This window comes from Phoenix dactylifera, chromosome 3, assembly GCF_009389715.1.
Source record: "Phoenix dactylifera cultivar Barhee BC4 chromosome 3, palm_55x_up_171113_PBpolish2nd_filt_p, whole genome shotgun sequence".
Taxonomy (NCBI): domain Eukaryota; kingdom Viridiplantae; phylum Streptophyta; class Magnoliopsida; order Arecales; family Arecaceae; genus Phoenix; species Phoenix dactylifera.
The window spans coordinates 12,974,934-13,105,506 of record NC_052394.1 but is presented as its reverse complement, the minus strand read 5'-3'; the positions used below and the strand labels follow the sequence as shown (position 1 = coordinate 13,105,506).

The window sequence follows — 130,573 nt, the reverse complement described above, 5'->3', positions numbered from 1 at the left end:
GTTTATTTTGCTCCCGTCTCTTTCTTGGATTTTTATCTTTGGAACCAAGAGGTCTACCACGCTTCTGGCATGCAAGAGACTCATTTGCTAATGTGTTAGTAGTTTGTTCCTTTGGAACTTCAATTCGAGCAGGAGCATTTACAGCTGGTATATGTGACTTGGTCACTTTCTTAGCATCAGTGAATGCATCTGGTAATTGATTTGCAACCTTTTGCAAATGAATAATTTTCTGAACTTCCAGTTCAGACTGATTTGTACGAGGATCAAAATGAGATATTGATGATGCATTCCATGAGAGTTCCCGTTTTTCCAGCTTTTGTTTTTTTCCCCCTAATCCGGGAAATATTGTTTCATCAAATTGACAATCAGCAAAACATGCTGTAAAAATATCTCAAGTCAATGGTTCAAGATATTTAATAATTGACGGAGATTCAAATCCAATATAAATTCCCAGTCTCCTTTGTGGACCCATCTTTGTGCGATGTGGTGGGGCAATTGGAACGTATACTGCACAACCAAAAATTCTTAGATGGGATATATCTGGTTCTTTGCCAGAAACAAGCTGTAATGGGGAGTATTTATGATGAGCAGTTGGTCTAGTTCGAATTAGTGCTGCAGCATGTAATATAGCATGTCCCCAAACAGAACTTGGCAACTTTGTTCGCATAAGTAATGGTCTAGCAATTAGCTGCAGGCGTTTAATCAGAGATTCTGCTAGACCATTTTGTGTATGCGTGTGGGCCACAGGATGCTCAACAGTAATCTCAATTGACATGCAATAATCATTAAAAGCTTGGGATGTAAATTCTCCTGCATTATCAAGACGAATTTTCTTGATTGTATAATCCGGAAATTGAGCTCTTAACCGGATTATTTGTGCTAGGAGTCTCGCAAATGCCACGTTACGGGTGGATAATAGACTAACGTGTGACCAACGTGTTGAGGCATCTATCAATACCATAAAATATCGAAATGGTCCACATGATGGAATAATAGGCCCACATATATCCCCTTGAATCCGTTCTAAAAACGTAGGAGATTCAATCTCAATTTTAGTTGGGGATGGCCTAGCAATCAATTTTCCTTGAGCACAAGCAGCACATGATAATTCATTTGATAAAAGAATCTTCTGGTTCTTTAATGGGTGTCCATATGAATTTTCAATAATTCTTCTCATCATTATTGCACCTGGATGACCTAAGCGGTCATGCCAAAGAACAAAAGTCTTTGGATTGCTTAACTTCTGATTAATCACAACATTGGATTCTATTGGATTGATATAAGTATAATATAATCCAGAGGAGAATGATGTCAATTTTTCCGCCATATGTTTCTTTCCAGAAATAAGCGATGTAATATAGAGATATTCTTTATCATTCTCATTTATGGTCTCAATATGATAACCATTTCGACGTATATCTCTAAAACTTAGTAGGTTCCTTTGGGATCTACTACAAAACAAGGCATCGCTTATTGATAATACTGTTGCTCCAGGCAACACCATACAGGCTCTTCCGGAGCCTTCAATTAGATTTGAAATACCATATATTGTGTTAATATTTGCTTCAGCTAGTTTTAGCTGGGAAAAATATGCTTTACTTTTGAGAATGGTGTGTGTTGTTGCACTGTCTGCCAGACACAAATCTCCATCATTGATTCCAAATGAATCCATATTCTTCAAAAAAATAAAAATAAAGTATGTATAAGCATTAAAGATGCATAAAACATAGAAGTTAGCAATTAAGAAAATGGAGCACCATATATATTTTATTACAAAAGAGATAACATGCTTCAAAGTAAAGTAGATTTCTAAAAGGAAAAACAAGATTTAATCATATAGAACATTTCCATCACCACTTAGATGTTCAAACTTTCCATCATCATTCTCAAAAAAATCGGAGACATCTAAATTGGTGATGTTCAGTGGATCTTGATCTTCAACAAAATTTGTTTCTACATCATTCCCTTTTCCTTTCAGTGAAGCTTGGTAAAGGTCAACAAGGTGTTTGGCCGTACGGCAGGTACGTGACCAATGTCCTTTCATGCCACATCGATAGCAATCACTTTCTTTATTTTTAGAGGAGTTCTGTGGTTTCTCCTCCTTGTTTGCTGATTTCTTAAAGTTTATGCCATGGTAGCCTCCATGATACCAATGCTTATTACGACCACGGCCACGACTACGTCCACGGCCACGTCCATGACTATGACCACGGTCATGTCTATGATGAACAGATGATGCAGCATTCACTTCAGGGAATGGATCTGAACCAGTTGGTCGTGATTGATGATTTTTCATCAAAAGTTCATTATTTTGCTCAGCAACAAGTAGGCATGATATCAGCTCAGAATATCTTTTAAAACCCCGCTCTCGATACTGCTGCTGCAGGAGCACATTCGAGGCATGAAAAGTAGAATATGTTTTTTCTAACATATCCTGTTCAGTAATTTTTTCTCCGCATAATTTTAACTGAGAGGTAATTCTGAATACTGCGGAATTATACTCGCTTACAGTTTTAAAATCCTGCAGCCGTATGTGAATCCATTCGTAGTGGGTTTTTGGAAGGATCGTATATTTCTGATGATCATATCTTTCTTTCAAATTTGTCCAAAGGACATATGGATCTTTTACTGTAAGATATTCGGCTTTCAAGCTTTCATGGAGATGGTGGCGAAGGAAGATCATTGTTTTGGCGCGATCCTGCAGGGATGCGTCATTTCCTTCTTTTATAGTTTCTCCAAGATTCATTGCATCCAAATGGATCTCGGCATCAAGAGTCCATGACAAATAAGCTTGGTGAGATTTGACATTATGAAATAAAAGGAAAGAAAAATATATTACCACAAATAAGTGAAGACCTTAGTTGGTTAGAGTCTCGTGCTGATAACGTGATATGAAACTAAAAGTAAAAGTAATAAAGCAATAGAAAATAAAGAGAAAGAAAACACAAGAGAGCATGAGATATAAATGGCTCTTTTATTCTTTCTTACTTTTCACATACCGATACAAGATTACATATCATCTATTTATAGGCCAAAGGAGAAAGATCAAAGGCCATAAGATTAAAGGCCATAAATACATTAATTCATCATTAATGAAGAAATTGGATGGTTACGAGAAGTTGAATAGTCATGGATGAATTCAGATGAATATCCATCTAGAGATGAAGATGAAGAGTCAAGATTTTATAACAGGATTTTTATTTTTCCGTACGTTGTGCTACTTTCTGATGGGACCCACTTTAGGTGATAGAGAAACTTACGGACAGCATGAATTTGGTGACAAGCACCATATTTACAAGAAACAGGGGCAGGAGGTTACTGTGGGAAACGGATGGTGTGGATGGCTTTGGACGGACCTCTTTGATTTTTTTTTTTTTGTTGACAACTCATATCGATTTAATATAAATATATCTAAAAATAAAATATAATAAATTATGAAGCGTCTGAGATAGCTTCTTCTCATTAGTCTAAAAAAACTTCTACAGTCATTCGCCATAAAAGATGTCGTCCAGTTCACGACTCCATCAGCTTCTCTATAGACAAAAGCCAGACATTAGTCCTATAAAAAAAATATTTGGACGAGAAAAAATTCTTTCTATCAATCAAATTAGATCATAATTCTAAATAGATCTAACCTCGCCGCTATTTTTTTAAATTATTATTGATTGAAGGATTCATGATAATCCATCGGATAATACCCCTCTCAGATTAATTAGGAGCAACAACCTCCTTTTGTAAATCCCTACGAGTCTTGCAGGTCCGCAGATGAGAAGAGGGCACGACTTCTTCTCACTTTTTTAATGATTAAACTACTTAAAGTCTCTTTTCATTGGTTCATTAAAGATTGCCACGGATCGCCACCCGAGCGTCGTCAGCCGTCAGATGAAACAAATGATCCAACGGACAATACAACACGCTCCAATGGTGAGGAGCTTTCACTCCACCGCTATAAATCGTAGCCCTCTCCATTTAAGTCCCGCGAGCTGATTAGTTTGGAGTTTCCAAACACCACCGACTAAAGTTAGGAAAAGATCGGAGAATACGCAATGGAGACCGAAGGAGCCAAGATTAAGAAGGGATTTGGCGGTCGGAAGGGCAGCGGCCTAAAGAAGAAGACCCTCTCCCAATCCGTCAAAAGCCAACCTAAACTGCCCTCAGCTCCACCCCAAGGACCGAGATATTGAAGATCAAGCTTCCTACAGCTGTCGCCAATCTAGAATTCAACTCTTTGATCATGAAACCCACACTACCCCTCCTACCACCATCAAAAACAAATCCATCAAAATTTATCTTGAGAAAGTTCAGGGATGAGGGCTCCCAAGTAATGTACACCGTCAGAGATGTTACATGAGCAGAGATAGAGTCCCAAGTGCCCCGAGCTATCAATAGCTCGCCTGATGAACCAACATAGGTGATCTCTGCAGCCTGCACTCAGGCCCTCTCCATGACGAGCCTTAGTGTGGAATTGCTCTCTCTGAATATCCAAGCATTTCTAGCTAGCCAAATGTGATAAGCTTCATAAGTCGCCCTGATGGCCACATACCGGGTATGAGGTGTACCGGACCACCTCCCGAGCGCCTGGGTAAAGAAGCTAAACTAGCGTAAAGCCTCTAGCAGTTTACAGACAACCTCCACATCTACACAGCCCAATCACACTGGAATAACACGTGATCCACAGACTTCTCCACCTCACACCTAGGATCGATCGGTGGATGCTAAATCCGCACCTGCTCAAGACGGTCCTAGTCGATAGACATCCCTAAGTCACCTTCCATAGGACTAAAGCAACCCTCGGGTGAAGACCAAACCTCCAAAGCCAGGCACAATCCAGCCTCTGAGTCTACTCACTCTGGAATAGGTCGTAGATGTCCCTCCACAGACTCTTGGACCGTAAAAAGTACTCTAGACCCTCACATCTAAAATATCGCACCATGGAACTGCCAATGAATGCACTCTCTCTGCAAAGTGATCTCCAAATAGATGACCAATCCGGATAGAGTCCCACCTTGTCCCATCAAGACGGAGGAGATCACAAACTCGAAAACCACCCACGACCTCAATAAAGAGTGTCCACCTAAGGGTCCTCCACCATATCCACTCTGTACCCATCTCCAATCAGCCATCTAGTGTTGGCCAAAATAGTAGAAACATGCATGTAGATCTCCCTCCAAATGAAGGAGCACCTCCATCCACTATAGAATGCCCCATCAGCTATCGTAGGAATCATACTAGGCTATCATTGTTGTGGGAATAAAGGGGCCTGGACTTAGTCCCACATCGACTAACTAGCGGAGAGATCTGCTCCTTAAATGGGGGGCTATCCCTTGCTCTTCAAAGGCGCCTTTTGCAGGGCAAAATTGTGTGTTGGAAAGAGACTATGTAACCTCCTTCAAAGCAGACAATACCTCTGAGGAGAAATAGTCGCTTCCGCTGTTTAGACCGGTGGGGGCGAGGTCGGAGGGCGACAGATCTCCCTATAGCACTGGACGCACGGACCGGAGGCCGATCTCTCTTGACCTCATCACTGGTAGCCCATGCAGGTCCCCTTGACCTCGGCACAGACCTCCCTACTGGGGGGGCTATGTTGTGGGAATAAAGGGACCTGGATTTAGTTCCACATCGACTAAATAGCGGAGATGTATGTTCCTTAAATAGAGGGGGGCTACCTTCAGAGGCACCTTTTGCGGGGCAAAATCGTACGTTAGAAAGAGACTATGAAAACCCCCTTTAAAGTGGATAATACCTCTAAAAAAAAACAGTCGCTTCCTCTATTTAGACCGGTGGGGGCAAGGTCGAAGGACGGCAGATCCTCCCGTAGCGCTAGACGTGCGGGTTGAAGGCTGATCTTCCTTGACCTCATCAATCATCACCTAACTCCATAGTCACTGTGGTTCAAGAAACAACCCCGTGGCACGTCTGGCGACCAAAGCCTCTCTCCTCTGAGTAGAAACTAGACACCCATCCCCCTCCTGAGTCACTGGCAAATGACACCCCAGGCAAGAAAGTGTACCCCGTGTCCGTCACCATACGAGCCTCACAAGAAGCTCCAGAGCGTTTGTTCAATCCTCTGCAGCATCGACTTTGGGACAACCGTATTGGACATGAGGTAGATTAATATGGAGCTGAGGATCGATCTCACAAGGGTCGGCCTGCCCATTATGGATAACGAATCAGCTCTCTAACCCTCCAACCGCTCTAAGATGCCCTGCACCACACTAAGGCACTCCATCGTTCGTAGTCTCCTTCTAATGATGGGTATGCTCAGGTAACTCCGCAGTCACTGGTGCTCCCTCATACCAAGGAGCTCTCTAATGGTCTGCTTCACCCTCAGCTTGGTCTTTAGACTGAAGCAAATGGTTGACTTGGGCAAGTTCACCTTCTGATCTGAGGTCATGTAATAGTCCTCCAAAATGCATCTAAGAGCCATCACGTCCCTCATCCTCGCCTTGGCCAAAAGGAGACATTCGTCTGCAAAGAAAAGGTGGAATATCAGTTGAGCCCCCAAGGCTGCCACATAGGCATCTATCGCTCATTCCCGACATGCTACCCATAAGGCTCAGGATAACACGTTAGCACAAATAATGAACAAGTAAGGGGACAGGGGACAACCTTGACGCAGCTTAATAGTGGAGTGGAAGAAAGATGCTGGTGTGCCATTGATAAGGATGGAGAAGGACGACACCCATACATAGCCTAGAATCCAGCTGATCCAAGCCTTGTGGAACCTGAAGCTCTCTAGGGCATACCAGAGAAAATCCCAACAGATTCTGCCATAGGCTCTCTTTATATTGAGCTTCACTACCATGAAGATTCGCTGACATGGGGTGCGCTGCAGATCCCACGTCATCTTTTGGGCAATCAGGACATTTTCCATGATATTCCAGCACCCCACAAAAACACCCTTCTCTGAGCTGATAAGTCTAAGTAGCAATAGCTTCATCCTGCTCACCATGATCTTTGCCACCATCTTATACAGGATAGAGCAAAAACTGATCGGTCTGAAGTGGCTGGGCTCCATTAAATCCTAGCTCTTTGGGATAAGGGTGATGTAGCTTCTCAAGCATCCAACATTGAGGCTATATTGAAAAATAGCTGGACTGTCTCCACTATCTCTCTTTGAATAATGCTCCAGTATCTCCTAAAGAAGAATAGGAAAAGCCATATGGCCTTGGGGCCTTATCCTCCACCAAGGTCCAAATCACCCCCTTCACCTCACTCTCTAAAACCTAACGTTTTTTATCGTCCCAACTCCAACGTCCGAGGTTGGAAAATTGTTGGCCATCTTCGGTCGCTGCCCTCAATCTACCTAGATCTGAATAAATAAAATAGCACCTGTCTTATCCTGCTCTCCTCCTCCACTCTTTGTCTAGTATCATCTTTCAAAGATCAGACCAGGTTCCTTTATCTCCTGACAATGGTAGACTAATGGAAGAATCAAATGTTCTTGTCCCCTTATTTGATCCATTGGACTCTAGACTTCTGCCGCCAAAATGCCTCTTGCTGCCGCAAAAGAGAATGATGCATAGCCAACTTTTGTCGAAGGTAAGCTAGCCCCTCCTCAAATAAGGCACCATTGCTATCCTCCTTTTCCTGAAGATCAGCAATGAATGCTTCAACCTCCTTTAGGCGTCTGAAGATACCACCCACCACTTCTCATTTCCATCTTCATAGTCTCCGCTTGGTGAGCTGTAGTTTTTAGGTGACCCTCCGCATAGCATCCCCTTGCATCAGAGCCCCTCACGGCCCCAAATGATGTCCCAAGATTGAGGATACGACAACCACTTCTTCTCAAACCGGAACATGTTGTGATAACAAGTGATGAAGATAGTGCTAATCAAGATAGGGCAATGATACAATGCGATCTGGAAAAAGTGACAAACTTGATAGGTGGAAAAGCACTGGATCCAACTAGCAGAAGTCGTGACCCTATCAATCCTCTCCCACACTTTGGCACGACCCAATCGGTTGTTGCACTAGGTGAACCTCGGTCCTGAGAATCCAAAATCCACCAACATATTCGCTATCATAAAGTCACGAAACTCTCTTCTTTCTACCTTATCCATGTAGGCCTTGCCTCCTCTCTTCTCCATGGCCCTCTAGATTTAATTGAAGTCACCAGCAACCAAGGTCGGAATACCCTCTACAACAAGGTTAGTCACCTCTCCCCAAAGAGCCCTCCTCACTCTGTAGTCAGTATTGGCATACTCACCCAACAAAATCCAAGGAAGTTCATTAGGTTTTAAAATTATCATTACAACCTGCTGGGGACAGTTATGGAAAACATCCATCATGGCTACACCCTACTTCTATAGAACAATTATTCCCCCAGACAAGCCCTATGATTTGATGGCATAAGAATCCCAGGTTACTGAAACCGATGCTATGTTCGAAGAAGGCTATCTCCAGAGAGTCATATCTTACACAAAAAATAGATGTCCAGGCCATGCACTTGAATCAGTCTCCTAAATGAGGTAGTGAAGTAGGGCTTGCAGGCCCCACTGTAATTCCACACAAGTATCTTCATTCTTCTACACGAGACAAAGAGGGACCCTGCTAACCGCTCAAAGTCTCCTTCCCAGACTTCTCATGTTGGACCAACCCACTACAAGAGGCCCCATCCTTCATCCCCAGTAGCAGAGCTAACTTTGCCCTCCTCACCACTATAGTGTGATCCCCCATAATAGTGGGAGAAGGTTGGTCCGGCTGCCCCCCAACCAGTCCACACCCACAAGTTACCTCCCTGTCGGCTTGCTCTATCGCCGCCGACCACCAATCTGGCTCCAACACCTCTTGGACCACTAGTTTGCCACCCACGGAAGGGGCCAACCCCAATGAGACCCCAGAAATCAGAGTAGAAGCCTCGAGCAATGCTAGAGGAGAGCCAAGGTTCACCGAAAACAAAGGCTCGGTTGCCAAAGTTGTCCTCGATGCCTCCACGAAGGATGAAGCCTTGCTCGGCTCCCACTCGCCACTAGGGCCCTGCCCGCGCTCCTTAACAAGCTCGACCACTCGGGGCACGCTAGACCCAGTAGTCGAAACAACCCGATTCGTGCCATAGGACCAACCCAAGCTCTCGCGCGCAGGCCCACGCCTGCCCCTTCGATCACTAGGCTTCTGGGCCTCTTGAGGTTTGCGTGGCCCAAGCCCACATCCACCATCACGACTTCTGGGCTAGCTTGCACGTTGCCTGGCCCAGCCTCGCCAGCCTCCTCAGCCGAGTCAGCCAAATCACTTAGTGGATCGAACCCTGACCCGGTTCGAAGCCCTGCCCGAGTCGCCTCAAGGCTCGGTCAACACCACTTCGCCCACCCAATCCATTGGGGGTGAATGCCGGCACACAACCTTCACCAGCTTCTGGCAACCATCTGAGTCCGGCGGCAAGCCAAGGGAGCTTGGACGGTTGGGAGGAGAGATCGGCCATGAAGATGATGAACCTGACCCTGATGATTCTGGGGTTGACTTGGTCATCTTCCTTGATTATGGCGGCCCCTTCATATCCCTTAGCGGTCGGATCTTTGTAGTCGCTAGCCAAAGGCCAAAAATTGGCCTCCAAGCAAGCTCATCAAAGCTGGAATTAGGTTTGTCGTGGACCCCCTGGTCTCCAGTCGCCTCCACCACCATGGGAGCCGGCGACCTCGACCGCTCCGGTGGATCCTTGACCTCCGGCACCAGAAACTTGCAATTATTGCCCGCAATGGTAGCAGAAATCTAAGACATTTTTGTAGACGAATGGATGCCACAAGACCCCACTTCTTCCCTTGATTTGGATACATGACGCCAACGACTCAGTGGCATCAATGGCCACCTTAACCCTTGCAAATCCCATCTTCCTGTACTGGTCGCTGATGCCATCAACGACCTATACTTGACCTACTATAGAAGCGATCTATAAGATCTCCTTCGCCTAGAATTCCACCGAGAGTTTCGGCATCTAAAGCTACACCAACATCGATTTGACGACGTTCCAACCCAGAATGTAGTCGGGAGCCTATGGCTCTATCGCTAGCAATTGCCCTGCAACCACCTAAGGGTTGCCAGAGAGGGCTTTGTCTCGGTTAGCCTCCGATTTGAATGTCACCGCTATATGGTCGTTAGCAAGAGGAAAAACCTCTACCTCGTACTAAAGCTTCCCGCGCGCCACCACCTCTCGAGCCACCCACTCCGCTGGAACATGACGGCCCAAGCTCTTGATGATAACTACCAAGTTTCTTCCAAACCTAAAAGATCTTATTGCAATAAAATCAAGCTTTATAATTGCAATTTAAGAGAGCACCATGTTGCCAGAATTTATAGCAATGTGGCAAGTTATGTAAAAGGCAACATCTAAAGCATCAACAACTAATTTGGTTATAACTAAGGTAGCGAAGAAAAACGAAGTAAATAGGGGATCTAGGGGTCCAGGAGTGCTGGTGGGGAGATGCGACTACCACATGACATTCGCCGCCTGTTAGGTGAATGCGCTTCCCACAAAGCTACTCATGTTTACAGAGAGGCCAACAGTGCAGCTGATTGGGTGGCCTCCTATGCGGCTTATCACTCAAGCGAGTTTGTTTGGGTGGACCAAGTTCTGTCTTCCTTGCAGTCTCTTTTACATTCTGAATCTTTGGGTGACACTCACACCCGTTGTATGTGAGTCGCCGATATACCAAAAAAAAATGAAGTAAATGAAAAAGCTTTAACAAAGTGGAGCAATATATATATAGAGAGAGATATGAAGATGGCATCATGGAATTAGGCATCTTGATGCTATACAACATGAGCTATTTTTGATGTGTTTGTTCCTCCATACCATGCATATTTATCCATGCTTGTGCCTCTCAAACTGGGCTCGGGTATGTCATTGGCCTGACCCGAGCCCTGCCCAAATCCGAGTTTGAATAAGATCCAAAATGGAGCCGGAATTTTGTCTCGAATCAATTTATTTTTGTATATTGTTATATAGAGAAGATAATAAGAAAGTAAATAATAAATTAAAATAAGTTTAGCTGAGAATAATATATTATGAGTCATTTACTTGTATTATTGATAAGTGCTTAATAATTTATAATTTAGTTACCTTTCCATAGCACTTATCAATATTTTTAAACTGATAAATACATATTTTACCATGAAATTGAACAAACATTGAAGTAAGTTTAAAATATGGTAATTATTCTCTTAAACTAGATTCTGAACTTGTCTCTCTCTTAATTGCAATCTTTCATGAAAACTATAGAAAAAAAAATATATAAGGAGATTGTGTTGACCCGGCTAAGGTTATAATTAAATGGGCTTTGGTCTTGATTAGATTAAAAGTTATAATTGTATAGAAAAATATTTGATTAACCCTCTTATTAAGTCACGGTCCTGCTTTTAGCCTTGTTGAGTCCAGTCTGAAGCAGTTTAGCAAAAATTAAATTTAAACGACATTGGGCTCAAGAGTAAGTTCAAACAAATCAACGATCATGACCTACCTCAAACCCAAAGTCAATTCCCAACCAATTCATTACCTGCCTTCATATAAAATTGATAAATTTAAAACAAGAAAAAAAAAATAATGAGAAGAATCACTGAAAACATTGTTCATATGAACAGTATCCCGTGAAAACACTGTTCATATGAACAGTGTTACAAAAAAAATATATGATAACAAATGAGTTCACTGTTTATCTTCTTCCCCCCCTCCCCCGCAGTGCATCACGGCCGAGATTCCCGTCGATTCTCCCGTTCCAGCCACGAGATGGCGTCGCCTAAGAAATCCTCCATGCGGTGCGGCCAACCTCCCGTTCCTCCGCCTGCGCCTCCGCCTCCGCCTCCGCACAGCAGCCATTCGGAGCGATCAGCACCACCGCATCAGCCGCGTGCCCACCGTGCCCGTGCGGTCGACTCTTCCCAGCAGCGGAGATCCAGCCCCTTCGCCATCACAGCCCGCGTCTTCTCCTCCGAGATCAACGATCCACTCCTAGCAGTCAAAATCCCAGCATCTCCGCCTCTTCCTCCGCCGGTGACGCAGCCCGCAGCCGAGATCTAGCTCCGCCATCAACCGCGTGCGTTCCGAGCCGCATCAAGAGCCCAGCCTTCTTTCCGTGATCCCAGCTTCCACCACGGCCGAGATCGGCTCCTTCCATGGATCACTCTTCAATGACCTCCTCCCGCACCAACCGAGCCGTGCGTTGGATCAACAATCAGACCGTGAATCCCCAGCTCCTCTCCGTGATCCCAGCCTCCTCCGCGTCCGGGCATCCCGTGATCTCACATCCGCATCTCCAGCGCGCTCTCAGTGGATCCATCAAGGGGGAGAATGGGTATAAAGAGGGTGGCCATCGGCTTGGAAAGGGGGGGAGCTCGGTTGAGGAAAAACAGGGGAGACCCTGTTTCGGTGAAGAGAAGAAGAGAGCCGAACCAGAGAAAAGAAATAAAAAAAAGGAGAGAGAAGGGGGGGAAAGAGAATATTTTGTGGCATTTTGGGAAGAATGAGAGGGGAAGACTTTCATTTGAAGATGGAAGGACATCCGGCCACCATGCTCGGCTAAACGTCTAGTCTAGGGCTGGATGAAGCACTAGCAATGTATCAGGGGCATTGTAGTTCTTATTTTTTTTTATTATTTTGGAGCTTGTTTAAATTCTTATTTTCAATGAAATATTTCTTTATGATATTTAAATTTCGAGCATGCTAGTTACTAATCATGTTTGCTAAAGTAGTCTAAGATGATCCATGCCTAGGAAGATGAAGTGTGCTGCATCCTAGATTAGCATACTTAGGTAGACACTTCATGCTACACCGAAGATGGATCTTCCTAACACTCTTTATGCTTTTATTTTAAAAGGCTTGTAGCCAAAATTGCATGCCTCTCCAAAAGACAAAAATTAAGAACACAATCCTTGATGCAATGCTATGTGGTAGATTCCAAACCCTAGATCTATTTACTCTGATAAATTCCAATCCGTACTTATAGTTTAATTTAGTTAAATCAAATTAACAAATCCTTCTTTTTGATTTATTTTTAAAAGAAAAATAACTTATTCTTCAATCCCTGTGGACCGACACCCGTATTCACTATCCTACAGGATACGTGCTATTGCGTGGTTTATTTTTGAAATTGAAATAACCGATCAATTTTTGGCGCCGTTGCCGGGGATTGCTAGCATAGTTATTTTTCTTACTAAAAAAAATTTTTTTTTTTAAAAAAAAATTAATTAAAAAATTTTTCTTAAAAAAAAAAATTTCTATTATTGTTACTTTTCTTATCTTCTTTTTCTCCCTTACTAATTTTTATTTTTTTATATATTATTTGATCAGGAATCGAGGAAAAAAATCTGGGATGATCAAAAGGAGAACTGTCGGAAAAGAAATGCTGTAGAGGTTTGCAAAAAAAAAAAAAAATTAAATTGCTGGGGAAATTCACTTTGGTAACCTCTAAACTTTTCTTATTTAAATTAATTATTGGCTTGAAATTTTGTGGTGATTGTTTGATTTTAATTATAGCAAAATTGTGAATGCATGCCTGATACACATACACAAATCAATCTGCACATAGTAAGGGCAATCACCCCAACAAGATAAGAGCCGGATTTCATCACCGGACTCTTGCCCAGCTTAGGTGAACTCAATCTCACATAGTGTCACTTTAATTAAAATCAATTAGACATTGGCTCCAAGGGACATTCGAGCTCAATAGGACGAAGATCACCGAAAGTTGCACCAATTTCGCTCTGTGGCTTAGTTGATGTCTAGGCAAGCTTTGTCCCTATAAGGGAGACAGTTCATCTGTTCGAGGCAAGTGGGTTTTAAGTGGGACCTTTGCGAACGCATCGTGACCCCTCCACTTACCTGGGAGCTTACCTGGTCAACTCGGTTCATTAGACCGGATTGGAGGCTTAGGTGCCCTCTTCAAACAAGTTAGGAGCTGTCTAGTGATTTTAGGTCAAAGACTAGGATTGATATGCTTTTCTCTTTTATTGCATGCTTGATTGATCGAGTACTAGTGTATGCACGGTAGTCGTTCTAGAGTACAAAACCTATTACCTTTCGACCCTGAAATAGAACGAACCCTTAGGAACATTCGAGCTAAGATCAAAACATTAGGATCATCCCCACCTCTTAAGATGGCTGAAGAACAACCCAAACTCCTGAGGGAATACTTTACTCCCACTATTTACACTTCCCCATCTTGCATTCGATTACCTGAGGTAGCAGCTGTACAATATGAAATAAAGTCTAGTATGATCCAAATGCTTCCATCTTTTTATGGGCTCATCAATGAAGATCCATATAAACACCTAGATGAATTCCTTGAGATTTGCACCACTGTCAAGATTCAAAACTTCACTGATGATGCTTTAAAACTTAGATTATTCCCCTTCTCCCTTAAAGATAGAGCTAAGCAATGGCTGAATTCTTTAGAGGCCAATTCGATTCATTCCTGGGGTCAAATGCAACAAGAATTTCTTAAAAAATACTTTCCCATAGGAAGAACGAACCAGTTTAGACGTGCCATTACAAGCTTCTCCCAAACCGAGGGAGAAGAATTTCATGAAACTTGGGAGAGATTTAGGGACCTAATCCGTAAATGCCCTCATCATCAAATACCTAAGTGGCAACTAGTGCAAAATTTTTATGACGGATTGACAGAACGAAACCGTCAGATGATCGATGCTGCATGCGGGGGGACTTTCATGCTTCGAAATGAGCATGAAGCATGGCAACTATTTGAAAATCTTAATGAAAACTCCCTCCACCATGCTTCATGTTCTCGTCAAGCATCCCCGAATTTTCAAAGAAAAGGAGCCATTTGTGAAATAAGTCATTCTATGGACCTGTCTAGCAAGGTAGATGCATTGTCCCATAAGATTGACCAACTGATGATAGGTGGGCATTACATGAACTCTTCCCAAGCACAAGTGTGTACTATTTATTCTAGCCCATCCCACCCTATTCATGAGTGCCCCTCAGCACCCCAATATCCCGAACTCGTGCAAGAACACATCAATGCTGCTCAAACACAGCCCAGACCGGGTAATGACCCATTTTCCAATACATATAACCCGGGATGGCGAAATCATCCAAACTTTTCTTGGAAGCAGCAAGCTTCGAACACAGCCCAACCCTATTCCCAAAATTTTCAAAATTCTCAGAATTTTCAAACCCAACAAAATATTCATCCCTACCGTCCCTCAACTCAATTTCAACACATTCTTCCTCCACCCCAAAGAAACACAGCCTTTGAGGAGAAAGTGTTGAACGCCCTTCAAGGTTTGGAAACCATTACACAATTAGTGCACTCTCATACGCAATCAATCGCCAAGCTAGAATCCCAAATGGGTCAACTAGCTAATGCACTAAACAAGCGAGAGGAAGGAAAGCTTCCAAGCCAACCACTAAGTAATCCTAGGGGACAATACATGGCTCAGGAAAATCAACTAAATGCAATTCATCATGAACAAGCCAATGTTTTGACTACCCTAAGGAGTGGACGTGTAGTAGACAATAAGATTGGGGAGGACAATAATAAGGAAGATGAAGAAGAGGATAGAAATGTGTCAAATGAAAAACCTTCTTCTTCTTCAGCTAATCCACCTTCTGCCAAAACTCACACCCCAAAGGCTCCATTTCCTGAAGCTCTTAATTCACCCTCTCCCTTTGGCAAAAAAGAAACTTCACTAGAGGAAATAATGGAGGTTTTCAAACAAGTGAAAATCAACCTTCCGCTTCTTGATGCTATTAGACAAGTTCCCTCCTATGCCAAATTTCTCAAAGACCTTTGTACACAAAAGCGAAAATCTAGGGCACATGTGCCTAAAAAGGTCTTCCTAACTGAGCAAGTGAGTTCTATTCTCCAACACAACACCCCTCCAAAATTCAAAGATCCTGGTGCTCCCACCATCTCCTGTGTCTTAGGAAATAATTTCATTGATCGAGCACTCTTAGATCTAGGGGCAAGTGTCAACCTTCTACCTTATTCAGTTTATGAGAAACTTGGTTTAGGTGAGTTAAAACCAACCTCGGTATCCCTTCAATTGGCTGATTGATCTGTAAAAACACCACGTGGGATAATTGAAGATGTTCTTGTCAAGGTAGACAAATTCTATTTTCCAGTAGATTTCATTGTCCTTGATATGGAACATGAGCCTAATCCTAAGAAACAAATCCCCGTGATCCTTGGGCGGCCCTTTTTAGCAACAGCCAATGCATGCATCAATTGTAGAACAGGGGTAATGAACATATCATTTGGGAATATGAAGGTAAAATTAAATGTGTTCAATGCGGCCGACCAACCCGCAAGAAAAATTGAGTGTTTTATGATAGACAAAATAGATGACCTCATAGAAGGAGATGCAAAAACTATCTCACTATGTCTGGCTGAAGACAATAAACTTAACGCTTGTTGGGAGGCAACCCAATTCTCTTAGATTATTTCTTAACATTAAGGATAATGTTAGGTTTAGGTTTGGGGGTATTCATCTTGATTTTCATTCCAAAAAAAAAAATAAAAATAAAAATAAAAATGAAAAAATAAAAAAAATAAAAAATAAAAAAATAATAATAAAAAAATCATTTTTTTAAAAAAAATAAAAAAAGTTGTTAAAAAAAAGTTTTTGTTAAAAAAAATCCTAATTTATATACATTTATGCGAGAATGATAAACACACAAGGTATATAAAATCTAAAAAGCCCAATGACTAGTGGGAAGTAATACAAATTTAAGTTCTTTTTATTAAGTCTCTCTTAGGGAGTTGTAAGCTAATTAATACTTTGGAATTTCACTACACACTGGCCGACTCTTCTAAGGTCTAGGCTCGACATTATGTTGAGAGTATAGTAGCAACCTTGGACCCTGATGAATCATACTTATCTAATTCAAAAAAAAAAAAAACATCAATAAAAATGGATTTAGTCAGGAACATCGAAAAGGGCTACCTATTGTCAAAGATCAAGTGGGCTTGTGATGAGGACTCCGAGCATAAGTCCGTAGGAGAGTCTTGATGCCTGACACCTTATGCCAACTGGTGTGAGAGTTGTCGACTGATTGCTCGTTACACGGAGAAATCACCACAAGAGTAAAAGTGCACAATTTATATATCTTTCTTTAAAAAAAAAAGAAAAAAAAATGTTGTATTGACCGAAAAGACAATAGTGTGAAAGCCGTCGTTGTAAAAATTCGAGTAAACTGGAATATTACAGATAAAGCCCGTGAGGTACTAAAGTAAACATCCACAACTCTCGAAATCCTGCAGATAAGATGATTTTGAATCAGTGAGTAGGTCTTTTCGACCAATCCTTGGAAACTACTAGTATTAACAATATTTTGGAGATCCGAACCCTTAGCTTGTGTACGGTCCAGATTTCACCGAGCACTCCAGTATAAATAAGTCTTACAACTCCCTAAACGGAAACTTAATGACTTTAACTTAGATTGCATACTACTCTAGAATTTGGGCTGACTTAGTAAATAAAACCGTGTGTGCTTTGAAATTCTTATCATTTATGTATCTTAAATTAGATTTTAATTAAAAAAAAGTTTTTTTTTCTAGCTAGTATGCACTTGGAATTTGAAGTTTCATCAATCAAATAAAAAAAAAAAAAAAAAACAACAACAACAACAAATTAATCATAACAATAAATGATATTGAAGTTTGTGGGTATCTTCACTGGAAACCCTCACGAGACTATAACTCGTCCACTAGGGTAACCTAGGGGTTTAAAGCCTTGTTGCATATGGTAAATGCAATCGCGATGCCTGCGAAAGTGAGTTAGAGCTTTTCTTTAATTTTATTTTGCTCGAGGACTAGCAAAACATAGGTTTGAGGGTGTGATAAGTGCTTAATAATTTATAATTTAGTTACCTTTCCATAGCACTTATCAATATTTTTAAACTGATAAATACATATTTTACCATGAAATTGAACAAACATTGAAGTAAGTTTAAAATATGGTAATTATTCTCTTAAACTAGATTCTGAACTTGTCTCTCTCTTAATTGCAATCTTTCATAAAAACTATAGAAAAAAAAACATATAAGGAGATTGTGTTGACCCGGCTAAGGTTATAATTAAATGGGCTTTGGTCTTGATTAGATTAAAAGTTATAATTGTATAGGAAAATATTTGATTAATCCTCTTATTAAGTCACGGTCCTGCTTTTAGCCTTGTTGAGTCCAGTCTGAAGCAGTTTAGCAAAAATTAAATTTAAACGACATTGGGCTCAAGAGTAAGTTCAAACAAATCAACGATCATGACCTACCTCAAACCCAAAGTCAATTCCCAACCAATTCATTACCTGCCTTCATATAAAATTGATAAATTTAAAACAAGAAAAAAAAAATAATGAGAAGAATCACTGAAAACACTGTTCATATGAACAGTATCCCGTGAAAACACTGTTCATATGAACAGTGTTACAAAAAAAATATATGATAACAAATGAGTTCACTGTTTATCTTCTTCCCCCCCTCCCCCGCAGTGCATCACGGCCGAGATTCCCGTCGATTCTCCCATTCCAGCCACGAGATGGCGTCGCCTAAGAAATCCTCCATGCGGTGCGGCCAACCTCCCGTTCCTCCGCCTGCGCCTCCGCCTCCGCCTCCGCACAGCAGCCATTTGGAGCGATCAGCACCACCGCAATCAGCCGCGTGCCCACCGTGCCCGTGCGATCGACTCTTCCCAGCAGCGGAGATCCAGCCCCTTCGCCATCACAGCCCGCGTCTTCTCCTCCGAGATCAACGATCCACTCCTAGCAGTCAAAATCCCAGCATCTCCGCCTCTTCCTCCGCTTGTGACGCAGCCCGCAGCCGAGATCTAGCTCCGCCATCAACCGCGTGCGTTCCGAGCCGCATCAAGAGCCCAGCCTTCTTTCTGTGATCCCAGCTTCCACCACGGCCGAGATCGGCTCCTTCCATGGATCACTCTTCAATGACCTCCTCCCGCACCAACCGAGCCGTGCGTTGGATCAACAATCAGACCGTGAATCCCCAGCTCCTCTCCGTGATCCCAGCCTCCTCCGCGTCCGGGCATCCCGTGATCTCACATCCGCATCTCCAGCGCGCTCTCAGTGGATCCATCAAGGGGGAGAATGGGTATAAAGAGGGTGGCCATCGGCTTGGAAAGGGGGGAGCTCGGTTGAGGAAAAACAGGGGAGACCCTGTTTCGGTGAAGAGAAGAAGAGAGCCGAACCAGAGAAAAGAAATAAAAAAAAGGAGAGAGAAGGGGGGGGAAAGAGAATATTTTGTGGCATTTTGGGAAGAATGAGAGGGGAAGACTTTCATTTGAAGATGGAAGGACATCCGGCCACCATGCTCGGCTAAACGTCTAGTCTAGGGCTGGATGAAGCCCTAGCAATGTATCAGGGGCATTGTAGTTCTTATTTTTTTTTATTATTTTGGAGCTTGTTTAAATTCTTATTTTCAATGAAATATTTCTTTATGATATTTAAATTTCGAGCATGCTAGTTACTAATCATGTTTGCTAAAGTAGTCTAAGATGATCCATGCCTAGAAAGATGAAGTGTGCTGCATCCTAGATTAACATACTTAGGTAGACACTTCATGCTACACCGAAGATGGATCTTCCTAATACTCTTTATGCTTTTATTTTAAAAGGCTTGTAGCCAAAATTGCATGCCTCTCCAAAAGACAAAAATTAAGAACACAATCCTTGATGCAATGCTATGTGGTGGATTCCAAACCCTAGATCTATTTACTCTGATAAATTCCAATCCGTACTTATAGTTTAATTTAGTTAAATCAAGTTAGCAAATCCTTCTTTTTGATTTATTTTTAAAAGAAAAATAACTTATTCTTCAATCCCTGTGGACCGACACCCGTATTCACTATCCTACAAGATACGTGCTATTGCGTGGTTTATTTTTGAAATTGAAATAACCGATCAATTATAGAAGAAAACCTAATTTTTAATTAGCTTATTTACTTGTAAAGCAATATTATGAAATATTAAACTTCAATCGGGTTTGAGTCGGGTTTGGGCCAGAATTATCCAAAAATTTTCAGGCCTAAGCGTGGCTCGAAGCCGGAAAAAAAATAGTTCGAATTTGGATAGGGCATGCTCCAGCCCGAATCACGTCTAGCCCTAAGCTGAATGCATGTAGAGCTTATAGGATTGAGTATTAAAAATATCAAATTTTAAATAATTTCCACCCGAAGTCCAACTTAAAAAAAAAGAGAGTTTAGATTCAAGGCCTCACCGTGATCAGCTCTAAATGCATAGAACATGAAGTGGTCCCTAACAGGGGCATTTGGAGAAAGAAAAATAGTTATAGTATAAAAGAACCAATAATACTCGAGATCGCAAAATTAACATATTGGCTCTTTAAAGCCGGTAATCATAAAATTTAGAAGACCATTTATGCATATTCTAAAAATAAAATCTGGAACCTTGTATAGCTAAATAGTTCCTTTCTATGGCATATCAATGAAAAACAATCTAACCATACAAGAAAAATATCCTAATACAAATATAAATTTATTGCGATACGCACAAGAAAATATATATTTTGGAAGTTTCTTTAATTTAGAAAAATTGAATATATATGTATATATATTATATAATTATTTGCTTTTTAAAATTTATAAATATTATATAAAATTAAATAGAGTTATAAATAAAATTATATTTTTAAATAAAAATTGGATGGTTGTTTATTTATATTTATATCCATTAAAATAGATATAGATATAAATATTAAAATGAATTGGAAACTCAAATTTTTATCCCCATCGTACCAGTCACGCGCTTTGCACGCGCGTACAAATACAATTACGACGCTATCACTATCAGCCCCGTGGGCTCCAAACAGACTCCGCAGCTTCGATCGCAGTAGGTTGCCTTCCCCCTTCCGCTCTTTCAAACCCTAACTCCCAAAATTTTGAAAGCAACCAGAGGTCACAAGGTTTTCGTCACCTTTTGTCCCGCAGGAGGCGAGATAAGGAAGGAGGAGGCGAGTTGAGGGGAGATGGGCGGCGGCGGTGTAGATCACCACCATGGTGGCGCGCATGGCGCGGAGGACTTCCGGACCAAGGTGTGGAGCATGACCGGCGGGCCCTACTGCCGCCCCAAACACTGGAAACGGAACACCGCCATCGCCATGTTCGGCATCTTCCTTGTTTGCATCCCCATCGCCATGAAGTCCGCCGAGCTCGAGGTTCTTCCCCCTTCTTCTTCTCCTACGTTTTTTTTTAATTTCTTGATCTAGGGCATCATCCGTGAATAAATCCGATTTACTGGCATTGTTCATGATCTTTCCCTCTCTAAGATGGGATTATTTGGGGCATTTCTTGTTAAAGTTTTTATCTTTTGATTGGACTATAGCCTGGGGGGTAGCAATCTGATAAAAAAAGACCCTTTTTTTCCATTCAAGGATATTTAATTGTCTAAAAACATTACCTGACTATGTTACTGGGTTGGACATTTCTGGTTCTATTCAAACTCGAATAACGTAATGAAGTTCTTCCAGCACCCCCACCACGCCACCAAAAGTTGGCATTTTAGTGTGTTGTCATGTTAAATCTCGGTTCTGATAAATGGAGAGGGTTCGTCTAGGGTACCCGTTGAAGCTTATAACTTGTGGCCGGTCAAGACACCGGCTCAAGTGTGGGGATATTGAAACACCTGACAAGACTAATCATGTATGATTCTTCAATATTCAAGAGCTGATTTTCCTGTTACATTTGACAGTAAACCTTATCTTATTGTTATTAGCCTTCTGTGCGATGAGTTTGGGTATGAGAAATAATCTAGACAACTTTCATGAACATGAGGGTAAAGAGTTATGATGCCAAAGATTGGGAAAATATCTTATTGAAAAAGAAAGAAAAAAGAATGGGACAATGAGTCCTACATAATGAATATAAATTAGACAGATAAATTTAAGATGTCAAGTTGGGAACTGGCATTCAGACTTTCTTGTATTCTGACAGATCATCCAATACAGAAGACAGGAATGCTTTGTTGGTGGAGATCTATATATCTAGTTTTTAAGAAATAGGAAATATTTTTTTTTTATAATTTGTACACTTAATTCTGCTTGTTTGGTTAGACAAACATGGAGTCATTGAAATATTATTAATTTTGCTTCAAACCCTGTTGACTTTATCGTAGGGAGGTTTTAGGGATGAATGGATTAGCAAACTTAAGGTGAAGTGTATACAAATTTAATAAAAAAATATTGTCTCGACTTTTAACTTTTTACCCTTTATCCTACCATATGTTAACAGGAAAAGAGAAACAAAAATGACAAAGCCAGTCCCAAACAAATGGTCTTATATGGAGAGGACCTCTAAGTCTAGAAGGTGTGATAAAATGGTTAGAAAGATCGCCTACAAATTATACTAACATTTCCGACTTATGCCGGCAATTAACTGGGGGCAGTCTGGGTATTTGAGAAAAAAATTATAAGAAACATTTTTTAATAATTTTTGGCAACTTGCAGAATATGTATCTAATTTCTAAGATATTCTGAACTTCTTATTTTTATTTTGCAGAATATATCTTATCCTTGAGATATTTCAAAATTACCTTTAAATTTTTGTTTGAATCATGACTTTGATTATGCTAGCAATATAAGCAAACATCGTTTGATGCAAGGTTCGCCGTACCGGTACCGATAGGCATACCGGTCGCCTACTAGACCGGTATGGTTCCGGTTCGTACCGGTTTAAATCGGTACCGAACCGAAACACTCTTCTCCACCGGAGCCGGGGAAGAAGAAGAGAACGAGAGAGCGAGCGGAGGAGGGAAGGAGGAGAGGAGAGGCCGCCCGCGGAGGGCCGCGGGGGGCCGGGAGGGCGGCGGAGCCCGTGGGGGGGCGGGGGGGCCTGCAGGGGCGCGGCGGAGGCCGTGGATGCGGCCACGGAAGAAAAATTAGAAATTTTTAAGTGAAGTCGGCAAATCGGTTGCCGACTTCACTTAAAAACCCCCAAATTAAAATTTTTTGTCTAAATAAGTTTCCTTCCTCATGGTTATATGCTAGATTAACATTCTTAATTGGCATTTCTTTTTCTAATGAGGTGTTTTGAAGCCTTCTTTGTATGCATCCCCATAGAGTTGTTAAGATTCTTTTCCTGAAGCATAGCCTAAAGAATCTTTCTTGTAGTGACCCCTCCTTTGTTAAACTCCATGGCACCCGCATCTCTGTCTTGATACCGATGTCCTTAGCGGCCCTCGATACCTGAGGTTCGGAAACTTGAGGCATATCAGCTGAGGGGATGGTTTTTCCTCCCCCGAAACCCCCCCCCCCCCAACCCTCCTTAGGTTATGGAACGTTACCCCCTTGCCCCCTGGGGGGGGGGGGGGGGGGGTGATGTTCGTGCAATCCGAAATCTGGGGACGCGGCCTCGGCCTCCGCCGGGCCCTCGCGGGCTCTTCCGCCCCCCTGCTGGCTCCGCTGCCCCCCCTCGGCCTCTGCTGGCCTCTCGCGGCCCTCCGCGGGCGGCGAAGGCCTCTCCTCCCCCCCTTTCTTTTCTGCTTTCTCTCTCTCCTCTTCGTCTTCTCCGGCTCTGACTGGGTTCGGCTCGTACCGATTTCCATGGCTCCGGCCTACCAGTTACACACCGGATTGTATTACAAATGCCTGTTCCACTGGTACCTTACTATTTTCAATATATCTCCACATTTTGTAAATTCTTTAGTGAACAAGCTAGCTAGCTTCATAATTAAATCTTTTCCCAATCTCTAACAACAACAAAAAAACCCATCTTTTAACATGCTGAAACTGGAGCATCACTTATTTGAAAGAGATTAGCAATGCAGGTAACTAGATGCCAATTAATCTTATTATTTATCCATATAGCTTTTTCAATTTGTATTTAGACTTGAAATTCGAAACTGTCAACCTATCTTTGTATGTGGGAAGGGCTTGAACTTTCTAAGGTGTCCTTACACTGGTTAACACCATCCTTCTCGAATAAGACCTTCACAAGTATAGTCAGTGATTTATGCAACTGTTTGAATGTTTAATATATAGGCGGACTAAGTAGAATTATCTTTCTAGACCATCTAATTATGTATATATGAGTTTAAGACATGCTTCAAGGTTTTAAGTTCTAGTGGGATGGGGTAAGTCCCAACCGTCCTATCTCGTTCTTGCAAGAAAACGAGATTGGGACAAGGTCGGAACTTCGAAACTCATGCACGTGGGGAGAGAAGAAGAAAGAGGAAAGAAAGTTAAAGAAAAGGAAAAAGTAAAAGGAAATAAGAAGAAGAAAAGGAAGGAAAGAAAGAAAGTGATGAGAAAAAGAAAGAAAGGAAGGGATGAGAAAAAGAAAGAAAGGAAAGAGAAAAAAGAAGAAAAAGGAAATAATAAATAAAGGAAGGGATAAAAAATTAAAAAAAATGAAAGGAATAAAAGGAAGGTAGAAGGAAAAGAAAGAAAGAAAGGAAGGTAGAAGGAGAAAAAAGAAAGGAAGAAAAAAAAGGAAGAAAAAGAATGAAAGAAAGAAAGGAACGAAGAAGGGGAGAGAGATGAAGGATATCCACCGGGATGCATGACTGGGACCGTTGTCGGGATGGTGCCGGATATTTTGTTCCATGGAGAAATAATGACACACCCATCCCACGGGATTTAAAATTTTGACATGCTTGATGTCTAATAGTCATCGATCCAAGTTAATTGACCTTCTCAGAAACCTTTCAGGTTAGTAAGAATATTAAAGTTCCGCAAGAAACCACCTGTCGTGCTGCCACCCCCAACTAAAAAAGAAAAAACTATAGTTTTGCTTATCTACCTTTATTTGGTGGCCATATTCGTTTTAATATTGGCGAACACCATTAAGCATCTAATATTTGTCTTGGGTTGTAAACATCTTAATATGTCATTAAAATTTTATCCATAATTTTTGGATAATTATATTTGATTGTCAACAACTAAATAACCAACTATTAGAACAAAGCAAAATAAATATTCTGGAAGGGTCTTGCACCTTAAGATATTTAGCCACTTTGTTCCAAACATTCATCTTTATCAATGGCTCTCTCATTGAAAGCTACTATATACAATGATTTAGTATATTTTCTTCTTAATGGTGTTAAGCCCCAGCTTACTTTATAATTTGTCCCATATCCCATTGCCCTTATGAATTGCTCAATTTCTTACTATCACTATTGTGTTTAGTCTTTGGCCTACAGATTTCCATAGTATAGTCGTGTATTTATTTTCTTTTTCTCACATAACTTAGAGGCCTCACCACATCCCTAATATGTGGCCCGATATCATGAAAGGCATTATTATTGTTTTATCATAATACAGTCCTTATGATATTGTCCAGCCATTTGCTAGTTCAGCGTGACATTAAGCAGGCTTTGCCCTAGCCATATGCGTAGAGTATTCTTGCACGAAAAACAACTGTTTTGGCACTTCCATCACCATTTTACCTCACGATGCACCCAAAAGCACAAGGAGTATCTCATTTGCTTTAGGGCCCATTCTTTGGTGGGTAAATATCATGGGAAAGTTGGTTAACTTTTCCATTAACCAACCCATGTTCTCATGCTTCTCTAGCTAAGTAGTTTTCCATGGGTAGCATTTATCCATAAAATGGGTGAAAGTTTTACCCACCTAGGAGGTGGGTAAGTCATTTTGCCATCAGTCATTTTTCTATAAAATGGATACATCTTAACAAGTTAGCCAGGAAAGTAGTAATGTGAAAGAACATGGGTAACAGATTCCGAGGCTATTTTTCAATGCATAAAAGAATATGGGTGAATTATTTTTTTGTCTAAAATATTTATCTAGGAAAATAGTCTCGGGTAAGTTTTTACCCTCCAAAGAACGGGCTCTTAAAGTGAAATGTATAGTCGCTGAGTGTACGGCCTATCATTAGCAATTGAATTTAAACATAAATAGATAGTCTATCTTATGACTTCAGTACGCGCACAAATCAGCATTCCCATCTCTTTTGCATCTTCTCTTGATCCATGATTGACCTGGTGGACCAACTTTGGTTGCTCTTGATCTCAATAAAACTGGTTCAATCATTGGATGTTGCAAGTAAAATGAGTTAGACATTGGCATTGTTGACTTAACTACTCTATAGATGCTTCATGGTTGACAAAATCCTAGATATGATCCTAAAGGTTCTTTATGAAATTGATGATTTTATGTGCATTATTGAACATCAATAGTCTCTAAGGAGCTTTTTGTTATTGCCCTATCAACTCATAACCATAGCCATTACCATCTAGCCTTATCCCAACTATTTGGGTTTAGCCTTAAGGATTCTGATTCATCAAAATTCCTATTTAGGGCCACCATTGATGTTATTTCAAGGTTGTCACAGGTGATCAGCAAGATTGTCTCGCCTAAGAGCTTGGGCAACCCTATCGCCTAAGTGCTAAGCATTTTCCAGGTACTAGGCATGAAAATTATGTAGACACCTAAGCTGGTGCCTAGATGGGTGCCTGGTCACCTATAGGCCCTTTTCCTATAGGATGAAAGTATATTCATGATATTATTGATCACTTTGTTTACTATGTAGCAAGGTGGAGCATATTTAATGAGCATTGGAGTGTATGTATCAAAATATGTATCAAAGTACTTTAAAGATTGTTTCATTTCTTGATTCTAGACATTTATACTTGGTGTTCCCTCATCCATCTAATGACAATCCCCCATCTATTTGTCCTCTCTTAGCTATTTTTGGTGTCAACATGTTCTTGAAGATTTTGGTTGATGTTAAATCACGTTATGAATAGCTTAAGTAGTTAACAAACAAGCTTTTACCAATATGACGTGTGCTTCCTATGAACTAAATATACGCATTTGTCATAACTTGAAAATTAATGAATTTTTGGGCATCTTTTTGTCTCCAGGCGCTTGCCTAGTGTATTGACAACCTTGATTTCAACCTTTTGGATATCTTTGCCCCCAACAACTTAACACTTGTGTTACCTCAAGTTTTGCATCCTTTTCTCATATCCTTCAATATGAATTGAAGTATCCCTTCTTATTGAGGCCCCCTCAAATCTTTGTTCTACATGCTCGTACCATTTCAACCGATCCTTTACTACTTTGTAATTTGTGTAATGCTTATAATTCCTGTATTCTCAATTCTCACTCTTTCCTTGCTGATTTTAGTACAAATCCATCTTGACATTTTCATTTTTGCAGCACTTGTTTTCTTGGCCCCTTTTTATTGCGAACATTTGAGCCATACAACATTGGGGCCTTATCATCATTTATTTTTTAACTAAATTGCAATTTCATGTACTTTATGTTTGTTTCTTGAGTTTTTAAGTCCTTATTATTTAAATGTTTCTTTCGTAAATCCAATTTATCATTTAACCTTGTTCTTTTCTCATCAATCAATATTATGCCATCTGCAAACAACATATATCATGATACAATTTCCTTAATATTATCTGTGTGGTCTTTTATAATTAGTGTAAAAGGATACAAATTAGTGCTCATTCTTGACGCAAGCATAATGTGACTGGAAATACGCTAGACGATCCTCAAACATACATGTCCTCAATGATTTTAATGTGTCTTGTATGTATATCCTTTTTAAAGACCATCAAGTAAACTTTCTTGGTACCATATCATAAGCTTTCTCCAAGTCAGTAAAGACCGCACATAAATATTTTTCTTTGCTACATATCTTTCTGTCAATTGCCTATTTATTGTTGACCTTGCTATTATAAATCCAAATGGTTTCTTTAAGATCATCATGATCTCTCTTAATCTTTGCTCAATTACCCTTTACAATAACTTTATAAGTTTGATTCTCTGACATTTAGAGCAATTCTGTGCATCAATGTTATTCTTATAGATTGATATTGCAGTACTTCTCCAATCATCGATTATCCTATTGGTTTCCAAAACCGCATTAGATGTTAGTAAGCTAACCTAATGTAGCACATGATTTTCCAAACTGCATTAGGCAAATCATCTAGATCTAATGCCTCACCCTTTTGCATTCTTTTCAAATCTATCTGCACTTCAACTTCATGAGTTGTACTAATAGAACCTAGATAACCCCCTAATTTTACCTTTTCAATACAAATTTTTTTAGTGGAATCCTAATTTAATAAATTTTAAAAATAAATATCCTGATTGTTCTTTAATTTCATCGTCTTTCACCAAATTTCTTTTATCCTCGCTCCTAATGCATTGATTAATATATTTAGATAATTCACTTATTTTAGTTATTTTATGAATTTCATTCTTATCTTCTCTTGAAGCCAATTTATGGTATAACTTATTATACCCTGCATATTTAGTCTTACTAACCATTTTTCTCTATCTACCCTCTTAATGCAATTGGCTACTGATCTTGCAATCTATGCAGTTCAGTGGATCAACCCATTTAGAATATGTCTCTTGTTGAGTCCAGGCTGAAACTGTCCCATCTGATGATTCATATACACTTAAGGGGCCTGGTTTCATCTGTGGGACATGCCATTCTTTTGCCATCTGATCTGTGTTAGCCTTTAGCTCCTTGGTCATGTTGGGATATCTTACCCACTCATGTTAGAAGCATCTTGTTAGCTTAAATAAGAAATTTATTTGTCCCAAAATAATTAAAATAAGTTGATAAAATAATGCCTCCATGCACATCATGCATCCCAAAGAACTAATTGGAATTACTATGCACTGCTATTAGTAGTGCATCAGGCTAGTAATTTGGAGTAAAGCATGCCAGTATTTTTACTGATGCACTTTCGGAGGACTGCCCAATGAGGATCGAGGAAAGCAAAATAGTGGCAACATCTATGTTCTTGCAACCTGAGAGATCATTTGGTTAGAGTGCTCAGCCAAGTTTAGACTCTATGTTTGGCTGTTCTGGAGGTTCCGTATAAATTCTTTCTCCCTTCTTTAAAATATTATTTTAAGACAAAAGGGGTGTGAACTTTGTTATGGAAGATTTCAATCTGTGCTTGTTGTTTCATCAAAATTCAGGGCTACCTGAACGCATTGTTGTATTTTTGGCACTTAAAGATTTGAGATGCGCATGCATAATACATTGTAAAGCAACTGTTTTGAGGATGTCTTAGGAGTGACATGCCAATGTCTGAGACGATTCAGGATTTGTTTCTACTTAGTTATCCTTAATTAAAAACTTATAAGGAAAACAAAATTTTGCTAACATTGGGGAAGCTACAGCAGCTGCAGCTAGCATGCATGAAAAGCTTTTAGCAATTAATAACTTAAGAAGAGATGACATAACACTGCTCTTTTTTAATGCGGAGATGTAATGCTTCTGTAGGTTTGCTCCTTTTTTTCGGTTCATATAAATATATAAGCTACCCTGTTGACATTGTTGATGTCAAAATGTCTGTCCAGTGGAAGCTACCCTTTTCTGTTTGGCGAGGGAGGTGTTGGGCGGGTGGCTGGATACAGTTGCTTTTGGATCAATCCCTTTTACTAAAAATAATAAACAAGGTACACAATAGTGGAAACTGCTAAAGAAATCCCACCAAAAAAGGGACCAGTATTACAAAAATTAAACAGGACCTGCAGGGGAAATATGCAAGACATCCTGGATAAATATTTGTCAAGATCTTCTGAATAGCAACTAGGCATGATTTAATTAATTTGTCTTCACATGCTTCCACCAATCTTCATGTGCATACAACCATACAACCTTGGCCCGCTCGTTATCATAAGTTTCACATGCATTCTGCTGTTTCCCATTCTGTCACCACAGTGTGAGGAATCTAAATTAATGAATTTAATCAAAATCCAAAGAAATCCTATGTGATGCTTGGGAGCGTGATAATGGGTTTCCTGACAACTACAGCTTTAGGTTTTGTTAGGCGCTATGGTATTTGACATATGTGGGAATATCTTGCTGCTGAAATTAGTTCTTTTGGTAGGAGACTTTTCTTTCCCTCCTTTCCCAAAAAGCCATCTTAAGGGTAAAATTTGTTTGTTTGCAGAGATGTTAAATGGATCCAAGATCGTGCTATTTCCTTTTGTGCAAAAAGTCTTTACATCTCACTTTATTTAAAACCTATGTTTCCATTCCACATCTTGTTAATATTCTTCAATCATTTGTTACTCTACTGGCTGTCAGTTCTAGAACTTTCAGTTTTTGTGATGTACTAAGCTCTCGGGTTTCCCTTTTACTTGCAGCAACGGCCTCACCATCCAGTTCGTCCCATACCTTCACAGCTTTGGTGCAAAAACTTTGGTAATAAAGAGTATTGATTTGTTAGTCTGGTGAAACTTCCATGGTTGGGATGCTATCCCTTTTTGTGTGATCGTTGTATTATGTGCAATTCGGCACCTAATGCTGGAATAAGGATGCAGCTAATACATAATGTGTTTATTTGTGCTTGTTTTGAACATTTGGTGCCGGTGGTAGTAGTTACAGAACGAATAAGAAAGTTGTGCTTCTTTTGCATGGCAATAAATTAAAGGGAGTTCATGCTTCATTTATTTGTGCTGAAAAATTGTTGCTGGAGTTGGTTCATTCATTGGAGATTGCAAATGTGCGAAAAGTCTCTACATCATGCATGTATTATGTGTTTAGAATATCTTTTTAAAGCTTCGTGTTTTCCTCTAGATTGCAACGTCTTCCATGATTTATTATAGTTCTTTCTGTGGCCAGTTTCAAGGGAGTAACATCCTGTAGTTAACAAAGTCTTTCATGATTTAGGATGGTTTTTGTGGCCAGTTTTCAGGGAGCTAAATCTAACAGAACTTGGATTGGTTCTTTTCACAATCATGTATAATGCAAGATTGCTGTTTTTGTTCTATTCTCTTAGAGCATCACATCTTTTAAGATTTAGAGTTAAATGAAAATTCAGTTACCTGCAATATTTGTAGATCAGCAGCGGTGAGCATGCGATTGGATCATGTCGTGCATAACATTGCCAAGAATAGACCACGTTGATTAGATCCAAAGGTCAAGCCTCCTTCTAACATGACCTAGAATTTTTATGCAAAAAACAGAAACGATGGTGCAAGTAATGATGCAACCACGAGCAGTTTTAGAATATTCATGATGAAGAGGATTGCTAACTACTCGATTTGAAAAGAGGTAAAAGGACCTCAGCTGGAAAGGTAGGAAATCCGAGATCTTTTGGATGTGCGAGAGGAGTTCTGTCAAGACAACGAAAACATCGGTTTAATTAAAGTACCAGAATCGAAAAAAATCCTTTTTTTCAGTTTATTTATACTGGTTTTAATCTGATTATAAGCAGATCAGATTCATTTAGCCTGACCTGCATTTAGGGAGGCTCTACCCCTTGCCTGCAATGAATGGGAGCTTCTATAAACTCTGAATGTATCACATTTTCGTATGATGTAATGTTGTGGGATACTCAACCACAGCATGGTTGCATCCAGTGCTGATCCTGTCCGCGTTGATAACAATACTTGCGGCATGGAAGAAATATTAAGGGAGAGTAGCCCCGACACCTTTTTACTCCAATTACGTGTGCCACCAGTACAAAAGTGATGATCGAATTCACACACGTCCACACGAACGAACTTCAACAAGGTGGGCATAGTCACAAACCAGTGCAAAAAAATATTTCGGCCACAAACATGAAGAAAATGGTATGGATTGTACAAAATAGAACCAGGAGTAGAAGCAAGAGATAATGGCAGCCAAAAAAGTTTATTGCGGCCAAAATTATGCACTATTGGATACCAGGGTTCTACAAGTGCCCCACAAGATCATTGAATGCATAACCTCGGGTAATGTTGCTGCATCTTAGCAATCAGGATTACTTCACTTGACACAGGCTAATTACGGGCAATGCTAGCAATTTCACAGCTGCAACCTTCCTACGGAAGTGATAATTTGATACTTTTTTCTTTACCTGTCCGATAATGTAGAAAGGACTCATAATAGCTGCCTGGGGAGTGTAAAATCTCTCATATGGCTACAAGCCCATTATGTAACAAAATATGCATTTGATTTTTTTTTTTTCTTAAGCTGGATAGTATATTATTGCTTTTCTATATTGAACCTCGGTTCTTTTTTTTCTTTTGCGATGTGCTTACAAATTTTACAAAATATTGATCAAAAACACAGAAAAGATATGCATTTTACACGAATAAATGATTATATGTCCCTTCTGCTTTTACTACATTGAGACTTCAAAAAATCAACTCCGTGTCATCTGGACAAAGTTGCCGCAGTAAATTCAAAATGTGATCAGTCATCAATCAAAAAGCAAAATGGTCTCTCTTTTTCCACGTCAATCATCAATGTCATGAACCCATGATAAATCTGCCACAAAAAATAGTTTTTTTTTTTAAAGAATGGATGATCAGAGCAATAGTTAAGATAATGAAATATCTGTTCACGTGAAGAACACGACCTTTTAAGATATCATGGCCTAAACAAAAACCAAGAACAACGAACAATTACTATCTTTAGGTCATCTCTTTAAAAAATTTCAATTGAACTCTTATCCATCTTCATGAATTTAAAGCATACAAGGACCATAAAGTAGCTGTTCTGTCATTAACATTTCCTATGACGCAAACGTAAAAATTTTCATTTCCAAAGGCATTTCTTCCCAAGTTTTAATTCTAAAACCTCACAAATAAAAATGAAACAATATGCATAATTCTAGCAAGATATACTACCACGCTGCACACGTCGAAAATTTAGATGTCTAAAGCAACCACTGTTATTGATGACAAAATTAAAACAAGAATTATATGAGTTTCTGTTATGCAAGAAAAGGCAACTATTTTTCTGTAAGTCTATATTTAGTCTTCTACATATGCATTAGTTTATTACACTCAAAAAATTTAACAAATTTCAATCAAGCATCATCAATAAATATTTTATATCTAAATGGATGGTTAATAAATAATTTGTATTTAAATAAAGAACAATCTATTTAAGTATTGAACTCATGTATATGTTGTTAAGACCCATTGTCTTGCTAAAGCCCATGAAAAATGACTATTTTTTGAACAAAAATCTTGACTAAATAAAGTTCATCTTATTATGTTATGATATTGTAAAGATTCAGCCTAATTTTGTGAAAATTTGTTCAAAATTACTATCCACTCGCTGCTAGTGGGTTTAGGATGAAATCAATGGAACAATCATAACTAAGACAAAACACCTCCAGATCAAATCACTTCCATTGTGGATAGGCTTGCGATGTTCAATGATGAGAGTGAAAGAATCTGAATGTGATGGAAACAAGTTAATTTTAACTTGGTCCACAGCTCAAACATTGACACAACCCATTCATGTGAATGAAACCATATACTCAGCTGAAACTACTAAAAAGATGAAGTTGGGGCTGAAACTCATTTAATACCTTCATGGTATTTTTATATACAACTTTTAATCATCAAATCAAAAATAATATGGTTTCACAGAAACAAAATACTCCAAAGAAAACTGGAAAGCATGCTATGATGATCAGTTGGGGGTCCTAGGTCTATAGATTAAAAAATTGATGGTACAGTATTTTTTTCTTATTATATGTATTATTGAGTAAAACATCCATGTTCTAGTTGACGAAAATAATGCTTGCAAATTTAAGATTTTAATACAGCTTAAACAAACCTTGCAGCACCGTTTCAACTGCTGCATTTGGAATAAGAAGCCCAACAATGCGCTGATTATCAGTAGTAGTCTCTAAACGGACAACACGTATCCGCTTATGGCTTTGGCGAGCCTGTTAAAATTGTCAAACAATCATTATACAAGGAAAAAGAAAAGAAGAAAAAAATATACACCAAAAATAATGCAAAGGTCCAATAAAGTGCTCCACCTGGAAACACCGACAGACAAATTGATTTAGAATTTTAATTCCCAAACAGATATCAAATGCATTAATGTATGTCACAATCTTGCCTTACACAAGATTATTTCTACGGTAGTATGTTTTTTAGTTATCTTAAAACAGGAGTAACATTTTTGAATTATGAAGATTCACAATAGTTGCAGGATCATATATACTGCATTACCGAGACATAGTATCAAGAAATGTATTAGGGCTGGTAAAGGAAATATTATAACATGGTGAAGATCTCAGTTACCTATTAGTGATAAGAATAACTTTCTAGTAACAAAAAGATTCTTACTGTTATGAAATATAGTTTCACTTTTCCTCTGAACTTTTATTTTAAATATGACAGGAAAGGATTAAACTTTGCAATCTAAACTCAGCAAAATGAACTTTCATTCTCCATCCTCTTTACTCGAGCTTTTATGTTAAAACTCACAACCTAACCTGAGGTTTTCCCACCAATCTAAGCTACTCTCACTCTTTTAAGTACTGGGGAGGGGGACATGTTCCCAAGACAGTTGATAGCAAACTATGCAGCAATCTGGTTAATAAGGTAAACAGTAACAGACATCAAATAATCAGTTCCATGTTTCCTATCACTTGCAGGAAATCAGGAGCTAACAAAATCTTTTACTAACAATCCATTTATACCATTGTTCTATCTTTCTTATACCTAGTGGGGCTTTCAAGGAAACTAAAGTTGGACTCAGGAATTTTGTTTGGGTAGTGAACCCCATATAGTTGGAAAAAGACTGGATAGTTATGGTATTTGTTTTTGGATAACAAGAAGAGGAAATAGGTGAGACTTATTCATTATCTTAGGCATTTTGGAATGATGATCCCTTACTTTGCTGTAATACCAACTTAGTCCTCTTCTCATAGAGAATATATTCGCCTCCAATAATTTTCTGTAGCAGATAGATAAGCCCCAACCTCCTTTTAAGTTATAACTCTATTAGCCTTAATGTACTAAATGCCAGTTATGCCCCCAAATGAGTTCTTAAAAATCTAATTTCCCTACTACAATTTTTTCCCTCCATTTTTCCTACTTTCTGAACAGTGCTGCACCATGAAAGGCTTCACCAGCTGGCCAGATCATAACAAAAAGGTTTTTTTTTTCTCTGCCTCTTGCCTCTTGTCCTTTTACCAAAGGGGTCCAACCAACATTCCTCCATGTTGCCACTGACCATGAGTGAAATAAAAAGTTTTGCTGGCTCACACCATCACAAGAACCGGTTCATCACTGTTTGTTTCCCTCTCCCTCTTTCAGTCTTTTTAATTTAATGCCGCCATAGTTGCCCATTTTTTACCATCTCCAAACCTAGTTGAATTTAAATCACAAGAACAAGAACCAATTGATCAGTCAAAAGGCACATGCCATGTGAATACTTAGTGCACACAGTGATCTTTCCCCTTGCAGAAGAAGATCTACTAAAAAATGAAGTAGCTAGATAGGAGGAAGAAACAACAAGAAATAACCTTCATTGAACAATGGAGAACAAGACTAGAAATTTTAATCAATTAAATATGCTCTTTTACCATGGCTAGGCACCCCTATGTATAGTTTTAGGTCCTCTTGAACCTTTCAACAAATATGGCCATATTCATTTCTTGCAAATAAGGAAAAAAAAACAAGAATATTCCCTATAATATGCCTCTTGATAAAATCTCTGACTCATCTTGACATTGGTTGAGATAAGATCTCTAATTCATCTGGACATCACTTGATTGGATATGATCTCTGGCTCATCTTCATATCTCTTGATTGGATAAGATCTCCAGGATTATTACCTAACATGTAGCAGCCTTCTAGAATTGGCTTAGGCTCGAACCTAATGTTGGACCCCCTTGTTCCTTTGGTCAATATCTGGCATATATTGGTTCAGGTACATGTCAGCCAAGTCCATGACATGCACAACAATACATTTATAGTTAACTTTCATCTCTGAGAAAAGTGAAATAAAAAAAAGATCTTAATTCATATTACCTAAAACTATAACATCTTGTTGAGAATTAACACCTAATAATGAAATCTCTCTCTTCAACCCTACTACACAAGCTCCATTCTCCCCTTCCCCATCCTCATAATTGTCACTTTTACCATGTTACCATTCTTTTGTCCTTGGAAGCCAGAAAAGAAAGGAAAGAGGCTTCCAGGTTTTGTTCTCTCTCATTTCTTTTTTGGGGATTGGAGGAACTGGATGACCGATGATGCCCCGATCTTAGGAGTGGTGCTAGGATCCTTTAGTTGTAGGGGCTGATCAAAGTACTACATATAGATCAGCAATTCTTATGTCTAATGAATGTGACAAGGTTCAAGGAAAAGGAGTGTATAATATTTTGGGGTATGCATGCTACCTGCTATCTCAATTTGATAGCAATTTTTTTAAATTTAGGCTACACGAACCTAAGCTCAATTTGAATAAATTTTTTAAAAAAGTGGTGATTAGTGCATATCCATGGACTATATATATATATATATATATATATATATAGCATCCCATGCTATACTAATTCAAATTAAAATTAATTTTCTACATATTTTTATAACTAAATATCCATTTATTATTTAAAAATTTAAATAAAATGTTTTAAAATAAAAAATCATTAAAAAATAGTATTATATGTAGATGAAGTAGAACTTATTCTGACGTTCTTTAATGATTTTTTTGTATTACAATGTGAATTCACTATGTTTTAATAATTAAGTAATTATAAATGTATATTAGAATACCTGACGTATTTATCAAACTTGCAGAAATAGATGCAGGAAAAGAGCCGAGTTTGACATAGGTTGGGACCATGGTGTGATGCTATCGAACTAGCATCACTAGAGGTGCAAGTGGTGCAATGTGAAGTTTAGGAAAGGGAGAACTAACCAAGTTAAAACAACATCAAACCAGTGCTTATACCCTGACGTGTCAGCTTGTAGAAAATGCCAGCAAGAGGTTTTGATGAAAAAACATTATGCTGATTTTAAGGCGAGCAAATGAACATCCAAAAAATAAAGATCAAACATCAGGCAATTGAGCCACCTTCATACCACTTAAGAATATGAAAGACCATAAGGCATTGGATCCAAACGATATGGAGGAATAAGTTCAGGCTACCATACAAGAGAGCTTGAATACCTAGTGATAGAGGGAGGAGATTGCCAGGCACAAGGCTTAGTTTGGACACTTACAATACGAGGCAGGCAGTGGTCTCGGGTCCAACAAGACAGATCTAGGCTACAAGAGAACATCCTCAGTAAGAAAGATTGTCGGTAAAGGCGGCAGCAAGAAAGGAAAAAAGCCGAACATATTAGCAAGAGCCACCATTCACGACATAGATCCACATGCCTTTCCCAATAGAGATTTGAAGCAACAAATGATGAATATCACCCTTGTCAAGAATTAAAAATGGGACATGAGGAGAGCTATTGTATTAGGGTTTTACTTTAGTCACATCCCTGGAGATGCGGCAAATAATACATACTATCATCAGCTCCATGTAGAAAGCCAGCCAGGGTGTAGATCGTCATGGGTCGAAGGACATATACAGTGAGCTAGTGGACAATAATAAGAAGCTCAAAATTTCATAGCCTCCTAGCATAGCAAGAGGGACAACTACGACTGATACTAATATGTGATGGTTAGACAGGTCCCAACAAGCAGAACATCATTAATTTCTTCATATATTGTGATAGGAAGACCTTTTACCCCAAGTCAGTTGATGCTTCAGATCAGATGCCCAATGTCAATTACATCCTTAATTTGATGAAGTTATTCATCAGATAAGGGAGAAACATGTCGTGTAGGTGGTCACAAATAATGGACCATAGTATAAGGCCGTCGCGAGACTCCGATTATCAGATTGAAATGTATTGAAGAGGAAATCAAATTAAAGTACGATGATCTACTTCACAATGATTTTGTATATGATGAGGAAGATGCGATGATCAATTGCTTGAGGACCGACAACAACAACTAGAAATTGATGAGCTAGGATCACCTTCTCGACCGGCCTATTTCATAACAATGAAGGTTGGAGTGGGTGCAAAACAATAGGCAGAACGACAGAAGCCACTTTCACATCCAGCCAAGCAACCAAAAAGTTGGGAGGTGGCCGGTCAACAACGTAGAAATTCATGTCCAAAATGTTCTCATATCGCTTTGATAGAGATACTAAGAAGAGGCCATCATGGTACTCGATCTAGTTAGGCAGGTTGGGCCACTCAAGGTGGTGGGCCAAGTCGAGCCACCTAGCAGAGCCAGGCAGGCGGGGCAACTAGGAAAAAAGCAGCTTCTCAGATCGGCAAGAAAGGAAAAGGAAAGGAAATTGCACTTCCATTGCAGATTGTAAATGAGGAATTTGCTCACTCTGATTCTGGGACCAATGAGCCGTTAGATAACCAATTGCCCAGATTATCTGACGATACCAACAATGATAAGTTTTGTCCGAGCAACGATGCATTTGGTGGGTAGGGAGGCGGTAGATTGGACATGACATGGTTGCATATGATTCAAAACTTTGATTCACCGGTGAACTACTCATGTCATACAAAATAGAGACCATAGTGCATGACTTAGTAGAGCATAAGAAGATACAACTGCATACAGAAGACGAACTTCGAGGCGATTTGAAACATGGCGCTGATCCTGCAAATAACCTTACACAGGAAATAGGGTCCCTAGACGTATCTAGATTCAAGTTGTATGCTAGAACCTATTTCACGCAGCCAGGCTATGACCCGCATTGATATCATTCAGTTAAAGTGTTGTATTCGAGTGGCTACTATATAGTTCACAACCTCAAGCAAATTACGGGTCGAATTTTGCAGCCTCGATCTTCGAATGGTCAGTCCAGCATTAGACAAGAGAAACATCATCAAGGTGGCTCTCTAGGTGGCAGAGCTTATGGACTATAAGATTGGATAGTAGATTATCTGGTAAGTTGGAGTAATATACCAGACCCAAACTATGACCGGGATCTCAACATCTACGAGGGATATAGGCACTCAACCAAATTTTAGATATCGGTACGTATTTTGTAATTGAAACCCATTTGATATATTGTATGTATTTTCAATTATATGTTAATCATACATTCAGTTATGTCATAATTGCATTAATTTATCGATTATAGCATGTTTGTTGAGAATCAAGACCTATCTGACATAAAGGATATCAAAACAACATTGAAATTCTAAATTAAACAACCACAAACATTAAAATAAACACTGAAAATATTTTAAAAAAATTGAAACAACGAAAAATTGGACTAAACCGGCTACATGTATCGAGTGTCGATACGGTACTAAACCGGGTACCATATCGAACCAGTCACCGATCGGTAAGATATCCAGTACTGGTTCAATGGACCTTGCCTGAGAGGATCACCAAGAAAAGCAGCTATTCATAGACCCATAGGAAAAATGACTAATTTAAAGTTTTACTAATGCCATTAGGTTGAATCTCCATTACATAAAAGGTCTACCAAAGGATACTGCACTTTCATTGCAGGAAATTTAGTGAAATGGAAGAGCAAGAAGCAAGGAATTATGCTTAGATCAAGTGTTGAAACCAAGTATAGAACAAAGAGATACACAACTTGTGAGCTTGTACGGCTAAAGACTCATGAAAGAGTTGGACTTTGCTGTCCATAATCTAATGAAAAACTATTGTGATAATCAAGCAGCAATTCATATTGCAAGCAATCCTATCTCCCATGAGCAAAAAAAGCACATTGAAGTGGACTGTCATTTTATTAGAGAAAAGGTGGAGGACAAACAGATATTTAAACCAATTGTTAAGACAAGGAATCAACTTGCTGATGTTTTCACAATTTCCCTGGGGCATTCTCAACATCACACTGTTTGTTCCAACCTGGGCATTAGAGATATATGCGCTCCAGCTTGAGGAGTACTAAAGTATCAGTATTTTATTATTATGGGTTTTGTTTCTTATGGGCCTTAGTTGTAAACATACAGAGCTGATTCTATTTGTCTATTTGGCCTGCCTGTTTGTATAGGGTCATTTTTGGAATGCTAAAACATGGATGCCCTAGTTAGATAAAAGAAAAAGAGGGTCACATGTAAGTGAATTTTTGTCTGCATCTTTTCCCTACACTTCGTTCTTTTGTCTCTTTCTTTCACCCGTTTCTCTCTTCCATCTTCTGAAGATTAAATCAGCAGCCTTTATAGATACCATTGGTGCCAAATAAATGACTTTTCAGTCCTTGCCATAACAAATGGAAGAAATAAATTGAAAAGATTGTCAGCAGCTTGGGACCGGTGGTGGCTAACAAAAGAAACATTTAAAACCAACAAAATAAGGTACCTTAAAGTATTAGTTCTAAAAAGGAAGACGAAAAATGTTATGGTTTTACTTCAATTTTACCTAAACAAAAAAATGAACAGGAAAATATAAACAATCAAATACAAGTTTTTAAATTCAGAATATACCATATTATATGGACCCCATAATCCATGCCAAGGTACGCCGTACCAGAACTGGTAGGCGTACCAGTCGCCTGCCGGACCGGTACGGTACCGGTTTGAACCGGTACCGAACCGGCGAACAGAGGGACGCTGCAGAAGGGGAAAAAAAGAGTCTGCGGGCGCATGCGCCCGCATTAAATGCCACAGAGTGGCTAAAATGCCACTTTGTGGCATTAAAGGCCCAGCGCCCCTGCGGACGTGCTGCCCCGATGCAAATCGGGCGAACCGGTTCGGTTCGCCCGGTACAGTAGATTTACCACTCAGTTCCGGCCCCTTCAGCCAAACCAGACCAGTTAGGGACCGGACCGGTCCGGTACGGGCTGAACCGGCCGGTTCAGCATACCATGATCCATGTAGAATCAACCCATATCAGCTATCATACAGTCAGATAAATTGTAAAACTGCGGTTATATTGCATCTTGCACCATATTGGTACATGATTGATATGGGGACAATGCAAGATTTCAAACCCTGACCAAATATACCGTGCCCTAGTTAAAAATAGAACCATAAGTTGAAGTCTGATCCGTTAACTGCAATCCATGATCAGATCTAATATGATTATCTAAAACATTGTCAAATATTAAACTTGAGTATAGCTTAGCAATAGATGGATGTCTGATGATTACCCCATTTGGTTTAGAAAAAGTTGAGGAGGTGTGATAATTAAGAGCATGATTAGGTGTTTAGTGTTTGCAAAAAAGAGGGCCAAGCACAGGGGTGGGGGCAGAGGGTTGATGGGTGGGGTTGGAGAAGAGTTTTGGAGGGGAGAAATGGTGACAACAGATGCTTTTGAGGGGAGCTGCAACTTTGGGTGCGTGTCAGGGAAGTGGAATTTGTGCAAGAATTGAGACAGGTGAAAAGGAGACTGAGGGAGAGTAAGAGGGTAAAAGAGGTAATTATAGATTTGGTGAACAGTTGCATAAATTGAGTTAGGATGTGATTAGATTTTTGGGTCAAAAAAGCATACTGGACCCAGCTTCTTCAGATTCGGTTTGAATTAGGATCCAATCATCGATAAGCCTAGCTAAAATGTGCACTTTGGCACAATAAGGCAGCTAGAACATATCAGAAGCCAAACTCAGTAAAGCCTTAGGTCTAAGTTCCGCCATGCTCTTTGTATGTGGTTGGGTTCATGAGCCGCATTATAGTCCTTCAAGTTTTCATAGCTAACCATGGCTAATTCTTAACCTCAAATCAATAATTTGTGAATTGCTATTACTGAATTGCTGGCTAATATAGCCATGGATTAATCCAAAATTTCTTCATTTGCCCAGGCTCATAACTTTATTTTCTCTCTAGAAAAGTACATTACAAATGCTCCATTTAAAATAGAATGCAAATGTTTTACTTAATTTAGGTTCAGATAAACGAGCATTTAGCTAAGCAGTTAGAGATTTCTTGATATCATATATGTGTAATAGTCATTAGGCAGCAATCTAATGTAAAGGGAATATAAGTGTACTCTGAATTTAATACAATATTCAGAACACTTAAAGGATAATTAAAAGTTCAAACTAAATATCTTGAATAAAAAGCAAAGTTTATTGGCATGGCATACAGATTTTAAAGTTTGGAGGGGAATAAAACCAGAAGAAAAGAAAGCAGATGAAGGTTTCGTACTTGCTTAGACAACGCCCTTTCTATAGTTCCCCAGACAGGAAATATTAGGCCACCCAAAACATTGACCTCTTGTAATCGTCTCCCAACTGTACAATAATTGCCAAATTTGCATTTCGGTCCATGCATGCACTGAAATATAGACAGTTAACATATAACAAAAAAAAGTAAGAATTACAACAATAAGAATGTTATGGACATATACATAAATTGGTTAGAAAATACTGCTAGATGAAAAAGAACAAATGCATGCAAGTAAGCAGCCACAGGTAGTCCAAACATTCATGCACAAACGGAAATTGAGATACTTTGCTATAAGTAGTTCTCTATAAATTAGGTGCAAGAAAAAAAGCAAATCTGTACTTCTAGAATACTAGTCTTCCACTAAGAAGGTTAATTGTTTAAAGTCCTACAACTTGCACTCTACCATTTATGATTCCTCCTCAACAACAGAACTAAGAAATTTGCGAATTTGGAGATTGTTGCTGCCTGTATTGCTATTTCGGTCCATGACAACTGTCAATCTATTTGACAATTTTCAACTGAAAAAGCATAGGCTGCTTCTTGTTGAAAAAGAGATATTTCAATTCTCCCTTGTTTCTGAGTTCTCTCTTAACCATTTTGATGACCCAGTTGCCCACACCCATTGTACCAGACTATATTACCCTTCATCATAGGTTTTGTTTTATTGAATGAAGTCAAGATTCAGTGGGCAGAATGGTTGGGTGTTATAAACTAACTTAGTAGGTTTGCTACAAACATTAATTATTACAAAAGAATGATTGGAGCAGAATCCTAGTTGAATGTCAGTTTATTTTCATCACAGATCTGACATAAAATTTGGAGATGAATTCTTTGCTAGATGGAAAAATGAACCAAACATCTAACATTTTATTTTCAAACTAGCCATTTACTTATGTTTATCCAATTTGACATGTAAATAAGCCATTTCCAGCCTATTGCCCACTATGTTCTCACTGGGTGTACGATCCTTCATTTGGTGAATAGTCCTAATAATTAGCAAATTATCTCTTTCATTGCAAATGTATAACTCTTGAGATTTGTTTGGTCACTTTCTTTCAAAAGCTTGCTTACTTTCCTTTCTATCAGCTGTTTAGCACTCAAAATGTGAAAATTTAATTAGAGGTTAATAATACTTGTAAAAGAGTAGGAACATTGATTTAGAAAGAAATGAAATATACTATATATGTAAACATTATATATAATAAATCTTATATTTGGTGTGGTGTTAATATGTTCTGCTTATGCACAAGCAAGATAGGATGACAAAATAAAAAAAAAGCAAAAGAATATTTACAGGTGGCTGCTTAAGTGGCCATATAGATAGTCAAGAGTAAAGAATGGCACATGGTGGACACAGATTTAGAGAATTGAAAGCAATCAGCAATTTAAAATTTGAAATCACAGATGTTTCTGATCTTATAATAGTGATTTTAAGAAGAAAAAGCACAGCTGTAAGTGGGTGAAACTTAATATTTGAAACAATTTGTGTGAGAGAGAGTGTGTGTGTAAATAACCATAACATCTAGTGATTATCTATGTTGTGATCACCACTACGCTAATCGTGCAAGCACAAACAATGCCTAATGTTAGAATAAACTCAAAAGACATGCAGATCATCTGATTCTTATGCTAAGTTTTACCATGCACCTTTCTGTAATAATAGAATATGTTAAACATGTATTGAGATCATAAGGTAGACAGATACAGTTAAGTACTTAGAAAAGATAGATGGAGGACAAAACTGTCAAAAAATCCACCAGAATTAAGACAGCACAGTTGTCATTCTCTCGTCCTATTTGCTCTAGATATAACGGGTCATTCGACATTACTAGATAAATTGTAACCATGAAAAGTAACTAATTCATACTGAGATCATTAAGAAACAATAATTTGTGTTTAAATTACACATTTTTAGATTTAACTGGCTACATATAATTTTCAGTTTTTAAAATCTGGACATTAGTGGAAATGATGAGTACAATTACCTGTTTAGAAGAGACATCATATTCATCTTGCCAACCTTTGCTGGCTTTTTCAATTGAAGACACCTTTTTGTATTTACTTTTGAGCTCGGGTAGAGACATTTCCCTGGAGAAAGGGCATAAGGTTTAAATTCCAAAAATAACCTCAACATGCAATAAAATAATTAATAATAATATGGGTATTCCATCATAAGTACCTTAGGGCTTCCCCAACAGCTGGGCGAAAAATTTTAAACATACCTGCAGCTGAACTGTTGCAACATATGGAGGAGAAGAAAAAAAAGGTCAAAAAATAGCATTTAAAACTTCAAAGAATCTCCTATAGAATTAAAGCTCTAAAGTCTAAATTAATAAAAAGCAAAATAATAAACTAGAGTGAAAAAATTAACATGTCTATATGGTACCACATTACAACTGAAAACAAACCAGCTATAACCGAGATAATAGTTGTATAATTGATGCTAGCAGTGAGCTTACCCATGACATCATTTTTTTTATATTCAATACTTTTTTTTATTCTCAATAAGTTGAAATAAGGAAGATATTGCAAAACTTTAAGGTTTACAAATCTTAAATAGCAAAGAGAATATAATTTTTAATTTGACCTGCATAGTACATACATACATACATTTATACATAACATACATACATAATATGCATACACACATAGTACTGCTTGTAGGTAACTGCAAATTGTTGCATTTGAGATGTAAGTCCATTTTAATTGTGTATGTAGGGATCCATGCCCTACCCCACCCCCCCCCAAAAAAAAAAAGAAACAGTGCAATGATTGGTCAATTGACTTTGCATATGCATCCCAAAATGCTATCACTTGCACTTTCTTAGCGAGGGGTCAAATATTTGTAGGTTTTTACACAATGGAGAGGATAGAGAAGACAACATGGCATTAACAGTCAAGGATTAGGTGTGGCAAAATTTTGTCCGACGGAACTAATCCAGTCTGACCCGAAAAAATTGGGTCCAGACTCCAGATAATGGTTCTCTTGTCCAAAATCCAAGCCCAGATTATCTGATTTAAAAACAAGGTCCAGCTCCGGGTCAGCATATCTGAACTGGGTCCAAATACCCCTACTTATGATTCTAATCTTATGTTTGTACTTAAAGCAAAAGCCTTAACTAAAGATTCAAAGTTTCCTATCCTATACAAAACCAAAGAAAAACTGAGATTTCCCCTTTCACTCTTGTGTGTCTCGATTCCCGACTCTTGTTTCTCACCTCTCCCTATTTCCTTCGCCCATGAAACCCTAGTCATAATTTCACCACCATTACTCCTACTATGAGGAATGACCTCAATTCTCCTTTTCTTGTGTCAGTGGTCCAACACCCCACTCGACCACAATCCTGATGACTGACCATGGCACAAATTCAATTCTTCATCTCTTCCTACCTCATCGCCCCACCTTCAGTGCTTCCCCGACCACAGCACTAGAGGTAGTTTGCAAGGTGCTCAGCTAGGGAGAAAATTCAGCAAAGGCCAACGAGATAGGAGGCATGATAAAACTAGAGTTTCTTCATTATTCGGAGGGAAAAAAGGATTCGCTTACAGTAATCAAACAGTGCATAGTATATATTTAGCGATTAAATGAGTATCCCACGGAGCTAGAATCTAGCGACAAATGAGTTTTTTGGTAGAAAGCAAAAAATTCCATTTCTCTTATAAATATACACCCCACGTGACATATTTAAGATCCTTAACACCAATGAGGACCAGAACCAAGAGTAATCTATATTATTAGCTAAATTGGAGAGGTCATCAAGAACTTGATTACCTAGTAACAAATGATTAGTGTACAAAAATGATAACTCAAGGATCCGAAAATACTAAAGACAACTGTAATCTATCAAATAAAGCTTCGACAAAACCGTCGATAGGTAAGATAAGGAAACCATTGTCACCAAGGTAACTTTGTCATCTATGAACATAACCTGACATCCACCAATGATACTTTTACAGCTAGTTTGGACATTGAAATTTTGAACCAAAACATTTTTTTGTGCAAATTCAAAGAGAATGTTTAGGTTTATAAGCATATATTGTGAAATAGGTTAGGGTTAGTGGTATATCTCAGTAGCAAATGCAATTGCTCTGCACTAATAATGACAAGAATAAATGTTAGAAATTTCCAAGAAACAACAACAAAAGGAAGCCAATAAGTGTATCTTCTGACATTCTTTACAAGAAATTTGTATGTTGAAAAAAAAAGAATATATAATGTGTCAAAACAAAGGTCTGCCGTGCCGGTACAGGAGCCCGTATTGGTCATCCAGTGGCATGGTTCGGTACGCCCCCATGTCGTTCTATGCAGGGCCCATACCAACACAAAAGAGAGAGCGAGGGACCAGGAGAGGGAGAATGGGAAAGGAGAAAAGAGAGAGGGAGGAGGGACGCCGCAGGCCTCCAGAGGGCCCAAATTTTCAGTGAAGGCGGCAAACCGCTTGCCGACTTCACTTAAAATTTTCAAAATAAAAAAAGGAGCCCGACGGATCCCTATTTCGAACGACACAAGGTCCAGAGGGTAGAGCCCCTACTCCGACCCTTCGGAGCCCCTCTGATGCCCTCCAGAGGCCTCCAGCGACCCTCCCTCCATCCCTCTAGCTCTTCCGTCCCCTCCCCCTCTATCTCTCTCTTTCCTTCTCCCTCTCCTCCCACCTGCCAGTTTACCATTTTGAATGATGAAATTGTCCTAATCCACTACCGTCATGGCTCCGTACGCCCCAAACCGGACGGTTCGATATGGTTCCGCATTCTTTGGTCAAAACTTTAAAGAACATGTTTCTTTTAGCCTTTAGGTAAATTTCAATAAATGTGCAGCGAACAAGTAAATAATCATGTGCAAAACACTAACTTCCCCTCTTTTAGTTTAAAGCAATTTGAACCAAAGAGGGGCATATGAACTTGAACCACCAGTTTGGGGCATACCAAACCAAACCAAACTGGTGGTGGTATCAGTTCGGTTCAGCTGTTCGGATTGCTAAAGGCCCCAAACCGGCCTGATCTGAGCGGAACCACCTGGTTCCGCTCGATTCAGAATAGTTCGGGGCGACTTGGGCCCCTTACCTCCTCAATCATAGAGAGAAGAGGGAGGCCATCCTATGGCCTCCTCCTCCCTTTTCTTCCTCAATAACAGTGATTTAGGGGGAAAAACTCAGGGAAAAGGGATTTTTTGCCAATTTTGAGCCCAAATATAAGCAAAACCAGGTATAATCCCCTCCCTTCTCCTCATTCCTCTCCTTTTTCTCATTTTGATGCCTAAACTAGGCCGAAAATTGGTAAATCAGGAAAAATCATACCAAAATTTTGTATTTTGGCATGATTTCATGATATGTCGTTGATCTATGGATAACCTACATATTGTATCAAAAGCCACCCTTCATATAACCTACTACAAGCATATATAGGACATGACCCCCTAATTCAGGTATTAAACCCGATACAAAATCACATTAGAAATATAATCCACTAATAAGGAAACATGCTAGAATTATCTGATTACAAATTAAAAAAAAAGATAAAATTTGACTTCTGTTCACTCATGCGCTCACTCATAGGTAGAAACAAAATCAAATATTTGCATGTCGAAGTCTTCGCCCATGAATCTACACTCTTGTGAGACTTGGCATGGTCCACCCGATCATAAAATTTTATAATTTATATGTATTTTCAAAGTCAAGAATCTGCATTGCTAATGTTAAATTATTACAATTGCATCCATTAAGCAATCATATGGCCTCTAGGAACAATATGACATAAAACAATATTAAAATACCCCTAAAATCATAATTTAGATATCCATAAACCTTAAAATAATCTTCAAAAATAAAAATATAAAAATAAAGAAAATGTTGTACTAATACCGAACCGATATGCATTTACGTATCGAGTGTCCATGTGGCACGGTATGGTACCATATTGTGCTAGTCCTATATCAGTGCATTGCCCAGAACCCAAACTACAGTCCTTGTCCTAAACTATAAGTGCATGTGCCAAAAGGAAACCAATAACGAAAATGAAGTAAACCTCCTGTTTAAGCTAAGATATAAAGGGAACTAATCTCCTCTAATTTCTACACAAAGAAGTTCAAGGAATAACAATATTCAATTAGGCCCAGTCAAACAACTGCTCAGGAAGCCCTTTTTTCCCTATGGTTGATGCTTACCCTTTTTGGAAGAGGGTCATCTTGGAGCCCCTTGCATTCGTTCAGCAATACACGAATGGAGTTGAGATCATTGCGAAGTTTATTGTATAGATCTAGGTTAAGCTCACATGAACACCCACATTAGGCTCATAGCTGCTGACAACTTCCCCTTCTATTCCTAGCTACATTGTTTCTATATGTTAAATGAGATGCTTCAGCTGGCACCTTGCGTACAGGTGGTGCTATTGTGGTTTCTCCACAAGAAACAGTGAGAGTTTCTGGTGTCAATCCTGGACCACAGCTCTCACTGAGGCGCTTGCTGACACTCCTCCACTCCAATTTGCTAGATACATGTATCCTCATGGGCATAATGTGCCTCAAATGAAAAGAGGAAACCACGCAACTAATGTATCATGCTTCATGCCTTAGTGGCTTTAGGCCCCCAAGCCCACCAGCAGCTTGGCCCATGAAGAGGACCATGGTTTTGAACTAATTGTGTGTGAAACTCCTTTAGCCCCAACTCGCCTCCCCCCATCCCACCCAAAAGAAAATCAACTCAATTTTTTTTTCCTAGCATAACTTTTACTGCCTACTTTTACTTTTATAAACAAAACTATGAAACTCGATAATGCATCTAATAGAGATTCTAGGTAAAATTTTTAGTAGAAGCAGAGTTTGCCGTATTGGTTGGTATCGGTGCATACCGACTACACCATACCAAACCATTGCACAGTACAGGAGGCGTACTGAGTGTGGATACATTAAACCAGCCCCCGTACCGACACAATAATAGAATAATATCAGTAAGGGATCCAGTACTGAGACGGCGAACCTTCAGCATAAGTTTAAACAAAATCATGATTATTAGCAGATGACGTACCCTTCAAATGCTAGCATAAAGTGCCGTTTCCCCATCCATTCTCTCCTAGACTCATAGAATCCATCACTGACACAACCACCTCCATCCTTTTCCCTCTCATCCAGTAGATTTTTTGCTGACTGCATAAAGACAATCAGATATATGAAGCATATAGCTACTATTGAAATATTGAGCAGATATAGACTGCTATATGATCATGTATTCAGTAAGGTCACGTATTTACCTCCCAAGTCATACCACGATCAACAATGAATGTAAATAATACAGTAGAAGCACCCGATAAATTATCAACAAAAACAGTCTGTAAAGAATATCATGAATATATGTGTGAGAACCAGAAATTACTGTTGTAATAGGTAATTTTGAAGGAAAAAAATTACCTTGGGTGATCCCTGCAATTCAATGATGTTACCTCTGATATCAACAATCCCCGAATCAAATTGCCCTTCACTTCGTGCATTGTGAACAAGAAGATCAAGAATGCTGATAAAAAGTTCAAAAAGCCTGGAAGAATAATTAATATGTTAATTGACTCAATGATAGTTTCTTGCACTGCAGCTAAAAGCATTTCTCAATTAATTACGGGCCTATTCTGGATTTCTGGAGGCAAGCCCAAAAGACGATTTAGAAAGCGTCCAACATCATGCATATCTGAATCTACTATGCGGCCAGTGACCTTTCCAGCATCCTTTCCATTGCCTGTATTAACCACCACAGAACTGACAGTTAAAAAAGAGAACGAGATGAAAAATTAATACAAGAATCTTGAAAATGGGAAAAAAGAAAACAAAAAAAGAAAAACTTGCATTTTAAATGAAAAACCCACTCAACAATGGACAGAACAAATACATGAAACAATATGGCTCTCAAGGATACAATGTGGACCTCTCCAAACATTTGGAGGAGATTTGGTAAGGTTATTTTATACAATATGGCTAGGCACTAATATACATGAACAAATTTGTGTGTGTGTGTGTGTCAAAATTCAATCACAGAAGTTCCCCACAAGGTCTGCGGAACCGTCCCGAACCGCCCGGTTCGGGGCGTCCCAGGCCGTACCACTAGTGAACCGGGACAGTTCCGCTATTGAAACCGAGACATCTCTGTCCGTCGCCAGAGGGGGAGAAGGAGAAGAAGAAAGAGGAAAAGATAGAGAAGGGGGAAGGGAGGGAGAGGGAGAAGAAGAAAGAGAGGCCAGCCGAGGCCAGCCGGCAAAGGCCAAGGAGCCTCCACACGAAGGAGGCGGAGGCCAAGGAGACGCGAACGCGGGGCTCCGCCTCCGGTTCCCTGTTTCGTTCGAAATAGAAGCCTAAAGGAGGCCCCTTTTATTTTTGTCTTTTTTAAGTTGAAGTCAGCAAGCCCCGCCTCTGCGTGTCCCCGGCCTTCGCCAGTCGGCTCCGACTGAGCTCTCTTTTCCTTCCTCTCTCCCTCCCTCCCCCACTCTCTCTTTTCCTCTCTCATTCTCCCTCTCCCCCGTCTCTTCTACTGTATCGGTACAGGCCCGGCACGGCACGGCACAGGCCCATACCGACTCGTCCTGCCAGACAACTGATACGGTGCCCGGTACCGGTTCCGCCAACATTAGTTCCCTATAACAAAATGGATAGACATCTTATACTGTCGAGAGGCGAGGGGTCAAAAGTCAGTGGCAAGACTACAGTAGATGTACGGGCGTGCCACCGGTATTGTGTTAGCTAGAAATAGGATGATCACAAGAAGATAATAATAGTGTGGGTCCAAATGCCTTAACCTTCAAGGACTTGTGGTAATGATTGAAGCAATCTACTGCTACTGCTACTCTTAAGGAAAAAGTCCTACCAGTAAACTACGAGTAAGATAAAGTAAAGATAAAGAAAAGATAATTAAAAAAGATAAATGGGATTCATGGATGTTTCGAAGGGTCTCCTTTTTTTAGCATTACAATATAATATTTATAAATGACCCTCTTTAACTATCTTGACACTTGTCCTTGCCATTGCATGCCACATGGGCCACTATTGCCAAGACTGGTAGGTAGTGCTACCGCTCTGCTCGCATCCTAGGTTGTGGTAAGATGGATGCCATTAATTAGTTTTGCCACTTGTCATCGCTAGTATTCCACATGGCCCACTATTCCATGTATGAGGATCAGCCCGACTAGACCGGCCTGGGCCTGGGCCTAGACCAACCTACTAGTGGGCCGATCTAGAGTGGAGTGCATGGCCCGAAGGCCTATTCCAATTAAAAAAATGGGGGCAAAAAACCATGTTTTAGTTGGAGACGAACTCCTGCCCGATCTCTGATGGGGGGCTAGGAATAACCTAGCCTCTGCTTCTATTTAAAGGCCCCCACCTCCTACTTACGAGCCACCATTGCCGATCACCGCTAGTATCGCTCTCTTCCTCTTCTTCTTTCGGAAGACCTTCCTTGGTACCCGCCGGAATCATGGAGCAAACCCTTGCCAGCAACAAGGTAATAAACCTTCTTCTCCTCACTCTTCATGTCCCTACGCTACCATCGCCGACCCAATTGAAGTCGGTCAGTCGCCGGATTCAGCCGCACACCCTCTCCCCTGTTTGGCGTGATCCTTTGTTTCTTCTTGTTCTTTCCACCATCGGCCAAAATCGGTAGTAAAGTTGCTCCAGTTCTTGTCGGAGTTCGGCTTTCTAGCCGGTGATATTGTCATCATCATTGATTTCTCCATGCTGAATTGTGCGGGGAGTTGTTGTTCCATGCTTTCTCTTCCCCTATTTCTCTTCTACCGGCCAACCACTGTCGCCACCATGGCCCACCACTCTGGTCACAATGACGGCTCAAGTAGCACCCCTCTTCCCTTCCTTTGTTTTGAGAAAAGAGAGGGATACCATATTCTCGTTTCCCCTCTTCCTTCTCTCTCTTTTTATCTCTGCTCTTTCTTTCTCTCTCTACCTGATTATGGGGATCTAGTGGAGGATCCCAAGTTTCAATCTATAGACCCTAGGTTAGCTCCAGTAGAGGGTTCTGGACTAGCCCATTTGTGACCTTTCTATATGTTGACCTCCACCTAGTCAGTGCCCGACATTCTTGAATCTCATCATTGATGACCCTGCCTTGCCCTCCTTGCTCTGATCTGACTTGTTTCATGATCCATTGGTTCCCCAGATCGAAACAGCTCATGTTATTGGGCATTGTTACCTGGTATATCGTGTCCTTTTTCTCTATTTCTTGATTCGCTCCACAATTAATTCTAATTATTATAAATTTTCTGGATATTGATTCGGTTCCATAGGCATGCAATCAATTGGACGAGAAGACGTTGAGCAAGGAGACTTCTGCTCTGATCCCTAAATCAAGGTAATCCCTAATATCTTTATTTAAATTAGTCACATGTTAGGTAGGATCGAGAAAATTAAGGATAAAAATAATTTGAATGCCAACATTCTGAATTAGGAACTTAGCAATGATTGGTTAATTATTATTGTTGATGATTGGTCAAGAACAAGTTGGTTTCATATTGATTTTTAAATTAGACATGTTAGGTGGGGACTGGTAGCATTGCAACTGAGTTGGTTGCAGCAATGGTAAGAATTCCTAGACACGATCACCTGTATTTACATATGCTTATTTGTACGTTGTGTGGTTTCGGTTTCATGGCTGATTGTTGTTGATATGTGATTGCTTGTACGATTATTTATGTTTTCTATATTATATGAATGTAGTAACTATTGATGGCTTTTCTAATGACTACATGAAAGTTTAAAAGGAATATAATATTATACTACATCACTTGGCATGAATAAAATTTAATAAACTGATAATTAAGAAAGAGGTGTTTAGACTAGCCGCATTAAACTATGGATAGCCTCATCACAGGTAGGAACATGGCAATATGGATAGCCTTGTCATGGGCAGGAACATGGCAATGTGAATAGCCTTGTCAGGAGCAAGAACGTGGCATTATGGATAGCCTGCCATAGGCAGAAATATGGCATTATGGATAGCCCTGCCATAGGCAGGAATGTGGTACTTGAGCTTGTTAGTCACAGGCTGGAGTGTGGCCATGGTTAGTCCAAAACCTAAAGATAATGTTGATTGATTCAGATCCAGTTATGAGAAATAGATGATAAGTTATATGAAACCACTGAGAGGATTTGTGATGATACACAATGTATGTTATATGCAAATATAACATTTTGAGTTATATACTGGATGCTTGATATGGTATTTCATGGTTTATATTTTCACTCTGATACTGTTTGTTTGGTATTCTCGAATTATACTATTATATTTGTGTGGATGTATGGGGGTTCTTACTAGACTATAATGTTCACAGCATCTCCTCTCTTTTTTCTTTCAAAGTTGCAGGATGCTTAGTACCTGGCTATGGTTGGGATCACAGGTGGAAGGATGAATAGGTAGAACATCATTGATATTGGTCGGATGGTTGAGTTTTGTATTTGTACAATTCTTGTTATTTGTTATAAATTGAGATCATTATTGTTCACTGATATTGAAGTTGCAACGAATTTACAAGCCTTACATATTCTCTAGGGCTTGCCCTAAGAAGTGTGCAGCCATGTCATGTGGCCAACCTGGGTGATGGGTTTGAGGCATGACAATGCGCATGGTAGGTAGTGCTACCACTCTTCTCAATTCTTGGATAGTTTAACTACTTCCACATCAAGGATATGATAACCATCATCCTTGAACTCTGCTCCACTAAAATCCTCATCCTAGGCTAATAGCTCTCATTCTCCTCGGTCTACACCATAATCAATTGACCTATACCCTTGATGTTTGGGCCTATATATTTGGCCTACACAGCCCACTTGAAGACCTGCTACTTGGTCTATTCTAGAGAACCTCCAGCACTTATTATTTGATTGGCCTTTGGAACACCATCGTCAATCTGGATGTGGTGTAAACACATATGAAGAGCATTTATAGATCACAATTGGTTGAGTACTTTAGTTGATTGCAATGGTGAATTCAAATCAGGAAATGTCACTTATATACCTCACTAGTATGTTTGGCCATCTGATTTTTCTACTATAGCAAATAGGCCTTGTAAAGCAGGATATGCTACGAAGTGTTCCATGCAGTATTGGTGAAGTTGCAAAACCATATTCAAGTGGCCATTGCATGGAGAGTTTAGGTAACATGAGTAAAGCAATAGTCACCTTACTATGACGAAGCACTTAAAGTACTACTAAGTGTATACTTACAGAGAACTGTATCCCTAACAATTCCAACTGATATTAGAGCAGCTTTAGCCTTGGTGATAAATTCCTGAACACTAGCTGGATTCTCAGATGAACATCCAGGAGGCACGACCGGCAAAGGATCCTGATAAGCTAAAGAAATGTGAATTTACATGGTATTCAGCTTTGAACCAAAAAAATAGCACAAAATAAGTTTGAACAGAAACAGCTATAAAAACCTGCTCCATTATTCCTCTATACATCATTGCAAGCGCCCTCTTTCCATAATTGCTATCATAATTAAAAGCACTTAATGATAGACCAGCCCTATAGAAACAATAAAAAAGAATATGGAATGAGAACAAACACATATTATTCTCTTGTATTTTAGTTCAAGTTTGAGCATATTGTGTTAGTTGAACACAAACAATCAATTATATCAGAATTAACCTGCGATCTCCTTGTGTTAGAGCTCCAAGAGACTCTAATCTCTTTGCTACAATTGATGCAAATCGCCGTTCACCACCAAGATTTGTAAAAAGAAGCCTAAAAGCATAAAATTAAAATTAAAGAGCAAGACAATTAAAATTGAAGCATATAAAATTATAAACTTCTTTAAGAAAAAAGGAAAAGAAAAAGATTGAGCACATATTATCTGGCCAGATTCTGGGAGACCACTGCAAATAAAATTGAAGAGCAAGACAAGGCAATGCACTTTCATAAAATGACTTCCTTCAGCCATATACTAGCTTAAAGAAAGAACAAAGAAGTAATGAATGAGATGATGCCAGAAAAATACGGAAGAACTCCTCTTTAGCGACTCAATCACTAGAAAGTGCACAAGTCATTAGGTTACATTTAGTAATAGAAATGCAATTTGCCCTTAGATGGGTAAATTTAGGTTCTTTTGACTATTTTAATACATTTTGAATATTTGTTAGGCTGAAATTTGGACGTTCTTAGACATTCTTCGCTTCCCAAGGATAAGTAGTTTAAATCTTAGTTGGGAAATGGTTTTGACAAGCAAAAGTAAGATTATTTTGAGGGTAAAATAGTTATTCCAACTGCCTTTGTTAATTTTACTTCATATATTTGGCTCTATATTTCTGACATGCAAAAAAATTGCCAATAAAAGCTAGTGAAGTCTTTAAAATTATGGTAAGCAGAGGGAGAAGTAACAGAACAAAATGTCAAAGAGTACACAGGAATAGTTGCATTCTAGAAAAAAATCATAAACATACAATAAACATATGTCAAATGGACTTTTAAGAAAACCTAAGAGACTCATCTAGTTACAGTTATAAGAAACGACCTATATTGAGGTGCAGAAGCTTGATTAGAGCGATGAGTTCTTCCAAACTGTTGAATGGCACGGTCAGCACTCCAAGGAAGCTCTAGAGTTATATGTACCCTTCTTTTCTGGCAACCATAATTCACATGATGCTCAATCGAAAGATACTTTCTGAGGTAGCAAATTCTTGAAGAATTCAAACATGAGGGAGAAGGCAAAGCTCAAGAAGAGATAAACCTGATTTACTGCCCTTCTATCAGCCTGTAGAGACACACCAGCTGAACCTGCTTCAGATATTATAGCAACCAACTTTTTGCCATCCATAAACAATTGTTTCTCATGCATATTAACCATTTCCATGGCAACTTCCTTTCTGCAGAGCAATAAAAAAAATCATTTCGATTTTAATATGATAAAAAAATTGAAAACTAAAGTTACACAAATCCATCCTCACGTGTTGCGCGCCTGATAAATAACACCTTTTCCAGTTGAAGCCCTTATTAGCATACCTCGCCTACCAGTCATTTCTGCAACATTTTCAGGGCCCCCTAACTGCAGATATACATGAACAGTTGAGTAGCTTACTGGTAAAGATACAAATCCACATTGAAAAAGTTAATGAGATAAAATGTGCTGATGATAACCATAATTTTCGATTGTCTACATTCAACAATCACTAGATTGATAGAATAGAACTTTCCAGTTGTCAGTGGCATAACTAGCAAAATGTAATTGTTTCTGGAAGTATTCGTTGTAAGTACATTATAGGCTCATTCTTATAATACAATACTTGAACAAAGTAAACCATCAGCATAGATACACCATAAGCACAGTGCAATAGAAGGAAGCATAGAGCATCATATCCACACTCTATAATAATGACCCATGACCTCACCAAAGAAGGCTTGTCGAAAGGTTATTATTTAGGGTCCTTACATTGCTTAAGTACCCAAGACCACCCCAAAGCACAACAGGTGTAGGACTATACCTACGTAGGACATTACACACTCCCCTCATTTAAGCCCTAGCATCCTCACCAACAGAAGAGTCCAATCATAAGCACCACAAGAGCTCAAGATCAGCCATCAAAGTGCCCATGCTGCAACATCCCCTGGTCACACATGGGTCGTGGGCTAGGCCAACTCTAATATCATTTGTAACTACCCAAGCCTCACCCAAAAGGACTAGCTAGATGGTTATCAAATGGGGTCCTTGGCCTTGCTAAGTACCCAAGACCTCCAATGCACAAGTCCTGTGGGACTAACTGCACGGTCATGCAGGTCCTAACACTATACAAAGATCAGTGCAGAAGAATGAAAAACATATGTAATTGTGATCAACTGATTAGATCATGGATAGATTAGCTCGGTATCAGTTGGTGAGCAAAAAGATCACAACAATTCAGCACCTCTATGACCTATTTTCCAGTGTCTGGACTATGGAACCCAAGGGAAATCTGATGACTTTTTGGCATTGGCTGAGCAGACCCCCTTCTCCACCAAGGAGAAAGTCTGGTTTCTACCATAGCAATGGACCAATTGTAGCATATTTGCAAATGAATATGGGGTTTTGAACTTGTGAAAACTAAAACTCAAAAGAGCAAGGACACCGATAATGTCTAGGGTATGTAATGCTTAGAAGTATAAATAAAACAAAGGAACTCAGTAAAACAAGTGCAACAGTTCTTCTAGAACACACACACCTAGGAATTCTAGTTGCACCGTATAGATAACAGCTACGGTTAAATATATAGCATCTGAAACTGAATTTGAGATGATCACCAGATATCGAACTTTTGTAAGAAAAAATCTATGTACAAATGACCAAATAATACAGAGTGTCATTGTTTTGATCATGCCACATTATGAAATATGCAACATGATATTGTTGCCCAAGATGGCTAAGTATAACATTTACTAGGGTAAATCTGTGTAAATATAAAAATAAAGTTTGGTAGACATAAAAGCATATCTTCAGCGCTTGAACAATCTCTATTTCAGTTCAATGACGATAAAGTTTTATTCATATAAAAATTAATCTTGAACGTTGATGACTAAATTTGAACATAATACTTGATTTTAAAACAAGAAAAAACTCTTTGCAAATTGGGTAACAATAATGATAATATAATAAAAGCAAATTAATTATATTTTCCTGCAATTCTAACAGATTTGATGATTCCAAGGAGTATTGAGGCCTGTTCATGATAAGGACACCTACCTGATCAATTAAATCATCCAAAGGATTGTTAGGCAGATCCAAAGACCGGATTATATCCAAAATTTTTGATTTTCGCTCCTGTGCAGCTTCATACCTGACGAATTATAGTATAAATGTCATTTGTCAATTATGTGATCACAGAGCAATTTATTGGTGTTCAAGTATATACCTCTTCAAGAGTTCAGCTACATAGGCATCCCTTGCCTTGAAATATTCATTAGTTTTCTCCCTGCATGAGTAGCATGACCAATCATCGGGAAGTATATCTGTCCAAGGAGGCACTAAACAAGCAGGGTGGACTAGTCGACCACAACAGGAACAGCGAAGCAACAATTTCTTCTCCTTACATGATAATAAATACATCAGCAACAGAGAAACGGAAATAGACAATACAAAAGATATTATAAGTAGAAAATAAAAGTCACCTCTTCACTGTTGCAAATTTCACATATTTGGAACTCTTCATCAGATTCTGTTGATTCATGATCGGACTCGGCTGCAACAATCATAAGAGTTCTATCAATAGGTAGACTAATGAACATTTAAGACTTCAGTGCACCTACCCAAAAATATATAAATTAGTTTAACCTATTAATTTACAACAACAAAAAAAGCAAATTGGGCACAAAAATTATGACAACAGAATGATGGCACCGTGCAGCATCAGTGTCTTTTGGATGCCTACCAAATACTGAACTTTTATAAATACTGCTACCATCTAACTTGGTTCCACACCACCTAGTTTCTTCATTAGTATAATGTCATTTTAGGTTTTTCAAGAACTTCTCTAGCAATCCCTTTAATGTGTTCTAGCAAATCATCTCACAACCTTTCTAGTTCAGTTCTGAAATTTTTGTTCCCTTTTTTAGTAACTTATCTCTAGAACTTTTTTTTATCTTACAAGTTTTTGTTGTTTTGCTTCTTTTCTTCTTGGTCCTTTGGTGTATAAGACTGTTATGAAGGGTCATCTTACAATCTTTTGCACATTGATCTCTCATTTCTCTGGAAAAAATTAACTCTTAGAAATTTGATCCAAACCTACAAGTAACCAAACCTTCATTTCTCTTCCAAAAACAAGTATACGAAATTGCTAGATGATAGACCACCACAAACTCCAGCAGTTAAAATCATATGCGCAAATGTAAGAAATTGTTTATGTAGGGGCTCGTTTGGTTGGAGGTAAGTAAAAACAGTTTAAAAGTGCAGTACAAAGAATTAATTTGCCAAAGTCATTTGCCAAGAAACTGTAGACCATTTCAAATGCTTGTTTGTATGGATAAAGTCTACTTCTTTAGACTTTCAATGTTTGTTTTGAAGTAAGTCACATTGTGTTGAATTATTAAAGAGGCACCAAATATTTGGAAGTGCCACTTCAGCACTAGTCGAGTGGTAGTCAAAAACTTAAACATTTATCGCGATTGTGAAAGTTATGTTTCTGGGTTCCTCAAACAAAAGTGCTAGAAGTGCCCAATTTCACTTAAACTCAATTTCTCCAATGCTCACTTACCAACAACCAGATGGACCCTAATTGAAAGCCAACTTATGATTAACTGGAAAGTGATCATACAACCAACAGAGCTAGCATGAAAATTTCAATCAAGGTTTAAAATTTTGGCAGAAATTGATCGATTTCGGCCATGACCAAACCAAAACTGACCCCCCCAGTTTCGGGTTTCGGTCAGTTTCAGCTGAAACTAGCTTGTTGCCGTCCTGTTTCGGTGGTTTTGGCTAGTTTCACCGAAACTGATCGAAATTAGTTTTAAATACTTATTCTGAATACTATTTTGATGTTTAAAATATATTGGGGACATTTCTTTATTTAATTAGTACATAGGCTATCGAATATTAATTTCAATTACTTTTCTTTCCTTTTAAGTATATAATGTTATAAATGAATATAAATAGTGAATATAAGTATATAATTATTAATGAGCTAAGGACTTCGAGGAGGCCCCTATTAAAGCGCATTATGATAACTAATGCAAACAAATAAACATAAGACACTTCAAAGAAATAATATCTTTTTGATACAAAATGAATAAAATATTATATAATTACATGCATCTATTAAATAGTCACTTATCCACAAAAATATGAGAATTCAATATATTTATCAATTCTACTAGAAAATGAAGAAGATTTGAATGCACTCAACCAAGAAATGCTGAACCGGTACCGGTAGGCATACCGGTCGCCTACCGGACCGATTCGAGACCGGTTCGTACCAGAACCGGTCTGGTCAGAACCGGTCATTTATTTATATTTTTTTTTTAAAGCTTCAAAGTTGCCAAATATAATGGATTTTAAAAACTGAAGTTTATTGACAAAATATACTTCTTCATAGAAAAAAAAATTAAAGTAATATTTTGCTTACATGCAATATTAATTTCAGTCTAAAATTGCTGAAACTATACAACGAAAGCAACCATAAAACGCAAAATGCTCTAAAATGCTAATTAATAACTTTTCTACACATTTTCTTTTCTCTCTTTTTCTATTCTTTTGAATTTTTCCTGATTTTTTTTGACTTATGACCGAAACTCCGAACTTGGAGCAAAATTTCTTAAACCGCTGAAACTGCCAAAACTGAAACTCCACAAACTTGATCTATACCAAAACTAAACCCAATGTCAAAGAATACAAATAAATAAAACCAAAGAGGCAATCATAGTTGCAATATAAAAAAAACAAAAAGAAATTCCAGATAAGATTCAAAGAATCATTGATGACCATCAGTTTCAACGTGCAAGAAGTTTATGTTACCCTTTTAAAGTGCCTAAGTTCAGAAACCATGCTTGTATAGTTTGTATAGTGTACCTAACAGAATTTAACTGTAAGTTTCTAAATACAGTAGTCCATAAGAAAATAACGGAGCATGTGATAGATGGGCAAGCATACAGGTTCAGGTTTTCAGTTTCCAATACTGAGTTCTCTCTTATGATAGATATGGTAGAATCAAGTGATAAACCAGTCCGCCAACAGGACACACACACATACATATCAAAATCTCATGAAGTACCCTAATTTTTGCTAGTCTAAAATGATTTATTACTAGATTAAAATTAACTAAAGTTCAACAGAGAATAGAAAGAGCAATATGATATTAAATTACAGGATAAGGCCAACATCAACATTAAACCATGTGGTTGTTTTTAGAGCAAAACAAGAAAACCAGTGTCATAGAATTATACACTCTTGTACTTCATTTTCCATTTAAAACGAAGTACCACAATCCATGACTACCATTAAAAATATCAGCATTGTAGAAACTCACTTTGAGAATCCTCATCACTTTCGTCATCACTTGCAGCTTTCCATTTTGCAACTTTTCTCACCCTTCCTTTACATGAGACACCAGGAGTTGCAGAATGCCTCTTCCGCTGGAGCTCTCTGACACTTTCTTCTAAAGTAAAGTTTAGAGGAAAAGCTGTTTTATAATGCAGCAGTGTTAAGAAAAAGGATCATCAACAAGTTGAGCACACACCTGGTGCTGAGTCAGGCTTTGGAGGCAAGGGATAGTTTTCTTCCACCAGTTTAAGAAGGAGTTCACGAGGACCCGAAACAAAGTCATCCAACTCAAGACCCTGCTCCACAAACCGGTCAACTAAAAAAAAGGGAGAAAAAGCTTCGAGAATGCATAACTGAACTGTGGAGACTGTGCTTAAAACGTAAGATCAATAATAGAAGGAAACAATGGTCTTAAATAAATATAGAACAAGGTACGCACATATTTTGTTACAGCTTCCTCAGTTCGGGCTTCTCCAGTGCTTTGAAGACCAATCACGACACACTTATCGTCTGCCAGTGCCTGTTTGGCCAGCCTCAAAGCAGCAGGAACTTTAGCTGACATACACATGTGTCTGAAAAAACGCTGTCAACACCACAGCATCAACATCCAATCTTTATAATCATGGAGAAAATTGCATGTGCACGCAAGCAGACTCACGTACACAAGTCCAAGCAAGTGATGCAAGCACTAAAAGCAGCATTGAGGTTTAGTATTTATTATCATTGGACCATCAAACACACAATAATGTAATTTTGAAGAAGATTTAACCCATACACATGCCTCACATGTACACACTTTAACAAGAAATTTGGAACAATTAAAAACTACCTGATGGCTAGCCCAGTATAGCCGCCAAACCTGACTTGATATGGGCTTCTCCTCTGAAAGAAATGCACTTGCTGATAGTAGCTCCACCCGTAACTCAGCCCAAAACTCAGCTGCTTTCTTATACATAACCTAGAATTTGAAGGAATCACATGAAACTTAAAAAAGAAGCTGCATTAAAATCTAATATTTAAAAGCAGAGTGAAAGGAGAAAATAGAAAAGGACGGGTATGTAAGGATGCATTATGCAATAATTGAAATCTAAAATTTCAGTAAATCACCCAAAGTGGCAAAAGAAATGAGTAAGGTAAAAATCTAGACAAGGACAATCATAACCATAACCATCCAGCTTTGTGCCATTTATTTGGAGTCAGCTTTATGGATCCTCATCTCTCAAGCATTGCTATTAACGGCTAGCTCAGATGTTATATCAAGCTTACCATATCCTTAATATAAACCTTGATATTAGTCATTTTGGTTCCTGAAAGTCGCAGCATATTTTCATGGATGGGCAACCATTACTCAGAACACAGTGTAATAAGACAGGCCAACCAACTGGAACCAAATATAATGATGAATAAACTAGATTTAAGATATAGACCAGGTGCAGCATGACAAACCCAAAATGATACCAAGAAGCAGCCAAAGTAAATGAATAACTAAACAAAATTGCAGGATGAGGAAACATTAAGAAACTCTATGAAATTTCTGATACTATTATATAGCCTCATGAAGAAACTAGCAGGAAGCTCAAAAAATGCAGGCAGAAATCAAATCCCAAAATAGTAGCTAAAACAATGGAAAACAACCAAATTGATATATCTTAAGAAGACTATGCTCTCTCATCGTGTTTCAACTTAATTTTTAGAACTATAGCATACCAAATTGAAAATGGAAACTTTGGCCAAATTGTTTAGACCTTAAGAATGTGGGTGTGAGAGAGAGAGAGAGCACGGGGCGGGCTCGGGAGGTGCGGAGAGGGGAGGGGAAGCTAAGAGAATGGAAACCTTCAGTACTAGACTAAAGGTCACGACAAATTTTCATAGTGGGCTATATTGATTCTATTTAAATTCCGTGAAAATAAATCAACTAAGCAGAGATGCAGCATTTATACGATAAACCACACAACATGAAGATAGAGGTGCTGCGAGCAGCATAACATGGTCCACTACAATGAAACAACAATCAAAACCAGAAATGCAGTTTGAGAAAGTAATAAAAACTTCCTCAAAAAATTATACTTTCTTGATGAAATCAGTCTTAAGTTCAAATTCCAAAATGGAAATGATGGCAAAAGAAGTAAAAGAAAGAAATTGTAAAAAGGTTGGCCCAGTTAAAAGAAAGAAATTGTAGAGAATTCAGAAAGCAAGGTCTGGACCTATACCGGTCATTGGCCAGCATTGTAACACTTTAAATGTTTTATCTAAGTCACATAGCACTTAAACAATCTGAAGCAAAGAAGAAAGATAAAAGTATAGCGTAGCCAACTCACACAAAGTGAAGATAGTTATTTCATGCATGCAATGATAACATTTTATGAAACCTTGCTTCTAGTCTAGAAAGTACATAATATTGTGTCCTTAATCTCAGAGAGACAGAAAAACTAATATATTGCAAAAAGATTACGTCTATCAGTCTAATTTACAAGCTGTGCCCGAAACTATTGTCAGCTGCTGAAATCCTGAAACTCTAGACCTGGACGAACTCTGTTTTCTTTCATTTTCTTAGACCTGTGGGTAGGGGTGCAAATGGGTCGGGTCGGCTCGGGTCGGGTCGGGTCCTGAGTGACCCCGACCCGACTCAGTTTTCTGTTCGGATCCTAATTTTGGACCCATACCCAACCCAGTTGAAGATCGGGTCGGGTCGGGTCGGATCCGAGTCGGGTCCGGGTCCGAATCGGGTCCAATTTTTTTATGCTTTTGGAAAAGAATTTGGGCAGATCTAATTTGGTCATATCATAATTATGAGGTGCTGGGTGACCTAGAATTGAAAGACTTGCAATTGACCTCCAGTCAGAACAGATGACCTATGACGTACTAACTAAGTCGGTCTGCAAGCCAAATTTCATATCACACTATTTTTTATCTGTATGACTGATTGGACGGAACTTGGTGTCTCCCAACTCCCCTCTCACGAGGGCAAAAAAAATCCCAGACCTTCTTCCAAAATCCAATTCCATTGCAGAAAAGTAGGCACATGACCCATATTCAGTTCAGCGTTCCCTCACTTTCTGCCTTCAAAAGTTAAAAGAAACAAAAACCAAAAAACAGAAGGAAAAAAAAACCAGCTACCCAGACACCAGAGGTATCAACAGTGTAATAGATCGAGAGAGAATCAGGACGGGCTGAGGTTCCTTTGGATACTGTGAACCTATGCCTGTTGCTATCCTTCCAAGCTTCAACCCGACTCCCCTTAGGCTTTTCCTCTCTCTCTCTCTCTCTCTCTCTCTCTCTCTTCGGGTCGGGTCGGGTCCGTTCGGTAAACCCAGACCCGACCCAGAAAATGATTCGGATCCAATTTTCGGACCCGACCCGAACCCGCGGGTCCTAAAATTCGAGTCGGGTCGGGTCTATGCGGGTCAGGTCGGGTCGACCCATTTGCAGCCTTACTGTGGGTCGGAAAGAAAAGATGCCATTAACTGGCGCATTACAAATTAGTCAAATAGTAGTAAAATTTCACACTAAAAGAATTGATGAAGACTGAACTTTTTGAAGCCAAATCGAGAATGAGTTGTTCCACAGAGAAACATAGATCAGAATTTAAATTTCATATACGAGCTGCTTCTTAAAGGGCCATTGCTTGGTAGAACGGTGAAGGCTTGGGCTGACTAGTGCAATGGCACAGGTCCGAGTCCTGGGGCAAGCCACTTTGTGTAATAAAATGCAAAAGGTGAAAATCTGTCCCTGGTTTGCCCCTCCCAGGACCCCGAATTGTTGGGAATATAACTGGGTATTGAGATTTATTTGCTACTTGTTAAAGTACAGGTTTGTGATGGTGGGACAGAAAGCCCATTAGCCATGCAGTATAGACAGGTTGCCACATGAGGCATCAACTGAAGAACTCAAAGGTGATCACCTATAGCAGAATATTCTAATGTATTGTGACAATTAAAGTACATGAATTATTGGGGATTAAGGGTCACTTTGAAGCCAGGAATGATATCTGTGGAGGAGCAAAAGTTGGAAGAAAGGGATCCAGGGGGTTGAAGAAAGCATGTAGAATTTGGGGATCAATAAACCGATAGAAGATGTCCTAAGCAGAAATTTGAAAGTAAACCTCCTTGAGATATTTAGAATGAAAAACACCACTCAAGTAATTAGTGTGCCTAACGATCCAATACATCACCCAGTCCCATAAGACTTCATGCATTAACCACCATCTACATTGATATCATTTGCATATACAAATTTAATATTCCTCTACCTCCACAGCCTTCATACTCACAAGCACGCCAATAAGTCTTCATTAAGGAAATCTTTCCTCTATTTAGTTGACCAATAAAGCATGCCGAATCGAAGTCAGGAGATTGCTTTTTGCTCAGCTCAAAAGATTTAATGATGCCCTTGCTTTATTCAATTCCTTTTTAATTTAGACCAATTTCATTTGCTTTAAGTATATAAATATGTTTTCAGTAAAAGTTATTAACAACCATATTTACATATTAACAACAGATATAAGCTTACAGTTCATGACAAAAGATAAGCAGGCACATGACTATTTACAAATTGACAGCATGTCGTAGGCATTCAAAATATATTGCCAATATCATGAGAAATTCATGTACTGTCTGTACTATTCTAGGTTCTGACTCATGTACTCTATGTGCTTCATAATATTCTCATGAATATGAAGCAACATAGGCAGGCACGTAAACTGTAACACATTGCACTATGCTGGTTCAGCGGGGATTTTGAGGCCATAGAATCTACCTACTAGTAAGATAAGCTCCTTTAACCTATAACTAGTCATCATCCATAGTTTCAACCCAATCTGAATCATTTAGAGACCTACAGGAGTAGCATCTATGTCCTAATGACACCCCCTAGAGAGCTAAGGTTACATAAGTGGTGTCACAAATATTATAGTTTATTTAATTTTCAAATTACATTAATTAAGATAAGCATGATTTCAATGGCTTTCAATCAAGAAAACTAAACAAGATAAATATTTCTAGCATTTGATATTATGCATTATGACCACTTGGCTCAATCCAAAGTTCTTGCTTCCACTTCGTCCACACCTACTTGCACAGGTGCTTAAAAAATGGTTTAACCAGAAAAAATTCCAGCCACCACTCAAATCTGGCTCTCTTTCAAATCCTCAATAAAAGTTGGAAATATTCAAAGGGAAATGGTTAAGCATGTGTTTAAAAAAAGAAGTTGTGGTACAGGCTTATGCCAGGATGCATCATTCTGTGCCATGTTACTAAAGCAACATAATTGGCACAGTTAGACTGGCCAACAGAAAATATACAAATGATATACTCCTGGGTACTGCACCAATAACACACAGGCATACTACATACAAAAGACACGTTGCAGTATAAACCTGCACTTTAATCCATGCTCACCTATGGCCCAGTTCCACTAAGTTTGCAAATTTAGTATAAATAATGTTTCTGTGCCCACAAGTTAAACTAAGTATATTCAAGAAAAGGCATACTACAGATTGTACAGACAGCAAAGTTTGGACCAGCATGTATAATCCATGCTCTTTCCAGAGTGTTTTTTTTACCTAAATTGTAATAAGATCTGAACAAAGCATAAAGACCCAAAGATTAAACTTATAGAGTAAAAAAAATGTTAATGCTAAAAGCTAATAATGGGGAAAACAAATATTACATTATTGATTGCTAGTTCAAACAGCAAAATATTAGTGAAAAATAAGATGCCCTCTTTACCATCATATTTTCTTCCAGCGGTGCTTCTATCACTTCAAACTCAGCCCCTTTATAACTTAGTGTTCGGCAAACATACATACCCCTAGACAAAGTCAATCACAATAATAATTACAAAAGCACTTTGTTTTAAATTGATAGCAGTTCATAAAAATTTCTAAAGTTCCAACCTCGCCTTCATGTCCATTGCAACAAGTTCCAATGCTCCAACACCACCTTTATCAAGAGCGCCTACATAAAATATGGTTTCTTGTTGTAAGGAACATTTTTATTTTGCCACCTTGAAATGCAAAAGCATTCTTTGAAAAAAAAGTAATATAATAATTATCAACATTACTAAGACTGTAACTAGAGATCTGAAATTGTCAACACCCATGAATTTTATTTATCAGTGGTGATACAATCCACATGTAAGTGATTTGTTTAATCAAAGTTTGACAAAAGAAGAGAATACCAAAATTTTGGTTTCTGCTATTGTTCTTGGGAACCATTAATTATAACTATGCAAGCTATATTCTAGTACTTACATTATTATCTTAGTCTGATCTTCCAAGTACCATGCATGTCTATTTCTCAAGCAATATACAGATTATGACTACACGAACTTCCCCAGCATTTCAAAGACTACGGCTGATCGCAATAGTTGCCAAGATTAAGAGTTCTTATTGCTGCTGAAGATTATTATGAAATCAGTTGTGTCACTAAGTATATTAGATGGTGTTTATCCAGATTGGACTAACACACTAGAGGCTTGATTGTCATTTCGTTGCTGTGAATAGGACTTGCAGCAGTTTTTCCTTCCAAATTCAAGACATGCTTCCAAATGGGTAAAGTTCTCCTAGCTAGGGCTAACAGCAGCATATATGGATCAATGAAGATCAGATTTTATAGAATAGATTCATTTGGCATACTTGAGATGCTGTCATATGTAGACAAGAAGAAAAACTAGGAGGAGGAGGAGACTTGGGCATGAGTTATAGCATATATGGATTTAATTTGACTAGTTAATAATAAACCAACCAACATAAGCAATGTTTTTCTTGTAATCAGGCCACTAAAGCCTAAATCAACCAATATATCAGGTATAATTGGCATGTCAATAATTAAGGTCACTATAACCAACTTTAACATAAAGTCAGTCCAAATATAAGGTGCAGCATCTATTTCTCACTTTTTGGACACTCATCTGCCCACCCCCCACCCCACCCAAAAAGAAAAAAGAAATTAAAAAAAAATACAACATGGACTTGTGTATTTGGTGACCATTAGATGGGAGAAGATCCTCGAACTAGGCAAAATCCGGTAATGCCAGATATTATCATTGCAATTAGTTGTTGAGTTTTGGCAGGTAAAATATTTATAGCTAAAAAAGAAAACTGCTACTTAGAGCCCCCTTTTAGAAGAGTATGACTCAATAGCTTCCATGCCTACATAGGCACTATCAAACTTTAAATTTCAAGAGTCTATTTAAATTATTCATTAACTCTATGACTGACACATACTGCAGTTCCATAATAGTGCAATACCATGACCATAACTACTGCCATAGTAAGTTCAAATTTAGGAGTAATTTTTCCAAGGTAGAGAAGTTTGATGGAAGAGTACTAACTAATATAAACAAGGTACACTTCTAAACTAATTAACTTGTAAAAGGAAGAAAAAAATGCAAATGGAATATTTACTAAATCTTTGGTGAGAAGTTCAATTCAAAAAGATCAGTTTATACTACTTTAAAGAGCATCACTGTGTACTCGAATGACTGTATACTGCAAATCATGACCCAGAAAAGGTTTCCAGAAGAATTAGAGCATAAAAGAAACTAAACCTCAGTTTGTACCAAATGGTTATCAAGCTTCACAATTGTAAACTGTTCATGATTAAATTAACATTCAGCAGAACATAATTCATGAGAGTGCAGCTGCAAATGACAGCACGAATAAGTGGCAATTATCAAAACTCAAAAGATTACAGTTGACATGGAAAGCAAGAAAAGGCAAACCTAAAAAATCATGAAATTTAAGGAAACATGTTCCTGCTCCCCAAAGTCCAAGCCGAACCATGTAACCCATGTTGCGAGGCTCGGAAGCACCAGTCGCAGAGCAGTAAACAACTCGAGCCTCCGGTAGTCGTGCCTGTTATGATTAAGTATGTAGTTACATATCAAAGGAATATACAACATTTTTCATGGTTATTGTATCAAACAGATCTATATGAAGTAATGCCATAAATAAATTCTAGAGATGCTTCTAATCTATATCACAAAGAAGAAATGAGGGGCATCAGAAAGGAGTCAAAGCGATAATGTTTAAACCTACACAAGTGGGATGTAGTCAATAGGGTCATCTGAAGCAAGATCCATTACTTTCTAAGTCTAAGAGCTCCCAGAACTCATCAAATCTCCTAAATTATTTATATAAACCAAAACGCTCGGTAAAATCAGTTCACATTTTCTTGTTACTACCATGACACAGTTATTAACAACTCCATCACCTAGTTATGGAGTACACATTTTTCCATTCATATATACTTTATTTAACATCTGCACAAAACTCCCCTAGAGTTAATAGTGAGATTTTGTCAAACATCATTATCAGGGAGCATCTAATTCTATGTGGAGATCCTAAATACAATCACTAAAAGGAATGCATTTTAGAAACAGGGCACCGAATTCTACATTGAATTTAAAAGTGCACACAAGCCAAAAACAATTTTTCAGAGACGTAGATATCAAAAAAAACAATGACATCCTAAGATATAATAAGGTGCATTTTCAACTGATCACAAGAGGATGCTGAGACATAACACATGTCGAGGATTTAGTTGGCCAGCTAATGAGGTGGATTTCCAACACCGAACTGCCAGTGGGTCTTAGTTCTCTCCACTTAAGTCGACACTTCTTTATAACCAAACTGATTTCTCTTTAAGTAATGCAAATAAATGCACAAGGAGAACATGTTAAGAAGTATTTAACAAGTAATCCAATATACATGCTGATATGGCATCTTCACAAGAATCAAAGAAAGTCTAGGAAACATCATCACGAAAAGGGGGAGGGGGGGCGCATTAAGCAACATTCAAGTATGCCTAGCGTACTGCACATAGAAATAAAGCCCTCACTCTCTTATAGATAAGTTTATTACACACTATGCTTGCTGAAAATCAAACACTACAAGACAAGAATAGATAGTAAATCTAAACTCAAAAATAGCACCTACATTAGCCATCTAAATAAAGTATATTGATGCACTAGGTCTACGAATAATAGCATAGCAATACAAAGTGTACATAACTACATATTAAGCATACTTCAAAATTATGGAGAGTATAATCTCAGACTTAACCTGCAACTCCTATTAACATATCAACCAGACACAAGAAGCTACGTGTAGAAGTTTAAGAATGCCTACCGACAACCAGCTGTAAACTAGACATTAGCACACTGATTAAGTGTGAAGTTCGAATAAAGGCACATTTTAAGAACATATAGGCTACCAGAAGGCCAGTTTGTGGGGCAGGAGAACTACCCCCTAATCTTTGCAGTTCAAGCTCAACTAATATCCGAACTTTAGAATAAAGGGAAAGAAAACAATGTTTGGCATAGGGAATCGCACAACTTTTCTAGTGCACAAATTATAAGCCACAAGCCAATTCAAAATCACTAAAAAACTGAAGACTGCAATAAAGGAAGGTTTTTATATTAACCTGTGTTACAGTATTGAATCTGCTTTGGAAGACTAATTGGAGAAATAAAATCATGCTACAATATAAATATTGGTTTGCAGACTTCAACTTTCAAGTTCAATAGAATAAAATAAGCTAGCAGGTTATATGCAATATTTAGATTCCAATATTTCTGTCTAAAGCATCGACCTGGATTTCAAGAACTGCTTCGCCTGTACGGGTAGCTTGTCCTCCTGCCTCTGGGATCAAATTTTTGGCCTTGTGACACTGCATAAAATAAATAAATATATATTATTCTGAAAATATCAACATCTGAGATAGAAAGGGCCAGTGGCTGATACAGGAGGGAACTGGGAGGAGGGAGGGCAATGTCCCCACTAGATACCATAAAACCCCTTTTATGGTTTCCATCCTAAAGCTAATCTCATGGCTCTCTCTCTCTCTCTGGGGGATCTCATAGGTTCCTCTTTAGAAGTACCAACCTTCCATCTTTTCATTCAATTCTTGAATTCCAACAGTCCTAGTCAACTATGAAAAACCTAAATTTACTAATATAAATTCTAATCAATTCTTAATCATTTATCAACCAATTTTAGAAAGCTGCATTAGTATTAAAATCAATGTTCTCTATCTCTATCTTTGCCCTCGCATCTCTCTCTCAGTTTGGATGGCGCATCATTATTCAAAGGTGAGTCTCCTCCCATATTAGGAGAAAATCCTTTTCTTCCTTATATCTCATATGTTGTTTATTATTTCATCATCTTTGTCCCTATTATTCAAAAAAGAACAATGGAAAACCTTTGCCTTCTCTGTCATTAATATATACCTTTGTTAATTACGAAATATGGATTGGGTGCTACAAAAGTAGATTCTAAGTGGTTCTATTACAATTATGGAACTATTATCTATTTGATTAGGTTCTTATTTAATTTTGGTAGATATTGCATCTATGTTAATGTTATCCCGAAAGCAGAATTCAGGGACTGCAGGATTTCTTACTATTTTTTTGCTATAAAACACATGCAGCTATGAGACTTGAAGTGCATTAGAACAAGGAAACAGCCTAAGCAGTGGTTGAGTTTCGAAGATAGATTATGGATTAGGACACTATGTTCAACATAAAATTTGATTGATCCAATCTAGATCAAGTAATTTTTGAGTTAATTCTTTAATTTTAAAGTAGTAACTGAAATTATTAAGATTCCCCCCCCCCCCCCCCCCCCCCCCGAAAAAAAAAAGGGTTCAATCCTGGATCTGCCACTGGAAAGGGCACCCAGAATTCAACATAGTGAACTTCACCAAATGATTAAAATTTAAATGCAAATTTAAACAATATTACAAAGGGCAAATTGGACAGGCCTGAAATCATTTGATATGCATACATGCATCAAGCAAACATACATATATACAAATTTTATGCATGTATACATGTATGTGTATATGCAGACATATATGTATATGCACATATAATATGCAGATTTGTATTTACATACATACTTGTATGTATGGGTTGCATGCTTATGTATTATATACTCGTATATAAGTTGTGATACCTCATCAAAGACCAAAAGACCATCAAACTCTGATCCACACCACTGCACCAACTGCTGTAAACGAGAACGGCCTTTTTCAGATGATGCTATCAAGCTACTGTATGTTAAAAAAACTACTCCATCCTTGATGCCAACAGCCTTAGAGTCAAGCTTAGAGTAAGGAAGCTTGTTCAGAGCATGTACTGCAAAAAAAAAGAATTTAAATTTGCTTCATAATCCTAAGAATCCCAGAAATGTTTATCTTTCGTACAGTCTCTACAAACATAGTTTGCCCATCATGAGTTAAAAATAAGCATGTTTGGCACTGAAGAAAAAAATAAGTAGCCAATATCCAAAGAAAAAAGAATAAATTTGAAAAAAAAAGGGTGTCTTAGTGAACAAGGCTCTTGCCACTATAAGATCTTGGAAAGGTCAGATATGCACAGCCTTATCTCCGCGCTTTCCGTATTTCAAACCCATCACACCTAGGTTACAATGGAGCAACAATACTGTTGCACAAGGCCCGCCCTCACAAGAGAATAACTGTTTTTGGTTAATATATGTACTGGTGTAATGTTCATCCTTTATTGCTTTACATAAAGCATATTTGTTCTAATCATATAAAATCACTTCTTCTGCGTATTATAAGATCTAAAGAGAAGAAATGATTGCAAGAAGCACAAACTAAACATGTGATGTAATCCCAGCCAAAGCCTTCCAATCACAGGTTTTGCCCGAAGTTAAAAGTTTCGCCAAAGTGAAAAATGACAGTTACAGTGGCTTAACAGAACAAAAGACAAAAATATGCTGGAACTTGTTACAGATACACCAACTAAATGTAATCTAGGGTAAATGGACTAGGTTTATAATAAGTTAATGGAAGAGAATGACATACATTAAGTTTTGATTATGAATTTATACAAATATTACATCTAAATCTAATTTTGGTTTGAATAATGAAAAGGAAGAAGAAATGAGTAAAGCAAGAGAGAAAGGGATACACTTGAAATGTTCATCTTAGGTTAAGGAGCAATATTGAATTTGTCAGAAAAGAACTAAAATTTTATTCAACTATCTTGACTGGTGGTTGCAGCTTGCAGCAAATACTCAAATAGGCTTAAATCTGAACAAGAGAAATGCTTACAAAACCTAACAGAAGTAGATATCACACTTTAGAAAGGATATGGCCACCCCTATATTGGAAGCATAGGGGGACTCTGGATAAAGGCAGCATTTATAAAATTTACAGCAATTTCAACAAAAAAGAAAAAGGCACTTAAAATTCATACATCCAAAGATGGCTTTGTCGATCACCTTTGTTGCAGATTTTTAATTTTGAATCTGATGGCAATATGATGTTTCTCAAATTGCTCAATCCTCATGATGTAGTTGTGTACAATCCTATCAGATGAAAATAAATGTTTTTATTGTTAAATCCAACAATTATTTGTCATATCGCGTATTTGTATTTGCAGTTCCAAAAGGGGAAGACTCATAGATCTCAAGTGTTGTCCATGCACCAAACTACAAGTTGCAGAATACCATTCCCTGCAGCCACCTCCACAGAGCTTAATAGTTCTAGGACACTCTAGACTGCATAGCTGAACCATTCTCATAGACAGTACAGCAAAACAAATTACTACCTTATCTATGAGAAAGTTTAGTGAAACAGTAATGAGCTCGCATATGTTTCTTCAGCGAGCAACCAATTGGCATATTTCACCAAATGATTTCTCAACTATCACATGCTCAAAGCTTTTGCTGCTCTCAAAACCAGAAGCCCAGCTTGCAGAGCAGTGATAAAGGATACTGTATGATCATAAGGATGCTAGAGTTCTACAAAATTATAGGACTATTCTACACCTCATGCATGTCTTCACAGGGACATAATAGCATGCAGGCATGCATACAAACACGCACACAAACCACGCATGCTTGTTGGGTAGCTAAGCAAGCAGGGCAGTAGAAAAGGATATCATATACTTAAATAATTACAAGTTTATGGTACTTCATATGAAATGTGAAGAAAAATAATTTCAAGCATGCATACAGGTAAGCACGCATGCATGCCTGCAAGTGCATGCATGTACGCGGAGTGAGATAAGATCTGATATGATACAGCCTGATTTTTCTTGGCTTAGGAATAGTTTAGCTGTTTTTCTCTCAGGGAAGAAAAAAAGATTATTGAAGTTATAATTGTTTGTTGTGCATCAAACCTTGGGTTCCTTTTCACCTATACTATCCAAAAACCATTGGTTCTTTAAGTTCCCCACTTCTAAAGACAAATATGTTAATTTGATGACAATGGGAAACTATAATTCACTAATTTCAACTCCATAGCTACCTTAAATGAATCAAAGCAGGTAGAGCAATCAGAGTAGCATCCTTAAGGTTTGTCAGCAAATTTGATGCCCATACCACTACATGTAATTTGAGAGACCAAATTCCCAGGGGAAAAGCCACAATAAACAAGCTTGATGATATTCTCATAAAACGTTTAATAGTAGGAATACAAAGCCAAACTCAGTGATGAACTCGGAAATTCGTTAGATAATTTCAGATCTTTGATAGAGGAAGCAACAGAATCTTCTCTCAGCTAAAAAGAAACAAGCTTGGCTTTTGTTTCTAGTGCAAAATTTGTTTCTACTGCAAACTAAAAAAATTATCAGGTAAACATCTTAAGTTCTCCAAGTCCATGCCAAATCAAATGAAGTATTCTCATAAAAGACTTGCCATTGTCAGCAAGTAGTTATACAGTCCAGGCATCACATAGCAGTGATAATACTGAACCAAACTCATGACAAATAGCCAAAATAAGAATTAGAAATTCAGAACCACCAGAGACTTTCATCCAGATTAGCAGAAGAGAGAGCAAAATATGTACTTGCTAAAATAGAATTCTTTTTTCTTTAAAAAGCAGCAACAGAATTTAGAAAAACCAAAGAAAAAGGGATGAAATGGCATAGAGAGATCACCATTAGAAAATCATAAAGGATATAATTGAGCTGAGAGACAAGGACAATTGGACTTGAAAATAGTTCCAAACAGACAACAAACAAGCACACTCACATGCATAAACATAGAGAGAGAGGAGGGGAACTTAAATAAGCCTTACATTGTTCACTTCCGAGCACATGTTTTAAATATTTCAACTAATTTCAAACACCATGAATAGAGATACCACGATCTATTCTCTTTGATTGTCACATACATATTTAGGAAAAAAAACACTGCAAAAAATTTACTCAAAAACCACTTTACCTAAATATATATCGGCACTTTCAGCAATTTCCACGAATTTTATGCTCCGCAATGTTATCTGATGATTTGACTAGATCAAATCCTCTTATGATTTTAAAAAAATATATGTTTTCGCAAAGATTACTTAAAACCCTATGCTAGGATAAAATAAAACTTGAAGGCTGCTCTCTAATAGAGAAAAAAATGTACCATGCAATTGACATATAATGAACAACACATATAACATCTACAAGTTATCAACTTTCCAAGGTTACACATCATTCAATTAAATTTGAGAAAGTGTTATGTCCAGTTGCCAACCTAATTTTCAACCCACAAAATTTTCTGGTAAGGGCAAACAAGCAATCAATGCAAGAGCAGATCCTAAAACACAGAAGGCTACATAGCAGGTAAGGTAGTTACAAGTATCGAGTCCAATTAAAAGTAAGTTTTATAAGTAACTGGTAATATTAAGCAACTAAAAAGGTTCTATAACCAACAATTTGAACTAAATGTGTTATACTCTATCTATACCTTCAATATATGTAGCACCAACATCATCTAAATCTCTACGTGCATCAAACTTTAAGTCAGAACCAACAGAAACCCACCTGCAAAAGGCCATTACAAGGAGAACTAAAAAATAGAAATGAAAGAAATTAACAGTAAAGTGATACTATTAAAAGAGAGCATTCTAAAACAAAAAGGCCAATGAAAAAGATATAAATAGTCATTTTACTGTGATTCTTTAACAGAACAAAGTTAACACAAGAAACTTGCTTTAATAAAATGCTTACAATGCTTTATGTCTACCATGTTGCCAATTTTCCCAGATCAACCCAGCAATGGTTCGACCTTTACCAACACCAGCTCCATCACCAATGAAAAATCCTGCTCTTGAACCATTTTGGAGATGGTGATGGTGCCTCTGCCATATATGAACAGATGCTATTGTGGTAACGTCCAGCAGCACACATCAAAGCAGCCTAAATTTGCCAATTGAAAGGGAAAAGAAAAATAACCTGACAAGCATACACTATTGTTTCTATTTGCAAGCATGACAGTGTTTTAGACTTCTCCAGCTCATCCATAATTTTCAGATCATATGTTGGTTCCGGGGGCTGCACAGCTGACAAGGAAGATGTTTCCACAACAGGATCTGGATGAAGATGACCAAGAGATAGCCTGGGAGGTCGCTGCAAAAAATCCACAAATGAGGGACGTAATTTGAAGGCCTTATACAGTTCAACAAATAGTCAACAGAAGAAAAACAAAATCGATGGTACAAGTATACGAAGATGGAAAATATTTTACTTCCCAAAGATCTGGAAGGAAATTCCCAAACCAATTGTACTTACATAATCTGTAAAGGTTTCACCAACAGTGCCGCCCTCATCTTCTTCACGTTCCACATCAATTGCAACCTGAATGACCACATCATGGTGGAAAAAAATAAGCTAATATCCAATGAAAAGCTAAACATTTCAGGAACTTCCAAGTGAAAAAACTTTGACAACTCGAGAAAAAAACACCCAGTCAAGCTGATTTAAATAATTACTAGCAACCAAATAATTAAAAAACAAGAAAAATGTATAAAACTTCATGAACTTCACCAAGTAACTTGTGAAATCTAAAAATGTTCACTTTTTTGGTAATGAGGTGCATCCATGCATTACAGCAATGACAGACATCAGAACACATAAAAAAGCCACTAGAACAAGCCATCCTACATAAATAAAAGTGTCCCTCAAATAGTGAGCATTGTAATCTTTTTTGCAATAATATAAGGCAATTCAGATATCATAATATGCTGCAACTGTTTAAGCCTGTGAGAAAGTGAAAGCATAGAATGTAAAGAAAAGTCTGGTACATTGCTCTTCAAAGTAAGACCAACAAAATTAACACTACAAGAATTTGGTTAAGGAGCTAATGGTGTATTTATCATAACACAGTGCATGCTCAGCACACACCAAGATAGAAAGGTACACAATACTGCTACAAGCTAGACCACCGGAATGCTCAAACATGCTTCTGAAACCTTTTTTTCTTTGTGCATAGGCCACTTTTAATTGCTTCCTGGCTGGAAATGCACAGGATTTGACTAAACAGACATGATTCTTAACCCATCTGATTAATTTAATACCCTAGACCATGCTAAGAACATGCATTCATTACTGATAAATACAGCATACGCATGTGGAATACATTATCGAACAAAGCCTCCAATACATATACTAGCATTATATTGGAGACAATAAAAAAAGTACAAAACTCCAGATATTAACAAGATGTAATACAAGAATAACCAATACTAAATCCCAATAAATGAAGTGATCAAATTTAATAGGTCCGCCTATAATTACATAAGTCCCACAAGGCCTGCAATGTGTTGGATGGCCAGCGTTACACATATTGGCCTCTGCCATTATACGTCATGCAGCCTGGTACATATCATCCAACCAAAAAGGGAAACAGACCAACACTAAAAGGCTTGTAAGAGACTAATAGAAATTAGGATACCATTTAGCAATGCAAGAAGGCTGATTTGACTTGACTCAAAAGAATGAATTTGGTCTAGAATTTGGTGAACGCTGCATGTCTTGGCGTATGGCATGCAGTGAAATATATTTGCTTTTTGTTACTGTAGATACATATGCTGCAATGCATGTTTCTAAGCAGCCTATGTTGCAACTTGCAAGTAAAAGTGATTACCTTACAAAATCATGTCATCGTATGATATAGAACCAAAGTCTCTATCTAAACTAGCAAAAGTGTCCTGCAGTAGTCTACACCTTAAGCTAATGTTAGTGCTGTTTTATGATGATCACAATGCTTGCAAACACTTGAAACTATTGAATAATTACTTTATATGTTCACAACCCTTAAGGCACCAAATATCACAATTAACTCGCTACGGAGCATCTACAGAAGCCAGCATTTAGGGTTGTTGAGTGCTATCATCATATGCATTACCATCAAAGAGAGGTAGCATTCTATATACAAAGATCTAACAGCTCCTTGTTAGCAAAATAGTGAGATTGTGAGAGCACACATGGGCTGCCACAGCTAAAGAGATGTGAATTTTTCTTAGTCCTACACCCTCGACAAGAAAAAGAAATTGTCTGCATAATAAGATTCCATATCTTGTCTAAGACTGGACTGTATACTAAATTTCTTATTCTTCCTCACTTTTCCAACTCAACTTAAAATATTTGAGGTATTGTTTCCTAGTATTTCCCTTATTTACCATAAGTTGGGTGCTTGTGTTTGCTACCAATCCTAAATGCACAAGAAAGACCAGTGCTACATTAGGTTTTCAGAACTACACTTGGAATGGAATAGGAACCCTGGCTTTGGTTTGGTTTACACAGGTAATAGAATCAAAACTTATTTGGAATCACCACTTACTTAAACAGAAGAGTTGTAATTGTGCTCTTAAAATGGGAGGAACGGTCATTCTAATAGGAATGGGAATGGTATGTTTGGGATAGAGTAATTAATACTTATGGTATAAAATGAGAATGGTGGTATACTTTGTCCTAATCGATTCAGCAGTATTTATGTACAAAATAAGAATAAAAAATTTCACAAACATTTGAATTAAAGAATAATTTTATTTGGATGAACATAGAAAATGTAAAATAACGATATAGTGATTTTTATATAACAACCAGTTTTATACAAAATATGATATAATGGAGGCCTCAAAAAATTTATACCAGTCTCAATTTGGTTTTAACTCTTAGTCAAGGATGTAATCAAAAAATTAATATAGAATTAATTTCATTCTGGAATATACCTAGCTAAATTAAATGTTAGAATGGCATTGCTATGTCCTTTTCATGGATTGCTCTATTCATGACCAAACAATGGAATAGTACTCATGGTTTTGATTCCTATCTTCTATGTCCATTCCATTCTTGTTCCCATTATGCTTCTTTTTTATTTCTACAAACCAAACATAGTGTAGGACTACGGCTGTTGCCAGAAATACTACTCAAAGAAAAATTAGACTGCAATGAATGCGGGTGGCTGCCTCCTTTGGTTTCACACATTTTTTCAAGTGCAAAGTATCAGACAGGTGCTATTGTTAATCAAATGATATAAGAAGACATGTCCATTAGGCTCTAGCCCCCAAAACTTCAAGTCCTAGCTGTGGTCTCTTGATAGAGACAATCCACAAGCGCCAATTCCATCCAACCAAATACATCCTCAAAAAACTCCTATGTATCCCAGAGGAAAAGGAAAATTTTCTTTGTCTACTCATAACATGTTATAAAGCCTCTCCCACGTCAGAAGATTAAAAAACCCTAGCCCATGCATCCTACCAACCCTTAACAGCAAGAATTTTAGAGACATCACACACTGCTTGAGTTCCATTATTTATCCACACAAAAGTTTCAGGACAGCAAGCATCAAAAATCTCTATAACCAATTAGCATCACAATTGCTTGATACATGATCTTTATCACCTAGAAATTTCATCGATTGTCAGGAATCTCCAGTATATCTTCAGTTTTTTATAAACAAATACATTCATATCTTATGAAACAACCTGCTTCTCCCATCATCTAGGAACTGTCCAAGTCTAAAATAAATATATCAGATTGCTCCTTGGTTCCATGAGTTTACCCTGCTTGGCAAATGAATTAGCTTCCTTTTGGAAGTACTGCAGCAGGCTCTTCTCTTACTCAAAGCAACCTTGGCTAGCAAACGTAGGGAGAGATGATGTCAAGAGGTCTTTGTAGAAGATACTAGAACTCAACAATCCTACTTTGGTGCACAGGGCCAACCCATATGTATGGGAGGAATAGTTGATAAGGTAGAGGAGGGTGATTGCATGCACTTGTCAAAAATAGGCCCAAATATGCATGACGGATGCCATTATCTATTAACTGATCTTTTAATAAATCATAAATTTATTTTATATTTAATTAAGGAAGGTTTTATCTAACATGATTCTAAGAGGATACAAACACATACTGTCAATAGCGAACAATACCATAAGAGTTACATATAACATATTATAAGATAAATTATACTGAAACTAGAATTTAAATCGTCAGCTTCATCTTTTCTTAAATTTTATCCACGACATGTTAAACATTAGATACAACTCTGTATGTATAAACCATGTAGTATATAAATTTCAAAAAGAAATACCTAAAGATGTTTTTCCAGTTTTTATTGCTTCCCGTGTACTAAGATTAAATCCTCCGGTGCAAAATATTGAGGCATGCCCAATACAAACCCATGCCCTGTTTGCTGATAGAAGAGGGATAACTTAAATCCCATCCCCCCCCCCCCCCCCCACCTCCACACACACACACAAAAAAAAAAAAAAAATCCAGTCCCAGAAAAAAGACAGGACAAAAGAAAAAAGAAGGAGAAGGAGAAGAAAAAGGAGATAACACCGGTGACTTGAGCACTCATCTCTTTAGGAGGAGGGATTACAATCTGGTTTTTACATGAATGCAAGAATATCCTTGTTGCTATAACACATTTCACCTGCCATTTTGTGCATTTCTTCAAGCTATTAAGCTTCGATTCAAATTCAGTTAGTTCATATAATTAATAGAAATAAGCCAAACAGAGCCAACTAGGGTTGATTCAATTCCGTTAGCCCAATGCAGAAGCTAACGCGTTATAGATAGAGGAAAGGTAGTGATTGAATTGCCTCATTGATCTCTTCGGGCGGCTCATGGGGGAGTCCGGGGAGGGTGGCTGCAGCGGAGGCGGCGGCCGAGGAGGAGGATGCGGCGGCGGCTAAGTAGTTCTGGAGCTTGGAGAAGTCGACGGAGAGATCGACGCCGCACTGGGGGCAGGCGAAGCGGGCGAGGCCGTGGGGGACGTTGAGGATGGCCTTGCAGCGGGCGCAAGGGAGCTGGATCTTGGTCGGATCGATGCCCCGCGCCTGGGGCGGGGGCCGGCGAGGCGGCGGCGGGGCCATCAGCTCCGGCGGCAGCATCTGCGGCAGCTGGCACTTGGGGCAAATGAACTCCGTCATCCCCGGCGCCACGGCGAGGATCCCGTGGCACCCCGCGCACCGGACCTGGCAGCTTCCCGGAGGCGGCGCCGCCGCCGGCGGGAGGGGCGGGGACGCCGGCGGGCCCGAGGGCTGCCCCATTCCTCGTGCTTGCTCCCTCCCTCCCTCCCTCTCTCTGTCTCTCTTTTCTTCTCGGGCGAATTCGAGGGGATTGAGGAGCGGCGAGAGGCGATTTAAAGAGAGGGAGAGGGAGAAGAAGGAGGATTTGGTTTTTCTTGGCGCTCTCTCTCTCTCTCTCCCTGTCTTGGCTTTGGAGCGGGGCGAAGTCCGCGTCTCAGCGAAGGGGCCAGTTTTGGATGCAGTAATGGGATTTTGGTACCGTTCTAATCGAAGGCACGTGCCATCAGGAGAAAGTGGAGGAAGGGCGTGGGAAGTACGAGAGAAGAAAGAGAGAAAAGGAAGTGTTCGGATATCTGCCACGTCAGACTATTGGTTGATCCTTACCGTCTATTTGAATTTTATTTTTGTTTAGACCTTAAACACGTATGACGAATCTAGTTAAATAGCAACATTGCGTTAGGGTTTGGGAAAGGCAATAGATTAGATCACCAATTTGCGAATCCGTCTCGTTCAAAAAGTGATCTTTGTCTAAATTTTTTTTTTTGTTGTTGCTGCTGAATGCTCTTTTATTGCAAAACTTCTCTAACATAATCTTTTACTTCTAAAATATTGCGAGTTCGTTCCAATATAGTCTAAGACAACATCAGGATAAAGATTATTCAAGCAATTATATTTGTGATTTAGGCGGCTCTTTTAATAAGTTAAATTTGGCCGATCAGCACTCATATAATCTACTTGCTTTTGTAATTTATCTACCTAAATTTTAGCTTGAAAATTTTTCTTTCCCTTATTTTTGTTTTCGGTAACCATCCTTTAGGTTCTTTTACCATCACCATCCCTGAGCTCCATCACATAAAGTGTAAAAAGGGATGGAGCCCAACCGCCCTCAAAACTCTACAACCATTGGCCATGGTGCCTATAAATTCTCCTGCTAGCATCGACTTTTGGTGGATCCTCAAATTGGCTTTTATGCCATTATAGGCTAAGAATGTAATGACGCTCTATATACGATTAGTAAGAATGATGCTTAGCATGGTCAAACATACTGCATGGTAGCTATATCATCTCTCCATATACCATCTCATTACTTTACTGCCGGTTCCTTATGGAATTGTCAAAGAACAAAAAGCTTGGAAGACTCATATAATAGTTGTTTCATATGTCTGTAAATAATCCAAGGTATGGCAAATAGAGGGTATTATTTCATGGATTGCTTTGCTGGCTTCAATAATTAATATTTGTAATGTGCAATACGGGATAGCGGACGTTATAAATGGTTTGATATAGTCATTAATTGCAATGAAGACCAAGTGGTTTTGATCCCATTTTCATTCACTTGGACAAGGGCATTTTGGTGCATTTCATCAAAAAGTAGGTAACTAACATTTACCTCTTCCTGTTTCAACTAAGTAGCACATTTTTCGGATCCTCCAGCTGGGAATCGGGAAATGCCAAAAGAATATTTTTAGTGGAAACTTACTTTGATCTAGAGTTAAGTAAATACCAACACTTGGATAACTAGATTGGTATCTCTAACATGCTTCCAGATGCCCCCTAAAGGTAATTCACTGCTGAATTTGAAATATACGGTTTAGAGCAAAAGAAGGGAAGTTGGAGTGGTGAAATTCGTAATCCTCCACACTTGTCTTGACAAAATAGAAAAGAGGTGGAACCCTAATTGTGAGAGGATTTGGATAGTAAAGCCTAGTTTTATTAGTAAGTGTGATACCCGGTCCTATAAGTGAATTGGGCCCAATCTACATGACCAGTCTAGCTAATTTGGCCTAAAAAAAAAAATTAGCATGTGCTGCGCACGTGCCTAGAGAGGAAAAGAACTCTCGATGGGAGTCTTCTTCCACCCGATCTTGCTGGATCAAATCTAACTTCAAATCAGATTCCGGTCGTGGCTGAGCCTATTTAGAGGCTCCTCCCCATCCTCTCTTTCCTTCACCAGAGTTTCGGTCGTAATTGGAGCTCACTGCCGACGTTTTCTTTAGTTTTCTTCTCCGAAATCGATCGCCGTTTGCTGTCGCAGCCAGTCCTCACCGAAAAACCAAGTAAGGACCCAATGTTTTCTTCGGTTTTCTCCTTCGAAGCTGATAGCCGTCCGCACCGCCGCCGCGACTAGTCCTCACGGAAAAACCAGATGAGGACCCAGCTTTCCCCATCGAGCTCTATTTGGAGCCCCGATGACCGGTCGATGATCGCCGGATTTTGGTTGAGAAGGAAAAAGCTATGTTTTCCTTGTTTCGACTGGCCGAACCCATGTTCCAACTATTTCCTCCACGGATGCTCGCTGTCGAGGTCTTCCTCTAATCCCTCGTAGTGGTCAGAGACTATGGTTAGAGCTCTAGCCATGTGGATGCTTGATTTCCTCGGATTAAGGGGTCAAAACCTCTATTTCTTTGATGAAATTGGTGCTGCCGGCCATCAGTGACCGCCGGCCGCCAGTTGGCCAGGCTTGGCCCCCTTGACCCGAGGCACTACCGTAGCTACTATTTTAGCTTTGAATCAGGTTGGTGAGTCCCCAAATTGCTGGTAATGAGGTCTCCCCTATTTTGATACTCCTTTTCTTTTGTTTTGTCAATCGTCGTCTGGTATGGCATGCTGTCGGCATCGTCGTGGGTCATTGGCCACTAGGGGTTGCCGACCACAAGCATCATCAAAAACTTCCTTTGTTTTAGAAAGAAGAGGGAGGGAAGAAGAGAGAGCCTCATAGCTTGCTTCTTCTTCCCTTATTTTCTCTCTCTTCGTGTCTCTCTCTCTAGTTGACTCGAGTAGGTGGTAGAAGGGACTCAATGGACCTAGTGAAGGACCCCTCGTGGACGTGAGTAGGCAATTTAGGTTACTAGTCCAGTATCTAGTATAAATATATTCGTATGGTTATTATACATATTAGATATTGAAAATATGATTATGTGAACAAAAATATCTTGAATTTGAGAAAAATTTGTTGCATAAGTGATTATTAATTTGACAAGAGTAACATGTAATTTAGACAGATAAAATATAGTGGGAACTAACCTTATCATAGCGTTCATGGGCTGGTTCATGGAGATAGCCTCCCTGAACTTATGCATGGAATAATGATAGCAGGCTACGGGTGGTTGGTTTGAGACGTTCATTGACCATAGGGGGGGGGGGGGGGGGAGGTTTAGGAAATGAGTAATGTAAGATTTCCAATTCTCAAGGGAATTCAAGAAAGTCAAAGTATTTTAAAAGTTCAAGAGAGTTGAGTTGTTTTGATGTTCTATATTTGTTACACATATTGCATATGCTAAACACTAGTCTTTCGTGATGAAAGAACAATATCAACACACCCATTAAAGCCTAATTTTATTAGTAAGTGTGATACCCAATCCTATAAGCGAATTGAGCCCGATCTACATGATCAGCCTAGCTAATTTAGCCTAAAAAAAAAATTAGCACGTGCCGCGCACGTGCCTAGAGAGGAAGCGAACTTCCGATGGGAGTCTTCTTCCTCCCAATCTTGCCGGATGAAATCTGACTTCAAGTCAGATTTCGGTGGCGGCTGAGCCTATTTAGAGGCTCCTCCCCATCCTCTCTTTCCTCCACCAGAGTTCCGGCCGTAATTGGAGCTCACTGTCGACGTTTTCTTTGGTTTTCTCCTCTGAAACCGATCGTCGTTTACTGTCGCAGCCAGTCCTCACCGAAAAACCAAGGACCCGACATTTTCTTCGGTTTTCTCCTTCGAAGCTGATCGTCGTCCGCACCGCCGTCGCGACTAGTCCTCACGGGAAAACCAAATGAGGACCTGGCTTTCCCCTTCGAGCTACTTTTTCCCCTTCTCCAGATTCTTTGGAGCCCCGATGACCGGTCGATGATCGCCAGATTTTGGTTGAGAAGGAAAAAGCTCTGTTTTCCTTGTTTCGACTGGTCGAACCTATGTTCCAACTGTTTCTGCCGCGGATGCTCACCGTCGTGGTCTTCCTCTAATCCCTCATACTGGTCAAAGTTCTAACCATGTGAATGCTTGATTTCCTCGGTTTAAGGGCTCAGAACCCCTATTCCTTTGACGAAATTGGTGCTACTGGCCATCAGTCACCACCGGCCACCAGTTGGCCGGGCGCAGGCTCCTTGACCCCAGGCACTATCGCAGCTACTATTTTAGTTTTGAATCCAATTGGTGAGTCCCCGAATTGCTGGTAACGAGGTCTCCCCCATTTTGATACTCCTTTTCTTTTGTTTTGTCAATCGTCGTCGGGTATGGCATGCCGTCAGCACCGTCGTGGGTCATTGGCTTCTTGGGGTTGCCGACTACAAGCGTCGTCAAAGACTTCCTCTATTTTAGAAAGAAGAGGGAGGGAAGAAGAGAGAGCCTCATAGCTTGCTTCTTCTTCCCTTATTTGCTCTCTTCGTGTCTCTCTCTCTAGTTGACTCGAGTAGATAGTAGAAGGGACTCAAGGGACCTAGTGAAGGACCCCTCGTGGACGCCAGTAGGCAATCTAGATTACTAGTCTAATATTTAATTTTTTTTGATAATCAAGTTTGATTTTGTAGAGGGAGATTCATCTATGCAAGAAGGTTATGATTGGGGTATTTTGCACCTTAGTTAGTAAACTGTAAAACAGGTCGATGATCATTGGGTTTAATCAGTCTTTGATAGAGGTAAAAATTTCTGTACTCGATTACTATATATATATATATATACATATTTATTAGTTCGTATTGCTGGATTTGCATCGTCAGATTTGTAGTGATTTGGCATATGACGATATGCCTTTATATGAATTTTAGTATAAATATATTCGTATGGTTATTATACATATTAGATATCGGAAACATGATTATGTAAACAAAAATATCTTGAATTTGAGAAAAATCTGTTGCACAAGTGGTTATTAATTTGATAAGAGTAATATGTAATTTAGACAGATAAAATATGGTAGGAACTAACCTTATCATAGCGTTTATGGGCTAGTTCATGGGGATAGTCTCCCTGAACTTATGCGTGGAATAATGATAGCAGGCTGCGAGGGGGGGGGGGGGGGGTCTGCAAATCTATAGGAAATGAGTAATGCAAGATTTCCAATTCTCAAGGGAATTCAAGAAAGTCGACGTATTTTAGAAGTTCAAGAGAGTTGAGTTATTTTGATGTTCTATATTTGTTACATATATTGCATATGCTAAACACTAGTCTTTCGTGATGAAAGAACAATATCACCACACCCATTAAAAGCAGGAGTCGGGGGAGGATCAACAATGCTTCCTCTATTTATATAAGAATAGGCCTTGCTCCTCGAAGTTGCTCTAACACGGAGTTCTAGCTTGAAATTTCTGGCCAAATCATGTAGTAAAATTATTTAGATAAATCCATTTGGCTGGATACAATCTATTTGACTTGCTCCACATCTCACATGATACTCATAAGTAAGACAAGTGCAAATACTCCCCCTCCATTTCCCAGAGTTCAAATTCTACCTTAAAAACCATTTCACAATACTATCTCTTAAAGAAGAAAAGGTAAAAAAAAATCTGTAGAAGAGGCCAAAGAGAAGTCCTAGAACGTAGGAGTGAAAGTGAATCGGATAATACCCAGATCTATTTTCATATCCAAAACTATCCGAATATAGATAAAAATTTGAACATCTGTCTAATATCCATATCTGTCAAAAAAAAAACATAAAAATGGATAGATTCCGTATTCAGATATCTAATTCTATTTGTAACTCTATTTAATTTTATATAATACTCATAATTTTTTTACAAAAATAAATACCTATATTAACATTCTATTAACTAAATTTATCATTGAGCTTCAAAAAAATTTAATTATCTGGTTCATTTCTATATTTATATTTATATTTTCAGAATCCGATTAATATCTATATCTATTAAAATAAATATAGTTATAAATTTTTATATTTTATAATAATATAGATATAAATATAAATATATGAGTATCAATGGAAGAAAAAGACGAAGTTGCTGTGGTAGATCCCAAAGCACCTCCCGAGCTGGGTGGGATGGAGAGACCTTCCAGGCTAAGAATGCTTTCCGTAAAGCTAATAGAGCTGCCGACTGGATGGCTAGTTATGTAGCCAGTCATTCCGGTAGTATCCTACCACTCGGAGGTATTTTATTTTTTAATTTTGTTGGGTGTATTCATACTAATTAGGTATAATCCATCCGTAGCGGCAGAAAAAAGAAAAGAAAAGAAAAGAAAAGAAAAGAAGAAGAAGTAGAAGAAGAGAAGAGAGAAGAAAAAAGGAAGGAAAAAAAAAAAAGCACTCCCCGAGGCCACAATTTTCCCGAAGCCAAACGAGCCCCTAGCTCGCTGGCCCAAGCTACCCAAAAATCCCTCCAAATGGTGCTCGGCCTCCTGAGGCCGAGATTCGCGGAAATCTCCCTCGGCCTGGATCTCTACCTTCGGGAATGGGGTTATTGGCTGTAAAGATGGCGGAGCTCTCCGTCATGGCTTCCGCTGCCTTCTCTCCTACGAATTTTTATCAGGAGCAGGTCCTTTATAGGGCTCCCAAGGTGAGGAATGCAATGCATGTTCTTCTGTCCTGGTTTCTTGATATCTCTCGTTCCAAAATTCCTTTTTCTTTAATTATTATGATTCATAATAACTTGGAGTCTTGAGTGTTAATGCTTGGGCCTTTGATTTGTGCAGATTTGTATAGCAATCATTTGATTTTGAAAAGTTGTGTTCTTCTGTTAATTATTTAATTTGATATCCACCAATATAGCATATTTATAAATGTTTGATCAATTGTTCGTGTTAACTTATTCAAGGGTCAAATAGATTTCATTGTTTAATGCTATTTCTCAATACGCGATAAGCATCTAGACGTAATTAGAATGGTCCGGTGAAGTTTGATATGGGTAAAATTTTAAAAAGGTTTGTAATTGTTTTGCCCTAATTGGTGCTATCTCTAATAATATATTTGGATCTTATGCTACATAGAGCCCATTGGAGTTGCTGCATGTTAACACTAATGATATCTGGCCAAGCCGCAAAGCAACGAAAATGTTGCTTCAGATGAAAGTTCTCGTTCCTGAAGTAAAAGTTAGGTTCATGCAGGTTTTGAATCAGAAAATGATAGTTTTTGTAGGATATGGACCAGGATCTGAAGCAAGTGAAGATCTTAGGATCCTTGGATTGAATCTGATCAGTAACCAGATTTTGTTCTCCTAATGCTCGTGACTGTGAAATAGAAAAAATGAATAACTTCTCATACTTGCTGTCCCCAATCCTTTTCTTTTTATTATGTGCCATTTTCTCTGTAGTAGTCATACCTGATTTACAAAGTTAATCAGTTAAAAATGTAGTTGGAAATATACTTGTGAAATCTCGATTAAAAAATCTCAATCTTGAAGTTGCTCCTTTTCTTCCTAATCTTATACATTCACTGTGATGGTACGTAATCCACAAAACCTCAACAGATTGGTAAGAGTAAAGAAACTGTCTTTCAAATCCTAAACTCCTATGGCCGTTAGATCTCACATGACTACAAATCTTCCATGAAATATGCTTGTTGTTGGATCATGTATGAACAGAGCCCACTTTAGGCTTCAACACCAACTGATCTGTTTAACAGACACGCATAAGTCCACATCAAAATTGAACGATCAATTTATAACTTGTTAAACCCTGCTTAAGCAACTGCTCTCTGTCAAACATTTCATATGATACAACTTTCCATATCTAGTGTAGATACAACTAAAGAATCCTGATACACATATATATTTTACCAAGCTTATAGACTTAATTAGTTTGTTTGCTCACTGGCTGATTTAACATATGTCACTGATACGTCAGTTCCAATTCGAGCTTCTGTGAAGGTTTACTTGTGAGTTGTTTTTCGAAATAAGGGAAGGCAGAGCCACCCAATTTATTAAAAGAAATTATGTACAAGAAAGGGTAGAGAATATACAAAATGAGTACATGAAAAAGAAATTGTATGATACTAGAAGAACAAGATATTCAAACAGAAAATAAACCAGTTAAGGAGGAGCAAATAGAAAGGAAGTTTCTCACAAGCAGTCACTTCAGAAGAACCAGATATCAATACCTTCAAAGCCAGAGGTAGTCATAATTTAGCATTCTTAATTTATGACCAGATTTTTACAAAACCAGGTAGGTCTTTCTGGTAGCATAAGAGAGACCAGTCGTTGAGCTGAATCACCTTGAATGCAATAGTTTCCACAGAAGAATTTGATCTCAGAAAAATTCTGGAGTTCCTTTCCTTCCAGCAGCTCCATATGATTGCTGCAATTAACATAAGCAAAGCAGGATACATGTCTTTAGAGAAGTACCACTTTCTCCAATCAACACAAAGTCCCAACAGATTTTCTGGTGGAAGAGGAACATTCAGCTGGGAGCACATGTCCTCCTAAATGCCCGAGGTAAATGGGCACAAGATCAGTAAATGGTCCATAGCTTCTGAATTGCAGCTGCAGAGCACCCAGCCACCCTAGTGCCTGCCCAACTTCCTTTCCAATCTGTCTCTTGTATTATGTTTATTTATTAGAGCGAGCTATAGAAAGCATATGGCCTTTGAAGGAGCTTTGATTTTCTGAACTGGCTAGATCCCATTTGATGCCTCTGGTCATAAGAAAATGGTATAATGAAGCAGTAGAGGAGTCTGAATTATGCAATTTCCAGATCAGTCTGTCAGGAAATGTATTTAAATGAAAACCAGCAAGAAGATTGAGTCATTGCCCCTTTTCTTCTAAATATTCAACAGACAAATAAGTGGAACATTTAAGGTTCCAAGTCCCTATAATGGAGTTGAAAATGTTGGCAACATATCCAGATTTACACCAACCAGAGGCGTATAGGTCAGGGAACACATTTTTAAGAGGAGCATCAGTGATCCACCTGTCTTTCCAAGACATAATATTCATTCCATTTCCAACAATATAACCGGATCTATTCCAAAGGGGAGGAAGTGATTCAATAGTGTGCCTCCATTAATTGGAGCAATTCCTTTTGGGTTTTCAAGAGGATGAGAGCTCGACATTTTTGAAATAAAACCTGACAATATATTTCCTCCAGGGACCAGATTCATTTTTGAGGAAAAGCAAGCCCCAGTTTTCAAGTAGGGCTTGATTGAATGATTTAAGGTCATCGATACCAAGACCCCCTTCTTCCATGAGCAAACAAACTTTGGACCAATTAACCCTGCAAGATATGCCATGTGCAGAATCTGAACCTTTCCACAAAAATGCTGTTCTAATTTTATCAATTCTTTTAATAAACCAAGAAGGAAGCTTGAAGAGGGACATATAGTATGGCGGTGGGGCCGACAGAGCGGAGCTCATCAGAGTGAGCCTGCCCCCGAAGGAAAGAAATTGACCTTTCCAAGCTGATAACTTAGATTCAATTTTGTCTGCCAAGGGCATCCGATCATATCTAGATAGTTTGGAAGCCTTCGAAGAAAGGCCAAGACCAAACTAAATGGACATTCACTTACTGAGCTTACCTATAAATCGGTTTTTCCATAACCATTCCAAAGAGTGCTATAATATTTATCACAAGCCACCTTAATACCAGTCGAAGAGTAGTGTTGCATTCAGTGTTGAACTTTATGTCCTTTATGTTTGCATGAATTTATTTGCATCTTCAGTCTCCACTATGTGGTGATTATTGAATTATAATTTAACAGTTCCATTATAAAATTAATAGTTGGTTTAGCCTTTAATACATTTATCTTGCTCGCATATCTTTTGTCCCTTTTTCCTCTAATGTTGAGTTTATATCTAAAAATGCAGGAGTTTCAAGCTCTGTTGCCGCTACAAAGCAAAAGACCGGATATATGGAGAGCTGTTTCTTTAGAGCTCAGTGCACAAAATCTCGATGAACTGGGGCAATCCATGCATCTTTTTCCAGAGTGCAGTCGGTCTATTAGGCCACCTTCAATGGTTGAAAATCCGTGCTAATTGACGTGCAAGGTTTGCAGCTTATCATAGTTGTGCAGTTATACTTCAGCAGATAGAATCTTAGTTTTGATAATGATGTCTATTGAATGTATGTTCTGATTTAAAATGTAAAATCCTTTTTTTTAATGTTTTTGTGGGACAACATTTTTTTGGCTGTTTAGGATGCACTTTTTATAAATAGAAGTAGCAAATATCAAATTTGTTAGTCATGGATATTATTTTTAATGTTGAAATACTAAATTCAACCAATTACAGACGTAACGGGCTTATTGGTTCTGGTATATCATGATATTATAAGAACCATGCTTTTAGTACATTACCTGTTGTAGCTCCAAGAAGACTAAGAAGGAAGGAAAAACAGCAGTTCTAGAATACTAAGAAGGAAAGAATGCTTAATGTACACATATATAGGAAGTCTTGTAATTGATATATCACACTAGAAATTAAATATTTTTGAAGAAGACCATTGCTATTCAAATTCAAAGCGAGAAATATAAAATGGAGCACAAATAGTAACCAAGCTAAACGTAATAATAACTTGTGAAAGAGCATTAGATTGTTTATTAGCTTCCAAGATTAGGGAGCTAAGAAGTCAGTTTGGTGTTAATTAGACTCTTGCTTTGGTTGGGGGTTTAAAGCGCCTGGGATAATGCTGTTTTGCACAAATAGGCCCAAGTAGGCTCTTAGTGGTTTATTCACTAACCTGACTGCATAAGAGGCATAATGCCTTTGGTGAGTTCATAGAATGTAAAACTACTCGTAAATTTTTCTTGATGCAATTGCAGAGCTGTTTATTTTTTGGGCCCAATTGCTAATTTGATTATGTAACAAGGATATATGTCTAGCAAAATGTTGGAAATTAACTGAACTGTTTTCATGGGTGAAATTTTTATCCCACACTCAATTTCAGCCAGGTTTCCTCCTATCCTCTCAAAAGGAAAATTATAAAAAATAGAAACAGATGTAGGTGCCCTTATGTTACCAAATGTAGGCATGCATGCATTCTCACATGGACGCATCTTGAAGACATAATAATAACAAAAGGGCGAGACAGCGAGCCTCTCACTGAAGAAAGCCTGCCCTGAGATTACCCAATTCTCTGCTGGGATTGCCGGGACAGCAAAAAGGCCAGCGGGGTAACTTTCGGCACTGCCAAGTTGCTGAATACTGTCTTTGGTTTCAAGTTATTCTGGCTTTTGTGGGCGGTAAAGAGATTACGGGATACAATCGTCCATCTCAGTAAGAACTCAAGTAAGCTAAAACTCAAGGAGCGGAATATAGTGGGTAGGTTGAGAGAAGCATGAAGGAGATTCTCTTCAGAGCTGCAGCATTGGTGGCAGTGGCAGTATTCAGATTTTCATGAAAAAAAGGAAACTTCCTATTTTTCTGTCTACTTTCTTCCGATTCCTCTCAATCCCTAGATTGTCAGATAGGTCCAACTTTGTGCTGATTAAAATGGATATCATAAGTGTATTTGTAAAAGATAGGGTGGAACATAATTTTGTAGTCTTGAGGTCTTGTAAAAAGTAAAACCCTTTGTAAATGAAAACTAAGCTGTCCAGGGCTTACTGCTCTCACATTGGTTGTAAAAGAACATTATCCCCAAAATCCTTATTCTTTACCCAATCTGGCCATTGAACTTCAACGGTATCTTCTTCTTGTAGGATAATATTGGACAGGCTCTTTCTTAAATCATCAAGCTTCATCTGGATTTGTCATCGGAGATGCTCACAGTAGCTTATTACGGGCTGCCGGTAATAAAATTCAGACCACTACTTTTCCATTTGCTGAACTTATAGCTGCATGGGAAGGGATGAATTGTGCCATGAATCAGTTTCATGCGATAAAGTTGTGGTTAGAAGGGGATTCACTTACTGTTATCTCATGGATTAATGCAGGCAAAACTTTTAAGCTACAAGGAAATCCTTTCTTAAAAGATGTCCTACAGTGGAAATGGCTACTGTTTGCTTTTGTAAAATCAGACACATTCTACGCCAAGGCAACAGGGCAACCGATTAGGGTGGTGGCAAAGCATGGGATCAGAGCTTCTTCTTGGAAGGACGGTTCCTTTCGAACTTAGTTGTATCTTACCTGCTAATGCTCATGGTGTATGTTACTCTAGAACTTAATTTACATGCTATGCGTCTTACCTAAATCTTTTTTTTTTAAAAAAATCTTAAATCCTAAGTGGGTTCTCGTGATCGAAAACCATGTATAAACTGATTTAATATAATCTTTGTTGGGCTTTCTTACCTCTTGAAATGCTGTAAGGTCTAAACTTCTCTTGGTGTTGGAATTTGCTAAAATTCTCTGAATATCAACCTTATTTTCTTTTTCTTTTTGAACAAATATTGACACATTTGGAGGAGTGGTGTGAAATCATGGATGATGTTAAGAGTGGCCTAGAGGTGGAGAAATTATTGCCTAGCCAACAAAGCAAAGGATGGGAGCCAAAGCCAAAAAAACAAAGCAAAGGATGGGAGGATTCTTTTTTTCCTTTCCAGGAGAGAAACAGTTTCTTTTCTAATAAATAATTGTAAAGATGATATATATTAAGAAAAATGCTGGGAAACCAAAATTATGGTCTTTTGCAGGCTCTAGCCTAAGCATCAATTAGATGCCAAAATGAATGATTTAATAGTATGCACTATGTTTTACTATGATTTGAATCTAGTGAATTTAAAAATATCCATGTTTTAAAATATGTAGATCACGATCAATAAAATAAAAAATTAGTTTTATGTACCATATAATATATTTTAGTGTACTAGTGTAATTGTTACCATTCGTATCTAGTTGATGTATGGGTTAAATACTCCCAAAAATATAAAATTTGGTTTTTTAGGTTTTTTTCTTTCAGTACAAGCATTTTCAATGGTACGGGTTTGCAATTTAATTGATTTATTATGGTTATCAAAATCATTAAATTTTTATCAAAGATTTAACATAAATTAGTTAGCCTATAACATAAATGGTTTTTACCCATGAGCAAAGATTCGAAATAGCGAAAAAGTATAAAAAGTATCTCAAAAGTTTAACTAGAATTTAACAATTAAAAACTAGAAAAGTTTTAAAATGTATTGATATAATTTTATATAAAAAATCATATTTGAGAGAGCATATCATTGACTAATAGTAAAAGAACAAGCAACACCACCACCAACATCAAATAACATCAATGGAATTATCTAATACCGAACAACTTTCTGAGCTAATCCATATTTTTTAAGATTATTAAGAGAACCATATGGTCGAGAAAGGAATTTTTAATTATTCAAGAAATTCTCGATATTTTTGAAAATGCTGTATTTTGCGCAAATGAAAAATTGCTTATCGAACTCTGCAATTAGGTCGGCAAAAAGATTTGACACCTCTCAAGAGACTAAGTCTTGGGTTTTCATAGTTGGTAGAAACACATACATTATATTGCGGCATGAACTCTGATCATAATCATGCTAAGGATTATGTTTGGATGCCCTAACAACCTATGATGGACAATTACATCTAAGCTGAGGTCCTCAATCATCATATCTCTAAACAAAGCATGCACATTTGCTGAACAGCATTGGGTCTGAGTCAAGCTCATAAAAATCCTAAGGCCATTACTGTGCAACTCTGCTTGCTTAATGGAACAACTAACTGCTTTGTTATCCTTCTTCTTGTTTCTTTCCCGGTTACATTACTTAAAAGTGGGAAGAAGAAGTATGATAGACAAGTTGTGCATTGCTACACTCAAAAGAAACAAGGGATTTCTTTCTCCAAAGATTCTCGTCCTTACTTCTAAAATAATCCACCCCATGGATCCCCTCGCAAGAAACACGCGTCTCCAAAACAGACCACACATTGCTGGGCCCTACGCAGTGCTTTTTTTTTTTTTTTTTTCATAAATACCCTTCTAAAAATTTAATTTTGTTTGAATACCCTTTAAAAAATTATTTTTATTTCTGTATTCCCAGAAAATACTGTTTTTGCACAAATCTTCCTAATATAATGGTTCTTCTAACACCATTAATAAAAACTATATTTATTTTAATTAAAAATAAAATAAAATTTTCAAATTACTTTTGTATCTCCCATCTCGGTCGTCTTATAAAATGTTTCTTTTTTCACATCTACCGATTAAAAGTATTTTAATTATTTTAATTTGAAATCATTAATTTTTTAACGGCGTTAGATAGCATGAGTACCTATGCAAAAACAAGAATAAAAAAAAGAGTAGAACAACAAAACAAGTGTTTGACGAGGATATATATTGCAAATATAAATTTTGAAAGGGTATTCATGCAAAATTTGATATTTAGGAGGGTATTCATACAAAAAACAATCTAAAAAAAAAGTTTATGATAAAGTGAACAAGTATTATGTTTTACATGTGTCTATGACTTGGCACCAAATGTTTTTTCCTTGAACAAAATTAATAAATTTTGATCATGGATTTCTAAAGTTAAAGACTAAATAATTTCACGTCATTTGCCATGCAAAGTTTACTTATATGCACGCATGTTTTGGTTTAGGTTTTACCTTGGTACATAATAAAAGTATCTAATTGAACCATAAAGATCATACTATTCGATAATTTTATATATCATTGATTTTATTTATTTATTTATTTATTTTTATATGATGCGAATCAAGAATAATTATCATCAAGCTTTTTGTTTTTTATTAATATGATATATGGGAGAACTTTCTTTTATAAACCAATGATGAAGTGATCCTAGAATGGCAGTACAGATGAACCACCAAACAACTGATTAAGTTCCAAAAATCCGAACCTAGTGATCGGATGCATCCCATTGCTTGCAGTGGCATTGTCTCACAAGGAGAAAGCAGCAATTATCTGAACGCAGCTTCTTGTCAATTGTTATAACCAGCTGTTGTATAGATAGATGACTAGGATTATGTAATCTTCTTTGACCAAAATTAATCAGTGCCAACCTACTTGTTTAATAATCTACTTGGAATGTCAGTGCTAAATCTACCAAAATAAATTGTCTATAGACTAGACAAACTTTTCCCAGTACTCAAGACTGGTCCCTTAACCTCTTTCTGATCCTTTGTAAAGATAAGACAACAAGAAGCAAGACCCACCTGAATTATTGTCAAAGGATAAGGGAGTCCCACCAAACCAAGGTTTCTGGCGTCCAAGACCTTGCATACCTTACTGTTATAACAAAAGATTGCAACCATTACTTGTCCTGCTGATTTGCTACTAATCATAGAATAAAAACAGAATTGATTAACCTAAAGTGAAGGTTTCAAATTAAAATATATTACTTTAGTTATGAGAAGATCAAATAATGGCCTTTGTATTCACCATATGAAAGGGCCTTCAAAAATATTCAGAGAAAATAACGAAAAAAAAGATAAAAAAGAAACAGCCAAAAGGAAGAAGAGCAAAGCCTCCAAGAAAGGACAAGGTTATGCAAGAAAACTGGGAGGAAAAGATCCGGTGGGTAGCTTTCACGCGATAGAAGAATGCATCTTCGTTCACACATGAATCCACCATTGGATCACGCAATAATCGCTCTGAGATCCATACAGATGAATAAATCAAAAGATATGTACAGACCAATGTGTTTTAGAAATTGCGAGCGAAAAATGCCACAAGTTTCGAATTGGCAGTATAGCCTTCGAGGCCAAGTTTGCATTTAGATAGACCAACAGAATCGTAAATTAGATGGTCTCGAATGTGGTTAGTCACTTCGAAAATATTTTATAAATAAAAAAAATTACTCAAAATGCTCTATAATTAATTTTTTTTAATTTTTTAAATATATTATAATTAGAATTATATGAACCATCCGTTTTAGCCCGGCGTCGTGCTCCCCAAGCGACCACCTCCCCCTCCTTTCCCCCCAAGTTGTTTCGAATTTTCCTTCACATCATCACCTGGTTGGCTGTACTCCACCGTCCCTTTCTTTCCGGCCGGCAATCTCATCCTTCCAAACCACCCCATCCTCTCGGGCGTCCGTCCCCTTGCCTTCTGGAGCAGCTCTGCCACAACTTCCAACTGAATGCCACGCAAAGTCCGCCACCTTTCGCCCCCGTCATCTTACTACTCCCTTACAAGCATCAAACTAAACCTCCTCCTATATCATCACAAAACCCCTCCTTCTATCTGCCTCCAAACCGATAACAACCCATCCACAGCTCCTGCAATTAACCTCGCATTTTTCTTCTCCTGATCCTTTACTCGTCATAAGCTATAGCAAGGCCATGGAAGAGTCGAAGGACGCCGAGCCGAGCGCGCGGGTGCAAATCGTCGAGCAGTCCGATGGATTCGGCATCGTGATTGGCGACAGCCATGGCTCCAGCTTTTTTGGGCCTCAGAGAGCGATAAGCGACCTGCGGAGCATCAACAGCGACGATGCTGCCGGCCCCTCCGGAAGGAGGCATGGCGACGACGCCCCTGAGAAGAAGCTGACGCTCTTCGCCCTCCGCCTCGCCGTTCTTGAGAAGGCTGCCAGTGGCCTCGGCGCGTTGGGATTCATCTGGGCCACCGTCGTCCTCCTCGGCGGCTTCGCCATCACTCTGGAACGGAAGGACTTCTGGTGCATCACCGTCATCCTCCTTATCGAAGGCACCCGGATATTCAGCAGGAGCCACGAGCTCGAGTGGCAGCATCAGGCCACCTGGTCCCTCGCCCAGGCCGGCCGGTCCAGCTTCCGCGCCATCAAGTCCAGCTCCCAACTCTTCTTCCATGCGCTCCTGACCATCTTCCGGCCGTTCCCGATCGAAAGCGGGAGAATCGCCGGCGACGTAGGAAAAGTCAGCGAGGCCCCGAGGCGAGGCGTTGCGGCGCGGCGGACATGGCATACCTCCGACGTCCCCCTCCTCCCCTATGCCGGCTGGGTCTTCCTCTCCCGCAATGTCAGCCGACTTCTCTACTGGCTTCAGCTCGTGTCGGCCTCGTCGTGCGTCTCGCTGTCGCTAATGCGCCTCGTCGAGCAGGACTATGGAGTGGTACAGGTCGATGACACCGACAACAAGAAGAACCGGCGGTCGGCGTTGAATATTTTCTACGGCCTGGCCCTCGCCGAGGCTCTGTTTTTCCTTGCTGAAAGGGCCTACTTGGAGTGGAAGGTCAGCTACTGCCGACTGCTCGACCAAGTGAGCATGGAGTGCCACCTCGGTGCCTACGGCATGGTGTCGATCAAGAGGTTCTTCTACGATGCCTACTCGAAATGCATCAACGGCAGCATCTTCGATGGGCTCAAGATGGACCTGATCACCTTTGCTGAGGAGCTCCTCGCCTCGAGCTCCCGTGACGAGCAGCTCATCGGGGCACGCATCCTGCTCAAATTCTCGACCAGCCGCCGGTTCGCCGATGCCGCACTCCGCAAGATTGGGACATCCACCCTGGTCATCGAGAGGCTGATTGAGATGCTGAATTGGAAGAATTCAGCTGAGGAGGAGCTCAGGCAGTCGGCTGCGGTCCTTGTCTCGAAGCTTGCTGGGAAGAAGCAGAATGCGCTCCGGGTCGCAGGGATTCCAGGTGCCATGGAGTCCATCTCGTCATTGTTGTACACCGGACTACGTTGCTCCGATGAGGCTGGCCACCGATGCTTTGTTGCCAACCGACCAAACTGCGAAACCTCAGTCTTCAATCTATTGGGTCTGCTGATCCTTAAGAAGCTCGCAAATGATCATGACAATTGCGGGAAGATCGGGCACACTAGAGGCCTGCTAGCTAAGATCATAGACTTCACCGGTGGCGGCAGGAGGCTGGGAAGAAAGGAGGGGGTATCGGAGTCTCAAATTGAAGCAGTGAAGCGGTCGTTGCAGGTGGTGAAAATGCTGGCAAGCACACCTGGGAGCACTGGCAGGGCACTTCGTCATGAGATATCAGAGATAGTTTTCACAGTGAGCAACATCAGAGAAATCTTGCAGTATGGAGAGAACCACATCATGCTTCAGAAGTTGGGAATTGAGATTCTAACAAGCCTGGCGATGGACGAGGAGGCGAGGGAGAGAATTGGGGGCACCGGAGGAATAGTCAAGGAACTGCTGAGGATCTTCTTCAGGACTGGCTTTACTGAGGAGCAGAATTCTGTGAAGGTTGAGGCAGGGGAGGCGCTGGCGATGTTGGCATTGGAGAACAAGCAGAATTGCGACAGGATTCTGAAGGAGGCTGGTGTCATGGAGAGGCTCGTGAGCTCTTTAAGCGACCCGGTGCTTCGGATTCATTCGTCGAGGATTCTAAGGAACTTGTGCAGCTACGCTGGGACCGAATGCTTCTTCCAGCTGAGAGGAGTCACTGCAGGCACTACCATGGTAAGCTCCTCTCCAGAGCAGCTCTAGTTTGTGGTTCTTTTATTGAACTGAATGCTCTAGCCTTTTGTTCACTTATAGTCGAGTGATAGTTAGAATGAGAAAGAAGGCTAGTCTAGCAGGCACAAACAAAGCAGCACATGCCTCCCACCTATATGGAAATCTTGAACCATAACAGAGAGACTTGGAAACTTGGTTTTATCGATAACAACTATTCATCAAGGCTCAGGCCAGATGAATACTTAGTTTTAGAAATAATGTTCCATGGGTAGATAGACTAAGGTGCATTGCTTTTTTGATATTCTCTTTGTTAAGGTGAAGAAAAGAGAATGAAATATGGAGCAGCAGCTTAGTGTAGCCAGTTCACTTCCTGCCTAGTATCCTCCTCCTTTTTGTTAATAATGCTCTTATCCCTCTTCAGTCTATAGAGAAGTAGAGAACTCTTCAAATGGAATTCAGCTTAGAGAGTAGCACCTGCATATCATTACAATTTAAGAATTAACGCCTAGGTTAGGTGTGCAATGAGTGGAAAGATGCCCATCTGATTTCATACACTCAAGAAAACAACTCCTCTTTTATAAGACAAAAAACAAATTTGTATACACCTCGCTCTTTCTGCTGTTCCATTGTTTCAAAACCTGAAAATTCTTGACATATCTTACTGAAAAAAAAATCCGAAATGGACAAAAGAAAGGAAAACTTAGATAACCATTGATGAGTTCTATTTCAGTTTACTCCTGGAATTGATAATAGCTCCATTTCAATAATCACTTAGTAGATATGTTTTTAGCAAAATACTATTTTTATACACTTCTAGTGCTATCCTGTTCTGATAATTTCTTTTATAATTTTTTTTCTTTTATTATTCCCTCTGAAAAAGGAAAACAGCCAAACGTCCAAGAAAATACCAAGAAATGCTTTGAATATAATATGAATGGGTTCTATTTTCATGACAAGATAATAATGCTCTATAATTCAAATGATCATAGATGATAGTGCCATTTGTTTGAACACTTAGTGATTTATAACGAACATATTATTTATGTGCTGATTGTAGATTAACAGGTTGAGAAAAGATGTAACTTTTTTCATCATTAATTTTCATCTTATTTTTAATCTTATTCTCAAGTAATTTTATATATTATCTTCTAGACATCATAATTTCATAAAGATAGGGTAAAGGGATGAGGATGGTTCAGTTAGTGTCTCCTAGCATGTTCTAAGTTGAATACATACAGAGTTCTGTAGTTTTCCTTCAGATTTATGTATCAAGCAAATGCCTCATTTAAGCCCTTTTTTTTTCCTTCCGTTCTTGTAGGTGCTGAAAGTGATTTTGGTGGAAGGGATGGAATTACTGGAGGTATCTCTTGGTCTTGCAGTAGAAATCATCAAACTCATGAGTCCTGAAGAATATAATGTGGAACTTGCCAAGGCTGGCATTAAGGAGACAGAGTTCCCAGAGAAGCTAGTGCAGATATTGAACAAGTATAACTACCCTTCGATTAAGGTCCCGAGAATAAGGAGGTTCGTAATTGAGCTAGCAATATGGATGATGAAATCTGATGGAAGGTATATCAGAATGTTTAGAGATTTAGGCATGGAGAAGGAGCTTAAGCATGTCTTGGAAACCACATCAGAGCTTGAATGCTTCAATGTTTTCTCTGGGAGCGTGGGACTGAGCAGACATAACACAGCCCTCTGCTCTCTTGTAAACATTGCATTAGAGATGATGGGCACAAAATGAAGCCACATACGCCCATGTCTTCACTCCTCTTATATATAAACCATGCAGTTGAAAATTGTTTTCTATGAGCATTGTATGACATATTCTTTCATTCATTATATCAATGAAGAGTAATCATCTTGTTGCACCGGAAGGAAAAATGGTGAGCAGCTTGTAAATTTTCAAACATATTATAATTTATTAAAGAAATACTTAAAGATTTTCTAATACTTCATAAGCTAGTAGAAAACCAAGCATATGCAATGCACGTCCATAAATTTTTTTGGTGAATGAAGTTAATATTGTTTCCAAGTTTTTAAAGAACAAAGTAATGGTGTATTTCAGAGCATATTTGCATATTATACTCTACCCTTTGGGAGCAGGGAATGGCTCTGAATCTAGTTTGGGATTGAGGGGCGCGGGTTTATAATTAAATACGAATTTGGCCTATAGATGAATGAAAGCTGCATTCAGAACTAAGGATGATGAATGGTTTGCATCTAGAACTTTTATTAGAGTTATGACTCAAATGATTTGTCCTTTCACAGGCCAATTCCTTGTTTATTTTGATGACAGCCTCATTTTTTATAGCAAAACAAAGGAAGAACACATTAATTCTTCATGTTCAACAAGTATATACACTTCTTGGACAAGAAAACCCTATACTAATCAAAAGAAGTGTTCTTTTTGTGCATTTGAATTATTTTTCTGGTCTTCTAATATCATCTAGGGAATTGTAGCTGACTTTGAGAAAGTGAGAGCTATTAAAAATGGCCAGAACCTCAAAACATACATGAAGTTAGGAGATTTCACAGCTTAAGTACTCTTTATAGGAGGTTTATTGAACACTTTATTATCATTATGGCTCCCACAACAAATTGCACGAGAAAAGGAGAATTTACATGGTCATAAAATATAGCTAAGGCATTTGTAGAAATAAAAGAAAGAATGACACAAGCCTTTGTCTTACAACTAGCTGACTTTTTGAAGATTTTTAACGTAGCTTGCGATGCTTCAGGCATCAGGTAGGAATATTTGGCGTATTAATTAAGTCAAGAAGCCTAATTTATTGCTTATTTTAGTGATAGGCCGGACAAAGAATTTTATGCCGTTGTGCAGGAATTGAGAAACTGAAGACATTATCTCCTATCTAGAATATGTGTCTAGTATTTAGACCACCAGGCCCTTAGATATTTGAATTCTTAAAAAAAATTAGGTCTTTGGGATAATAAACGAGTTGATTTTATCCACTAATAACCTTTATTCTTGAGCATTTCTCAGGTATGGAGAATAAAGCTGTTGATGCGCTTGGCAGAGTTGTAGCCATCTTGCATACTGCTCACCGTAGGGTGGTTGGATTTGAGCATAAAGATGAGTTTATTTCTTGTTAGAAGTTTAAAGAAATTAACAAGTCATCTACAAGCAATACGCCTACAAAATAGTGTAGATTTTATCATTCATGATGGCTATTTTTTAAGGGCAGCTGATTGTGTATGCCCAGTTCCTGTTCCCACGTATTTCATCATTTGGGGGATAATATGTTTGTGATGCTGCAAGTCATTTTGACCGAGATAAGACGATCACTATAGTTGAGGATAGGTTCTTTTGGCCTAGCCTTTCTTTTTGGGGTACAAATTTTGGCTTAGCCTTAAAAAGGATATAGTAGATATAGTTTCAGAATGTAGAAATTGTCAATTGGAAAAAAGTAGGAGACATAATACTAGAGTACACATACCACTGCTTGTACCACACATTCATGGGCAAGACCTCATATGGACTTTGTTTTAGAATTTCCTTGCGTCAAAAATCATGATTCAACACTTACGGTAGCAAATAGATTTTCAAAAATGTCTCATTTTCTTCCTTGTAGCAACATGGCTGATGCATGCATGCAACGTTGCAAAATTACTCCTGTGAGGTGGTTTGACTACATGACCTTCCTAAGAAAATTGTTTGAGATTAAGATGTTAGATTCATGAGTTACTTTTGGAAGACCCTGTAGAAGTAAAACACCAAGCTCCAATTTTTATCAGCCTATCATCCATAGACAGACAAACTGTAGTAAAACATAGCCGAAAGGATCTCCTTAGGTGTTTAGTTGACTCTAGCAAGTGGGGTCCAAGTCATCCCATAGCAAATCCCATGACTCTATATCAAAGACAACCCATAGCAAATCCCACAACTTTCATATCTCATACTAAAGTTCATATCTGTCTATTCCTCCCTAGTCAAGCATTCAGAATGGTTAGAATATCAAACAAATTGGAGACATGCTTCGACAACACTTGGAATTTTATTGTCCTCGAGAAAACAGATGGAAAAGTTTCCACATTGTTTAATGGATTATATCTAAATCTCATGTGCATAAAAATGACACTTTGTAAAGATGTACGGTAGATCGGTCATATGACAACATGTATGGTAGCAAGTTTTTTGGTTTCATTGTCGCAGTTACATCAAGAACAGAGAGGGAAGCTTCAGCAGCAAGTCTGAGAAAGTAATTAAATGTCTCCAAGTTCCGGATGACCGTAGCTATATATGCATTTGGAGCTTCCTTTGCCTCATTCTGTGAATTATCACCATTCCTATCTTCTGTACTTTGAGTACATCTGTAGCAGCTCATGTCCCCTTCTTTTGGTTCAGATGAGCAAAATTTCAGGGGTTTCAGAAGGATGGAAAGCACTCGAATAAGATATGGCACATACAGTGGATCATAGATTATATCTGCACCCAAGCTGCAGTATGAAATTTGAAGAAAGAAAATATGCTGTGAGTATAAATGAAATGACTTAATGATTTAAGACCTAGGTAAACTGTTGCCAAAAGCAGCCTATCCGACATTACAACTAGTGATAATTGCTAAGGGAAAAGGAACCCATAAAGTGGATTATCAACTGTATTAAATTTGGGTTTGGTAAACCACTCCAAACATAATCAGACATCTGATATGAGGTGATAACTAATTTATTCATCTAATATTTAGACTAACAAAATTATATTAGATCGTGAAAGAGAAGACCAACTAATGAAACTCCAGCTCCTTGTCGTGCATAATTGAGGAGCAAAGAAAATAAAAGAAAAGAGCGGTAAAGGTGCTGCTCACACTATGTCAGGGTGGTAGGTTTGAAGCTCACTTTCAGAGGCAGATTCCCATGGCAAATGTTTACACTCAACCTGGTCATTACAATTTAGGTGAATCTCAGTAAGTCATCTAGAAACATAAAATCTCAATGCTATATACATAAACTATTCTGTCTCCTGAAAAACCGTAAGATGCATAATACACTAAGAAAACATCTTTAGATATAAAATCCATCCAGTATACTAACTATAAGCGGCGAAAAGGAAGGAAATAATTGAAACATACTACAACGGAACTCAGATATGTAGTTCTTAACCTTCCCCCGTCTTGTCTATAGGCAATAGAAAACAGTCGCCTGTGATTGTATGCACCACCAAACATGTAATTGCAAAGTTTTACATGTATTTGAAGAAAGAGTAAAGTTGAACTTTCAAAGTTACACTGGGAAAAAATGACACCAGGTTTGGCCCTTAACAGGGTAATTGGTAACAGATGGTGATGGTTTAGTGGTTACAGATAGAATGTGCACTTGTGCAGATGACTAAATAATTTTGCAGAAAGCAATACTGACAAAACATTTTAGTTAGGTCTAAGAACCTGAAAATTATATCTTACTACAAAAAGTGCTCTCATGTAGTATTTCCAACCAAGACTGAAAGCCCAACTCCTTCTCAGAGTAAAGACATTAGGCTAGGATGAATTCATGAAATAAACAAATCAAGTCTGAACCTACAATATTAGGCTATACTATGTAACTGAAATATAATATGCTAATCAACAATATGACTGACCATGTTTGGACTTTCATATGTTCTCTGTGATGCCATGGTTTCAGAAGCCAAATGGTTCAATTCCAGATTAAGCTTCATGTTTGCCAAAGTTGACATGTCACCATCAGTAAGGATAACCTACATTGAAAATTCTCAACATAAGCAAAGTATCACAAGATCATATGCCATTAAAATAATCACCAAAGGTTACAATATCGATGTTCATCAAAATATTGGACTATCTGAAATGAGGTGGGAACAACATTATGCGGATCAATGGGACTAAAATCTATGTTAACCTTCATATGGAAAGTATAGTTCAGGTAGCAGTCTTCAAAAAGATACTGAACATCCAAAGATACAATTTTAAGGCTAAAGATACGGTAGGTGTAGTCAGCAAGTAAAATGGCCAGAGTTGTTTTTCACAAATTGTAAAAAATAAACTGTAACACTCAGAATTACAATACTACCATAGTCTAAAACAAAATGTGGTTGGTGGAACAAACTGAACCCTTCTGTTGTAACTTCAGGCAGGAAAACTCTTAAACATTTGAAATTTTGAACAACCAGTGGTAAGTAGCAATCTGCATCATGGTCCTATTCAGAATCAAAATAACGAATACTACTGCAAATCAAATAAAGAGGTAAGCCTCCCGAAATTTTATAATTTCCTTCATACTGTAAGAAAACTATTCCATCCTAGAATTTTTCCAATTAATTTGCACCTGAGAATCAAGGGTCAAACCAGCACCTCTCTACCATCTATAATACGCTGCAGTGCAATCTGTTCGCCAGGAAGAAAGATTTCATAGGAAAAAATCTTGACACCTCTCTTGAAGCTCAAAGAAAAAAAAAAAGAAGAAAAAATATTCAACTCTTTTTGAATAATGCGTGGAAGCAAGATGTTTGCTCCTTCACAGGTTCATATGCCCTTACAAACATTAACAAATATATGTACACAAATATACAATCATTCAACTTTGTATATGCACTGCATAATCATCAACAACAACAAACAAAAATGAAATCCATCCAAGCAGAGAGAGAAATAATCAAAACAAAGAGGAGTAAGATAACCTTTATAAGGGGTAAAAACTAACCCCTACAAACAACTGGAACGTGGACAAAAGATAATGGCAATATCATACCTTGGAGGCTCCAACATGTTTGAGCATAATACCAACCAACCCGACACCAGAACCAACCTGTTGGATTACAGAACAATACCATATTTCCAAAAAATAACAATCAAGAAAAATAATAAATTTCAAACAAAATAATTCGTGGTCGAGTAATTCCGCAGAGCATTTTAGTAAAGGAGATGACATGAAAGGAATAAAAGTTGTTTGCTCAAATTTAAGAACACTAATAAATAAGAGCTAGGATTAATATTGACACAGCTCACAATGCTCAATGTCCCTTGGCAATTGGCTTAAAGTTCAAGTACTCCTCTCAGTCATCTTTTAGGTGCTATGGCCTTCTTTTTCCCTTACATGGTCTATTGCCTTACTGATCACTTGATTAAGGCCTGTGTCAGTATACTGTCAAATGTCAATAGCTGTAAATTTCTTCCACTAGAACAGTTTATATCATATCTACACAACTGTTTACATCATCTATTATGCCCTAATCTGTTGTTCCTACAAATTATCGCACTTTCTTTTAATATCGATTAGTTTAACTGGTTACTGAATTTTTGATGAAAGCGCCCAAGAAGGGAATTATGTTTCTTCCTTAATGGCTGAACTAGGTAACTATTAGACCATGCTGACACTATTATCAAAACATTCTAGCCACAACAGGGCTCATATTGCCATAATTACAGCTCTTTTTACAGGTAATTGGCATGCTATCTAGATGATCAAGATTGGAATTTCAAAAGCAAACTAAATATAGAAATCAACTACAACTCGTTTTTCTAGCACTAAGCTCAGATCAATCTAAAATCTTCTATCTTTTAGTTGCCTTTAGTTTCAAAAGGTCAACTTCTTCAAGAGATTTATAATTGCTCGGAATACTACGAAATGTATCCCCCAGTGATTTTAAGCTAGGGGGAATGGAGGAGATAACAGGAGTATTGTTTTGAAGTACCAAATTAACTTCATCCATGTATTATTGTCCATATCTAGTGCTGATGCAGTTGCTATTAATTATACTCATGCATTGAAAAAAACTGTTTCTCCATTGCTGGTATGGTTATAACACCATCAAATTGAGCTGTGATAAGGTCATAAGGTATTCTCATTCTCTCCTGTAGATCTAATTTTCATGCTGTCTGCAACCATTTCATCTTTAAGGAAAAATCAGTTGAATATTAAATTTTCCTTCTGTGTAGACCTTACCTTTTATGCTGATCTATATTCTTAGCACGAGTTCCCTCTACTGTATATGCAATATGTTTAATTAACATAAATATGAATGCGGATGGATATGCATACTTGATTGTCTGACTCGAATATATAGTTTGATTGGTAAAGACAACTTTGTTCGTCACGATAAAGCAATTTCATAAACTTTAGGAAAAAATACACAACAAAAATGTGTTTACTTAGCAAATGTTGTATTGAGTGTATATAGTTGTTTACAACTTCTGTAAATTTGCACCAGTTATTTTGGTTTGATATTGTGCACTGATGGCTGATACATACAAGAATAATCCATTTGAGAACACTCATCTGTGTTCCAAGCTCAAACATGTCCTTCAGGATACAATTAAGCTGCTCTGGTAATCTAGAAACTTCCTCAAAGATCAAGGTACTCTGTTCTTAGCTGGATATAGTGCAAAAGGTCACAGACTGATCTTTAGTTTTCCATATGCAGTGACCACAATCTAATGACCTTTATTTAGCACAAGCATCAGACCTTTTTATGTCCATAGGCTTCATTACTACCATAATATATGGGGTTCCTAGAGACTAGCTGTTTCCACTTTACATGCTTGCTTAGCATGAGATATCTAGCCATGTGAAGGACCTTAGCAGACCCATTAACGCTGGCATCATCTACATCTGGATTGCATTGCAACCCACAGCTAGACCTTACATGCTGATACACCTTGCAACTCTGTCACTTTATTGCTTTTCATTTTTGTTAAGTAGTTTCACCTAACCACCAAACTCCTTCATCAGCTTCAAGATCTATGTTATCGTCATATTTGAGGAGTTTAATATATAATCCATGATGTTGAAAGAGACTTTGTTCAATGAATAGATTGCACTTTAGATATTTTCCTCGTAGCCTTCAAAACTAGGTACAGCTATTAGTACCAAACGGTTAATGTAGCCTCATAAAGCTCATTCCTCATTAATAATCTTGTGCTTATAGCATATGCAACTTGTTCTTTGGATTCAACACCTTGACCTAGAATCGTCCTCTCACATTCAGTTCACACTACGAAAACAACTCTTCCTCCTGATTGATGAATCAACTATAGTCCATTGCTTCTTCTTACAGTCAACTTCTAGTGTATGATCCACTACGTTTGAAGGTAGGTGCAGTAAAAATCTGGATAGTAATCTTGCCCATAATAATTTGCAATATAGAAAAAAGCCAATTAGGTAAAACAAAAAAATTGGAATAAAATACCTAAATGTTTGCTTTACCTCAAAGCAAAATTTATTTGAAAAAGTCATTGGATAAGAAAGTATCAGCTCTGACAAGAAAAGACTCGAGGGCCAAAGAGCGCACCTACCAAATCAAAGTGATAAGAACGAGCAAGCAATCATAATTTTTCAAGGATGGACTGCCACTAATTTAAATAAATGTCCGTATCAAACTGTAAGCACATAATGTAGATGTCAAAACATAAGGCAACACAAAACCGTACAAATGGATCATACTGGTAGAGAATTTTCTTAATTCAAACTTACACTAACAAGTGAATTTTCTGCCTAAACTTGATTCCATTAAGAAATGGAAAACATGGTTCTAAATTTTAAAATTTTCAAAACAGGTAAAGTTTGGTTATCGTGTTTGTATTCTATCATTCTTCACGATAAAATTCAGGTTAATTGGGTTCAAAGTAGTGTCAGCTACATTGTGTTTAATTTGGGCGAACATCAATGCATAGATCTAAGTATCTAAATCTCTACCTAGAATCCCTTGCTCCTATTTTCATATTTGATAGGTCATTCTAGGAATGGTTTAGTGGGAGTCAACGAAATCAAATTGTGTGCAATAGTAGCCATCCATATTGCACAAAATATTGATGGGTACATAAAATATGAATCTTAACATTGTTTACCTATTCTCTAATATTACTGAAATTGGATGTCCATATATTCATTGCTAAAAAACAAGCAATTTTGAGAGGGCACATCCATAACAAAAGCAAATAAGTTAGTATAGTAAACCAATATAGATCTTTCTAACTCTTGAACATTGTGTTTCAATTTGGCTCTTCAGCTTTTAATAAATGCCTTGGAGATTAATACAATTCAGGATATTAAACATTGCCTTTAACTATCTCAAGCTGGCTTCTTCTGATGTCCGGGGAAACCTCGGAGGATGCTCCATAGTTGAGTCAAATTAAACTCAGCAATAAGGTAAGCCCCTTACCTATTAACTACCCTTTTAAGGTTTGATGCGAAATCCATCTTTTGCTCAAAGCTACCCTGGCCGTTAATTTAACACCAATATCTTGAAAGCTATGTTAGAGAGCCATTTTGAAACATGTTTTCAAACTTCAATCTTCAAAGGGTCCATCTTTATTCAAAAATCAAATAGATAGGTGTGGCATAGCACATCGGTTAAGGTAATAAGTTAAGATAAAGGCTTCATGAAAATCTTTTCTAGTTCCTATTAAATATTGATGCAGATCAAAAAGAATATAGTTTGCAAGCAAATATATCAGACACCTAGATTTTTATTTTGAAATTTTTGCATGCCACAAGAAATGTAGAGACTCAAGTACATGTGCATGGCTTTGACCAAGATGGATTGGTTTTGAGAAACTAACAAACCTATTTCTACATAACAGATTCAGGTTTAACTAAACATGATGTAGAGACACTACCAATTTTGGATCTTAAGAAAAGCTTGTGTTTGCATTGAATGTATCTGTGGTAAACCTAAACTAAGCATAAATATAGTTCTTTGAATTCTTTAATCACACAAGACAAAGCACACAAGATCAAGTATGATCCAAAATCTAATTTAAGAAATACAAATAGTTAAATTTCTCAAAAAAAAAAATCAACAAATCTTTTGCAGACCCTAAAACTGGAACATCCAAGAAAGTTAACAATATATGAACTTGTAAGTTCTTTGTATCGACATAGGAAAAATACATAAAATTCTTGAGGACATGTCTCTCTAATTAAAGCTTGGATAATATTTAGATACTATATTTACCAAGTGTAAAATCAGGCAGGTGAAAATATATTTAAAAGTCAGGGAGATTTTTTTTGTTCTAATATTATTTAAAAAAATAAATTAGCTATCTTCAATATGCACTAGTTGGGAAGACAATGAACTTCATGTCCTCAGTCTCTTTTCAAGTATCCCATTTCCACCCACGTACTCCCATCTCTCATAAGCACATCATGGTTCAACTCTCTCTATGCCTAATAATTAAGTAGGAAATTTTTTGAATCATTTGAACATAGATGTAGATTTTTACCAATGCCTAAACATGCCAAGTTGCCAACCATAGCAATTGCACACAAATTAAAAAAAAAAGAGAGTAATATCATACCCAGTATCTCCTTCAAGCATATTGAGAGAACATTGCAGCGGAACTACTAAGTTCATTGAACTCAAACATTTATTGTCATGGCCTGTGGAAATATAAAACTTATGCATCTAGCAAAGCAAACAGCAATAGTCAATTGGAGTAAAGAACATATAAGAACCAATTTTAAAGCTATAACTTACCACTGGAACAGAGAAAAGAAATCTGTCTGCAGATTCTACTCCTCTCTTTCAGCAAGTCATCGTCCTATAAAGGAAAAAAAACGTGTCAGTAATTATTAAAAAAAAATCATACACTGTTTTAATTACAATGATGTTAACAGATTTTGTTTACAAGCCAACAAGAATAACTCACTCTTTAAACTAGTCACTTGAAGACCCAGTTCTACAAATTAACGGATAAACTAAACATACACTTTATACCCAAGAATGAAAATTTTAGCATTTGAAATGTATATTTGATGACTGCACTATATATACCATGATAGCCAAGCCCATGCTTATATAGTCACATTAATCACATTGCAGTACTTCAAATTGTAAATGAACTGTGCTGCCATATGAGGAAGCACTCTTTGGGTTCGTACCAGAGACACAAGCACAAGATCAATATGCACAGAAGCTCTAAATTTCGTTTGACAGCCCACACTTTAACTGGGTAAAATGATCCTAAAATTCCACATCTTGAGGAAGAGTTTGAGCGATGTTCAGAGTCTTTAGTATCAGGTCACTGTAGCTTCCAATGTGGGCACATTATATTCTAACAGTAAACTACACATGGTATTTTCACAGTAATTAATTAGGGGTTATTGAGCCTTTTAGTATTTCTTTTTTATGCTTTAATTGATCCTTAGAATTTATATAGTTTTTTGTTCAAAATTCAGTGTCATTAAGGTTTCAAGTCTACATAAATTTTGCAATTATCTCTTTTAAAGGTTTATCTTGAGTTGATTCAAAGCAAGGGTTTAAATACCATGGGACGGGCTGTTTTGGTTTTTCCATAGAATAAGCACCTCCTGTACCAATACTTGAAATGGTGGATGTCGGATCCTCTCCCTGTCCATTTTTTGCCTCATCCTGTCCAGACATTCGGAATCAGTGATTGTCATACCACCCTGAATTGCCTGGTTCGGAGTGTACTATGCTGTATTGGGTTGGAATCGGTATGAAAACATTAATTAGATTGGTACAAGCTACGTACCGACCTGTAACAATCCGAACCAAACCGTACAACCAAGTACCACCTCAAACTAGGATGGGTACCATATTGTACGGCACATACCGCCCGATTTCTACATACCATACTGTACAAACTGTACCGTAACGTACTGGTATGGTACCTAGTTTTGAGATTGCAGACCTTGCTTGGGATAGTGGGATGCTCTACCATTCTACCAGAAATTAAACCTTGATTAAACGAAAAAATTATGTAAAGGTTTTGTTGTCCTCCCCCCCCCCCTTCTCTCATTCTCCTCTTTATTGTATCTCTTTTTGTCTCTCTATTTTTTTAAACCCCTTTCTCTCTACATTATCATTCTACTTCCATCCTCTTACTCTTCGTAGTTAATAACTTGAGCTTAAGTATGATTATAATTGGACTTATTTTCAACATTTCATGCATAATTTTGATCCTAAAAGCCTTTCCATCCATTATTAATCCCAAAAACCCTTCAACCTTGCCCCCATGTGTTGCTTTCATCAGAATCACTAAAAATCTGCACATAATTGCAGAAATCAGCACATATAACACAGTTTTGAGGTTATAAATCCGTTAGAAACATTTCATAAGCCTTTTCTTTATCCAATAGACCCAAAATCACTGACTTCAAGGTAAACCATTGCACATGTGGATGCTTCAAAGCCTAGGGTACTGCAATAATCATCCTTAATCATATTATGACCCTTAAAACACAGCCCACATTATATCCTTAATTATGTTCATCAATCAAGCTGATTGGATGAACTAGAGAGTTGCTTCTAGGGAATTATGTCGGTAACCCTTCAATTAGCAATTTGCCAGAAAGCTTTATGAATGACAACATGACCTACTATGTTGCTTGACACAAAATATTGGCTGTAAGGAGGGTCCAAGAAAACAAGTTGATGTTGTAAAATTAAAAATGAGAATATTAACATGGGCGTATGGTGAAACGAAAAAGGATAGAGAAATGATGAGTATACTAGAGTAGCTCTAGGAGTTACATCAATTAAGGATAAAGTGATGGAGAGTTAATTCAGATGTAGGCACTTACAGCATAGGTTTGAAAAGGCTTCAATGTGCAAGAAATTGAAGTATTGAATATTGCTGGCATGTCAACCAGCCACTAGAACTATATTCACCAGGTGATGATGTTTCATGCTAGTACTTTGCATTCATTAACATTCACTAGCACTACAATGTGCCAAGAACTAGCATTGCAATTGGCAAAGGCACTGGAATGGTACATTTTGGTCCATACCAAGCAACATGCATGGCAATTTAATCTGTCATAAGGAAGGGTACTTGTTGAAGGATTTAGGAAGAAGAGAGGGAAGTTCTAAGAGGTGGTCTGCATAGGAAATTAGGAATACTTCGCCAACAAGTATTCTAAAGTTGGATTTTATATATCCTCCTGTTTAGAGGTATCTCTAAGGTTATTTCAAGTTTTTCCTGAACTTTTTCACAACTATTATCCACCTACATCCTTCAATGTAGATTAAAGATAGCCTCCTTACTAAAGCCCCCACAATTTTTTTCATTTTACATGCTCATGCCATTTAAATTGATTCTCCATCACTTTGTCCTCGGTTTGCACAACTCAAATGGCTCCTATAATATACTCATATCTCATGCCATTGTTCCTAGTTTTCCCACACAACCATCTTGGCATTCTCATTTCTGCTACATCTAACTTGTTTTCTTTAACCTACTTTATTTCCCAACATCCTGAGAAATACAATATATCATTCTTTGATGTACTAAATAATATATAATTCATAAGATAATACTTTATTAACATTTAACTTGCTTTTCACTTCCCAAGTTGATTAGTTTATCATGAGTTACTGATTCAAAATAATGTTAGATATCAACTGAGTACTTATATCTCGAAAAGTACACAGAAAGAAATATTCATAAAAATGATAAAATATTAAAAAAGAAGCAAATAAGAAATTCACAGAATTTGCAGCATAAGACTGCCTATGACTACATTAAGAATTATAAAATGCTGGAAAACTAATAAACTTAACTGAATGATGCAATCTACTTATAATGCAGATAACATACATTGTAGAAGTGATATTTTGGCTTATCTTTTGAACCTAACTACATGTTGCTACCTTATCAAAATGCAGCAAGATTTATTACTAAACATTCGTTTGCTTGGAGATATGATATGTGACTATCTGAAACAAACTAAAAGGAAAAAAGCAGTCTGGCTATTTACCATATGTGAAGTCAAATAATAAGCTAATCGTTCATACAAGCCCTCCAGCACAACATCATGGGTTGATTCAGCAGCAGTAATAACCTTTTTAAGAATATTTTTTATATATGTTAGGTTATACACAGTTCCCTCGTCCTCCTGCACATGAGATGCCATAGATCAACATTAGGGCATCCAAAAGAATGATTCATGAAGAGATGGAACCTAATCTACAAACTCTAAGATAAATTATCAAGAGTTAGGCTTAGGTTGAATTTCAACACATGAAAATTAAAGATAATAAAGAATGTTTTCAGAACATAACAAAATTTTCATACAAATTAATGTCAGGCTTATCAAACTTATTGTCTGACCTCATTGTACTATTAATACATTACAACTTACTTGAGATTAAATTGTAATGGGAAGGTACTTCAGCTAACAATACTCTGAAGTCCAAACAAATGACCAACCAGTACTTAAATGCCCATAACCTACGGTTATCACGTGTTTCAGGATTCAGACTACACTTTGTTTTATATGTTCCAGTAGCTAATGCAACATCCATATATTATACCATTAGTATTGTCACAACCCCCGGCCCGTTCCCGGCGGGCCGCCGCGACGGTCCTAGGGTGCGGATAGGCATCAGCCACCACGTAGAACCCTACTACCTATCAACCATCAATAAATTCTAAAAATTTTGGCATGATGCATGCACAAAATGATCACCTTTCCTATGGTGACCTGTCAGGATTATCTCAATACATACAACACACTACCTGTCAGAGCAGTAATCACATAATCTGTCACATAATAAACCTGGACAATATATAGCAATACATTATCACAGGCACACAACTGATCTGCACACACATATATATATACCTGCTTCCCAATCCATCCATGGTCAACCCATATCCACAACAGGATCTATGACTGTAACTATGCACTATATACAATAGAAGGTTTATAATACACCAAAAGGTATAAACCTCTATCTACATTATACTATACTATGGAGCGGCATAGCTAGCAGGCAATCTCTAACCCTGCTCCTCTCTATACAATACCTGCCCTGCAATCAAAAACACCAAACTGGGAAGTGAGTATATGAATACTCAGTGAGTGGAGTAGAGAGTACTATGCACATGAGACAAGATATAATCATGGCTCGAGGTGAAATCTCAAGAGCATATGAGCAGTCGTCAAGAACAGGATACACATAACTCAACATAAGAAATAAGGAGTAAATCATCACAATCTCAATCAACTCATCTGGAGCATATATAGAATAATCAAATAAGTATGTATGATAACATAAATATGCTCAACAGGTCATAGTACTGAATCATATAAATCAGGTGTCAATAGGCTGAATCATCAACAAGACAGCTATCGGGAGGTGGGTTTTACGCCCCAGGCGAACCAGCAACAACTCCCTACTGTCACATGCATATGCAGGATAAGACACCATACCGATAATATAAATGCTAGACAGCTATCGAGAGGTGGATTTTACGCCCCAGGCGAACCAGCAACAACTCCCTACCGTCACATGCATATGCAGGATAAGACACCATACTGATAATATAAATGCTGGCCAGTATCCAGAACAGAAATCCATAGAAACATCTTACATCTGTCTACTAAATGGCACCTCGCGGGAATTCTACATCCGCGGAAAGCCATACTGCACCTCGCGGCGTCTTACTATGCCCGGCGGCAAGCAGAATATAAGTCGTAGGACCGGCCGATCCTACGCCTAGGGCCGTGTCCCCCCTAGGAAGGGACTGGGCTCCGCCCACCCAGAAGGCTACTATGTGCACACAGGCCGATGTTCAACCCCCATCGACTATAGGTGTCCTGCAGATACTGCCAAGCCATGCATAAATGCCATAATGCACCCTCCCAATACTCTACTAAAAAGGAGTATGATCAAGACTACCACTCACTCGACTCCGACCCAATCATAAACTAACATCAGGGTTGGGAGTGAAGATCAAGGAAGTGCAATACAACTCAATATACCACTAAAAAGGCTCTACAAATCTTTGAAATAGAGGAAATGAAATCAATTTACAAAAGAAATCATTTCACAATTCGGAATCAATTTGATTACTCATCAACCCCTCGTAATTCCTCTCAATGTTCCTTTAAATGCATGTACAGAATAATCAAGCATGGAGAATCAAGATTATAGAGAAATCTACTACAACAATTAATCAATAAGCTCAGGTGGAATCAAGTCACACTTGGCAACATTCATGAAAATGAATAAGGAATGTGCTCATGGTGCAAAGTACAAACTCCCACTCACCTGTCAATCTGGCACAGCCCTGATACGCCTCCAAAAATCTACAGCAGGCAGTGGGGAACTTCTTCCTCTTGTTCCCTAGCTTCTTGCCCAACTGTGACATGCATTTACAATACATTTAGTCTTGTATCAGGGGCTATAATCTACGTGCCAATTATAATATAGGAAACTTTAATTGATTCAACTCCCCCGTTCCCTAAATTTTTTTTTTCTTCTTCTTTTTCTTTTTAATTAATTAACTCACCATTTATGTGTATTAGGGACTCCCTTGCATGAGTACAAGGTCTCTTTTAGCTTGATCTAGGCTTAATACCCTATTATAGCATGAAATCCCCTATTTTTCCACCCGGATGAACAGTAACCCGGACCGACAGCCGGTTACTTCATCCCGGGTTTGATCCACTTTCCAAACTCCAGATTTGATGAAATTTTTACCTAACATTCTACACTCATAGAAAATTCCGAAAAGGTAACATGCATCACTATCGGAGGCCGTTTGACCTCCGAAATAATTCGCCGAAGTTGGGACTTCGACACAGTTTTTCCGTAGTGCCGGAAAAATTTGTCGAAATCCGATTCTTCCTCTTTTAACCACCTCTACAACCCTTATCCGACCCCTCTAGACTACATCCACCCTTTGTATAGCCTAATGTCATCAAAAGACTGGATAGGGACGGATATTTACCTTTTTCTTTTTGGAAATCGAGGTCCTTGCGTAGAGGGGAAGGAGACCTACGTTTTTCCCTTCAGCTGGAAGTGCAACCGGGATCCCTTTCCTCCTCAAATCCCCTTCCTCTTCTTCTTTCTTCTTCTTCTTCTTCTTCTCTTTTTCTTTCTTTCTTTCCTCTGTTTCACGCCTGAGACTCCCTTCCTCTCTCTCTGTTTCATTCCGTCTGAGACCAACTCAAACCCTCCAATTAAGTCACATCAAGCACTATTCACCCTTTGTTTAATATTATTAAATTTCCATTTTGCCCCTAACACTTCAACATATCTACAACTATGCTATTATCTTTTAATTCCTTCCAATTTTACCCCTTCTATCAATTTTAAAGGACTATTCTATCCCTTTTTATATATAAAATTTTTTTTTGGGGTTATTACAAGTATACACCAATGTAGAGCATCTATCTGATTGTACTTGATGGTGAACTGTCCTGTATTAACATGAGATAGTTTAATTTAAGAAAATTGATGAGTGCTGAACCATGATACCTGTTCTTGGGTGTTTTCATGAATATTCGCTCTACATAAACTTGCATTTGTTCAACAAATTTATAAACAGAAACTGCCAATGGAGGCACAGAAGCATTACTCTGCCTACAAATAGTGAAGAAAATATACAGGAATAGAGAAATTCCATGCGAAAAAGAAAAATAGTTGCAAGTAAAGAATGAATCAAGCACGATAAAGCATTTTGACTTCATGACTAATCTCAAAAATTCCAGTAACAACCAGGTCAAGTGATCATTTCAAATATGCCAAGAAGTACTCAGATATGATATATTATGATAAGGAGAAATCAAGAGGGATATAAATCCAATACAAGATCTATGATAAAAAGGAAACCAGCTTATAAAAAATTTAGGACACAGATGCAAAAAAAGATACCTAATATAATACAGTGTAGTAAGCATTCAAGCATTATAGTGTAATAAAAATCTTGAGCCAGCATTATCTAGAAACTTAGAACAGGTGTGAAGCATCAAAGCATGCCAAAGATCCAAATCTCAGCATTAGAAGTTTAACATGAAAATCCCCGCAAAAACATATAAATATACATGTTGAAATGAATTGAATTGTATATGAAGCGAACTAGTTGATGGTACTTTGTAGTAGAAAAGCTATTACTTGACTTTTATGATATTTAAATATAAAAAATGTGATACTACTAGAAATGTCCAAACACTACAGCTCAATCTTCCTTGGCACTTGATGTGTTAAGTGTCATTAGTTACTCATGTACAATAGAACAAGACATTCCAAAACTATGTGCTAAGTGTCAATATTACATGCTGAGAGTTAAGTAGTAAATTACATAGGCCAGGGAGAATACTTACAATACTATTTATACAATGCTCCAAAATGAAAGTCTGAACTCTTTCTGTAATAGATCCTCCACCAGATTGTCTAAGGAAGAAATGAAAATAATTGTGAACAAATTTCAAAGCAACATTAAAATGAACACAGCTTTGAATCTAGTAAAGTAAGGCATCAGAGCTATACGAAATTAATATTAGTAAACTGAGTTAAAATTTTCTATACCATAAAGCATAGCTAGTCACATGGCTGTCATATAAAATTTTCCATTCAACTTGACAGATATCCTATGGTCACATAATATCTCAGTTGCACTCTCCATTTTAACCATCCTAGTTTAATCCTATAGATAACATCCTCTTGAATCTACCTTTCCTTATGAATAATCGATCATAAATACGAAAATGATTACTATGAGGAACTTCATGATTCTTTACTCTGCAATCATCTCTATTATAGGTGTTGCACCAATCAAGGACAAATCAGATGAAATCCATCGAGGCTGATATGAACATGTGCAACAAAAAATTACGGTCTGCCTGGAATTAGATTTGTGTCGATGGGCCAATAAATAGGAAATAAAAGACACAATAGGTTATGCAAAAGGATTTGGAGAAACTAATCATGCAAGAAGATGTCGCCTTTAGTAATACTATGTAATGCTTCTTCTATTAAAAAAGTTAACGTAATGCATTTGAGACATGGCTACTTTTGTCACTGTAGGGGAAAATGGGAAACAGAAAAGAGAAAGTTGAGTCACGTTGGGACACTAAAACACGGGAAAAGTTCAAAACTTCAAATGTGCACACGATCTTCAGCTTGAGACAAGAAAGGGTAAATAGTCGTTAGTTTTGAGATGGAGAACTCCAAGCAGACAGAGAAATTTTATCAGCACCTATAACTTCTTTTAAGCACACGGCCCATGTAATCCAAAAACAAGATCCTTTATTGGGATTTCTTTTCCTCCCTGGGATAAACCAAAGCCTCGCCGCGTTGCTCCTATTCCTGAGAAGCAAAGAACAAAATGGCAAGGTGTTTCGTTGCCTCTTTTTCTTCAAACGGCTGGCGGACAAACACCGCAAACTGAACAAATCTCAAGCTACATACTAACTGGAGTTCTCAAACCATCCAAAATAAATTTGTTAACAAACACAGACCAAATTCAAAAGAGAAGTGAGCGCAAGAAGGTCCAATGGAGAGGTGGGAAGGAGTCGATAAGGATGAAAGAAGGGAACCTGGCTAAGGAGATGAAGTGGTCGGCGGGCTCCATGGCCAGGAAAGACGATCTTAGGTAAAGCAGGTTGAGGCTACAAGCATCGTGGGTTCCGGCATCGCCCATGCCGGCGAGAACGACGGTGTCCAGAGTCTAGACAGGCCGTCGACCCTAAAACTACAGGTAATGGTATTCATTGGGCCGATATCGCGCTAATCGGATCCGAACCCGACAACAAAAGCTGGAGTCTGGATCCGGAAAGTGGATTCGGTATATCCAAGCAATCATCGCACATGGTGGGTGGCTCCTCTTGTCCTTCAGGAATGAAAGGATTTTTCAAAATCTAAATAATGATACTTTGCATATAGCTAATCTGACGGGGAGAATGGCTAAGGAATTCTATGAAGTAACATCAAGCTCGACTCCACCAAACCAATAGCTTTGGAATATCTGCAGCTCGAGTAGCTCACCCTTTTTATTTGCATAATTTTAGAAGTCGTGTAACAAACTGTATCACTTTTTGTGAGGAACAAAAAAAAAAAAAATCATTTTTTCTTATTTTTTTATTTTTTATTTCTTCTGTAAATATTTTAACACTCTTAAGCACCCTTATTGGTTAAATACTTAAGTGGATATTCCATTCCCATGGCTTGGTGAAGATCAATTTCGATAGTTCCTTTGAAGGACTTGGAGGGGGTTTCATCATGATGGATCACCTTGGCAGGACTGTTATGCAGGATCAAGAGTTTTTCCAGCTATTACGATTGCACTTGTTGAACTCTTTTTGGGCTGCTTGAGGGAGACTCACATATGCTTTCTTTATTCTAAATTGCATCTGGATTGCCCTAGGGATTAGAAATCGTGCTTTTACATTTTTTTTTTTTTTTTTTTGGTGAAAACGGCAATTTCATATAACTCTAACGTGAGTACACCTTGCCATATCAGAAGAAAGCAAAAAATACAGTGGGGGCGGGAGCCCTGCCGTGGAAGTCCAACAAAAGTCCCCTGAATGTCGTGCAACGTAAGAGGCGACCCAGTCTGCCACACTGTTCGCCTCCCGGAACACATGTACTGCCTCGAAGTCGTCCATCTCCAGGGCCATCCTGCGGGTCTCCCGAATGAGAGGATGTCCATCACCATATCTGTCCGCACCCTGAATCCAGTCGATCACTATAGAGGAATCCCCCTCGAGGTGCACCCGCCTAGCGCCAAGCACCCGCCTCGCATAGGACACACCCTCCCAAGCTGCCCGTAGCTCAGCTCCCACTACTGTGAGTCCAGGCGTATATCGGCCACCCGCCACTACCAGCCGTCCAAGATGATCTCTGATGACAAATCCAACCCCGCCGGACCTGCCCTCTAATGCTACACTACCATCAAAACTCACCTTGAGATAGCCGGGGGGTGGGGGCACCCAAGAAGCAAACACAAACCTGGGCGCTAGAACAGCACAATGAGTACCCCAGATGTCCCTGGCCGTCCCGAGGGGACACAAGTCAAGGCTGGAAGAAACCTTCCCAGCCTGAAGTACAGCTCTGTCCACCACCATCCTCGTCGTGAGCCTCCTGCCCTCAAACAGACGTGCATTCCGATCCAACCAAATATGGTAGGCCAGATAAGCTCTAAGTATACCCGCCTGGGCGAACCTAGGGCTCCGCATGGAAGCCCGCAGCAAATGTAACAGATCCTGTGCCGACTCCACTGAACAAGGAAGAGGAACAGGAGACCTCTTCCATATCTCCCTAGCCCTGGGACACTGCAGGAGGACATGCTCAATGGTCTCCACGACGTCTGTGCACAACACACAAAACTGAGGGATCCGCACTCCCCGCCTGACTAGCACACTTCTGGTAGGTAGGCAACCCCAGGCCACCTTCCAGAAAAAAAGTGCCACCCGCGGATGGATACGCATCCTCCAAATCCATCCCCCCTCAATCTGCCTAACTGGCTCCCCACTGAAAAGTACCATAAGATCCCTAGCCCGCACCTGTGACCGCCCCGATGGTACCCAAATCAGCCTATCAGACTCCCCTCTGGAGGGCACCGGAATAGCCAAGATCATCTCTGCCAGCTGCTCCCCAAACACCTCTCGGACCAGCCCCACCCTCCACCTGCCCTCATCGGGGAACATCAGATCGCTGACCCTACATCCGGCTAAGCGTCCGGAGTCCACCATGGTGGGCAAGCGGCTGATCGGCTGCGCAGTCACCCAACAGTCCTCCAGCACATCAATCGAGCGACCATCGCCAACAGCCCATCTGATCTCCGGCAGTACCGCCCCAGCTCTGGCACACATCTCCCTCCACACTGGAGAGTGGTGACGGGCTGCTCTCCCTCCAGGAATCAAAACTCCATACTTAGCCCTCAACAGCGAGGACCACATGCAATCGGGCTCCATAACAAATCTAGCAACATGTCGCGCCGCTAAAGCCTCCCGCCTCACCAGCAAAGACTGTACCCCTAAACCACCCCTTCTTGTCGACTGACACACCACCTCCCATGCCAGCAGATGAATGCCATCTCTCCCACCCTGCCTCCCCCAGATAAAACTTCTAAGAAGCTGCTCAATGGTCCTCAGAACCGCCATCGGGATGAGAAGTAGAAAGTAGATAGGTAGGGATCGAGGAAAGGACTGACCGAACCAGCGTGATCCTCCCCATCATGGATAGTGAGTGCCTCTGCCAACCCTCTACCCTCTGCCGGATGCTAGCCTCCAGAAAAGTACAATCCCTGCCGCGAAGCCGCCGGCCAGACAACGGAACCCCCAGATACCTCAACAAGCCATCCTGCTCTGCCACCCCCAAAATCTCCATGATAGGGTTCTTCTCCTCTCGTCTGGTCAACGGGCTGAAGCAAACTGCAGATTTCGATAAATTAACCCGTTGACCTGATATAGCACAGTAGTCCCGTAGAACCCTACCCAGCACTCGGGCGGCCTGTCGTGTCGACCGGGCCAGTAGCAAAAGATCATCCGCAAACAGCAGGTGCGAGATCGAGGGGGCATCCACTGCAGGTCTGTAAGCATCCAGCTCCTGAGAAGATACAGCCTGATGCAAGAATCTGGATAAAGCGTCCGCACAGATAATAAACAATAGGGGAGAAAGCGGGCATCCCTGCCGCAAACCTCCTGACGACACAAAGAAGCGGGAGGGTGTGCCATTCACCAAGATGGCGAAAGAAGGAGCCCTGACACAACCCATAACCCACTGAATCCAAGTCTCCGGGAAGCCAAACACCTGCAGAGACTGGTGGACAAAGTCCCACCGCATCCTATCATAGGCCCTCTCCATATCAAGCTTGACCCCCATCAAGCTCCTCCTCATCGGGGCCCTCCCCAGATCGAACATGAACTCCTGAGCTATCAATACATTGTCGGAGATGCTCCGACCACCTATGAAAGCACCCTGCTCCAAACAAATCAGTCTCGGAAGTAAGTCCCTCATCCTGACAGCAAGAATCTTCGCCGTTGCCTTATACAAAGTGGTACATAGACTGATCGGTCGAAAGTGACCCGGCTCAGTAGCATCCTGCCGCTTCGGAATCAAGGTGATGAAAGTCCTCTGCCAGTCCGGTGACATCACAGCTGTGGTAAAGAACTGCTGTATGGCCGCCGTCACATCCTGTCCCACTACCATCCAGTACCTCCGGAAAAACAACGATGGAAAACCATCTGGCCCTGGTGCCTTCTCCCCCTCAAGGGACCACACTGCCGCCCTGATCTCTTTTCGCATCCACTTTTTCAAATATCCAGATTATTTCTTTCAGAATCATTGTCAAGACTCAGAACGAGGCTTCATAAACATACACACACACACACACACACACACACACGCATATCCAGATTATTTCTTTAAGGCTGGCTTCCTTTCAGGTGATGCTTACATTTAGAAAAACCAGTAACCCAGCCGATTGGCTAGGTAGCAGGTACTCAAATGGTGACTTCAGTGAAGCATCAAATCTCCATGGTGAACTGGCCATATTGGTCGAATCTGGTGCCATGAATGACGCCGAAGCACTGGACGTGGGCGAAGGGTCCGGCGAAGATGCAAGGAATCCAAACATGTAAAGGAACACAAAAAGTGGTTGACTATAAGAAAAAGCCATCTTGAATATTTTTTTATATAATTTTTCATATTATAAAACATACTCTTTTAATTTCAAAGATAATTAAAAAAAAAAACATGAATTAGAATTACTGCTAGCCCACACCATTTTAGAGGTACAGATTATCGGCTGATGCCTCCGGGCTTCAGTTTTACTTTTGTCCCCAACCAGACAGCAACGAACTCCAACAGCAGAAAAGTGACATTCGCCACCATCCAAAAACCAACATAGAATTGAATGATGTGCGTGGAGTCATGGGTACATCCACAATAGGATGAAGGGCAGCCAGTAATCGTGTCTTCAGATACAAGACAATGAGAAGTCAGAACGTTTTACAGCGTTCGGCTTCACATCTAACAAATGCAGTCAAATTTTCTTACTCATCAGTATGCAAAAGCAACCGGAACCAAGTTTCAAGTTCATGTTGTTAAAGCACCATCGAAAGATACAAACTTGCTGGATCAACCAAAAGAGAAATTCTGTAAGATTAAATGAGGCAAACTTTTTGTTGCCATATAAAGATTCATTTGTGCCTGTTCAATATTTTAACAGTACTCACGTATCACTAAAAATCATCCAAATGAGTCATTATGATGACAGAAACAGCCAAAACATCCGTTCTTGAGATCAACTCCTTGATCCTATAACCTAGATTCCTCAATTAAAATGTAAATACCAAGTAATGCTGTAATTAATTATATATTGGATCAAACCATTCATCACTCTGGTACAGGAAACAATAACAGAAATTCAAAGATCAGCCCTCCCTGGGTACCTTGGGAAAGGGATCACATCTCTAATGTTGTCAATGCCGGTAGCAAAGAGAATCATTCGTTCAAAGCCCAAACCAAATCCGCTGTGCTTGACACTCCCATGGCGGCGGAGATCAAGATACCATTCATATGGCTCAAGAGGTAATCCCGCCTCTTGTATTCTGTAAGGAAAAAAAAATTTGTTTAGCATCATTCTTCATGGGCTAACTATTACAGCATAAAGCACTAAGCAATCCAACCAATCTTAAATATATGCAAAAATTTTGCAGGATAATTTATTAAATAAAGTTTTTATTCCTATGGAGGCTTCGGTTAGGAATGAAAAATAAAAGGGGATACATGAAGAGATGAACTTTGGTGAGGCAAAACAGAAGCAAGTCAACATACAATTTACATATGAAATCAAAAAAAGTGCAGCAGGAGAATGACAGCATGCAGAAAGGCAACAAGACACCAAACAGCAACCTAACATGCTGGGGATGAAGCACGCACAAAGAGTTGAAGTCAATAGCTCAAGCGCTTCCTTTCAGCCTAACCAGGTCAGGAAGGTAGCTAAACCAATCCCAAAGAAAAGTAAGGTGGCCATTGAGTTAGCTCAAAAAAGCCTAGTATGAAGAGCATAGCCAGTCAGTGTATGCATCTCCAGGCAACCGCTCGAATTCAGAAATTTTTTTCTGGTAACTAATTCTCTCTGTTCAACCTTACAAAATTGCCTTAACTCTGAATAATTTCAGTTTCTACTGAAATTTCTTCAGGACCTGAAATCATGGTCCAAATGGAGAATCCTTGGCTTGTACTTGAAAAGAGATGATAGAGAAAGTGAAGTTTGAAACACGAAAATCTCTCTTTTGTTTCTGCATATAATTCTAAAGATACATCCTTGATTAAACCATTAATATTCTGAAACCATTTACTAAACCTGCACTTGCAGGGTTCGAGTATGGGAAGGGGGAAGGGTCTTCCCTACAGCACATCCTGAATTTTAGGGGTAGAAAAGATCAAAGGAATTTAATCATCTTTGTTAACTCATGATAGAAAAGAGCCGGATATTGAAAAATTGAGAAGGTTAGCTGCTATGCATGATCCCAACATGACCCAATCTCATTTTTCTTTCTCATTTTTTATCTTGCTTTAGCCAGATAGGTTCCATCCCCTCCTAATAGAACATGGGCCCTCATTAAAATGGCCAGCCGCATAGGGTCCAATCGTAATGTTACCTTTCAAGTTGCGACTCTTTAAGCCTACAGATCCACCGCTTCTAACAGCCTATCTATTTTTCAGAGCGCACCGATCATCACATCTGAGTTCTTCCATATCTTCCTTATAGGCACTAATTTGAATTTCATATCCTCCAATCAAAATTTTAAAAAAGACCGAATCTACATACTCTACTAAACAAGGAAACCCAATAAGACTCGACACATGGTTTTTCCTGCAAGCAAATTTCCACCTTTCAGCAACATACATGTGATCCTCCCAAATTATATAGATTCTCTTAAGCTAAAAGGTAATCTGTTTAATGATTTGACTTGACTTACAACAAAGAAACATTCATTGCTTGACTTTTTCCTAGGTTAAATAACTTGCTGGCCCTAGTGAAAGTAGAGGGAAGTGCTCACAAGCATCTAATGTATGTGTCCCTTGTCATGAACAAGGCAAGTAAATCTGCAAGACTATCATTTTTATCCCAGCACACCATGCCTCTCAACCTCTTAAAATGCTATATCTTAGACCTAGCAACAAGATGCCTGCAATAATAGTCTCTCAGAGATACACCATCTAAATGAACTCTTGAACAACAAGGTTCATTGAATAAATAACCAAAGAGTGCAATAATATATGTAACACTGACACTAACCAAAATATGGAAAAGAATACAATAGGAATTCTTATATAAGTGGCATGCCCACTTTCTATATCCATCTTGATGCTGTCATGCAACAAGATCCTACAAAACAATTAATCTCAACAAGTAACTAGATATCAACATACCTGTCTACAAGAACCTCCAAGCGTTCCTCCCTTTGGCTTCCCCCAATCAGCTCACCGACCTAGGAAACAAAAATGAATAGTTTAAGTTTCACATGCCATGTGATTGCACATCATAATCAAAATGCATATAGTCCACCATGCTATCCCATAAAGGTTTCAATTCTTTGTAAATCAAAATATAAACAACTTATATGCAACTAACTAAATATTAGTTAATATAATTGAATTAGAAATGAGACTACAGAGATTTCACTAGGAAAGGCTATAATTAGATTAATTATCTGATGGAGAAAGAAGTACACATTTTCCTCCACCAAAAGAAAACTAGATAACATCATACCTTGGGCACAAGCACATCCATAGCTGCTACTGTCTTCTTATCATCATTAAGCTTCATATAAAATGCTTTTATCCCTTTAGGATAATTATAGACAATGACTGGCTTCTTAAATATCACCTCTGTCAAGTACCTTCATGATTGAACAGAGCAACTAAATGTAAAGAATCCAAGAAAAATGATCACAAAGCTATTTCGAAATATAAAAATAGCATACCTTTCATGCTCAGATGCTAAATCCATTCCCCATTCCACCTTGTTCTCAAACTTCTTGTCTGTTACATTTTCTAAAAGCTGCACAGCCTTTGTATATGAAATGCGCACAAATGGTGTTGAAGAAACAAGCTTCAGACGGTCCATAGCTGTCTTATCAAACTGCTTCACCATGAATTCCATATCTTCACGACAATGGTCAAGTAACCATTGGCAGAGAAATTTCACATAGTTCTCTGCATAATTCATGTCATCCTGCAATATATGCAAATTTTGATGAACTCCAATGTGGGACCTAGAAGTTTAAAACCTAAGCTGGACACTAATGTTGTCCATTCTAAACAAAAAACTCTACAAAGACAACAACTTTATCCTAATCATAATAATATCACAACAATAATAGTAATAAGGTTTAAAAAACCACTTTCTATAAGTTGCCAATTATTGCATTGGGTACAAAGAATAAAAAGGGTCACGGCCGTACACACACCACTAACTAGAATAAGGAAATCTTAAGAAACATGAAAACAATAGTTGGTACCTCCAAATTTGCAAATGCTATCTCTGGCTCAACCATCCAAAATTCTGCTAAATGTCGCGAAGTGTGGGAGTGTTCAGCTCGAAAAGTTGGTCCAAATGTATATACATTACCTAGGGCACAAGCATAAGTCTCAACCTGAAGTTGGCCAGATACAGTAAGAAAAGCTTGACGCCCAAAAAAATCACGAGCATAATCAATCCTCCCATCTTTCTGAGGAATCCCAGGTTTCATCATAAATCTCTCTTCCAGTTTTGCTAGACTTTCCTTTGCCTTCGTGAGTTCAGACACAAAAGCACTGATCTCTTCCTTGCTTGCTTTTAATGATTTTAGATGTGCAACAGCCTCTCCTTTCTCCTTGACGAGAAGCTTAGCAGCCTCGATCTCAGATTCTGATGGTGGAGGGTTTTGCTTCAACTCTTTCTCCACCTTTTCAGCATCACTAAACAGTGTTGTAACTTGAAACATTTCACCTGCTCCCTCACAATCACTCGTAGTAATTATAGGAGTATGCACATAGCGAAACCCATTTTGACGGAAAAATGTGTGAGTCGCATAAGCCAATTCGTCTCTGATTCGTGCAACTGCCGATATCTGCGAAAATTACAAGGTGTAAATCTAATACAATGAATCTTGTAATCAACAAATAAAAGAAGCGCATAGAAAACATAGAGAAATTGGCAGCCTTTCTTTATTTTTCCAGACATCTGAAATAAATCGGATTTCTAGATACATGAAAATGTAACAATACGTTTTGAAAAATAAACCATTATAAAAAACATCAACAAAGAGCAATGCAAATGGGGAATAGTATCAGCATGCACCTGATAATTAGTTTGACATGTAAAGATAAATCAGACAACCTGGTGGACATGCTCATCAGATTTCAATGTACAGTTTCTATCATGTATGAACTGTTTCTTTTCTTGCACACAGCCCTTGTCTTAGCAGCCAGGTTCAACATCCTGCCATTCCATCGATAAATGGGCTTGCACAACAAAAACAGAGTGAGAGATCCCTAATTAGGAGCATAAATTTTAATCAGAATCTAGGACAGTTCAGAGAAGATGTTGGATGAGTCGGTGATGCCCATGGATTCTCCAATCCCCAATTTTTAGTGTCTTTGGTTTGTCATAGGCAGCAGAAAGTGCAAAAAAAGTTGTAAGTGAAAGAAATTCAGATCAGGAAGTGAGTTCCACTTGTTGGGTATGACACAGGGGATAACTAAAGCTCCCAATTTATGTCTTGACTTCTGAGAAATGTGTCAAAGTGATTTCAGCTGGGGGCAGCTCAAAGTCACTGCAGGCACCTAACATCTTTCACTTCCAACCACCCATGGTGATCCAAACATTCCCTTAGGGATAACGAGATCCACCTCAATGGTGATTTCTGCTATGCCCAAAAATTCGGATTTGTAGGGTCTTGGGGCTTCTCGAGTCCCTCTAACTTTTAATCTTGTTGAGCACTTCAAAGCCCACCTCCCAATACACCAAGAGCCCCAAAATATAGGGTTGCAACAAGCAAAGACGCCCTGAGTTTTCCAATCTCTTAAAAGTGATATCAAATATCTTTAGATTTGAACATGACTATAAGAAACTGAATGATGTTGCAAAATGGGTAGGACATTAATGTTGAATATGGTTTTCTTTAAATTTTTAAGCAGCAGGAAATATAGCAGAAAAGAACCATTGAGCGTCTATTCATGATTGAAGTAGGTGAAAAGCAATGAAATAAAGTAAGAGATAACGGATCATAACTTCATAATTGGAACATTTTGATGGGATGAAAATTCCAGAATTTCCTCGAGAGCATCAAAGGCGAAAAAAGCCTTAGAAGTTAGCTTGTAATTTACATGCAGATAATAATGTCATCATTATCATTTGAAATCTCTAGAGGTGAGGGTCCAGATCAAGAATATCGAATCTCTAGATGCGAGGATCACAAAGACACTAATATGGAGTTGACAAGAACAAACAACTTTGCATTCATAATAGATGTCTTGCAATCAGATAGAGTGCTGATTAAATGAGAAAGTTAACATGGCTATGGATTTTGAGAGCTAAAAAAATAAAGATAAAAGGTCGAGAAGCAAAATCCTGGATAAGTGTTAACAATCAATCACAAAACGCATCTCACTATTCACCATCTCCCTTGATCCTTAAACAAACTGTTTACACTATCATCTTAGACTAATAAATTTCTTCAAATCTAACTGTCACGTTCAACAATAGTTAACATGAGGATTCAACTTATGATTATCACGCGAATTAGCCACTATGTTCAATTTATAATATTTCAAATCAAAAACAAAACTATCCGGTTCTAATTTGTAAAATTGTAAACGAGATCCAAATCTAACAATTCAAAAGCCACCCATCTTCACCATTCAAACACTTAAGAACAGCGACATACCCATTTCTCACATTAAAAGAAATTCAAAATTAGAGCTTTTTTGTACCGTGTTGGTGCGGGCTCGGAGGTGGACGAAGTCCCGGAGGAACTCGAGGGTGAGCCTAGTCTTGGGGAGCGGATACTTGCTGGGATCCACCGGCCCAACCTCGAGGACCTGCTCCACCTTGAGCTCGACTTTCTGCTTCGTCCCCTCGGGGGGCTTCTTGAGCACGCCCTCCACCAGCACGCACGTCCCCGTGGCGACGAGCTGCGATAGCGGGAATACCCCGGCGTCCACGATGACCTGGAGATTCGCGAGGCAGGAACCGTCGTTGAGCTCCAAGAACGCGAACGTACCCTTCCCTTGCTCCCTCCCCGTCTTCACCCACCCGCCGACCACCACCTTCCGCCCCACCAGCTCCTCCACCGTGGCGGCGCCGCCGACGATCGATTTGATGAAGGTTCGGTGGCGCGATGGCTCCAGTACCGATTCGGCGTCGGGGGCGAGGGAGGCCGCCGCCATCTCCGCGACCGACGGATCAGCAGCAGCGGGGCCGGCCGTCACGTTGTCCCCCGGCATCGGTTCGGCCGTCCGGCGAAGAGATTGGAGGAGGATTAGGAGACGGGAGGAGGATGGCTTTGGGGACTTCGAATTCGGCTAGGGTTTTTTTAGCAATGGTATCGGGGCGGCTAGAGTGCTGCTCTTTTTGATAC

At 38.7% G+C, this 130,573-nt stretch overlaps 5 protein-coding genes, 2 long non-coding RNA genes and 1 other non-coding gene across 11 annotated transcripts in view; 3 read left to right on the top strand and 5 right to left on the bottom strand.

Moving 5' to 3' along the window:
* Positions 1 to 1,828: 1,828 nt before the first annotated feature.
* Positions 1,829 to 2,746, bottom strand: LOC120110108. The gene has a single exon (XM_039124044.1). It carries the CDS (start codon positions 2,744 to 2,746, stop codon positions 1,829 to 1,831), a length of 918 nt encoding a protein of 305 aa, XP_038979972.1.
* An 11,715-nt stretch (positions 2,747 to 14,461) lies between these two features.
* On the bottom strand, positions 14,462 to 14,567 carry LOC120110341. Its single transcript, XR_005511284.1, has one exon. It is a non-coding gene; the product is annotated as a small nucleolar RNA R71 (small nucleolar RNA).
* A 6,196-nt stretch (positions 14,568 to 20,763) lies between these two features.
* LOC103708024 lies at positions 20,764 to 30,362 on the top strand. Its single transcript, XR_604237.3, has 3 exons — positions 20,764 to 20,811; positions 20,906 to 21,132; positions 30,061 to 30,362. It is a non-coding gene; the product is annotated as an uncharacterized LOC103708024 (long non-coding RNA).
* A 1,474-nt stretch (positions 30,363 to 31,836) lies between these two features.
* On the bottom strand, positions 31,837 to 81,315 carry LOC103708025 (protein FORGETTER 1). 3 transcript variants are annotated; one of them, XM_008792778.3, is made up of 32 exons: positions 80,657 to 81,315; positions 76,338 to 76,403; positions 76,002 to 76,175; positions 75,777 to 75,907; positions 75,514 to 75,590; positions 71,761 to 71,942; positions 70,397 to 70,474; positions 68,526 to 68,658; positions 66,697 to 66,757; positions 66,530 to 66,611; positions 61,633 to 61,761; positions 61,243 to 61,386; positions 61,000 to 61,099; positions 60,790 to 60,918; positions 57,941 to 58,011; positions 57,685 to 57,857; positions 57,516 to 57,609; positions 55,750 to 55,847; positions 55,533 to 55,668; positions 55,317 to 55,423; positions 54,455 to 54,550; positions 54,244 to 54,331; positions 54,029 to 54,149; positions 49,433 to 49,544; positions 49,226 to 49,349; positions 49,069 to 49,146; positions 48,846 to 48,964; positions 44,006 to 44,059; positions 43,812 to 43,914; positions 41,806 to 41,934; positions 33,476 to 33,587; positions 31,837 to 32,170 (listed from the first exon to the last, which is right to left on the bottom strand). In XM_008792778.3, exons 1-32 carry the CDS (start codon positions 81,104 to 81,106, stop codon positions 32,139 to 32,141), a joined length of 3,783 nt encoding a protein of 1,260 aa, XP_008791000.1. In that variant the 5' UTR covers positions 81,107 to 81,315; the 3' UTR covers positions 31,837 to 32,138. The 3 variants fall into 3 exon arrangements, with proteins under 3 accessions (XP_008791000.1, XP_008791002.1, XP_008791001.1); XM_008792780.3 differs by having other exon boundaries at positions 57,685 to 57,851; XM_008792779.3 differs by having other exon boundaries at positions 60,790 to 60,915.
* Positions 81,316 to 87,322: 6,007 nt separating this feature from the next.
* LOC103708026 lies at positions 87,323 to 93,256 on the top strand. The gene is made up of 4 exons (XR_604238.4): positions 87,323 to 87,586; positions 90,827 to 91,006; positions 92,659 to 92,748; positions 92,893 to 93,256. It is a non-coding gene; the product is annotated as an uncharacterized LOC103708026 (long non-coding RNA).
* Positions 93,257 to 96,875: 3,619 nt separating this feature from the next.
* LOC103708038 lies at positions 96,876 to 101,051 on the top strand. The gene is made up of 2 exons (XM_008792791.4): positions 96,876 to 99,271; positions 100,587 to 101,051. Exons 1-2 carry the CDS (start codon positions 97,214 to 97,216, stop codon positions 101,010 to 101,012), a joined length of 2,484 nt encoding a protein of 827 aa, XP_008791013.2. The 5' UTR covers positions 96,876 to 97,213; the 3' UTR covers positions 101,013 to 101,051.
* A 2,211-nt stretch (positions 101,052 to 103,262) lies between these two features.
* LOC103708027 (putative uncharacterized protein DDB_G0277003) lies at positions 103,263 to 119,794 on the bottom strand. Of its 2 annotated transcripts, none has more exons than XM_008792781.3 (10): positions 119,534 to 119,794; positions 118,319 to 118,388; positions 113,963 to 114,100; positions 110,718 to 110,781; positions 110,539 to 110,620; positions 108,446 to 108,530; positions 105,992 to 106,048; positions 104,865 to 104,981; positions 104,095 to 104,165; positions 103,263 to 103,726 (listed from the first exon to the last, which is right to left on the bottom strand). In XM_008792781.3, exons 1-10 carry the CDS (start codon positions 119,635 to 119,637, stop codon positions 103,348 to 103,350), a joined length of 1,167 nt encoding a protein of 388 aa, XP_008791003.1. In that variant the 5' UTR covers positions 119,638 to 119,794; the 3' UTR covers positions 103,263 to 103,347. The 2 variants fall into 2 exon arrangements, with proteins under 2 accessions (XP_008791003.1, XP_026660799.1); XM_026804998.2 differs by lacking the exon at positions 119,534 to 119,794 and adding an exon at positions 119,194 to 119,498.
* A 4,362-nt stretch (positions 119,795 to 124,156) lies between these two features.
* The window catches only part of LOC103708028 (asparagine--tRNA ligase, cytoplasmic 1-like), a 6,462-nt gene continuing 45 nt past the window's right edge, over positions 124,157 to 130,573 (bottom strand). The window contains exons 1-6 of the mRNA XM_008792782.4: positions 129,927 to 130,573; positions 127,472 to 128,062; positions 126,935 to 127,185; positions 126,721 to 126,850; positions 126,381 to 126,439; positions 124,157 to 124,549 (exon numbers count right to left, since the gene is read on the bottom strand). The exon at positions 129,927 to 130,573 is cut by the window's right edge and continues 45 nt beyond it. Of these exons, the coding sequence (XP_008791004.1) occupies positions 124,366 to 124,549; positions 126,381 to 126,439; positions 126,721 to 126,850; positions 126,935 to 127,185; positions 127,472 to 128,062; positions 129,927 to 130,439 (1,728 nt within the window). The 5' untranslated portion in view covers positions 130,440 to 130,573 and the 3' untranslated portion in view covers positions 124,157 to 124,365. The remainder of the gene's footprint in view (positions 124,550 to 126,380; positions 126,440 to 126,720; positions 126,851 to 126,934; positions 127,186 to 127,471; positions 128,063 to 129,926) is intronic.

Bases quoted from the DNA above. Each gene is read 5' to 3' on its own strand.
- LOC103708027 (XM_008792781.3), bottom strand. From the start codon at position 119,637: ATGGGCGATGCCGGAACCCACGATGCTTGTAGCCTCAACCTGCTTTAC. The intron at 110,621-110,717 runs GTAAGTTATAGC...ATATTTCCACAG, and splicing joins TTCTTTTCTCTGTTCCAGTG to GCCATGACAATAAATGTTTG. The intron at 104,166-104,864 runs GTCAGTCATATT...TGTAATGACCAG, and splicing joins CATATGAAAGTCCAAACATG to GTTGAGTGTAAACATTTGCC.
- LOC120110108 (XM_039124044.1), bottom strand. From the start codon at position 2,746: ATGAATCTTGGAGAAACTATAAAAGAAGGAAATGACGCATCCCTGCAG.
- LOC103708038 (XM_008792791.4), top strand. From the start codon at position 97,214: ATGGAAGAGTCGAAGGACGCCGAGCCGAGCGCGCGGGTGCAAATCGTC. The intron at 99,272-100,586 runs GTAAGCTCCTCT...CCGTTCTTGTAG, and splicing joins TCACTGCAGGCACTACCATG to GTGCTGAAAGTGATTTTGGT.
- LOC103708025 (XM_008792778.3), bottom strand. From the start codon at position 81,106: ATGGGGCAGCCCTCGGGCCCGCCGGCGTCCCCGCCCCTCCCGCCGGCG. The intron at 61,762-66,529 runs GTAAAGAGGGCA...TTCAAATTCTAG, and splicing joins CGCTGGAAGAAAATATGATG to GTTATGTATAAGAAAGCAGC. The intron at 49,350-49,432 runs GCCCGTAATTAA...TTATTCTTCCAG, and splicing joins CCTCCAGAAATCCAGAATAG to GCTTTTTGAACTTTTTATCA.